The following is a 134603-nucleotide window of genomic DNA, read 5'->3' as shown; positions in this document are numbered from 1 at the left end:
GCATACACGTGTGCATACATTCATGCCTTAGTTACTTCCTAATGCCATGATAAGACAACATGGCCAGGGCAACGGACAACTTATAAAAGAAAGCATTTAATTTGGAGCTTATGGTTTCAAAGGATGAGAGTCCATGGCCATCATAGCAGGAAGCATACCAGCAGACATAGCTCTGGAACAGTAGCTAAGAACTCACATCCTGAGAAAGAGAGCTAACTGGGAAATGGCTAGGGCTTTTAGAACCTCAAAACCCATCCCTCCTCCAACAAGGCTACACCTTATCTTTACCAAATAGTTCCACCAAGTACTTAAATATATGAGCCTCTGGGTCCATTCTCATTCAGACCACAGTTCATGTGTGTGACTATGGATGTGTGTATGCCAGAGCATGCATGTAGAGATTAAAGCACAACCTTGGATGTCCTCTCTTCCCACATTAAAAAAAAAAACTTATTACTGTACATATGATGTATCTGTGGGACCTCACAGATGGAGGTCATAGGTCAACTTTGTAGGTTCCAGGGATCAAACTCAGATCACAAGCCTTTTGTGTCAAGTGCTTTTACTCCATGAACATTCAGCCATCTCTTCAGCTCTGGTGTGTGTGTGTGTGTGTTGTATGTACTTGTTAGTGTAGGTCTGTACATGTGTTGTGAACTAACATGTAGGTACTAGGAACTGAACCCAGGTCCTCTGGAAGCCATCTCTCCATCTTCTTTAAAATAGAGTCTTGCTTTTTCCACTGAGCACACCAGACTAGCTAATCTGTGAGATTTGGGGACTCTTCTGACTCCACCTTATTTCACTGTAGCTTTTATGTAGGTGCTGGAGATTTGAACTCAGGTCCTCAGAACAGGCAAATACTTTTTATCACTAAGCCATCTCCACAACATAGCCTAAAACTTATGATCGTGACCAAATTTAAATTGAGTCTGTGTTAAGCTGGCTGGTGACTGCCTGACGAGAGACACTTCTCACAGAGCAGCCCAGAATGCATACTACAGGGAGCTCTTAAAAGACAAGGAACACAGAAAAACTACATCCTGGTTGGCAGATGCAGGGGGAAGCAAGCAAACAGTTTAACAAGAACCAGCAACAAGAAGTTATCTGGAACATTTCCACCATGGGTTTCTAGAACAGGGTTGGGGGCTTTCCCAAGAGACTTTGCAGGGCAGGAGGCAGAAACCAAAGATGGCTTCAGCTGAGGCAAGATGGAGAAACCTTTGTCCTGTTACACTGCCTCCACCTTCTGAGTGCTAGGATTAAAGGTTCTATGCTTCCACATCTGGTTTGTGTGGTACTAGGGTTTCAGACATGCTGGGAAATTATGAGATGTACAACTGAGATGTACATCCCCTTTCTTCTTCCAAGCTATAGGTGAGGCCACATAGAAATCTGTTTCTGCCCCTGCTGACAATATGAACATATTTAAAGCCCCAATTTTATCTATCAACCAATCAGTTAATCTATCTATCTATCTATCTATCTATCTATCTATTTATTTATTTTTGAGGTGGGGTCTTTCTACATAGCCTTGGCTGTCCTGGGTCTCACTAATATAGACCAAGTTGGCTTCAGACTCAGAAATCTGCCTGCCTTTGCTTCAGGAGTACTAGGATTAAAGACGACTAAACTCTAATTTTATTAATGGGCAGCTCAGAGAGTGACCTTCACCTTCAAACATAACAAAATCCCCCAGACTTTGCTTGAGTCACTTTTCTCACAGCTGTTCAGACAGAACAACTTAAAAGGAATGGAACCAGGGCTGGAGAGACAGCTCAGAGTTTCTGAGATGTCGTTTTATTGTGACAGAAAGGTTATGGTGGAACTGAGCAATTCACATCTTGATAACCAGGAAACAGAAAGGGGACTACTTGACGGGCCGGACCAAGGTACAGCCCCGTGTAGTGTTTGTGTTTCTTCCAGCTAGCTCCTACTTGTGACGACTTTCCAGTAATTCCATCATATTGGGAGTTATTGAAGCTATTCATTAAGTCAGAGCCTTCATGGTCTAATGCTCTCAAATAAAGCCCTCACAGACGTACCCAGGGGTGTACAGACACACCCAGAGGCGTGTTTTACTAATCTCCTACATAATGCTCACCCCAGCCAAGTTGACCATGAAGATCCATCAGCACAAACTGTGTAACTTTTAAACAATAGGAAAGCAGCCTGGAACAATCTTTCAGTGGTTAGAAGCAACTGCTGCTCTTCCAAAGAACCAGAGTTCAGTTTCAGCACCCATGTTAGGTGGCCACCTGTAACTCCAGCAACAGGGGATCTGGCCTCCCTGGGCACCCACAACCCTGTGCATATACATATAATTAAAAATAATAGAAATCTAAAAAAGAAAATAAAAGACACAATCAGACACATACCTCTCCCACCAAAAAAAAAAAAAAAAAAAAAAAGAATTCCACTTCAACAAAGACAGCAATTGTAGTTCAGTGCTCAGCTTGTAGGAAGGGATAGGGTAGTTCTCTGGGACCTATTTATTTTTGAGACCAGGGCTTGTTACATATTAGAATAAAGCCCTAAAGTGGCCTGGAATTTACTACGTAGCTAAGTACAACAGGTTGGCCTCAAGCTATGGTCATCTTCCTAACCATGCCTCCTAAATGTTATTGTTATTATTAGCCTTTTTGGAGGTCAGGGTTTCTCTGTGTAGCCCCGGCTGTCCTGAAACTCACTCTGTAGACCAGGCTAGCCTCAAACTCAGAGATCCACCTACCTCTGCCTCCAGAGTGTTGGGATAAAGGCTTATACTACCACTGTTGGGCTCCCCAGTGCTGGTATTACAAGCCTGCACCACCACATCCAGCCTCAGGCTTGCTTGGTAAGGGGACCCTACCATTATAAGGGTTTCAGCCTTTTAGTCTGCCTAGTTGTCATTCTACAGTCTGCCTCCTAATGCCACCACCTTGGAAGTTAGAATTTATTCTTGCTAGCTCTCTTTTCTTCTCAATGTTGTCTGAGCTGGCCTCAAACTCTCAATCCTTCTGCCTCTGCTTCCTGATCTGGGTTAGAGGTACCTATCACTACACTCAGCACAGGATGTAATGTATGGATTTGGGGGTCCATAACAGAAAGACTTGGTTTATATAGCTCAAGTCACAGCTTGGTGTTTAGCACTAATGGTCTCAGCAAGTGAACCATACTAGCAATCAGAGTACACCAATGCAAAGGACCTCACCAGGCTTAGAAAGCAATATCATGTGACCTTGACTATGACATGGTCCCTTGAGGTTTGAGAGTCACCCAAGCCCTTGTCTGCTGTTGCAGTCCCTCTGCCTTATCCCTTTCCTGCCTTCATATTCCTCCCCAATCTGCCTTCCTGCCTTGTGCTGATCATTGCAGATCAAAACAATCAGCTTCATCCCTTTTCTAAAGGAGACCACGGTCAAATGAGAGAGTCAGCCTGGGAACAGACCATCCCAGTTACTACGGTGTGTACAGGCATAGCGAGATGAAGCAACTGCTTAGGACGCCAGAGCGAAGAATGAGAAGATTCTGGTCTTTATTGGGATCCAGGAAGGCTCTGGCTTAGGGCCCAGCACCTCACCTGACAGTGGCAACCCCTGAGTTTCCTTTGGCTCAAGTCACGTGTTCTATTGATAGCATGATGAATAGCATATTCTATTTTATATGCATTGTTATATGATTCATTCTTTTTTTGTTCTCTGTTTCTGGAGGTGCTGGGGCAGCTGACTGACAGTGGCTTAACTTTCTGTGTGTAGAGCACCACAGGCAAGCCTTGGGGTGAATCGTGGACTTTTGAACATTGGGCATTCAGAGCAGGGCTTAGGGTGAGTCTCCTGGCCCAGTAGGTTTCAAGCAACCCACAAAATCAACGCAGATGGGGTTCAGGACAAAGGTTGGAGGTGCCCTGGCTGACTGGGAACAGCAAAGACAAGTCTGAGGACCCAGAAGCGATTATCCTGTCACTCTGCCCAAGTGTAGTCATCACTGAGCACTGCCCAGCCTTGATTGATTGGCAGTGCCCTGTCAAGTTATCAGTGACTCCATTCACACTCTGCAACATGACTATATCTCCTGCTACTAAGAAAACGCACCTTGCTGGGCGGTGGTGGCACACGCCTTTAATCTCAGCACTTGGGAGGCAGAGGCAGGTGGATTTCTGAGTTCGAGGCCAGCCTGGTCTACAGAGTGAGTTCTAGAACAGCCAGGGCTACACAGAGGAACCCTGTCTCAAAAAACAAAAAAACAAACAAACAGAAAAAGACATGGCTTTCTCCCTCTACCCCTCCCCCACCATCTCCTCACCCCCTGTCTCCCCATCCTCCCTTGTTGAACTGGGCTATTGCTTTGACTTCTTTGGCTGGGATAGTATAGTATAGCATAAGGGCCAGCACACCAATTCCTAGGCTAGACCTTGTAGAGAAGGTATCACAGGTGGGACTGCAGCTGAGACTCTGCAGTAAAAAGATAGATCAAGCTGAGTGTTTTAACGCATGCCTGTAATCTCGGCACTTGGGAGGCTGAGGTTAGAGTTGTTTCAAGTTTGATGCCAGCCTGGACTGCATAGTGAGTTTAAATCTAGCCTGGGCTATATAGCAAGACTTGGCTAGCCAATATACAAAAAGGCCGAGTAACATGGTGAAAAAAGTTAGTTTATTAATGATTGCCTTGGAAAATCACATAGGCGAAAAAGAGCAACTCAAAGCATCGTCTTACAACAGTAGCTAGCATGTTTAAAAAGAACAGTTGTGATACAACACTTGTAGTCTACACAAGGTTCTAGGTTCTCTCCCCAGCACTCCCTCCCCACCACGCCACAGAGGAGCAAATTTGAAGAGCCAGCAAGGTCGGCTGAGTGGGTAAAAGGACTTGCCACACGAAAGCCTGGTGACCTAAGTTCCATCTCTGGATCCTACAGTGGAAGGAAGGCAGTGTCCTCTGGCCTCCACGTGCTCGCTGTGGAGCACCCGCATGCTTACACGCTGCCACTAATAATAAATACGATAGAGATCAGAAACAACAAAAGTGTTCATAGAGAAAAGATAAAAAAAAAAAAAAAAACAGAACTGAGAGAAAGAGACTCAGGCTCACAAGGGTGGGGTACTGCGGAAGACAAATCTGTGACAGGAAATGAATGGGGTGGTGTTTGTTTACAGATCTCCATGGTTCTGTCATGGTTCGTGCTTAGGATGTCAGTGCTGTCAACTTCAAGACCTTGTGAGGTCCAGGCCAGCCTGAGCTACGGAGATAGACCTTGTCTATAGGCAGAAAAGGGTAAAGAAAGCTCTTTTGGCATTTGCTATTTTTATTGCTACATTTATTGGTTTGGTTTTGTTTATTTATTTGTGGGGCGTGGAATGTTGGGAAGACAGATTTTTGGGGGCTCCCAAGGTTGAATTCAGGTTGTCGAACTTGCATGGCAAGCATTTCTGCCCTCTGAGCCACTTCTCTGGCCCAATGGCACACACTAGTTCTTTTCAGTGTTTACTCTCAAGGGTCTTAACCATGTAACCCTCGATACACAGGAACTCCTGTGAAGACCAGATTCACCTGCCTTCGCCTCCCAAGTGCTGGGATTAAAGGCCTGCCACCGCACCTGGTGGTATTTGCTTTTCTTAATTGCCTTCAGCTCAAATGTAATGTTTACATGAGAAACCTCTTTTTATTTTATTTCATGGGCATGTGTGAGTGCCTACATGTATGTATGCGAACCACCTGGGTGACAGGTGTGGAAAATCCTTTTGCTCAAACCACACTTTATTATGGATCAGCTTGTAAACAGATGACAGTTACTGATGTACCTAAATCAATGAGCGCCACTTTGCTCCCAGAGCCCCACGTCCAAAGGCCGCCTCGCTTCGCCTGGAGTCATGCTAATATTGTCCTTGTTCTGGCGCATGTGTCTAGGATAGTGATTCTCAACCTGTGGATCTCCACCCCTTTGGAGAGTACCTAAGACCATCAGAAAACATGTATTTTTACATTACAATTTGTAACAGTAGCAAAAGCACAGTTATGAAGTAGCAAAAAAAAAAATTTTTACGGTTGGGAGTCAACATAATATGAGGAACTGAATAAAAATATTACAGCAATAGGAAGGATGAGAATCACTGATCTAGGATTTTGGCTAGTGAAAGGCTTTAAATTACCTAGTAAGTGACTGGAGAGAGCACTGGCTGCTCTTGCAGAGGACCTGGGTTCAATTCCCAGCACCCATGTGGCAGCGCACAATTCTAGCTTCAGGGAAACCAATGTCCTCTTCTAGTGTCTATAGGGACTCATAGTACACATTCATGCAGGCAAAACATACACAGATAAAGTAAGAAAAAAAATAAATCTATGGGGGAAAATTGCAGGTCAGATGGCTTAGTATCTAAACCCACTTGCTGTCAAGTTTGGTGAACTGAGTCTTTAGCACCCATGTTTGTGGAAGAAGATAATTCCTGAAAGTTGTCCTCTGACCTTCATCCTAATCCTGGTGACATGTACACACACACACACACACATACACACACACACACAAACACACACACCCGAAATCCAAATTTTCACAGCTCTATTGTGATGCAATTGATATACACCAGCTGCACATTTTATTGTAAAAAACTTGAGTGGCTGACCGGCTGCTGGCCTGTGGTGGCAAACTCCTTTAATCCCTGTGCTCGGGAGGCAGAGGCAGGCGGATCTCTGAGTTCGAGGCCAACCTGGTCTACAGAGAGAGTTTCAGGATAGCCAAGGCTATACACCTGTCTCGAAAAGCCAAAAACCAACCAATCAAAACCCAAAGTACCTCACTTGGGCTGTGCATTAGTGGACTCCACTAAGAGTCACCCAATTACACATGGTTACATGTGAACTTTTTCCCTAAGGCTTCTGGATTTGGTGGTTTTCTCTGAATCTGAAGTCTTTATCCTGTTCAACATTGTAAACATGCCTTCATGCTTGCTTTCGGGAGTTTTTAATTTAGCGTTTCCCACCAGAAGTCATAATGGTAAGGACTCATATTCCTGACCAGAATCAAGTGAGAGGCAGGGTTTCCCCACCCTTCCCAGGCAGGCCTTTGTCACACTGCCCTCTACTGACTGATCTGTTCCTTATAGTTACCTTGAACTGGAATTTTCCTGGCCCACACATCTACCCCACTGAAGTGGCTTAACAGGACCATTTGTTTGTTTGTCTTTCGAGACAGGGTTTCTCCATTTGGCCTTGGCCAGCCTGGCACTAGCTCTTTAGACCAGGCTGGCCTCCAACTCAAAGGTCCACCTGCCTTTGCCTCCTGATTGCTGGAATTAAATTACCACCTCCAGGCCCTAACAATCGAAGAAGAAGAAGAAGAAGAAGAAGAAGAAGAAGAAGAAGAAGAAGAAGAAGAAGAAGAAGAAGAAGAAGAAGAAGAAGAAGAAGAAGAAGAAGAAGAAGAAGAAGAAGAAGAAGAAGAAGAAGAAGAAGAAGAAGAAGAAGAAGAAGAAAGAAGAAGAAGAAGAAGGACGAAGAAAAGAAGAAGAAAGAAGAAGAAGAAGAAGAAGAAAAAAAAAAAAACAACAAAACACACACACACACACACACACAAACCCAAAAAACCAGAGAGCCTCCTTGTATATCACTGACTATCCTGGAACTCGGCATGTAGATTAAATTGGCTTTGAACTCACAGAGATCTATCTACCTTATTTGGTCTCCTAGGTGCTGGGATTAAAGGCATGTGCCATCAAGTTCCACAAAATACATAGCACAGGCTGGCATCCAACTCCTGACCCTTCTGCCTCTGTTTCTTCATCAAATCCTATGAGCGAGCGTGTATCACGGCAATTGGCACTTTATGACCTCTATGCCTAAATCAGGTGGGCTGTCCTTACCCTGATAAGCTACGTGATTTAGCTTTAGGTACTACTTTCTCTCCATGGTTGGCCATGGTTGGCTTCTCTCTCTCTCTCTCTCTCTCTCTCTCTCTCTCTCTTTCAACTTCATCTGTGGATCTCTGGGATGGAGAGATGACTCAGTAGTTAAGCACAGACTGCTTTTCCAGAGGAACTGGATTTGATACCAGCACCCACATGGTGGCTCACAGCTATCTGGAACTCCAGTTCCAAGGGATCTGACATCTTCTTCTTCTGGCCTCCACAGGCACCAGGCACCCATATGGTACACAGACATACAGATAGACAAAACATTCATACACATAAAAAAAGCCATTATTACTGTGTGCATGCATATGTGTGTGCACCTGTGCAGGCACGTGTAGGTGCTTGCACGTGTGTGCCTGTGCATGTGTACATTGGTACATGCGTGGTTAGAGGACAACTTTGTGGAGTTGGTTCTCCTCTTTCACCTTTACATGGGTTCTGGAGATCAAATGCAATTGAATAGGTTTGTGTGGCTAATGTCTTAATCCACTGAACCATGTCATTGGCTCATCGATTTTGACATAGTGACTCACTCTGTAGACCGGGATAGCCTGGAACTCACTATGGAGCCCAGGTTGCCCTAGAACTCTTCGTTTGCCTTTCTGTCACCCACAACCAGCTCCCACAGATTCCCTTCCTTTCTCTTTCTGTCCCTTACTTTCCCAGTCATTAAAATTTTAGTAATCGAATTGAAAGTAATGTCATAGCTGGTCATTAGTTGGCACATGCCTTTCATCCCGCAGTCAGGAGGCAGAGGCAGGTGAGTTTGAGGCCAGCCTGGTCTATAGAGTGAGTTCCAGGATAGTCAGGGCTACACAGAGACACCCTGTCTTGGAAAAAAAAAATTTAATGAGCTATCTCACTAAAGTGCTTGAAAGAGAAATGCCGGAGCTGGAGAGATGGCTCACAGTTAAGAGCACTGGCTGCTCTTCCAGAGGTCCTGAGTTCAATTCCCAGCACATGGTGGCTCACAATCATCCGTAATGGGATCTGATGCACTCTTCAGGTGTGTGTGTCTGAAGACAGCTACAGTGTACTCACATAAATAAAAATAAATCTTTAAAAAAAGAGAAATGCTGTGCTTTGCATACGATGCTCCCTAATTTAAAGTAAGTCAGTCTTCACCATGTAGGTACTGACCCAGTGTATGATTTGATCATATCATGAAGGACCAAGGGTTTTTGGGGTTTTTTTGTTGTTGTTTTGTTTTGTTTTGGTTTGGTTTTACTAAACAGGGTTTTTGGTTTTTTGTTTTGCACACACACACCTAATATTTTTCACAGTGTAATTTTTTTAAAGATTTGTTTATTTATTTTATGTATAGGTATGCACTGAAGCTGCCTTCAGACACACCCGAAGACAGCATCAGATCCCATTACAGATGGTTGTGAGCCACCATGTGGTTGCTGGGAACTGAACTCAGATATCTGGAAGACCATCAGTGCTCTTAACCGCTGAGCCATCTCTCCAGCCCTGCACAGTGTAACTTTTTTTTTTTTTTTTTTTTTTTTTTTGGTTTTTCGAGACAGGGTTTCTCTGTGTAGCCCTGGCTGTCCTGGAACTCACTCGGTAGACCAGGTTGTCCTCGAACTCAGAAATCCGCCTGCCTCTGCCTCCCAAGTGCTGGGATCAAAGGCGTGCGCCACCACTGCCCGGCCACAGTGTAACTTTTAAAGTGATTTTATTTATCTATGTTGTGTCTACACTAAGCTCCTGTTTCTTAATTTGATTTATAGTTGATGCTGCATTTGAAAAAAAAAATATATATATATATATATATTTTGTGTGTGGGCCGGTGAGAGACACATATGTACAGGTACTCTCAAAGGCCAGGAGAGGGCATCGGGTCCTCTGGGTAGTTGTAAGCTATTGTAAGCTCCCTGGAAGGTCCTCTGAAGGAGCTGGAAGCACACTTAATCACTAAGCCACCTCTGTGGGTCCCCTCCCCACCTCCTCCTGGACTTGACAGCTCAGGCTGGCTTTGCACTTACCAGTAATCTTCCCATCTCTTCCCATATCTGAGCTTACAGGTGGGTGCTGTTTTACCTGGCATTCTTATACGTTCAGAGCAGTTTCTGTTCCTTTCACTTCTTCTTCATGCTTATAACAATATGGAAGGTTTCGGGAATTTGCATGCTATTCTTATGCAGGGGCCATACTAATCTCTGCGTCATTCCAATTTTACCTATGTGTTGTGCAAGCAGGCATTCCTTTTCTCTCTCTCTCTTTCTTTCTTTCTTTCTCGCTCTCATTTTTAAAAAAAGGTAATAGAAGCCAGATATAGTTTGCACAGAAGGTTGCAAGCCAAACGAGACTACACAGCAAGACTTTGTCAAAAAACAAACAAACCAAAAACGTAATAAAAATTGTGGAAGTTTATTCCAAAGAAGTGAGAGGATTAGACGGCTAGTAAAGGCAAACACTCAAAGGCTCGAAGTACATTTTCCCTACAAAGATATTGATGCTTTGCCCTCTAGGCCCTTCCACTTTGCTGTCAAACTGCCAAACTTTCATTTCTTTATAGGCAATCTACAGGTTCTCCCTGGAAGTCTTCTAGGGACCTTTGTGTAGTTCTGGGGATCAAATCCAGAGCTGCAGTCATGAGGCAAGGCATCTGTCAGAGCTATATCCCCAACCCAACTTTTTTTTTTTTTTTTTTTACTTCTTTTCTTTGGGAGGAAGATGAGCAACATTTGGGTGTTCCTTGGATATAGCACAACTTATGGGAAAAGGTTGTTGGCCTTGCTTACTCTATCATGTGAAACCAACAATCCTACAAAATCTAAACTGCTGACAAGATGTCTAAATCTACTAAAAAAACCAGCTGCCTCAAAAGGTTTTAAAAATTATTGATTTATTATATATGTGTATTAGTCTGGATTCTCTAGAGGAAGAAAACTTAAATATTTATATTTATTAATGAATATGTTAAATTATTTATTGAATTATATATATATATATATAATATATGATTTATTAGAGTGGCTTACAGGCTGTGGTCCAGCTAATCCAACAGTGACTGTCTACCAATGGAAGGTCCAAGAATCCAGGAGTTGCTCAGTCCATGAGTCTGGATGACTCCGTTGGTCTTCAGTATACACTGGAATCTCAAAATAGGCTCTAATGTCAGTGTCTTAGTTAGGGTTTTACTACTGTGAAGAGACACCATGACCAAAGCAAGTCTTATAAAGGCAAACATTTCATTGGGGCTGGCTTACAGCTGCAGAGTTTCAGTTCATTATCATCATGACAGGAAGCATGCCTGCTAGTGTGCATGCTGGGGAAGGAGCTGAGAATCTTGATCTGAAGGCAGCAGGAGTGTCTCTTCCACACTGGGCGGAGCTTGAACACTAGGAGTCCTCAAAGCCTGCCTACCCCAGGATACACTTCCTCTAACGAGGACACACCTAGTCCAAGACCACACCCAGTCCAACAAGGCCACACCTCCTAATAAGTGCCACTTCCCATGGGCTAAGCATATTCAAACCAGTAGATGGTGTGGTTTATATCAAAGGTGGATAGCCCACTTCAAAGACCCAGATTATGGGTATTCCTACTTGAAATCAATCGCAGGTTTAGCCAGCCATTGAGGTTTTAGTTCATTCCGGACGTAGTCAAGTTTACACCCAGGGATAGCCATGGCAATATGTATGTGGTAACCTGTGCCATGGAGTCTGAAGGTCAAAGGACAACTTGCAGTTATGGGTTCTCTTTTACCATGTGGGACCCTGAGATGGAACTCAGGTCACCAGGCTTGACAGCAGGTACCTTTACTTGCTGAGCCATTTTGCTGGCCCCAGAAGGTCTTTTCATTTCAGCTCCTAAAAGTTTCAACTTCGGTGACTTACAAAATTTCTGGTCCATTTTTAAAGTCTTATTTTTGCTTGTTGGTTGTTTGGAAATTGCATCTACAGTCTGTTTTGTTTTGTATTTGCTTTGGTTTTGTTTTTGGCAGAGTTTCTTGGTGTAGTTCTGGCTGTCTTGGAACTCAGTCTGTAGACCAGGCTGGCCTCTTAGAAATCTGCCTGCCTCTGCCTCCTTGAGTGCTAGGATTAAAGGCGTGCGCCACCACTGCCTAGGGAACCTACAGTCTTTGACACGCTAAGCAACTGGGGTTGGAATCTAGGATATTGTACAGCTAGGCTGGTTCTCTGTCAGTACATATTCAGCCCTACAGAGAAATTTGAGTAGGCTACCGGTCATCTCATATCTATTTATTTTATGTATTTATTTTTGGTGCTGTATCTTTGCATACTATTTTTTTAAGTTATGTGAGTGTATGTGTATGTGAAGGTAAAAAGACAACCCATGGGAGTTGGTTCTCACCTTCCACCATGTGAGTCCTAGGGATGGAAGGCAAATCACTCATGCTTGGAGGCAAGCGTCTCGCCTCTACCTGCTGAGCAAGCTCACCGGACTTGTCCTACTTAAAGGTGGCACTAAAGCAAAGGGCAGAGCCCAACACACTCAGATGGAGCAAGAGAAACTTGCCACTAGGGGCGCAGCATGCCGGGGGGCTTTTCTAATCGAACGCAGCGCCAGGGGGCGGGAACAACCGTTGCCCCGCCCCCTCCATCTGCGGCGCCCTGTGATTGGAAGGAGAAACGATTACTATAGCAGCGCCGTTGGAGTGGGCGGGAGAAGAGGGCCGGCCAAAGGTGACGCGGTGGCTGCGGAGGTGCGGTGCTCCGCGGCGCTCCGGGCGGTGGATGGCGGCGGGATGGAGCGCGAGGGGAGCGGCGGCGGCGGCGGGTCAGCCGGGCTCCTGCAGCAGATCCTCAGCCTAAAGCTCGTGCCGAGGGTGGGCAACGGGACCCTGTGCCCCAACTCCACTTCGCTCTGCTCCTTCCCAGGTACGCCCCGCCCCGCGCCTGCGCACTGCGCACCTGTCGCCTGCCTCCCAGGGCGAGGCCGAGGCAGCCCTGGAATCGCACTTGGGGCGACGGCTGTCCAGTCCTAGGGACTGCTTGTATACTTCCTCTGAGAGCCTGTGTGCTGATCCTGTCCTCTGACTCTGACCTACACCCATCTCCCCAGCAGCTTGTCTATGGAGGACTCACTTGCTCAAACCTGTTGCTCATTTCCCCACCCGCACCTTGAAGAACTTAAGACACAACTTCTAAATTGCTCTTAGCTCCTTCCTACGCGAGCTTCGCCGCCTTCTTTCTGCCAGTAGGGGCTTTTGAAGTTACAGTTGTTACAGTTACCCCGTAGACCTGCTACAGTTCAGAAAGTTGTGGAGAAGAGAATGATCCCCTGGGATCATTAATAAAGGCCTTCAGGGGAGGGCATGATTATTTGCTTTGGATTTTTGAAGGCAAGACCACAGAGGCGGGGGGGGGGGGAGGAGGGGGATGGGGTAGGGGTATTAGGACACTGCAGTAAAGAAAAACTGGCCCGGTGACGTTGGAAAAGATAGGTGGGATTGCTGACTGCAGCCTTAAGCCAGACACCTGTGAGTCTCATCTGCTGGGCAGCGACTGCCAGGCGCCTCTCGGTGGACACCTGGGACCTGCCTGTGTAGTAGCCGACAAGGTGATTATCTGTTTTGTGGCAGCTGAAGATGTTAGCTCGTGATCCTGCCCACGGGGAGAGTCTGGAAGTTCAGATTGTTTCCAGAAGTATTAGTGTCACATCTGACAGTGATTACACATAAATAAACATGTAAATAAATCTGACAGTGATTACAAATAAATACATACACACACACATCATTCTGGAGACCCTCTCCAAAAGATGAAGGGTTCATACTTTCCTAGGATTCAATCAGTCTGACTCATTTTCTTATTTCTCTCCCAGCTATTTGGGAACTTTCCAAACCTGAGAATGTGAAACACAGAATAAGTATCTGTATGCTTAGGTTGGGTGGTAAAAGTCACACACCTGCTTAAAAGCTGAGGCTCATTAGGCATTCAGAGGTGGAGTTAGACAAGCCTAGATGTCGGGCTGCTTTAGATTATGGGGCCACAGTTAGTTGTATATTTGGCTTGGGTTGATAGAAATCTCATTATGCAAAGCTTGGGTTGATAGAAATCTCATTATGCAAAGCAGGACTATTCTGGTTCTTACTGTCTTGGTCACATCAATACACTTGTGTGTACACATTTCAACTTGTTATACTGCAGAAGTCGAGACACTTTATGATTCTTAAGCTCAAAACTTCTGAACCAGGGGTGTGTCCTGTCACAACGCCCCAAAATCACACCACTTCTTAAATCCGTAACACGGATAAAGTGATGTTTATTTAAACAGGCCTTATTTAAATTTTTCTCCAGTTAACCAAATAGCTTTTTTCTTTTAAAAAAATATTATTTTAAATATGTGCATGTGTTTGGGTGTGTGGACATGAGTGCAGGTGCCCACGGGGGCCAGAGGTAGGGAGTTACAAGTGGCTGAACTATCTGACCTGGTTGCTGGGAATCAAACTGGGTTCTTCTGCAAGAGCAGCAATCACTCTTTACCTCTGAGCCGTTTCTCCTTTGTGGTTTTTCACTTGTTATCTGTTTTTATTTGGCAAGAGAAAGAGTTGTTTCACTAAGAAAGAGTAAGAAAAGAGTTTTACTGTGAGCTGAGAAAAGAGAGCCCAGTCAGAAGCCTTGCTTAAGTCCAGATGCTAATCAAGAGTCAGACCTTGCCATGGTTGTGGAGGCTCACAACCCTAACCTCAGCATTCTGGAGTCAGAAACAATCAGATGTCTGAGTATTGGAAGCCAGCCTGATCCACAGAGCATGTTCCGGGCCAGCCAGAGCTACATAAGAATAGAAGCACACACGGAATTTTGTTTGTCCTGGCTCTTTGGTCTCTTTTACCCTGGGACAGCTCTTCAGTTTACTTCATGTTTTTTTTTTTTTTTTTTTTTTTTTTTTTTTTCCATTTTGATCCTCACCTGGAACTCATAGGGAACTGAAGTCATGTCCTCTGGAAAAGCAGCAGCTGCTCCCAACTGCTGAACCATCTATCTCTCCAGACTCTCTCCTGCAAATGTTAATCTACATGATGTATTTGGGTTTTACTCATGCTGAGGCTGTGAGGACCATTCCTTCATCAGGTTGCCCTTCTAGCCAATGTGGCTCCAGACCGGCGATATCAACATGGATAGAATCATAACGCTAATGCAGGACTTGACCTCAAGTTGACCAGAGTGCGTCGTAAACACCCCCTCCCTGCCTTGTCTCATCTTTATTGGGAATTCTGGTTATAATGGGTCCTTGAAGTTTTCTCCCTGGTTTGAGACACTAAGGCCCTCTTACTAGGAATCTTATTCAGGGTCCTGAGTCTGATTCCCTCTCTATTTTGGGCACACAGAAAAGGTTACTTGTGTTTTATGCCAACTCATGGCAGATCATTGCCCTAAAATATTCTGTGGTTTCTCTGCACTAAAAAGCTTTGAATTGATTTTTTTTTCTTTTTTAAATCTGCTTTTTCAATTTATCCATCGAGGTTTCTGCCAAATTCTCATTCTAACTTTATCAGAGCTCTTTTGCTGTCTCTTTGTATTTGTTTGTTTGTTTGTTTGTTTGAGACAAGGTCTCATTATGTAGCTGAGGTGGCCAGAGAACCTGAACCTTCCTGGTGCTAAAGCTGAGATTCTAGGCCTGCACCACCATGACTGGCTCTTAGTTGTCATTTGTAATAATCAGGAATGACATTCTCTATGTTCATTCTCTGAACATAGGGTTTCACTAAATTAACGTCAAATTAATCAAACCCAAGAATATTTTTAATGTGCTGTTGCTGGAGCCAAGAATGGATCCAACTTGGACAAGTCAGTTATTCATTCACTGAATAAGTATTTACTGATTATGATGTACCTGTTTTTAAGATTTTTTTAAAAAGATTTATTTTATGTATATGAGTACACTATTGCTGCTTTCAGACATACTAAAAGAGGGCATCAGATCCCATTACAAATGGTTGTGAGCCACCATGTGGTTGCTGGGAATTGAACTCAGGACCTTTGGAAGAACAATCAATGCTTTTAACCGCTGAGCCATCTCTCCGGCCCTTAAGATTTGTTTGTATTTATGTGTATGGGCATGTATGTTGTATAGATGCCCATGGGGAACAGAAGAGGGCATTGAATCTCTGGGAGTTGGAGTTACAGGTATTTGCCCCATGTGGGTTTTGGGATGTGAACTCTGGTTCTCTGCAAGAGTACCAATGGCTCATAATTGCTGAGCCATCTCTCCAGTCCCGTTGTGTTGAAATATCTGTTAGAAGGGCCTTGACAGACAAAACAAAAGCCTTCTCATATGGATCACTCATTCCATGGAGACATGGAGAAAAGGAAGGATACCCCATACCTGGGGGAGATAGGAGAGAGGGCAGAGTAAGTGGCAGAAGCATGTCAAGGGATGGAGTGATGTTTTCCATTAAGTGATCAGGTACGATGGCACATACCTGTAAACACAGCACTTTGTTGGCTGAGGTGGGACGGTTGTGAGTTTGAGGCCAGCCATCCTGGGCTCATGTCTGAATTCAAGGCCAGCCTTGGCTATTGTTTGAAAAAGAATGCCCCCACCCTCATGGGCTCATACATTTGAATGCTTAGTTCCTGGTTGGTGGAACTGTTTTGGGAAGGATAAGGAGGTGTGGCCTTATTGAAAGATGTATGTCATTGGGTGTGGGCTTTGAGGTTTCAAAAGCCCATATCAGGCCCAGACATCTGTCTGTGTGTGTCTGTCTGTCTGTCTGTCTGTCTCTCTTCTCCCTCTCTCCTCTCTCTCTCTTCTCCCTCTCTTCTCTCTTCTCTTCTCCCTCTCTTCTCTCTTCTCTTCTCTTCTCTTCTCTTCTCTTCTCTTCTCTCTCTCTCTCTCTCTCTCTCTCTGTCTCTCTCTCTCTCTCCCTCTCCCCTTAGTACCTGTGGATCAGGTTGTACGCTCTTAGCTACTGTTCTGATGCCTTGCCTGTCTGCTTCCTACTATGGTGACAATGGCCTCACCCTCTGAAAAGGTTAACATGCTTCCAGTTAAATACTGTCTCTTAGAAGAGTTACCTTGGTCATGGTGTCTCTTCACAGCAATAGAACAATGACCAAGACAAGTAGAATCAGCAGAGAGGTGCCAGGCCACAGTTGGTCATGCAGAGAGTAAGTCATTGTTAGAGCCGAGGGGATGGTAACACCTAGCAGATAGGAGACAGTTGGCAAGCAAGGAGTGTTCCGATGACTGATGTAGACTGATGGGCCAGGAGTGTCCAGGCAACCTAGTTCCAGTAGGCAGTCACAGGAGTGGACAAAACTCTAGTCCTCAGGGGACAGATGTGGTCTGCTTACAAACGCGGCTTTACAGAAGTTCACCCAGGAACAGGAGTTTACACAGCTGTTTTTTCCTGGGACCTAAGGTTGGGAAGAGCCAGCTGAAAGGATGGCTTCTGGCTTGCCTGGGACTCCTTCTGTTCCTGTTCTTTTAGACTGGAGTTGGTCTTGGGGCCAGGGTGACCCAGTTTTGGGGGTTAAAGGCAGAGAGCTGGTCATCAGCAAGCCCTTTTGTTAATTCATACATCTGGAGGACACACAGCTCTCCACGGGACTCTGCTCTTCCACTGTCCAAAAGCTCTGTGTGTATGTACGTGTATGTATCTCGCTCAAGATTGACCCCAGGGCTTTGATACCACCAGGACCAGAGTTTGGCTGTCCAATACCAACATAAATGCTGTGTGAGCATGGTGGCCAACCTGTAGTCCTGGCCACTTGGGAGGCGAAGAAGGGTTCCTCAGAACAAGCTGGCTAGCTAGACTGGCTGAATTGGTGAGGTTTGCATTCAGGTGAGAGGCTCTGCCTCCAAATATGAGGAAGAGAGGCACCCAATGACAAACTTTACTTCACATGTGTGCTTATACACTTGTGATCATACACAGAGGGAGAGGGAGAGGGAGAGGGAGAGGGAGAGGAAAAAGTTAAAAAGAAGAAGGCCCCCCAGATATGGCCTTTCAGTCTTGGACTTCCCAGTTCACAGAACCTTGAGCCAAAAGATTGTGTTACAGCAGGAGAAAATCAACAACACAGCTGCTAAGGAAGACCCAGCTGATACTGCACTTGGTTTGAAGCAGTGAACAAGGACATGCCGAAAGACAGAGAAACATTTTTGGCAGTGTGTTGAGCCAGAGAAACAAAAGAACTCTACATTGATCAATAAATAGCTATTAAACAGTTGGTAAATTAAGGTACAATAGATTAAAAAGAAATCACTTAGGTTTTTTTTTTTTTTAAGTGTTTTATAGATCCAAGTTTGTGATAGCTTTTAAAATCTCATAATCATCCTGAGAGTACTTTTCTAAACTCATTTAATGTAATAAAGCCTTCTTTCCCTCTGAAAGTGTTTTAAGTGGTACTATATGTGGGCACTAAAGTAGCTAACACAAACAGCTTGGGTGGTGGTGGGTAGGCAGGATTTGAGGGTTAGGGGGCTAGGTGGGTGGTTCATCCCTGTGAGCCGCGCTCCACAGCTCAGAATGGTGCCAGTAGGATCCTGCTAGCCTTCCTTGGGTAGGTGCTGTGCTTCAGGGGAATTAGCATGAGTGAGTGTGTGGGTGTTTGTTACAACCAGGCTGCTGTGACAAAAGTCCACAGGCTAGACCATTGGAACAGCTAGTTGTTGCTCAGTTCTGGAGGCTACAAGTCAGATCTGGGTGCTAACCAGCAGTCAGGTTAAGGGGAGGACTTCCTTCCTCTCCCGGAGCTGCCTCCTTACTGTGTCTACAGGTCCTATAAATGAGTCTAAATAAGTCCTGCTGGATTTAAACAGCTGATAACCTGTGAGTGGAAGTTTTTGAAGCCTTTAAAAACTCAATAAAGCTTAGCATGGCGGCAGATGCCTATAATACACAAGGGAGGCAGGAGGATCAGAGTTCAAGGCTAGCCTCGGATACATACTGAGTATGAGGCTATTCTGAGCCACATGATGAGACCCTGTCTTCCAATAACAAAAAACAAGGTTCTGGGAAGGAGGCTTATAGGTTAAGAGCACGCACTGCTCTTGCAGAAGACCCAGGTTCAACTCCCAACACCCACATGGTGGCTCACAACCATCTGCAACTCCAGTTCTAGGAGATCCAGTGTCCTCTTCTGATCTCCATGGGCACCAAACATATACATACATACACACACACACATGCAAAACACATATACAATAAAATGATTAAATCTAATTTAAAAAGGTTTCTCCACCCAACTCTCAAAACAAAAACTCCCACAGCAAAACCCACTAAATACAACTTCCTGCTGACAAGATTGGGAGCCATGGATGTAGGGGCCTGGACTGGGCCCCTTGGCAGTGCCTCACTGGGAAAGCTGGTAACTCTACTTCCCCTTTCTCTTCCCTCACAGAGATGTGGTATGGTGTGTTCCTGTGGGCACTGATGTCCTCTGTGTTCTTTCATGTCCCTGCTGGACTGCTGGCCCTCTTCACCCTCAGACATCACAAATATGGTAGGTTCATGTCTGTAAGCATCCTGTTGATGGGCATCGTGGGACCAATTACTGCTGGAATCTTGACAAGTATGTTAGACATTAAAATACCAGTCAAAAACTTGTGATGTGGCTAGTCACTTAGTTTTAGGACTCATTTTAGAAATGGGGGCTTGGGGGTGGGGCGCTGGGAATTTAGCTTGGTGGTAGAATGCTTGCTTAACAAGCACAAAGCCCTGGGTTTGGTTTCTAGTAATGGGAGGGGAGAAGTGTGTGTGTGTGTGTGTGTGTGTGTGTGTGTGTTTTCATGTGTACACATGCACACACACAATAAGTTTTAGAGTTAGCTTTTAAGTGTGGATCTTATTTTTTTTATGTATTCCTTTATTGGGTTTTATTTTGTTTTTTAACTCTCAAGCTCCTTACCTGGCCAATCTCTTTGGCTTTCCAAGTCAGATTTGAAGCATTTTGTGATGGGCCACTAGTAAAATAAAAGCATTTCCCCACGGATGTCTCAGCACCTCTCTGATCCCGTTTCCCCTAGACCTGGGCTTTGCAGAGTGGTTCACTGATTGTGTCTCCTTTAGGGATGGAGAATAAATCTGTTGAGGAAGATAATTGAGGGCTAGGCATGCAAAGTGGAAAAGCTGACATAGCATGTCTGAGGCCTGGGTTTTACCCCAGCACTGCACACAAAGGAAGTAAAGTGTCTGATTTGTGTTTTTCAATCTCCTATATTCCCCGACCCCAGACTTCCTGACTAGAGACTGAAGTAACATGGAAATTACAAACTATTTTTAAACCCACTTCTTTTTTTTTTTTTTTTTTTTTTTTTTTTTGGTCTTTGTTTTGTTTCATGTCCCTGACACAACTAGAGGAATGAAAAATGATAAATCATTTTTCAATTTATACTTACACAGAAGCATGTGTATTTATTTTCTAGAAATACAAACTTAAAATGAAAATAAAAATGATATTGTGCGTTACTAGTCACAGGTTGTATTTTGGTGTGGTTTAAAAAAAATAATTATTTTTATGTGCATTGGTGTTTAGCCTACATGTATGTCTGTGTGAGGGTGTCAGATATTGGAGTTGCTGACAGTTGTGAGCTCCCTTTTGAGTACTGGGAATTGAACCCAGGTCCACTAGAAGAGCAGGCAGTGCTCTTAACCACTGAGCCACCTCTCCAGTCCCAGCTATTTTTAAATATATATTATATATAATATATTTATATTATAAAAATATATAAATATATATTAAAATATATGTATATTATACAAAATATATATAAACTCATGAATGTATTTATAAAACATAGGAATGTAACATTCCTAATTTGTCACCTATTTATTTTTACTGTAAATTTAAACCCTGAGTTTTGAGCAGAAATGCCCATTTGGTCTCTCTGACTGCCTTTCTTTCTCTCTTTTCCTTCCTTCCCCTCACACCCTCTCTCTCTTTCTCTTTCTTTCTTTTGATACTGTAGTTTTGTTTCTCTGTGTTCTGTGTCACTAAATGCTGCAGTATCCACACGGAATTCCTGGTCCCCGAGACAGTAAAGCAGGGGTGGAAATACCCAGCCACACCCTTGAATGCTGAGGGATGAGATGTCTGCAAGCCAAGGGCCTGGCGGGCATAGTTGGCACGTGCTCACTCTATTCCAACGCTTTCCGGAAGTGTTTCCTTTTCCTGCTCTCTTGGGCTTTTTTTTCTTTTCACCTCATCTGTATCTCATGAGGGCTCAGGTCAGGTTCCTCAGGCTTCTTTCTTTTTTCTTTTCTTTTCTTTTCTTTTCTTTAAGAAAGCTCAGTTACAGAGACCCCATGAGACTTGGGCTCTTGACACCTTGGTGACATTGATGGCCACTGGAGGCAAAGTCAAATATCTAACACTATTTGCTTGTCAAAACACAATACTATCTCGTGTCACAGTTTAAGAAAGTGCAGTCTTCCCTTATTTTGAGGTGCTGAGAGTGGAACCCACAGCCTTGTACATCCTAAGCACATGCTTTGTCACTGAGCCACACCCTCTATTTACCTGTCGTAATTGGATTTCGTTGACTGTGTTTACTGAGTGTCTGTGACTCTCAGAGGGCTAGCTGGGTCAACACAGGTCTCGGTGTAGAAGATGAGATGGGGTGTCTGGGTTGGCACCAGTGTTTCTGTGCTGGGCTCCCATTCTCCAGGAGGTCGTAGTGACTATAGGAAGGGAAATAACAACCTGGAAAACAGAAAGAACCCTGTGCTCTCTGCCCTGGTTTCCTTTGAATCCCATGTTGATTTCTCCCTTCTTTCTTCCTTGAATGGAATCCTCCATGTACTAGCAAGTGGAGCTAGGATCCCCTGTGCCCTGGAACCATTTCTTGATCTGTCTCAGTAGCTTGTCATCCATTGCCAAAAATGTATTTGGTGATCATAGGCATGGGGTCAGCTAGCAGGAGATGCTGGACCAAGAGGGAACTGCTGTCTTGTTATCCAACTGTCACTTCAGACCATTCAGTGAATATAAGATGCCCAAGCTAAGGGGGTCCAAATATAAATGCTGACTTGCGAACCTCATAAAGAAAGTTAGCATGATCACCAGAAAGGACAGAGAGCACAAAACTTTTCGTTCCTAACTAAATAATAAAAACTCTATCTCTGTGCAGTGAATATTTTAAATCTTATACTTTTTGTGATGTCATTCATCTCAGGTTTTGTTTACTAATATTCATTCATATTCTCTCTTTCTCTCTCTCTTCCTCCCTCCCTCCCTCCCTCCCTCCCCTTGACTTTGAACCAGGTGCAGCAGTTGCCGGGGTTTACCGAGCAGCAGGGAAGGAGATGATCCCCTTTGAAGCCCTCACCCTGGGCACAGGGCAGACGCTCTGTGTGGTCATAGTCTCTTTTTTACGGGTTTTAGCTACTCTATAGCATACGCTCTCTCACTGTGATGTCATCCCTGAGTTGTGTAGACTCCTCAAAAGGAATGGACAGTGTCATGGTTTCTTCATTCCTCAAATGGGAGCCACTAGGAGGCCTGAGAGTGTGAAGACCACCACAGTCCTTTCTTCTAGTTGAAGCTCCTGAAATTGAAGACCCTTGTGGACACCTATCATTTTCAGCCAAAACAAGCTCCTGGCTTTTTCTTCTCTTGTGACAACCTAAGAAGTTTTACCCGTACACCGGTCACCTAAGCCATCAATGCCTCGGAGTCTGTGTCCTTCCTTTGAAAAAATGTATCATTGCTGTTTCTGAGCAACCAGTGGAGAATGCTGCTCGATTTCAAGGGGGCAGGCTGCTCTGTACCAAGAGCTTAGCAGTAAAGCCAAGCTGGTTTGGGTTGGCTGAGAACAAACTGGTGGAATGTAACAGGAAGAAGAACTGAAGTAGAGTTCAAAGCAGCAGCTTTGGTTTCACTGTCAAAAGTAGGTGACCACTGAGAATGTGACATGTTATGAATAACTATCTTGACCTCTGATATATTTCAAGAGATGTGAATTTATCATTTGATCAAAATAAGCTAGCTAATTGAGATTTTTTTGTTTTTTGGGTTTTTTTGTTTGTTTGTTTGTTTTTTTGGTTTGGTTTTGTTGTTGTTTTTGTTTTGTTTTAAAGACATGAGGTCTTGCTTTATTGCCCAGGCTGGTCCAAACTCCTGGGCTCAAGGCAACCTCCCACCTTAACCTCCTGAGTAGCTGGGACAATAGGCATCATTGTCGTGCCTAATCAAGGTTCTTTTCCCAAAGAATATCCATGATACCTTGTCATCTTTAACACTATCCATTGTATTTACCGTCTCCGAAAACTCACAGACTTTCTTAAGTGGCTGGACTTGAACTTCAAAACCGGGTAGGTTAGGACACTCTTTGGACATTCAGGCACAGATAAGAAACTTGCAGGATTCTCTTAGAGGTTTTCTTGGTGTTTTTCGTTGATTTTCTGAGTCTGTGCTTGTGCAGTGTGCTGAAGGCATTAGTGGGTATTGGTTTTCCTCACACTCTGTTTACCTAGCAATGGCTCCTCAGCCCGCCCTTGCAGTATTTGAGTATTCACTCCCAGAAAGTGCCTAACACTTCCTCTTCAGACATAACCCCTCTGGCCTTCTTATTTTTCTTCCAAGAGAATTTATATCCTTAAAAAGTAGTAGTAGTTTTTAACTCGATTTTAGTATTTTAATTTTTAACTCTACTGCCTAACTTTGTTTTCCTTAAAAAGGCCTCCAGACTGTGACCTTCAGAAGGGAAAGGGGGTGCAGGACTTAAGCCCCTTTCATCAATTCCACAGTTTTGTATAAACTACAGTAAAATACAACAGCCTTGTTGTTACCTGTTTTCAGTGTAGCTTCTGGTGATTAACTGACATTTTTAAAAGAAAATTTTTATTGTGAGATTAAAGCTCACAGCCTATGAGGAAATAAATTTAAAGCAATATGCTCTCAGCTTCTGGTTAACTACTAGCCAGGAGGGTCTGGCAAGATCATTCAGCATGAAAGGTGGTTCTCCGGACCCACGAGGTGGTTGGAGAGAACCAACTCCTGCCTTTGTCTCTGCTCTCCACATGCGGCTCATGTGCACATGTAAATAAATGTAATTAAAATTTCTTTTTAAATAGCCAAGACTCTCTATGGCACCTGCACCCAGGCGCACATACTTCCTGTCCCCACATACACATGATTTTTAAATTTGATAAAATAGCCAGGCAGATCAATTTACCCAGTAATGGCATCAGGGGAAACTGCAGGGATGGCTCCAAAAATAATTGACTCTTTTCTTTTGACCACCACTTGTTAAAACTGTAGTGACGATCAGATTTGGTGAGCAACTAGAGTGCAAATAAATGGCTCTTCACATTCCCCAGCAAAGAGAACAAATCTTTCTTCCGTCAAAAGATCTCCATTTTCAGTCTGAGGGACTTTGAATTTGGAAAACATCCCTTCAGCTGGAGAAACTGGAATATTATACTGGGCCTTGTGGGAGCTGATAGCAGCCCTAGAAGGATGCCTTGTCTTACTAAGCATTCTTTGGATGGAATTTTACACACTAAGCACATGGGTAAATAGGTGGTTGGCTGGTTCCCCTAAAAAATAACTTATGAATATAGTCATCCATGGTTAGAATGTTAGGTTATTTGTATTTACAACCAAGACACAAAAGTTAGGTTGTTTTTGTTTCCATGTGTTTCATCAGCTTTAAAAACAAAAACTTGAAATATAGCTTCAAATTATTGTTTCATCTATCCCAATGCGTGTGAAGCCCTTTTTCTTTTCTTTCTTTCTTTCTTTTTTTTTTTTTCTTTTTTCTTTCTTTCTTTTTTTTTTTTTTTTTTTGGTTTTTCAAGACAGGGTTTCTCTGCATAATAGCCTTGGCTGTCCTGAACCCACTTTCTGTATCAGGCTGGCCTCAAACTCACACAGATCCACCTGCCTCTGCCTCCCAAGTGCTGGGCCTCTAAACACATGCGATGTGACACCTTAGCCGGCTGTGTGAAACATTCTTTTGTGGATAAATGTACATAGATTCTATAGACTGAGCTCTGTGGCTTGAAATGTCTTCAGGAAGAAACCATATGAATGATAAAGAGTGCATTCCACTTGGATTTCCGTTTCTCTTCCTCCTCTTGTCTTAAACTTAATTTGTCATGGTTTATGTTGAGCTCATCACCTTGAGTAATTTCCTCCCTTCGAGGACTTCCTTGGACCCTGTGTGTGTTGTCTCCCCCTCTCATCCTCTTTTGAGCTCTGAGATAGGGAGGCAACCCCCAACCAAAAGCTGATCTCTTGATGCCTTAGTGTGATTTTGGGGTAAAAATGAAGTCCATGTGCAAAAGCATAGTGATTATGAGCAAGATGCACCTCCGGGCTACACACTTGCTCTGCAGTAAGATACCACTGAGGAAATGCCGGGAGCAGCCGGGCAGCAGTTCATGCAAGTAATGGCGTCCTTCCTCTGTCCTTTAGGTTTTTAAATTGTATGTTGGCTTTTGATTCCAATGTCCTTTGTGACCGCCCTGGTTTCCCTTAAGTTATTGTGACAGTGTGGGACATGCCAACTTTCCCTGAGGAACTCTTTCCTGGAATGTGAAACCCCAGTGCCATTAATGGTCAGTGTGCAGAAGGTTTTGTGAACTTGTGTTTCTTTCTTGTGTACTGTGTAAGGCTGGTTATGACCAAAATCAGTTTAACTTTTTATATTAGATTATTGCACTTAACTGCTATAGTCAAAATGATCAAATCTTTGTACATTAGAGATTTATTTAAATATTATTTTTCTACTGACGTTTCTAATGCTAGTATAAATGTTTATTATCAATAAAGAATTACTTTGAATTCCTGGAGTTGGGATCTCGTTTTTTTTTTTTTTTTGTTTGTTTGTTTGTTTGTTTTACTTTTAGATTTCATTTGAGGCAATGTCTTGCTACTCATCCTTGGCTAGCCTCCAACTCTTCAGGAAGCCCAGGCTGGCCTTGAATTTGTGGCAGGCTTCCTGTCTGTCTCTGCCTCTGAAATACTGGGATTACAGACGTACCACCAGACTCAGCTCTGGAGTTGCTTTTTCTTTTTTTCTTTCTGAGCCCCCAACCCCACTACTACTACGACAATGACAATGATGACAACTACCACCACCTCCTCTTCTTCCTTCTCTTCCTCCTCTTCCTCTTCCCCTCATCTTCTTCATCTTTGTCATTGTCCTCCTTCTTCTCTTCCTCTTCTTCTTAACTTTTATTTTTTCTCTAATTATTTATTGGTTTTTGGATAGGACCTACTAAGCAGCCATGGCTGGCCTAAAACTTGTTTATGGCTGTTCTGGAACTATGATCTGCTGCCTCTGCCTCCCCAAGTACTGGGATTAAAGGCATGTGCTACCATGCCTGGATTCCTTCCCCCTCACCCCCTTTTTATTTACTGGTGGGAGCATGGGCACGTGCTTGTCATGGCCTGTAACTAGAGGTTAGAGGACAGCCATTTTTAACCACTGAGCCGTCTTGCCAAGCCCTAGAATTATATTTCTATTGCAATCTTTTATAATAAAATTCTACATGGGTTTTTTTTTTTTTTTTCCTGGTTTTCAAGACAGGGTTTTTCTGTGGAGCCCTGGCTGTCCTGGAACTCACTCTGTAGACCAGGCTGGCCTCAAACTCAGAAATCCACCTGTCTCTGCCTCCCAAGTTCTGGGATTAAAGGCGAGCGCCATCACTGCCCAGCTAAAATTCTACATGTTTAACTGTATTTCTTTTATGTTCAACTTTATAATTTATAACTAAATTATTTTTCAGAAAACGTGGTTAAACTGTGCTTAAAGTGAAGATCACTCATTAACTCTACTGATCGGGCCATTTGTTCATATTAAGAAGCTTTGTATGGGGCCTGGAAAGATGGCTCAGTGGATAAAGGGTTTGCTGTGCCAGCATGAGGACCAGAGCTCACATCCCCAGCACTCACAGTAAAAGCTAAGCAGGCATGGGAACCCGCCTGTAATTCTAACACTCAGGAGGGATCCCTGAAGTTTCACCCAGAGACCCCCCCACTGCCTCACTAAATAAATATAACTAATGTTAACTTCTGCCTTCCACATGAATATATGCCTACACACACACTAGAACACACATGTACAACATTTGAAAAAAAAAAGTTTTCATATGATCCTATACTAGGATGAATGAGTAGTACACACATAATTTACAATTTCAATGGTCTACAGGAAGAACTCCACATATTTCTATATTTTAATGTCCTCGGTAACTAATATGCCTCTCTTGTTTTCAGCAAGTTTGGTCACTCAGTTTGGGATAATTTATCATCCTTTCTTTGTCTTGTAAATTTTGGGTGTTTTTTTTTTTGTTTGTTTGTTTGTTTTGTTTTTCAAGACAGGGTTTCTCTGTGTAGCCCTGGCTGTCCTGGAACTCACTCTGTAGACCAGGCTGGCCTTGAACTCAGAAATCCACCAGTCTCTGCCTCCCAAGTGCTGGGATTAAAGGGATGTGCCACCACTGCCTGGCTAATTTTTGTTTTGAGACAGTTTCACTATTTTCTCTGGCTGTCCTAGAACTCACTGTGTAGACCAGGCTAGTCTCGGACTCAGAGATCTGCCTGCCTCTGCTGAGATTAAAGGTGTGTGCTACCACACTCAGATGTAATGTTTTAAAGCAGTACATTTGTGTACAGTAATCACACACACACGAATGTTGACTAACAGCTTGGTAATTTTTTACTTGTGTGCATTTATGTGACTACTGGTCAGATCAAAAGACATATTTCCGTCATCCTGGAAGGATACAGAGCATCATTACGTATGGACTGTCAGGTTTCAGCTAGAAATCCCCATGCTTGTATGGACCTGAGACATAATGAAAAGAGCTTTCGGTTTCCATAACAGTGACAGCCCACACTTGAAAGTAGGGAGTGGAAGATGGAGACCTAAAGATGCTGAATTTGGCAGGATGAACCCTTATGTTATTGCTAAGACAACAGTGAGCCAAGCACCTTATAAGAATTGGAGGCTTAGCACTGGTCTAACTGCATTGCCCCTTAGTAGAGGGAGCCTTGTTGCCTAGTTCTAGCCTACTTTTTTGTCCTGCTAGATGAAGTCCTAATGTTGCCATGTTTAATCTTTTCTTTTTTAAAGAGAAGCTAGACTCTAGACTGTTTGAAACCCATTCATTTTTAAGTGCTGACCCCTTTTCTTTTCTGATCTTTTTTATTTTTGTTGCTAGAGATCAAACCCAGAGCCTTGGACTCATACTACTGGCCTTGAGCTACACACATGCCTGTAGAATGCTCCTCGGTGGACCAATGCCTGATTTAGAGCTTTAGTGGACCTGCCAAGTACCACTTTACAAAAGCATCAGAAAGCCAGGGAGGTGGCTTAGTTGGTACAATGCTTGCTATGCAAACATGAGAATCCAAATTCAGGTCTCCAGCATCCATGCAAATGCTGGGCAGGTGTGGAGTCCCCCCCCCCCCGCCCCATGTAACCCTAGTGCTCAGGAGATGGAGGGGGTTTCAGGGTAAGGTAGCTAGCTTTGGGTTCAAGTCAGAGAGACCCTGTCCAAAATAAGATACCGAGATTGAAGAAGACATTCAATACCAGCCTCTAGTTTCCTCAAGTATATACACACACACATACCTGCACACTCACACTTACGTGTACACATGAACATGAGTATACATACTTTTCTCCTCCCCCAATAAATAGACGGGCATGGTGACTCAGGCCTTGATCTCAGCACTCTGAGCCTGAGGCAAGAGTATTGTTACAAGTTAGGCCAATCTGTGCCGCAGAGGCCCTTTCTTAAATTTAAAAAAAAAAAAAAAAAGAAGTTCTTACTTGACACTATGCAATAGTTTTCATACTGGTTGGGAATTTTAGTTGGGAATCTGACTTTCATGCAGTGTTAGGAGAAGTGGGGGAGGATTGCTGGCAAATTTCAACATTTCTTCTTTGGAGAGTCCCTGTGTGATGGGCTACACCCAGTTGATCACAGGAGTGGGGTTAGGGGTGAGATTTATAATATCCAAGGAAAGTAAGACCAAGAATAGTGAAATTCCTAAGACTAAGTTTAAATTTTGCTAATAGTCTATTACTTTCAGATAAGAAAAGTCCTCTTTTAGGACCAGCAAAATGTCTCAGTGGGTAAATTGCCACCAAGCCTGATGACTTGAGTTCAGCCCCTGGAACCTGCAAGGTGGAAGGAGAGAACAGAGCCCTGCAGATGGTCCTCTGATCCTGCATGTTCATGATGCAAGCACAGATAAGGGGGCACACACAACAAATACATTTTAAACCCAGTCGTGGCCACACATCTTTAATCCCAGCACTCCGGAGGCTGAGGCAGGTGGATCTCTGTGAGTTCCAGGCTAGCCCTGTCATAGTTCCAGGACAGCCAGGGTTACACAGAGAAACCATGTCTCAAAAAAAAAAAAAAAAAAAATACAAAATAAAACAAGCAAACAAAAAGTTTTAGAAAAGAAAAGTCTGTTTGAAGGAATCATAGGCCTAAAGGTGAGAACGAAACCCTCTGATCCTAGAAGGATATGAGGCAGAGTCATGCCCGTGGCTTAGGCAGTTTTCTTAGAACACCAAATAGACACAATAATAGACAAGACTTCATCAAAATGAAGTCTTGAACATTAAAAGTTAAAAAATGATGTTCAAATTAAAAATTCATGTTCAAAAGGAATTACCAAGAAGTGCAGAGAGACCTCAGAAGATTGGAGGAACTATTCTTTAGGCAGAGATATGGGGGACAGATACACAGAATATCTACCGAAAGTACTTACACTGTCAGAAAAACCAGTTGTAAAAGAGGCAAGGCTCTGAGGCGACTTTGTGTATAAGAGAAAGAAGGTCTCATTATGTAAACCAGACTGGCCTGGAACTCACTATGCAAACCAGGCTGGCCTTGGACTCACAGAGATCTGTCTGCTGTGTTGGGGTTAAAGACATGTATTACCACAACTGACTAAAAAGGCTTTTTTTTTTTTTTTTTTTAAGGACATATACAATGAGCAATAGGGACATGATATTTAACATCTTCTGTCATCGAGGAAATACAAATCAAGAGTATACCAAGATGCCATTTCATAGTCTATAAAGACAGCAGAAGGTGTTGACAAGGATGTAGATAAACCATGTCTCACGTGCTGCTGCTGCTGCTGCTGCTACATAGGGAATCCCCTTGGACAACAGCCTGGAAAGTCCCCCAAAAGATAAAATATTATTATAGGAGGGCACAATTCCACATTGGGAAATGCCATGCTAGGTTTTAAAAGGCACTCACCACAGATCATGCACTGTTCTATTTACATAAAAGGTCCAGAACAGGCAATTCCATAGATACTGGTGATTGGGTGGAATCGGGGGTGACTGCTAATGGGGAAAAGGATCTTGGGTGTGCTGAAAACGTTCTAGCACTGATGAGGTAGGACTACACAAACGAGCTACATGCTTTCAGCAAGCAGGTTTTTGGAGTGTCTATTGTGTATCTATATAAGCCTATTTTCTTTTTCTTTCTTTTTTTTTTTGTTTTTGTTTTTGTTTTTGTTTTTGTTTGTTTTTTGAGACATTGTTTCTCTGTGTAGCCCTGGCTGTCCTGGAACTCACTCTGTAGACCAGGCTGGCCTCGAACTCAGAAATCCACCTGCCTCTGCCTCCCAAGTGCTGAGATTAAAGGCATGTGCCACTACTGCCCAGCATAAGCCTATTTTCTTTAAAAATTTGCTGGTACACAACTATGGCGTTAAATAATTCTAGGACTGGGTGACCCAGACTCTGTAGTCAAAAGCATCATCCAAAAGCATCATCACAAGGGGCAACTTTGGGCTGGAAAACAGGTGCTCCTTCACACAAGTGTGGGGAGCCGACAGAAGGCGGCTATCATCCTTGCAACCATCTTGAGCCATATACCCTGAAAAGAGATTTGATTACAATAGCCTACAACAGCTAAGCACACTCTGATAACATCTTGTTTTAAATACCCAGGATTTTCCCTTGGGTGTGTGAGACTTAAAGCTGTGATTTAGAGCTTAAGGGTGTGACTTAGAGATCAGATTTAGAGACAAGACCTAAGGGCATGAGTTAAAGGAGTGACCTAAAGGCGTAGCTTAGAAGTGAGACATATAAAAGGCGAGAGGCAGACAGAAGAGTTCAGTACAACTTGGAACTAGGAATTAGGTTAGAGAGTACAACTGAGTACAACTTGGAGTAGGAAACAGATTATTATGTATAGCACTTGGAAGAAGTAACTTGGAACTTGGAGGCACTAGGGACTAGGGACTAGGAACTCAAGACTTGGAACTTGGACTAGGAGGAGAGACTGAAGAATAAACAGGATTGAATCACACTCTGTCTGGTCTCCATTCCTCGAGTCCATCCTCACTCTCTCTCTTGCTGAACCCTGATCCTCAGACCGGAGCAGTTTGGGGCAGTGTGGGCTCTAACAAGTTAGTCCCCAAGGCTTTTGGCAGTGCGGGTCCCAACATTGGTAGAGCGGTCCGAGACATTTTTGGCCCCCAAACATAGGGCAGCTCAGGCTGCAACACACAAGTAGCCAATAATCCTCAATGTCTTGCCTGTGTTTGCCTCTGCTTATCATTTCCCATAGTGGATCATGATGATATTTTAATCTGAAAAATGGTAGTTTGTAGGATTCACCTGAGGGAAAAGGCTAATGTGTCTGTGTGTAGTCAGTCTAGAACATGGCAGACTGAGGTTACTCACAATTGCTGTGGTATAAAGGGTTGTCTAATGCTGAATTAGCAAATACTGAATGCCCTTGGGTCAGGTCTCTGTGAGTCTCTGGTCACTTGTCGGGATAAACACACAAGTACATGTTAGGGTTTTTTTTGTTCAGACGCCTTATATTATAAATACAGAACACTTTCTAGTAAATGTATTTCACTGGCAACAGTTAGATGTAAGTAAGACACTTTTCTGTACTGAAGCTGTTCTTTTTTCATAGTCATGAGGTATGAGAAACAGTATAGAGGCCGGGTGGTGGTGGTGGCGCATGCCTTTAATCCCAGCACTTGGGAGGCAGAGACAGGCGGATTTCTGAGTTCGAGGTCAGCCTGGTCTACAGAGTGAGTTCCAGGACAGCCAGGGCTACACAGAGAAACCCTGTCTTGAAAAACCAAAAAAAAAAAAAAAAAAAAAAAAAAAAAAAAAAAAAAAAAAAAGAAAAGAAAAAAAGAAACAGTATAGAAAGCACAACACATTGTGCAGTTCTCTCAGTGAACACAATGGAGTGCGCAGATGAACTCCAAAAAACCCTCAAAAGAATAAGCACTTAACACTTGGGAGGCAGAGGCAGGTGGATTTCTGAGTTCGAGGCCAGCCTGGTCTACAGAGTAAGTTCCAGGATAGCCAGGGCTACACAGAGAAACCCTGTCTCAAAAACAATACAAAACAAACAAACAAACAAACAAAACAAGAATAAGCACTTAAAACTTTATATATGCCGGGCAGTGGTGTAATCCCAGCACTTGGAAGGAAGAGGCAGGCAGATTTCTGAGTTCGAGGCCAGCCTGATCTACAGAGTGAGTTCCAGGACAGCCAGGGCTACACAGAGAAACCCTGTCTCAAACAAAACAAAACAAAACAAAAACTTTATATATAAAAATATTAAAAGCTCGCTGTGTTGCTGGCCCAGTGGTTAAGAGCACTGGCTGCTCTTCCAAAGGTCTTGAGTTCAATTCCCACCAACCACATGGTGGCTCATAAACACCTGTAATGGGATCCAGTGCTGCCCTCTTCTGGTGTGTCTGAAGACAGCTACAGTGTGCTCATATGCATAAAATAAATAAATCTTTGAAAAAAAAAAAAGAATAAGTAAAACAAGAACCAAAAGTTAAAATAAAACAAAACAAAAAACTTGCTGTTTGGTGGTACTGCAGGGATGTAGTGGGTTAGCTAGCCCAATGTGGCTAGCCTGCTCAACTTTGACTTGCTTCCTAAAATCTAAGGGACATATAGGTGAGGCTTATTCTGCAGGAGAGGAAGAGTGGGACAGGTCACCAGTTCTACCTTAGGTGTTTGGTTCTCACTGCTTGATGACATGATGACATGATGACATGAACAGTTTCCCCTGTCTCCCAGTCCGGCCTGAAAATGTGCATCATTGTTTTCTGCTTTGCTTCTTGCCTCATTTCTTTTTCTTTTCTTTTCTTTTTTTTTTTTTCTTTTCTTTTCTTTCTTTCTTTCTTTTTAAGTTGAGTATCACAGCTGGGCGGTGGTGGCACAAACACAAGCCTTTAATCCCAGCACTCAGAGGGCAGAGGCAGGCAGATCTTTGAGTTTGAGGCCAGCCTGATCTACATAGTGAGTTTCAGGACAGCCAGGGCTACACAGAGAGACCTTGTCTTGAAAATTAAAAAAAAAAAAAAAAAAAAAAAAGTATCACTATGTAGTGTTAACTGACCAGGAACACTTTATGGAGATCAGGCTGGCCTTGAACTCACAGAGATCCACCTGTCTCTGCCTCCTGAGTGCTAGAATTAAAATCATGTGCTACCTCACAGTGCTTCCTGTCTCATTCTGTTGAGCATCTCAGTGTAAGGGCCAAAAAGCAGAGGAGGTGATGTGCTTAAATTTGAGGGCACAATCAAGCTTTGGGGTCACATTCTTTTACATCACTCTCCCCAACCCCCTTTAGACAGTATTCCACGCTGAGATTTGGGCATCTGTGAGCTCTTAGGCTGATTCCCACTGTCATCCTCATGGCCAACTCCCACCATGTTTTACCCACTTATCCAGAGAGCATTGGTTGGTCCTACCGATTTCTCTGCTAAGATTTCCTCCACATCTTCCTCCTTCATGTGATCCAAGCTTGATTATTCTCATTACAGTATGCTTTACATCTTCACCATATCATATATATATATATATATATATATATATATATATATATATATATCCCAGGTAACTTTAAAAATTTCTAGTTTCTAGTCTGGCCAAACATTTTTCCAATAGTTATTGATAGACTGGTTTGATAGCATCCAAAGCTATGCCAATGTAACCAATGACTTTGCTTTTTAGAGAGTGAGTTTCAGTAATTCATCATGGTGGTTTTCTTGTTGGCCTTAAACCCTCCTAAATGAACTGGGCATAGTGTAGCACATCTTTAATCCCAGCACTTGGGAGGCAGAGACAGACTGATCTCTGTGAGTTTGAGGCAAACCTGGTCTACGCAGAGAGTTCTAGGACAGCCGGGGCTATGCAAAGAAATCTTGTCTCGAAAAAACAAGAAACAAACAAATCCTTCTTAAGCTAAGTGTAAAGCTTCTTTGTATCATATGTCTTGAAAGTGGTAATTATACCTTGATCAAGGTGCTGGTTGAGAAAGGTAGTGTTTAAGGCATAAAAGGGAAAAATTCTTTGGCTTTCAGTTTCGCCATATGGTTTTCTGACAGGCCACCTCATGAATCCACAAAGTTTTCAAAATTTTGTTTCTTTTTATTTTATGTGTAAGTGCCTGCATGTGTGTATGTAAGTGTACCACGTACATGCCTGGTGCCCACTGAGGTCAGAACTAGACTTCAGGGCAGTAGTGAACCACCATGTTGGGGGTGCTAGAAACTGAATCTAGTTTTGCTGCAAAAGCAACAAGTACTATTAACCTTTGGGCCATCTCTCCTAACCTCACGAACTCACAAATTTAAATGCTTTTCCAAATCCATCTTTCCTGTTGTTTCATCATGCACTATAGGTGTCAATTTAGCACTTTGTGCAGTGGCTTTTGTCACAAATAAGCGGATTTCCTTTTTTTTTTTTTGGTGTGATTACCTAAATGATTCATTAACATTGAATTTACTACCAACAGTACTTGTAACTCAGGCCCGAATGTAGCTTACTTAACAGGAAGATTTTCTCAGGAAGGCATGTCACAGCCTTCTTGCGCTTATAAATATTAGACAGCGTTTCGGCAGTATTTTTGGGAGCCATTTTAGACAGCAAAATCACCCAGAAAAAAAAAAACAAAAATGCAGGGGAAAAGGCACTAAATTGCATGCGTTAAAGGACTCAATTCTAGCGAGAGTTGAATCAAGAAGGCGGAGCCTCAGTTTTGCTCAAAAGTTGCCGGGAACTTTAGTATCTCTTCGACTCTTAGTTTTTACTCGCTGCGCATGTCCGGGAGTGACATTTTAATTACTGATTTTAGAGTTACAAAAAAAATCAGCGAGTAAGCAAATTTGAAAGAAAGAAAAAAAAAAAGACAAGTATAAAGAGAAAGAACTATTCCCGCAGATAAGCCATTCTCCATCAAGGATGCAAGGTAGCGTTGGAAACTACAAGCCCCAGCATGCATCGCTTCCGGGAGGGGCCGGAATCCCATAAGGGCCCGGAGAGTGTAGACTGACCAACCGCACCAGCCGGAAGTGTCGTCTTTGACCACGTGGCACTATTTGCGCATGTGCGCTCGCCTCTAGGGCGGCCCTAGCTGCTGGCCCTGTACCTCTATGGTCTCGCCCTAGAGCTTCGCTATTTTGGGGCAGTGGCCGCAGTCGTGTGGGTAGCAGGCCCCAAGTGACAGCAGCATGGAGGAATTCGACTCCGAAGACTTCTCCACGTCGGACGAGGATGAGGACTACGTGCCGTCGGGTGAGCGATTCAGCCTGAGGCGAAAGGAGGGTGGTTCCCACGCTTCACGCCTCACTCAAGACTCTCGAGGTCTCCAGGGCGTGGGCCTCGTGGTCGCGAGGCCACCGCGGCGCGTGGGCTCCGGAGTTCCGGTCCTCAGGACCCTGGCCCCCAGCCGGCCTGGAACACGCGTGTGTCGGTCCTGCACAGCTGTTCTGGGCCGCCGCCCCCTCGGAGCGCGGGAACAGGCGCGTGAAGCTGGCAGGCTGAGCGTACTATCTGTCGCTCTGAAGCCTTCTGGAAGCCGACCCGGACATTGGAGGTTGTTTTAAGGGAATTGCCGGCTTCCCCTACGTCCGAGACTGAGTTATCCGCCTCTGGGTTCAGAAGGGATCGGCTTTTTAGAAAGTTCACGTGATAATGTATTTTGTCACTTTGCAGTAGCTACCCATTGCTCTCTTTTAAGAACTATTTAAAAAGTTTTACTTTTAAAGATTCATATTATGTCATGTATATCCGTGTTTTCCTGAATGTATGTCTCTGCATCACGTGCATGTCTAGGGCTTCTGGGACTGGAGTTACAGGTGGTTGTAGAGCTGAGCCATCTCTCCAGCCCCTTATTGTGTCTGGCAGTGTATTCATTCAGTGTATTCAGGTGACCAGAGAGGATAGAAGGGGTATTGGATCCCCAGGTGAAGGAGTTAATCAGTTGTGTGCCGTCCAACTCTGGAAGGAAGCAAAGTCAGATCCTTTGGAAGTGAAGCACACACTCTTCATGGCTTAGCTTTCTTCTTTTCTTGGGTTGCGGTAGAGGAACACACTAAGAATCCATCTTATGCGAGGTCCAGACAAATCTTTTTAAAGATTTTTAAAATCATTTTATTTATGTGTATGGGTGTTTTGCCTACATGCATATCTATCTGTACATTACACGCGTATCTGGTGTCTTCAGAGCTTAGAAGAGGGTATAGGATCCCCTGGAAGTCGAATTATAGACAGTTAAAGTTATTTATTCCAGTGTAGTTGCTTAGGTGAAAAGCAACTCTAGGCGTTGTGGATGAGAAAGCTAGCTCTACAGCTTAAGATCCTGAGTTCAAATGCCCAGTACCCACATAAAAGCTGGAGGTATCTTGTGGGTGTCTCTAACTGTGGCGTTTTGAGTATTGCCAGGCACAATCCTGGGATCTCACCGGTTTAGTGAGCTTCTATTCAGTGAGAAACACTATCTCAAAAAATAAGGTATAGAAAGTTATCTCACCTGGGTGGCCTAAGACCATCAGAAGATACACATGTTTATATTACAATTCATAACAGTAGCAAAATGAAGTTATAAAATAGCAACAAAAATAATTTTATGGTTGGGAGTGACCACATGAGGATATGTATTAAAGGGTCTTAGTTAGCATTAGGAAGACTGAGACCCTAGAGCATGATGCCCACATCTTCCTTAAGCCACACACACACACACACGCCATTACCATTCTTATTTATCCATCCAATCAAAACGTTATGTTGTGCCAGGTATGGTAGTATAAGCCTATAACCCAGAAACTTGGTAGGTTCTGAGGCGGGAGGATTGCTGTAAATTTGAAAATAGCTTGCTCAAGATTGTGAATTCCAGGCCTGCCAAGATAATGTAGTAAGATGGCTTCAGTTGGTAAAATGTTTGCCTTGCAAGTGTGAAGACCTGAATTCAATTTACAGGATCCTGTGGTAAAAGTGCCTGCTGTAAATATAAATGCTCAACGCTTACATGATGCTGCCAGTGCTGGGAAGAGACAGTAGGATGCCCTCCTGCAAGCCATTCTAGCCTAATTTGTGAGCTCCAGCCCAATGAGAGTCCTTTCTCAAAAGAGGTGGACAGCTTTCTTAGGAATGACACTTTAGGTTGGCTTCTGGTGCCACAGATGTATATGTCTGCATATGTATGTGCATGTGCATGTGTTTTCCTGAGGAAGTCAGATCCTCTGGACTTAAGAGTTAACAGGTGGGCTGGGCAGTGGTGGCGCACGGCTTTAATCCCAGCACTTGGGAGGCAGAGGCAGGCGGAATTCTGAGTTTGAGGACAGCAAGGGCTACACAGAGAAACCCTGTCTTGAAAAACCAAAAAAAAAAAGTTAACAACAACAAAAAAAGGCTCTTTATTATCCTGCTGCCAAGTTTTAAAAAAACATTTATTAAATTAAAAAAAAATTTTAAATTGCATTTTATGTACTCAAGTGTTTTGCCTGCATGTGTGCTTATTGAATGTCATGTCAGATATTTCAAGTCCATTTAAGGAAACGTCTTTCTCCTTTGCTAGTTTTTTTTTTTTAACTTACGTAATGAGTTTCTTTTTAGCACTCAGGGCTCATTCTCCTTTTTCCACCATCCGTTCTTCAACCTTTAGGCCCTCTCCGATTCTCCCACCTGCCGTTGTACCTGTTTTGATTAGATATGTAGTCCATGTTTATCTTTTTGCTGATTGTATGGATACCCTATTCATAGCTGAGCCATGTGATTGCTCTAACTGGACTACCTTTCTCTTCTATTAATGAATGTTTTGTTTTACAAGTTGTGTGTCTGTGTGTCCGTGTCCAAGTGGTGCATGCCAGAGTGTACATATGAGCTAGAGGATAACATGGAGGAATTGGTTGTCTCCTACCATGTGGCTTCCAGAGCTCCAGGTGTCAGGCTTGATGGCAGTGCGTATATCCACTGTGCCATCTTGCTCCTCCCCTGTTTTAATTTAGTTGCCCATGGGCTTACTGCTAACTTGACTCTAGGCTTTCAGAATTGCCAGCATCATCTCCTAGCGTTCTTAGATTCCTTGGGTTTTTATCTCCATCTCTTGGAAGTTGATCTCTGCCTCGGCCTTGCTTTGTTTTGGTTTTTCTCTGCCTTTTAGAATCTTAAACCTTGGGTCTTTCAGCATTATTGCTACTCTTTCGGGTCTTCTTTATCCCTTCTCTGTATTTCCATGCTCTTTCTCTGTCTCTCTGTGTCTTTGTCTCTGTCTTTGTCTGCTGGCTGGTCTCTGTTTCTCTGTTTTTATCTGTCTTTTCTCTCAACAAGGTGACATGTATGCTAGTCTGGCCTTGAAGTCCATATGTAACTGGTGTAACTTTGAGTTCCTGACCCTCTTTCCTCCACCTATGCAGTGATTCTAGGTGTGTGCCACCATGGCAGCTTCAGATTTCCTTGTTTTCACTGTACATGGTCTTGGTTTTTGCTATGTTCCACCAAATTGAGAGGAGAATATGTAATGGCTTCCTGAGGAAGGATGTATGGCAGAAACATTATTCTGAGACCTGGAATGTCTGAATGTTACCTCAGGCTTGTTTGATGGTTGGTTGATAACAGAATTCTAGGTTGGAAGCAGTTTTCCATCAGAATTGTGACAGTGTTGCTTCACTTGCTTGATGCTGGTGTTGCCGTTAGGTCTGTCTTGTGGGCTGGAGATGCAGCTCAAAGATAGAGGGCTTGTCTGGCATGTGCAGCATCTTGGGTTTGATCCCCAGTGGATCTGTTTGTCTCAGAAGGGATCTTCCCTTTGCTCCCATTTTCCTGATGCCTGAGCTCGTCATCGTCACCATCATTAGACACTGGCATGACTTTGCAGTCAGTGAGCCTGCTTCTCCCCAGACCTTTTTTTCTGTTTTGTTTCTCTGGAATCTTAGTTATTAGGTTGAGCCTGTGTTAGACCTCCTGCACTGTCGTGGCTACTGTCCCCTTCTCCCTGCACTTTGCCTCCTCCCAGACAGGTTCTCTTTATGGCTCACGTGGTCCCAGTTGCTCCACAGATGCTTGCATGGATTTTGTTTGGCATTGTGCTGAATCTGTAGGTCAGTTTGGGGAGAATTGATAACTTAGCAGTTTCCTCTACCAGTCTGTGACTTCGCTTCATGTCTACGTAGATCTTTTATTTCCAGTTGATTATTAGTTGCTAGAACATGAGAATACAGTCCTTCAGCATGCTAAGGTATTGCAGTCTTCAAACTTGTTAAACTCATACATCAGTTCAGGGTAGGTTTGTAGATTCCACAGCATTCTCAAGGTAGATAATGATGTCAAGGCTGAAGTTTTTGTATACTCTTCTGTTTCTTTTGCTTGACGTGCTGTGCTATACTTTTATGATGATGTTGAGTAGGAATGATGAGAGAGAGAGAAGTCTTCTCTAGCTCTCACAGAGATCCAGTAGTGCTAATTAAAGTGTCCACCACCGTGCCCAGCCCTGATTAAGGTTTTGTTTTGTCTTTTTTAAGACATGGTTTCTCTTGTAGCTCTGTTTGTCTGGGAACCCACTCAGTAGACTAGGCTGGCCTTGAACTCAGTATGACATAGCTTTAACTAATGTCCCCACTTCTGGTACAGCTGGGTGTTCGGTCTCCACCTTTTTTTGTTTTACTTGCCTAAAATAAGCTATTTTTTCCTCCCCTCCAGGAAACCCTTTATATTGTAAATCATATTTTGAAACAACTACTTGAATTTCAGTGATGTTCACTGCTACTGTGGTAACATTGCTTCTGTATTATTCAGTAAACAAATATTTATCTTTTTTTTTTGTTTGTTTGTGTTTTTTTGAGACAGGGTTTTTTGGTGTAGCCCTGGCTGTCCTGGAACTCATTCTGTAGACCAGGCTGGCCTCAAACTCATGGAGATCTACTTGCCTTTGCATCCGGAGTGCTGGTATTAAAGCCATGGGCTACCACACTTGACTAGAAATATTTATCTTAAAAGGGGATAAAATTTTTGTTTTGTTTTATTGTTGCTGCTGTTTTAGGGTTCTTGTTTTGTTCGAGACAGGGTCTCATGTAGCCCAGGCTGGCTTCAGTCTCACTTGATAATCAAGCACAAGTTTGAACTTGTGATTCTCTTGCATCTAACTTCCAAAGTGCATAGCCATACCTGGCTCAGACTTCGTTTTTTTTTTTTTGTTTTTTTTTTGAGACAGGGTTTCTCTGTGTAGCCCTGGCTGTCCTGGAACTCACTCTGTAGACCAGGCTGGCCTCGAACTCAGAAATCCACCTGCCTCTGCCTCCCAAGTGCTGGGCTTAAAGGCATGCGCCACCACTGCCCGGCAACTTCGTTCTTAATATTCTGTGAAAAATCTTTATTCCAATCATCTGACCGCCCTGTTCCGTGATTTCAGGTGGAGAGTACAGTGAAGACGATGTCAACGAATTAGTGAAGGAAGATGAAGTGGATGGTGAAGAGCAGGCTGAGAAAACCAAAGGGAAAAGAAGGAAGCCCCAGAGCATTCCAGCCAGGTGATGCTGCCCTGCAGACCTCACAAGCAGAGGCGGCTTCATGGCTGACAGTGCTCTCATGATGTCTGTCTGTCTCTTCGTTTGTTTTGTTGTTGTTGTTTGAGACAGGGTTTCTTTGTGTAGCTCTGGCTGTCCTGGAACTTGCTCTACAGATCGGGCTGTCCTTGAACTCACAGAGATGTACCTACCTTTCTCTTCCTCCTGAGTGCTGGAATTAAAGGCCTATGCCATCACTGCTCAGTCTGTCCATCCTTCTGTCCTTCCTTTCTTCTTTCCTTCTTTCTTTTCTTCCTAACATTGTCTCTGTGTGTGTGTGTGCTATAGCATAGGCTGGTCTAGAATTCATTGTGTAGCCTAGGCTAGCCTCCAGCTTTAGCCTCCAGAATTGTAGGGATTATAGGCATGAACCATTGCTCCTAGCTTTATTGCCAGGGTTTTTAACCCCTTCCTGTATGAGGGAAATATTTGTTGATATTCTAAAATTAAAATCTTGGTTTTAAACCAGTTTTTAAAAGTTTTAGGCCTTAATTTTAAAATCACTAAGTAAAATGTGTATGTGGTAAAAGCAGTCTTGTTGCTATAGGATACATCCTCTGGTCTCACCCTGAAATGTTGTCACCTTAGATGCTGTCTTAGTGTGGGTACATGCTTTCTACTCTCTTTGTTTAAAATAAAAATGCTAGCACACTGTACATCATGCTCGGGCTCACTCTTGGACAGCTGTTACTATGTTGCCCAGGCTGGCCTACTCCTAAGCCTCTTGTCTGCCTTCTAAGTAGGGGTGTGGTTCCAGGGAGGCCTCACTGTGGCGATTCTCACTTAGCCCATTGCTTTAACAGCAGCCTGGCAGTCCACACACACCTGTTCTTTCAGACACTGTAGTGTCATACTTTATGAATAGCCTGACTTGACTTAAGCATCCCTCAGTGAGGAACAGTTAGATTGTATAGTCTGCTACAGCAGAAGGCTGCAGGAGACATTGCTAGAACATGTTGTTACATACTGGTACAAGGGTTTTGTTTTGTTTTTTTTTTTAAGGTTTATTTTATGTATATGAGCACTCTGTAGCTGTCCTTAGACACACCAGAAGAGGGCATCTGATCTCGTTACAGATAGTTGTGAGCCACCATATGGTTGCTGGGAACTGAACTCAGTCAGTACTCTTAACCACTCAGCCTTCTCTCCAGCTCATAGTACAAGTATTTTTGTAAGTCAGATTTAAAGGTGTAGAATTGTTTGATCTAAGGCAATATAAATTAAATTTTTTTCAGTTGAACTTTTAAATCACCCCTTACATCCTAAAAGGCCATGTTCTGAATTACAGACCCACAACAAATGAGAAAATCACGATGGGTTATGACTCAGATAAAGTTATCTCCTATAGGACTGTCCTGTTGCTCTTGTTTCTATCTTGGCCATTGAAGCAGAAAGCAGATTGCAGTTTTTGACAACAGAGAAAGTGAACATTAAGTGCCATATTCTGTCACAGTTGAACTAGTAGAAATGTACTTTATAAGCCCTGGGCCCAGTGCTCTTTCTGTGTTTGAATTTTCGTTTCTTTGATGGTGGCATGAAAGTGTTTGGAAGAGAATGGCAGCAGTGAACTTGAGAGTCAGTAGACTTTGTATTTCAAGTGGAGTGGCTTTTAGAAGTGAAAAATATTTAGCACATATGTTTTTAGAACCCTTTTTCTGAAAAGAATAATGAAGTGATCTTAGGTAGTTTTCTTTTTGGCTGTTGAGTTTTTGGGTTTTTTTTTTTTTTTTTTTTTTTTTTGTTTTTGTTTTTTTGTTTTTGTTTTTGGTTTCTCTACACAGGGTTTCTCTGTGTAGTCCTGGCTGTCCTGGAACTCACTCTGTAGACCAGGCTGGCCTCGAACTCAGAAATCCACCTGCCTCTGCCTCCCAAGTGCTGGGATTAAAGGCGTGTGCCACCACTGCCTGGCTGTTTTTTTGTTTGTTTGTTTGTTTGTTTGTTTGTTTTTTGTCTGTTTGTTTTTGTTCTTAGTGTGTAGCTTGTCTGTCCTGGAACTCACTATGTAGACCAAGCTGGCCTCCAACTCACAGAGATATTTAAGCCTTTGCCTTTGCTTTCCTGAATTCTGGGATTAAAGGTGTGCACCACCATGCCTGCCTCAGGTGTTTTCTTAGTAAAAATAACAGTCTAGATATAGGATACTAAATTTAAGTTTCAAGTGAACTCCAACCACCCCCATTTTTATTTATTTTTTTTTAAAGATTTATTTATTTATTTTATGTATATGAGTACACTGTAGCTGTCTTCAGACACACCAGAAAAGGGCACCAGACCCCATTACAGATGGTTGTGAGCCACCATGTGGTTGCTGGGAATTGAACTCAGGATCTCTGGAAGAGCAGTCAGTGCTCTTAACCGCTGAACCATCTCTCCAGCCCCCATTTGTATTTAATATGAAAGCAGGTAATAAAAAGACAATGCTTGCTAAAGAGTTCACACATACAGTGTATACGCTGTATGTCATGTAAGTCCTTCAATTGCTCTCAAGGTACAATACACTTGCAATGCAAAGCAACTCCTTAACGGGGAGTGTCCATATATAAGTCCCTGGGGAGCTGTTATCTACTGGGAGAACTGAATTTTAAATTTTGATTTAATATTCCTGCAGGATATAGTTAAACTTTGTAAATACTACTAGATTCAATGTGTTTTATTATTTTAAATAAGAATTTCAGCTATTCAAATTATAGACTGAAGATAGAAGTGTGTTTAAAATACAATATTTAACACTCTGAGAATGTCTAGGATATTGATTTATTGTTCCTGATTCTCAAAAAGTAACATGCCACAAATTTGAAAACACTGAGAAACTTATGGGTATTTTTTTCACTGTATGGTATACTTCTAAATTGTGCCATTGTTGTTGAATAAACATACTTAAAAACAAATTTAGTCAGGGCTTCTGAGATGGCTCAGTAGTTAAGAACAGTTCCTGCTTTAGCAGAGGACCTGGGTTCAGCTCTCAGCATTTCCATGGTGGCTTGCAAGTGCCAGTGACCTTAGTTCCAGGGAATTGGACATCCTCTTTTGACTTCCAGAAGCTTATGTGCATATAGTGCACATACATGCTCTCAGGAACACACACACGCATGCACGCACGCATAAAGAAATGAATAAGTGTTTCTAAAAAATTAAATCTCGTTTACCTTCTCCATTTCTCTTACTGTGTTATTAGTAATCCCAGATTTAATCTTTGAGGTGTGAGGTGATGCATGGTTTGAGGAGAGGGAGTGAATGACTTTGCATTCTCTCTTGTCTTCCTTTTTCTGGGTGGCTGTTGTTGAGAAGGAAGAGGAAACAAAGTGGCCTCTTGTTAGATGAAGAGGAAGATGGCAAGGAAGACTCTGGAGGTGGTAGTAGTGGAGAAGGAGATGACGAGGAGCAGGAAGGAGGCCTCGGGTCAGAGAATGCAAGGAAGAAGAAGGAAGATGAATTGTGGGCCAGCTTCCTCAATGATGTGGGACCAAAGTCAAAAACAGCCCCAAGTTCACAAGCTAAGGTAAGCTTAGAGATTGCTGGGATAAACTTCTCTCCACGACACCCTCGTTCCCCAGGAGCTTCCTATTGTTTTAATTTGCAAACTGACTTGAGATTTGAGTCTCAAATCAAAAAGCAAACTAGATGTCTTTTGATAGTGACTTCATTAAGGGAAAAGCAAAGCATTTCTTAACAGTAGAAAAAATGAGCTGTTTTAATCAGGTAAATTTCCAGCAGACCTTTATAAACTTTTAAAAAATGTATTTGTTGGGCTGGAGAGATGGGTCAGTAGTTAAGAGCACTTACTGCTCTTTCAGAGGTTCTGAATTTAATTTTTAGCACCCAAGTCAGGGAGTTCACAAAAGCCTGTAGCTCTATCTCTAGGGGATCTGATGCCTTCTCTGGCTTCCAAAGGCACCTGTATACATGTGGCTTGCCCACACATATACATCTAAATAAAAATAAGTAAAATTTTTAAAAGATTTACTTTTTATTATTTTAATTATGAGTATATGTTTGTGCCTATGTGCAAGTCTGTGCATGTCACTACAGGTGTCTACATTGATCAAAGGCATTAAGCTCACCCTGGAGCTTGAGTTACAGGCGGGTTTCAAGTTGCCAGACGGAGGTGCTAAAAACTGAGCTCAGGTTCTCACCGAACGCTCTTAACTGCTAAGCCATCTACCTCTCCAGCCTCTCTACTATATCTGTATTATTTTATATTATTTTTTATGTTTATAGATGATTTACTTGCTTGTATGTCTATGTACCACATGCATGTAGTACCCATGATGGCCAGAAGAGGGCATCAGAGTCTTTGAAACTGGAATTATAGGTGGCTATGAGCCACCTTATGGGGCCTGTGTCCTGGAAGAACAGTCAGTGCTCTTAATCATAAGTCATCTCTTCAGGCCTTCCAATAGTGTTTAACCGATTGGAGGTGAAACGTGAGAGAACAACCCTAAGCAGCATGTTCGCATGTTCAGACAGTTCTTTTAGTCTTATACTTTGGTGAAAGTGATTATCTATCTATCTATATTTTATTTTATTTTTTCAGGTAGGGTTTCACTGTGTAGCCCTGGCCAGCCTGGAACTCTATGTAGACCACACTGGCTTCTAGCTCAGAGATTCTTGAGTCTTTGCCTCCTGGATGCTGGGCTTAAAGGTGTGTGCTACCCAGGCCTGATTCTACTTCTTACTCTTTTTGTAGGTAGCAGAGGAGACTGAAGAGACTAGCTCAAATAAACCGTTGGCCAAAGCAGATGAGCTAGAGAAACCTAAAGAGTCAGAAAAGGTGAAGATTACCAAGGTGTTTGACTTTGCTGGCGAAGAAGTGAGGTAAGAGGATTTCGGTGGCTGGGAACTGGTTTTTTCAGGCAGTGCTTCGAGTTCTGCTTCACATCTGTTCTTATTCCCACTGGCTTACTGTTTTGGCTGCGTACGTGCATTTGGAAGCTTGTATTTCCATTGCTCATCGCCATGCTTTGTGTTTCGAGTAAATCCCTTATCTCTTTCCGTTGCCGTGAGATAGCCCAGGTGAGATCACTAAGTCAGGCAAGGATTGAAAGTGCTAGGAGGGAAATTTAGTTTCAGCATTATTGTGTATTGTTTGAGCTGGTTTATGAGTTTATCTTAGTTTATAAAAGCAGTTTTTTAGAGGCTTTTGAGTAGTTCAGCCTCCTGGATCTTACTATGTGGCCCAGCTATCCTAGAACTCACTGTGTAGACCAGGCTGGCCTCAAATTCACAGAGATCCACCTGCCTCTGCCTCCTCAGTGCTGGGATTAAAGGCATGTGCCACTAAGCCCAGCTTGTTGGTATTCTGTTTGGTTGATTTTGGTAGGGGAGTTATTGTGGCAGTTTTAGGGAATTTTCAGATCCCTCATTTATGTAAAGTTATAATGTAAAAGCTGCAGTTCTATAATTTAGAGGCGATGAGAACAGAATTCAAGCAATACTTTTATAATACTAATTTTGTAAGTTTATTTTCTTTGACAGTAACAGATGAGACTCTGACGTGGTCTGATAATACAGTTTCCTCTGTGTTCGTTGCTTTCAAAAACACCACCTGTCTCCCTGGAGTTGTATTCTTCCCTCTGTGTGTGGAGTGTAGGTTGTAGAGCCGTTCGGTGATGTTGGAGTCCTCGGATTCTTACATCCCACGTATAAAATGGCATGGTGTCAGTATATAACCTATGCACAACTTCTTTTGTACATTAGAGATCTGATTTGTTATACTATAATGTGAATCCACAAAGGTAGCACAGCATGTAGGGACTGGTGAGAGAGACAGTAATGTGTGCCTGTTCTGTGCAGATGTATTCTCCCCTAAATGTTTTCTGCCTGTGTTGGTCGATCCCACTAGTACACAGAGTTGCCTGTTTTTTTTTTTCCAGTGAAAATAGGTTTCGAAAAAATGAAATTTTGTATTTTTGGTTTTATAAATAGTATGGAGCACAACTTTTAAGATTTGTTTAGACTGGGTCTCACTGTAGCCCAGACTGTTCTGGGAGCTTACTATGTATCTCAAAGTGGATGAAGTTGTGATATTCCATCTGCTCAGCCTCCTGAGGGCTGAGACTACGTGCATAAGCTACTGTGCCCAACAACACCTATTTTTAATTACTTTATGTATGTGGGTCTTTTGTCTGGGTGTATGTATGTCTGTGTGCCATGTACATACCTGGTGCCTGAAGCTGTCAGAAAAGGGTGTTAGATCCCCTGGAACTGCAGTTACAGATGGTTCTGAGCCACTATGCAGGTGTTGGGAATAGAACCCAGGATCTCTGGATGAACAGCCAGAGCTCTTAACTTCTGAGTCATCTCTCCAATACCAAAGTCACTCATTTGAAAAACTTTTCTCAAAAACATTTTCTTTTGTGAAGTATCTTTAGGGCAGTGTTGTAAGAACAGTATTACAGTGAATACCCATGTGCTTGACACACTCTCACTCAGGTTCACCCATGTTCAGTGTTCTGTGTGTTCTTATGTGAAAGTGTGGCCACTCCTGTCACACTGTGTGTATGAAGGCCAGAGGACAGCTTGGTTTTTTGTTTTTTACGTTTTTTTTTTTGTTTGTTTGTTTGTTTGTTTGTTTTGTTTTGTTTTTTGTTTTTTGAAGACAGGGTTTCTCTGTGTAGCTGTGACTGAAACTCACTCTGTAGACCAGGCTGGCCTCAAACTCAGAAATCCACCTGCCTCTGCCTCCCAAGTACTGGGATTAAAGGCATGGGCCACCACTGCCCGGGGACTTTTATTTTTTAAGGTGTTTTTTTTTTTTTTTTTTTTTTTTTTTTTTGGTTTGTTTTTTGTTGCTTTTTTTTTTTTTTTTTTTTTTTTTTTTTTACCAGTAATACATAGTTTTGAAGGCCATACTTTGAGTAGGTAGATCTATGTATGATTCTATTACAGCCTTTTAGGCCCCAGTTATTCCATTGATATTCTTTCTAGTTGTTCTTACATAGTCAGGACCCAGTTCAAGATTAAATAGTGCATTAGGTGTTTTAAGGGTACAGACCATTTGTATTGGAGAACATACTTGAATTTAGATTTTTACTTGCCTTGAATGTTTAGTTTCCAGTTAATCACCTTAGACTAGTAATTCTCAGCCTTCCTGATGCCTTGACTTTGGGAATATAGTTCCTCATGTTGGCATAACCTAACCATAAAATTATTTTGTTGCTACTTCATAACTAATGTTGCTACTGTTATGAACTGTAACATAAATATTTGACATGCAGGGTATCTGATATGTGATCTGTGAAAGGGTTGTTTGACTGACATAGCCCCCCCTCCCCCAAGTGGTTGTGACCTACAGGTTGAGAACCACTGCATTAAACAAACCTGCTGCCCGGCAGTCCTAGATATCCTTCAGGAACCCAGCATTAGTGTTGAGTTAAAGGACATGGGCAGCATCTATCAGAAGTCCCCGTTGTAGGGCACTCCTGGTAATCAGTCACTTTGAGATCTGTCACATAATTATTGATGATGTGAATTAGTGATGGATTTTGCCTCCAACAGTCATATTGCAGCTCCAGTACGGAGCTGCAGAGCATCGACAGTGAGTCATCGGTGCTTAGAAACCGGGCCCGGAGGCCCCTTTAACCTAGAGTTTGGGAGGCAGAGGCAGGCAGATCTATGTGAGTTGGAGGCCAGCATGGGGTATAGAGTGAGTTCCAGGACAGCTAAGACTCTGCAAAACAAACAAACAAACACAACTCTGTCTCCATAAACCGAAAAAGAAAGAAAGAAAAAGGAAAGATTCAAAACTTTTTTGGACACAGCAAGGCATTTGCACATGAGAAGTCGCAGCAGCTGTGACAGCATGCAGAGGACCTGCCCAGGATCATCCAGCCAAAGGCCCAGTGTGGGACATGGGTCAGAGTTGAACCAGCTAAGAAGCTGTGGCCATTGATGGCTGCTGAAAGAGGAGGATCAGTTTTCCTTAAGGGTGTGGCCGTAAGAGACTGACTGCCCATGCCCCAGTAGGTTCCCTGTACCCAGACTTGAATTAGTGCACTGAGTGGGCTCCGTGGGGTATTTTGTTTGTTTGGTTTTTTGTTTTTTCAAGACAGGGTTTCTCTGTGTAGCCCTGGCTGTCCTGGAACTCAGAGTGTACAGACTGTCTGTACACTTTGTAGACCAGGCTGGCCTTGAACTCAGAGATACATCTGCCTCTGCCTCCCCAATGCTGGGATTAAAGGCGTGCGCCACCACTGCCCGGCTCCGTGGGTTTTAAGAAAGAAAAAATATGCTGGGCAGTGGTGGCGCACACCTTAATCCCAGCACTTGGGAGGCAGGTGGATTTCTGAGTTCGAGGCCAGCCTGGTCTACAGAGTGAGTTCCAGGACAGCCAGGACTACACAGAGAAACCCTGTCTCGAAAAATAAAAAAAATAAAAAAATAAAAGGAAAAGAAAAGAAAAAAAGAAAGAATATATTTACACAAGAAAGTTGGAAGTGGATATGGGGATATGGTAGACTGGTGTTAAGAGAGAGATGGGAAGAGGGGGAGTGGGCTTAAACTTAGTCAAAACACATTAAATGCCTGTATAAAAATGTAGAGTGTACCTCCAAAAAATACAAGTTAAAAAACAGGACATTTAGAGGCAGAGTTGAGGGCTGGCCAAGTCTATAAAGCAGGTTCCCTCTAGGACGACATGGTGAGACTGTTGGAAAGCCTGTGTTGGCTTAGATCACTTCCCACATGTAGACCTTCGACAGGACAGTCTTCATAAAGAACAAAATCAGCTCAGTTACTGTTGCTTTGAGAAATCAGTAAATTTCTGATGAAATTATGAATGTTTATAAATATTATCATTTAATATGTCCCTGATTATTTTTCTGTTTTGAGATTGAATCTGACGTATCCCAGGCTGACATTGAACTGATTCTCTGACCTGTTGCTTTCTAAGTGTAGGGATTACATTCATGTGATACTACTCTTGACTTTTTTGTTTGTTTCTTGAGACAGGGTTTGTCTGTAGCCCTGGCTGTCCTAGAACTCACTCTGTAGACCAGGCTGGCTTCAAACTCAGAGGTCCACCTGCCTCTGCCTCCTGAGTGCTGGGATCAAAAGCGTGTTCTCTCACCCTCCACTTTGTAAATATTGAAGTGCTCAGGGAGCCTGCATGTGTACAGTTTGTCAGAAGAGGGCAGCACCATCTCTCAAATAAAATAGGATAAGAGCATTTTCTTTTCATTAACTACACTCAACACACGCATCTTATTTATAGTCCCCAGTAAAACATGGTAATTTAAAACCATATATTATTGAGATATGTAACAGAACAAGTGAGTGTCTTCTAAAACTCCTTTCCCATAAAGAATACAAAAGTGGGCTGGAGAGATGGCTCAGCAGTTAAGAGCACCAACTGCTCTTCCAGAGGTCCTGAGTTCAATTCCCAGTAACCACATGGCGGCTCACAACCATCTGTATTGGGATCCAGTTCCCTTTTCTGGTTTGTCTAAAAACAGCGACAGTATACTCATATACATTAAATAAATAAATCTTAAAAACAAATCTTAAACAAAAAGACTGGAAAAGCTTGTTAAGGCCTGTGGTGGCTATACACTCCTGTAATGTCAGCCCTTGGGAAGAGGAAGCAGAATGATCAAGGCCAACCTGGGTCATGTATGTATAATTTTTTATATACAGATATAGTATATATATATATATATATATATATATATATATATATATATAAAATCACTATATATATAGTGATTATATATATACATATATACACACATATATATGTATGTATATATATACACACATATATGTATGTGTGTGTATATATACACACACACCTGTTAATAGTTGCTATGTTGGCAAGGCTTTGTTTGTTCATTTGTTTTTTTGAGACAAGATTTTTTTAGGCTGGCCTCAAACTCAGATCCACCTGCCTCTGTCTCCCAAGCACCAGAATTTAAGGTGTGTGCCAACACTGCCAGGCTATTGGCAAGACTTTTTTAAAAAACACATTGTTTAAGATCCTATAAGGAGCTTTCTTGAAGGATCTTAGGAGATTTGAACTTTGACTACCCAGGCACAAACTTAGTGTTTGTCTTTGAGCATTTCTTTTAATTTCATGACATCATTGTTTCTTTCCTTTTTTGTCTTTGTCTCAACATCACCGCATCTTTAAGAAATGTGAAAGAGCTAGTGGGAGAAATGTGTAAGTGTGAATGAGGTAGTGTAGCATGAAGTTAGTCTTTTTAGCATCTCTAACTTGGTTGTAATGTTTTGTCTGTCTTTCCTCAGTGAGAGCTCTGTAATTTTTTCAGCCTTGGGAAAGGGAGGAAGATGACCGATCTTACCCTTTTCTATGGCAGAGCCAGCTGACCCTGTGAGCTCAGACTTTCCTAGTTGATTCACCTTTTGGAAAACTCCAGTCATGGAAAAAGTTCCATCCAAATAAAGACTTTTCAGGAAGTTGAGTGAGTGAAAATGAAGTTAAAATGGAATTTCTGTTGAAAACCAGGTGAATTAATTATTGCTAATAGTAGGCCTTTTCCTATCAGGAGTCCCTCTCATGCATGAGATGATTATTTAAGTTAACCATTCTCTTACTTAAAAGTACTATGATAGCTAAATCCCTCACTGCTTCCTAAAGTAAAGTTACTTTCTGGTACCTGGGGAGGCTGACACAGGAGAGGGCCAGCTTGGAGCTTACTCGGAGGGCCTGTCTTGGAAAACAAAATGGCAGAAAGAGTGGAGTTGCTCTAGGGATGTGACCAGCAGAGAGCAGTCTGCTGTTTGTGTCAGCTGTCAGGTTCCTTAAGAACTACCTCAGCCCGGGCGGTGGTGGCGCACGCCTTTAATCCCAGCACTGTTCTGTGAGTTCCTGGCTGTCCTGGAACTCACTCTGTAGACCAGGTTGGCCTCGAACTCAGAAATCTGCCTGCCTCTGCCTCCCAAGTGCTGGGATTAAAGGCGTGCGCCACCACCGCCCGATCCATGTCATGTTTCTTTATGTGTCCCGTTGCATCGGGATGCTTTCCAGAACATGTTTACCTAAGTGTGTATCAGAGTCTTGTCAGTCAGTTCTACTATAAAACAAGAACATCAAATCCAAGCATAAGTTCATGGTTGCTGCGTTCTTCTCTTTGTTACTTGGGCCGTTGTTCTTCATATCCTAGCATTCTTGAGGGTAGGATGTTGATCCTTTAAAGTTTGTTGTGTTAGTCAAGTATTGTGTGGCTCTTTGCTGAAGCTCATCCTTCAATTCTAGACTTTTTGTTGTTATATTTTTCCCTTTTCCTGAAGAGTGTATTATTTGAATTCAGACTAGCTGAACTATAGTTGGGCAACAGCTGTGCCTCAGTAGCAAACAGTAAAGTGTCTGTTTCTTAGTAGTACATTATGGGTTGGTTAGCACTTTGCCTTGTCCCTCAGCCCTCTGGCATACACAGCCTTTAAGGGTGGCTTTGCACTTAATTCCTTTAATTTCAGAATGGGGCTTTATTCTTTATGCCTGTCCTCTTGGTTTTTGTTTTCTATAAATTGTATTGGATCCTTCTGCATCAGCAGTGGTGGAACACAGCCTGTGTTTTGATGTAAGAGAGACTTTGTTGTTGCTAATGCAGACTTTGAGCTGGTTGTGGCTGCCTGCGCCTCTCTTCAACCTTTGATCAGTAAATTTAATTAGCCTTTCTAGGGTTCTGTAAAACAAATAGACTTTCTTGTCATCCATTCCACATGGCTACAAGCTTTGGAGATCAGAGCAAACCAAAGCCAGTTAGTACTTCCAGACTTGCTGCTCTTTTTTGTGCCAGAATCTCATTTAGCTGAGGATGACCTTGAACTGTCCTCTTGTGAAGACGTTGCTGGCATGTACACAGCTGGTGTGTTACTTTCTCAAAGTTAGATGCACTTCTTTCTCTGTTGTCCCTCTACTTACTACTGTTGTGGAGTTGGTCACATTTATTTGTCACTGTTAGTAGGACTTTGGTAGGAAGTGGACAGTAAAGTATGTGTTAGTTCTTCATTAGTCTCACCAGTCTTTTGTAGAGTCTGTACGAGACAAGGGAACCTAAAGGAGTCTAGTATTTTGAGTTCAGCATTAAGCCCAAGATTTTGATGCAGGTTTACTTTGGGTATTAATTTAGCCGTATAACAGATGACCCTAAAATTTAGTAGCTTGCGTGAAGCAGCTCGCTGCTCTGTTGCAGTTTCTCACAGGTCCAGAGGCTGCTAGGTCCAGGTAGGCTTGTTCCCTTTAACCAGTCCTGATGCTTAAGAACTCAGATACCTTGATGCTAGAAATGAGTCCTCAGACATTCGTGTCTGTGTCTTTCCATGTGATCTATGCTGTAGAGTGGATGGGGTTCTGAAGATACATTCTCAGAGAAGAGAGGCTTCAGAAGGCTGAAGTACAGAACCATTTGTACAGCTACTTGCACAGAGCTCCCTTAAGGTGACATAGTCATAAAACCCCATTCAGTTTGAAGGGGTTTGCTTAAGGTTCTGGAGGAGCATATGGAACAGGAAATGTGTGACAACCAGTTTGGAAAATACCATCTGTTGGCAGAATTTTCACTAGCATTGCTGTGTAGACTCTGGATAGTTGAATAAGTTGAGTAACTGCTTAGATTTCAGTTTTAATCCTTAGGGATGTAAATAAGCTTCCTGTCAGTATGACAGTGCTGTAGAGCAAACCTGCCCAGCATCAGCTGTAAGCAGCAGTAGGTAAGCATTGGAGTGTTGCTGGTGTGTCTTTGCTTTAGCTGGAATTTGGCTTGTCTCATCTTGGCTCCACACTTAACTGTGTGTCACTTATATAACACACAGTAGTAAGTACAGCAGAGAGGTGGCCCTTTGTTAGAAAATTTATTTTTGGAGGTGGTAGAGACTAGTATACCCTCACAGATGGGTTTTATAGGGTTTATTCTATCATTTTTTGGCTAATCTTTGGTTGACCATTTATAATGCATTGACTGTAGTTTTGGATCTGCCTCCTGGTAGATTGGAATTTAAGCAAAATTCCTCAAATGTTTTTGTTCTGGCATGTCAACACAGGCACTACATATCTCTCCTCTCGTTACCTGGAACACGGGGCACCTTAAGTATCTTTATTTCTTGCTTTAGAACTTTTTATCGGATGCAGTTTTTCAGTTTGAAATGAGGTGGGATTGTGTCCCATTCTGCCACTCCCTAGGGAGTTCTGATTTGCCCAGTTTAAAGAGAGTGCGCTTTGTCTTGGGCTTTTAGGGTAGAGCAGGAGGGATCCTTCTGTGGGATATTCCCATTCGTTTGCTTTTCTTCTTGGAATGATGGCAATGCTTTTGTCCCTGTGTTGCAGCTCCATCTCACTGTTCGTTGGCTGATCTGGGCAGTGAGGGAGAGTGCAGGCAGGGTCTGTGTGGATCTGTGTTAGTAACAAGTCAGCTGAGACTTGGGTGGGTACCAGAGTCTTCATGCTGGCAGATAGAATGGGAAACTTGAAGGAGAACATTGAACTGCAGTGTTGTTCTGTTTGTTAGTGTCAGTCTGGAAAAATGCCTATTTATAGAACTGTTAGAATGAACTTTAACCATAAGACTCAGTGGCCAGAATTTATTGAGAACTCAGTGGTATGTTCCTAGTTTTCATTTATTTCATTTGCTATGATTTTTGCTTCTTTTAAAAATTTTTATTTATTTATTTTTAATTTTATGTACATTGGTGTTGCCTGCATGTATTGTGTGTAATGGTGGATCCTCTAGAGCTGGAGTTATAAACAGTGGTGAGCAGCCATGTGGGAGCTGGGAATTGAACCTGGGTCCTCTAGAAGAGCAACCAGTGCTCTTTAACTGCTGCGCTATCTCCCCAGCCCCCGATTCTTGCTTCTTACCCCACTTGTAAGTTTGTTGTTTCTTTCCTTGAAATAGGGTGACTAAGGAAGTAGATGCTGCATCCAAGGAAGCCAAGTCTTTCCTCAAACAAACAGAGAAAGAAAAACCACAGGCTCTTGTCACTTCAGCGGCGACACCACTCCCTGCTGGGTCAGGGTGAGTATTTGCCTCAGTCCCAGGTGTAGTTGGCATACTGCACTGTTTCCACTCCTTTGTGACATGGGGAATGAAACTCTGCCTTGTCAGAAGTATTTATTTACCCAGATGGAGTTTGCTAGAAAAATTAGCATGGATTGCTTGTTTAATAATCCCAGCCTGACAGAAGTTAACCACAAGGCTCAACATGTAAATTGCATGCCTAAAAATTATTTTTCGCATGACAATATTGGCAGTTCATCAGAACCTTTAATAAGTTTTGAATTGAGTACTTAGTTCCCGCCCCCCTGATGGCAAAGGAACATCAGAAGTTCAGGTGGGCATGGGGATCTACATCTGTCGTCCCAACTTCTTGGAGACTGAGATAGGTAGATCACTTGAGCCAAGGAGTTCAAGGCTAGCGTAGGCATCATAGTAAGTAAGCCTCTGTCTCAAAGAAAACAGTCAAGAATTATTAAAAAACAAAACCAACTTTGATAGTTTACTTCTTTTGATCTTTCCATACTTATTTTTAGCTGCAGATTAGAATTCCTTTCTTTTTGAGAAAGCAAAAGTTCCTATCTTAACATATATAAAAAGTAAATAAGAGAAGCCCAAGGCTGTAGGCCCTAAGGAAATGACCATAGACTTCATCACAGGGGCATCTTTGACCAGCCAGCAGAGCGTTCTGGGTAGGCCAGGCTCCTAAGCTGACTTTTATGACCTTTTAGGTGGGGACTGTCACTTTATTAAACATAATCACCTTTGTTTTGAACAGGAAAGTTGGTGTTTATTTGTTTTTCTTGTTTTTAAGACAGTTGTACTATACAGGCATAGCTTTGCCTGCAGCTAACTATATAGACCAGGCTAATGTCAAACTTATCATAATCTATCTACCTCTTCCTCCTGAGTGTTGGGATTAAAGGGGTGTGTCACCATGCCTGACAAACAGGAAAGTTTTATATTTTTTTCTCCCATTAAAAATCTACCAGGTTTTCCTATTAAACTATGTAGGCAGATTTTCATCTCTTTAGTCTGGCTCTGAATAATAACTCTGTTAAAGTGGTATACATTGTATGTGAGGGTACACTTACTTAGTAGCAGAATCCAAGACAAAGGTTTACGTGCAAGTTGTTTATTTATATGAGAAGTGATTCCAGGGAGACCCAGAAAGTGGGGTGATACTGCTCACTGCCTTTTCTGTTAACACATCAGCAGTACTGATTGTCCTGAGACTGGCTAAGCAGACTCTAAACGAATCTGGGCTGATTGGATATCAGCATAGGACAGTCTCTTTAAATTGACTGAGAAGGATTCCTCCCAAACCTGAGCTGTACAGTCCTGGCATAGACAAAGGTCAACATGGCGGCTCTGCTGAAGAAAGGGCTGAGATGAGTCTGACTACAGGAAGGAGGGAGTCATCCCCAGGCTGCACAGACGAGCTCCTGGGGCAGAGGACAGCTGGGAAAAGGTGCTGTTACTGGCGGCTATTCTAGTGCTCTCTTTTTCAGTAGATTAATGACCTACTGACTCCCTTATGAAAGAGGTAAATGAAATCTGTGCTAATCAACTTCTTTGAAAGCTATAATGGAATATACCAGAGTATAGACTAAGTATCTGAGTAAAAGTGCGTGAATATAGGACATTTAAAATCTCAAGTGGCCCTTTAAGGGTAATCTGCTTGTTTTTCTGACTTGTGTCTCAGGAAACTGCTTGGAATGCCAAAGGAAATCATGTGCTTTGGGGATTGAAAGTAGACTCGTTTTATCATTGAAATTGTTAGAATCTGCAACAGAGTCCACATGTATGGAAGGTCTTTTCAAGACAAGAATTTGCAGGAGTCCTCTAATATATAAAAGAAAAGTAATACAGTAAAATGCACCCCCCAACCCCCACAGCACCCTTTGGAAATTGCTTCAGTTTATAGAAGTTGTGTGTTTTCGTTTTCTCTAAACAGATTTAAGCAATACAGGAAAACCAGTGCAGAAGAGTAAAACATCCTGTCCCACATCTTCAGTAACAAATAAGGACAGATGCAGAAGAGCCAGTGTTTGTAACTGAGAATGCATTTCCTCTGCTGTTTAAAATAGCATGCCGCTTAGGCTATAAAAAGCCAGAGTTTGTGTGTCAGGAATGAAGCAAACCCTCTTTTAATTAGAGGATAGTATCAGGCTGTTACATTTGGTAGCGGAAAGCACAGTGCTTACTCAGTGTGTCTAAATTCCCATGGCTTCATCACCCAAGCCTCTTGATCTCCCTCTTCCTCTGCACACTGAATTCTTGCATCTACCAACTGATGGCTGGCTGGGCTTCAACGCCACACTTGCTCTTCTCTTCCACTCTAACATGCATCACTCCGTTAGTCTCCTCAGAATTCACAGTCCTTGCTATAAGCACTGAATTGTTTTTCCCATGTGGTTTTGTCTTGTCTTGTCTCTTGGACGTAGGAAAAAAGGCTTTGTTGTTGAATCTCAAACAACCTCCTGGTGGTATCAGATTAGGCATTGTTTGTCCCAGAGACAGAAAAGATTTATCACAGAGCCATATGAAGATTAAGTCTCATCGATAAGCTGGGTAATAGACTGTAATCCTAGTACCTAGAAGTGAAGGCAGTAGGAGTTCAAGGCCAGCCTTGACTACACGGTGAGTCTATGGTCCATCTGGACTTCGTGAGATTTTTTTCACTGAAAGCCAACAGTAAATAAGCCTGATCCAGTGGTCTGTCAGTTGTCAGTGTCTCTGACTGTCCCAGGAACCTCACATTTGTGGATAGTTTTCTGTCTAAACAGCTAATGTGATCTTTCCCAGAGTCCTCAGAAGTTGGTAATTATGAACTTAGCTTATTTTTAGTTTTTAAGTAAGCATAATTATTGAGTTCTGATAAAGAGCAGTGACCATTTCTCTCGAAGTAATAGAAATCAGACATAGCCACAATATTGGGACGAAATGTTTCTAGAATTTGACTATCTTAGTTGGCTTGTTTTTTGTTTTGTTGTTTGGATATGTTCATATTTTTTTTCTCCCATGACATGTTTACAGTTGAATGCGTATTAAAAGCCTGCATGCACTCCAGAGCTGAGTCCTTTGAGTAGTTCAGTTCAAGAAGTAAGACTTCTAGCAGCATCCCAACAGAACTGTCTAGGTTGTCATGAGTACAATATTTTATGAGTACCAATAATTTATTGGTACTTACTAATAATAGAGGAAAATAGATATGTTAGCAAATATGACCTCTGATTATATGAGAGATTGGAAAGTGATTTTCTGTAAGAAAACAAGGCATTGTTCATTCAGAAATGTGTATTTGGGGGCTGGTGAGATGGCTCAGCGGTCAAGAGCACTGACTGCTCTTCCAGAGGTTATGAGTTCAAATCCCAGCAACCACATGATGACTCACAACCATCTGTAATAAGATCTGATGCCCTCTTGTGGGGTGTCTGAAGACACAGTGTACTTACATATAATAAATAAATAAAAACCTTTGGGCTGGAGCAAATGGGGCCGGAGGAGAAGGGAAGGGGTTGGGGGGTGGGAAGAAATGTGTAATTAGAATATTTATTTATGTTAATTGTAGAATCTTACTATATAGCTAGGCTGACCTCAAGCCTGTGATCCTCTTGCCTCCACCTTTGAGTCCTGGGGTTACAGGTGTTTATTACCAAACCTGGCCCAAAACAAAACAAAAAGCTTTAATGAGATTAAATGTGACAATATATAATTTATCAATTTGAATTTTACCATTTATTAGTTTCTGGCATACACACGGGATATATTCTTAGTAATGGGCAGCTACAACACTAGGCCTGCTACCACATACTTTCTGTCTTCATCCTCAACCCACTCATGGACTTTCTGGGTCCACGTCTGTTTATTTAGGCATTTCATGAGTGGAGTCCCAATATTTTCTTGTGTTCTTTTTAAAGGGTATATTTATATATTTTATATGTATGAGTGTTGGCTGCATGTATTTCTGCACATGTATGTATCTGTGGGACCTAGAGTGTTGGCTTCCTTGGAACTGAAGTTATAGGTGGTAGTGAGCTGTCATGTGGGTACTCAGAACAGAACCTGGGTCTTCTGTAAGAGCAGCAAGTCAAGCCGGGTGGTGGTGGCTTACCTCTTTAATCCCAGCACTCAGGAGGCAAAGGCAGGTGGATCTCTGTGAGTTCGAGGCCAGCCTGGTCTACACAGAGAAACAAAACAAAAGGCAGCTAGTCCTCTTAACCACTGGTTCCTCCCCAGTCCCTGTTCTGGCTCCTCTGACTTATTAACATGTCTTCAGGGTTTATTTTATGTTACAGCACCTCTCTATAATTTATTATTTTTTTATTCCCTTTGTGGACTAATGTAATTGTAAGATTATAGTCCATTTTGTTTAAGTAGGTGCTAATTAATGGACTTAGGGTGGTTTTTACGTTTGGCTATTGCAAGTGTTTTGTGGACATTCCTGTACAAACTTTTGTGTTATTGGGTGTTTTCACTCCTCTAGGGTATATTCCCTACAGGACTTTGTGGATTAGACAGTAACTAAAACAAGCTCTTTAATTTTTCAAAAAATTTTAATCTATGTGTATGGGAGTTTTGCCTGTATGTATTTCTGTGTATCATGTGCCTGATGCCCACAGAAGCCAGAAGATGTTAGATTCCTTAGAGGGTGGCATTAAGGAGATGGTCATGAGCCACCCTGTAGGTTCTAGGAACTGAACCTGTGTCCCTTGCAAGAGCAGCCAATGCTTTTAACCACTGAGCCATCTCCAGCCTCCATAAGTGCTTTTAAACTGTTCTTTAAAACAAACAAACAAAAAAACCCCAAACAAAACAAAAAACAAAAGAAAGCAAAACTGGCTGGCTGTGGTGAATGAAGTCTTGGAAGCCAGAGGCAAGAAGATAGATCGATACAGGTTTGATACCAGCTTGATCCACATAACAAATTCTAGGCAAGCCAGGGATGTTAGCAAACCCTGTCTTAACAAAATAACACAACAATAAAAGATCTATGTGTCAAGTCTTCAGAAAGTAAAATTAGGGAGCTGGAGAGGTGACTCTATATTATAGACCATTTTTGTTGCATTCTTACCATCTTAATTGTGCTGTACTTCTCCTGGTATGAAAAATTGTGAAGTACTTTGGAGCCTTTCTGTATGTGTAGAATGTGCACGTGAAATTACTGCACTTGCAGAATTTACTTAGCTTACCTGTGGGAATGGGTCTGTGAAAGGGGAGGTGAAGACCTTTATTAAGAGAGCACTGTAGTCTAGGGATGGTTACTTACAGCAGTGAGCGCTGAGCGTGCACTAGAGGGCAGAATTAATCCTGAGAAAGCAAGCCACCAGGTGCAGTTCTAAGACTGGATGGTGCTATATATTTTTGTTTGTCTAATTAGATTAATCCTTGATAAGAGATTTCTTTGTTCTGTTTTCTTTGTTTAATATAGCTAGATATATTAAATTGCAGTTTGGTTTGGTTTCAACTCTACTTTGTTTGGATTATTTTTCTCATTTTTATAATACAAAGTTTTATTTGTGGAGATTTTTTGTTACAGATAGATGTGCTTATAGGTGGCACAGCTGTGAAGGTGCGAGTCACCAAACCTCATGAGAGAACTGACCCCACAAGTTGTCCAGTGGCCTCCACACACAGAATGTGGTACTCATGACCATCTCACTCTTCCCAACAAAAATAAATAAATATAAAAAAAATTAAAGAGAGAAACTGTGTGCCACTTCAGGGACTGCATTTTTAATATTGATCCTTTAAAAAATGCTCTACACTGCTTGTCTCAGGCGCTTTTGTGTGGAAGTTACTGTTCTTAGCTGTTCTAATGTCAGTGGAGCATAACAACCAGTGCATCTTTGTTCTGACCAAAGCTCTGGTAAAAGAATCTTAGTACTATTTTGTGGATAGTTATGACTATATATATAACAAGATTCACATGTACTAAATTTGTAATTTCAGTTGGGGATTTTTCTTACAGGAGAGGCTGAGCAGTTGTGTTCTGATTATTTTGGTTGAGGAAGAAAACCAGGCTGACCTGCTGTATCCAGTGACATGGTCCAGGGTTCCTGCCAAAACCCTACTATTCAAGCAAAGCTATTGTAAATGTAAGATGAAATAATTTAAAACTTTGAAAACAGATGATCTAGAAAAACCTAAAGAAGTGAGAAGGTGATAAGATGACAGAGTCTAAGAAGCATATGTCTTTGACCTAGGAAGCCTGAATGTTTAAGACCATGAAAGCACAGTATGACTGTTAGCTGTACCTGACATTATTTCAGCATTGGCTAACTTGAGGATGAATGGAAAGCCTGTGCCTTGCAGTGCCTTCCATTTTCAAATGAGAGCCTTCCTTCACTCCAGCTGTTTGAGAAGTGAAGGAAGAAAAGGGAGTTTACCCCATAGTCAAAAGTTTGAGGAAAGCCTCTTTTACTATGGTAATTGTTGGGCGGTCCCTCACTCCCTTCTCTTGCCAAAAGCCTCTCTTCAGTCTAGCAGTTTCACCTGCACAGTCCTTCTCTGTGTTCAGGGCAAGGGGAGTGTACACTGTGCTCTTGCTCACTTGGACCCAAACCTCGGGGTTCTTCATCCTCTTTGTCCCACCCTGCACCCAATCCAAGAAGTTCTTTTGATTTTGTCCTTTAAAAAAAAATCATTTTATTTATTTACATTCCAGACGTTGCCCGTCTCCCCAGCTCCCCTCCCACTGTTCTTCATCCCATTCCCCTTCCCTTTGCCTCTGAGAAGGTGTCCCTGCCCTCAGGAATTCCTCTTCCCTGGGGCCTCAAGTCTACATGATTAGGATCATCCTCTCCAGTTGAGGCCAGATGGCAGTCCTCTACTACATATGTGTTGGGGGGGTGGGGGGGGTTCGGACCAGACCATGTATGCTCTTTGGTTGGTGAGTTAGTCTCTGGGAGCTCCCAGGGATCTAGGCTATTGGTCTCCCTATGGGGTGGCTATCCTCTTCAGTGCTTTCAATCTTCCCCTAACTCTTCCATAGGGGTCCCGACCTCAGTCCAATGGTTGACTGTATTTACATCTGTCTCAGTCAGCTGCTGGTAGGGCCTTCTCAGAGGACAGCCATGCTAGGCTCTTGTCTGCAAGCACAACATAGCATCAGTAATAGTGTCAGGCTTTGATGTCCTCCTCCCCCACAATGAGATGGATCCCAAGTTGGCCCAGTCACTGGACAACCTTTCCTTCAGTCTCTGCTCCATGCATTTCTTTTAGACAGGAACAATTCTGGGTCAGAAATTTTGACAGTGGGTTGGTAACTCTGTCCCTCCACTTGAGGCCCTATCTACTGTAGGTAGTCTCTTCAGGTTCCCTTTCCCCACTGTTGGACATTTCGACTAAAGTCACCCCCATTGAGTCCTGGGAGTCTCTCACATACCAGGTCTCTGGGACTTTATAGAGGGTCCCCCCACCCTTCACCTCCAGAAGCTCCATATTTCCCATTCATTCTCCTGGCCCTCTGGTATTCTGTTTCCACCCCCATACCTGATCCTGCCCCCCTTTCCACTCCTCTTCCCCACTCCCACCCAGGCTTATCCCTGCCTCTGCCTCCTGTGATTGTATTGTTCTTCCTTCTCAATGGGATTGAAGCATCCTCACTTGGGCTTTCATCTTCAATCAACTTCTTACATCTGTGGATTGTATTATGGGTATTGTGTACTTTGTGGCTAATATCCACTCATCAGTGAGTACATACCATGCATATCCTTTTGGGTCTGGGTTACTTCACTCAAGGTGATACATTATTTCAGCTTGGATGTAGATTTTGTTTTGTTTCTTAAATCTGAAATTTTATGACTTTTATCTGGCTGGACAATTCTCAGGCTTTCTGACTATTTCATCTTTTGCATTCTGTCTCCTGGAATTTCTGTTAGGCAAGTAGGTTTCTCTTTGATGGGGGTTGGGGATTTAGCTCAATGGTATTAGCAAGTGCAAAGCCCTGGGTTCAGTCCTCAGCTATGGGGAAAAAATAAAAAAAACAAAAAAAACTTCTCTTTGATGTCCACCTCATTATTTCTGAACTGCTTTTTGCTTGTTTCCTGTGTCTTCACTATTTCTTCACAATCTAAACTTTAATTTCAGTGACTGAGTTTTTCATATTTTAGAAATCCCTGTTTAGTCAAGTTTGCTTCTTTTTCATGGGATCTTAATCTGTTTGTTTTTTGTTTTGAGACAGTTTCTCTGTGTAGCCCTGGTTGTCATGGAATTCCTTCTGTAGACTAGACTTGACCTCAAATTCAGAGATCCACCTGCCTCTCCCTCCTGAGTGCTGGGATTAAATAAAAGTACGCCACCGTTCCCAGCTAGGATCTTATTCTTAAAGTCTTGTTTTCTGTGTGTCATAATTTTAAGTATATTTCCTTTGTGGCTTCTGCTGAGGGTTCTGTATTGGAAAGAAGTTCTGGGTTACGCTGCTGTCCTGTTTTTCTTTTATGATGGTGTTCTTTAAGGTGAGGGGTTAACCTGCTTTTTCAAAACTGGGGATAAATTTATGTGTCTTTGATGCCCTGGTTTGAGCTTTGGCTTAGGCTAATTTTGGATGTGAATTTGTGGCTCAGAATCCCTGGAATATTGAGGTGCTGTAGTTAGGAGTCCCCAGTTCATTGCTGCCACAATTCACTGTGTCAGAAGAGAAGCATCTTCCTACAGCCTGAGCAGAGGCACGCCCTTTCCTGTGCTCCCGCGACGTTACGTGAGCTTTGTCCTCAGTCCATCTTCTCTGTGTCAGGGCTTAGGCTTCGGCTCTCTGGCTCTGTATTACCAAGACAAGTCATGTTTTGATTTGGTTTACAAAACCCAGCCCGGAAGTTATTAAAACCCACTCCCAGCCCTCAGTCATTCTGTCGGGTCATGTGCACTACTGTGGTTTTTCACTTCCTCCTTTAAGTGTAGAGGTTCCCTTTCTTTTTGGTGAGTTTTTAAAATATCGATATACTCTGTCTATTTCTAGGTCATTATGTGGCAAATGTTTAGTTTGTCTTAGCCGTCTCTCACAGGTGCCCTGTTGTTTTTTTCATGTTTCTGAGTGTCTTAGGTTTCTGTTGCTGTAATGAATAATGTTCTGACCAAAAGCGCCTAGGGAGGAAAAGGATTGTTTTGCTTATACTTCCATGGCACTGTCTATCATGGGAAGCAGTTGGGAAGGAACTCATGCCGGGAACCTGGAGACAGCAGCTGACACATAAGTCATGGAGAAGTGCTGCTTACTGGCTTGTTCTCCATGGCTTGCTCAACCTGCTTTCTTATATACCCAGAACCACCTGCCCAACGTGGCACACCACCTACAATGGTGTGGGTCCTCTCACACCAATAATTAATTGAAAATGCCCCTCAGTCTTGCCTACAGCCTGATATTAGACATTTTCTCAATTGATGTTCCTTGCTCTCAGATGTCTCTGGCTAGTCAGCACACTGAACAACTAGTACAGAGTTGTGAATAGCATTTGGTGAAACTCGAAGTGATCAGGACAATCTCCCCCACATCCCCATAATCCATACATACATACATCATACATACATACATCATACATACATACATACATACATGATACATACATACATACATGATCTTCAGCATCATGTTTACAAAAAAGCAACAAGTAAACATTTGTCTCTGGACACTTGCTATCCTTTATGAATGTCTATTCTCCTCCTAGTGTTGGTCATGACAGCAGGTTGGTGTGGATTCCACAGCTTGTGTCCAGCAGGGAGTTAGTCTGAAACGTTTGCAATGCCAAAAATGCAATTGGAATGGCACCTCAGCTTAATCACGGAGTTCAAGCATAGGCATGTAGGGTGTTCTGTACTCACCCCACAGGCCTATTTTGCAATTTCTGCTATTTCCCTTCTTTCGTGTCAACTTATCTCTGTGGAAGTGTTGTTTCCACAGTAACATTTCAGAATGCACATCCTTATTGGAATTCGCAGAAGCCTTGCCATGTGCCTGGTAGCCTTGTTTCCTAGTCAGGAAACACATGGGGTCCATCAGCCTTTCCTGTGCTTAACTTGGGCTGTCTTGTGCACAACAGGAAAGCCCTTAAGTTGTTTTCTCCTCTGTAGCACAGGTTCCAGATTGAAGTGTGCGAAAGATTCTGATATGTAGTACCCCATCACTAAAGTGTTTAGCATGATGAATCAAGTTGTTGGGTGGTATAGCTGTAAGGGACATAAACTAAAACGTTGTGCTGCTTGGTCTGATACTGTGTTTTGCTAAGGCACTGTAATATAAATACCTGTTTGTAGCTTTGGGGAATGTTTCTGGGAAGCACTGGCAGGGAGTCGAAAAGTAGAGGCATAATTTCTTTTTGTTTTCTTTTTTGAGACAAGTTTCACTTTGTAGCCCTGGCTGACCTGAAGCTTGCTATGTAGCCCAGGCTGGTCCCTAACTCACAGAGACTTGTCTGCCTCTGCCTCCTGGGTACTAGGATTAAAGATGTATGTCATCATGCCCAGGGAAACTTCTCCACTTCTCTGTTTTCCCTTTCAGTTGAAGCATGAACAAGATAGCTTCGCATCCTGTTCTCTTGAGATTCAACTGACTAGATTTTTCCCTAAACCTGCGAGTGTATTCTGTAACTTCTCATAGCCTCTCTCACATACTTCATTTCCCCTTCCTTCCTCCCTCCCTCTTTTTTTTTTTTTTTTTTTTTTAATTTGGGCATTGAAAATAAGATTTCAGAGAGACAAGCATGTGGTCTTAGTTGTGGTTAGTGTGCGTTAATATCATCTATAAATCACTAGTAAAATTGAGGAGATTTGTGTGGGCCCATGGCACTGTATGATGAAAGAAAGAAGGAGAACATTTGAATGAGAATTCTCTGTACTCTGTACTCATCTGTATGTAAGCTTATTCAATGTGGATTTAGCAGCATCTGTTGACTGTTACTACTTTGGCTTCATAGCATGTAGCTTTCAAGACAGGAAGTAGGTTAGTTATCACAGGGACACTTTACTGTTCAATTCAGGGTTTTGACAGTTGTATATATCATACCCTGTCCTGTGCCTCTGCTCCTGGCACCTACGTTAGTTCTCTTGATTTCAGAACTTTATGTAAACAAATTATACATTATTTTGCAGTTTGTTCCTGGCTTCTTTGACTTGGTGTTTTTGAGATTTTCCTTGGTGTGTATATTATTAGCTCATTCCTGTTTTATCTCCATTATACAAGTGTAACAGACTGTGTCCATCCATCCTACTGGTGGGCTGGCTTATGGGTTTTTTGGTTTTGTTTATAATGCTTTAAAATTTTCTCTCTGTGTGTATGTGTGTGTGTGTGTACACACTTGTGGAAGTCATAAGATAACTTTAGGGATTTGGTTCTGTCTTTCTACATTGTGGGTTCCAGGAATGGTTCTCAGATTGTCAGGCTTACTGGAAAGTGCCTTTACCCCTTGAGCCATCTCTCAAGCCCATGGTTATTTTTAAATCATTTTTGGGACAGGGTTGGGGAATATGGAGATATGATGGGAGGTTGTCTTGTGTAACCTGGCAGGGCAGGCTTTGACTTGCTCTTAAGTTCCTGGGGTTCCAGGCATGCATCACCATACTCAGTCTCCTGGGCTTTCATAATCAAACATCTTTACTTCCTTTGGCTAAATACTTAGGAGTGGACATGCTAAGTCAGGTTAAAAGTGTTAAGTGTTACCACAAACAGTTCTCTAGGATGGCGGTCTCATTTTATTTTGCTATTGGCCCATGAGAGCTCTGTCTGGCCGTACCCTGTCTACATTTGGTGTAGTCTGTCTTTTATTTCAATAAGTAGGCAGTGGTATTTCCTGTCATTTTAGCTTGCATTGCCTTGAAATTTTGTACTGATAATGTCTTTTCATATGACTATCTGGCATGTATTCATATGTGTAAAGTCTGTCTTCTAGTCTTACTCATCTTTTTTCTATTTACTTTTTAATTTAAAAAAACTATTAAAATTTAGTGTTATTTTATGTGTATGAGTGCCTTCCTCTGTGTATGAGTGTTTTCCTCCATGTATGTATGTGGACCATGTGCATACCTGGTATCCCAGAGGCCAGAAAGGGTGGTCAAGTCCCCAGAGCTAGAGTCACGGATAGTTGTAGGCTACCTTATTTTAGGTCTCTGCCGTCTGATGGAGTGGTCTCTTAGCCACGTGTGGCTGTGGAGCACTGGGAAGAGGTTAGTCTGAGAGAGCTGCTGCAAGTACAACACACACTGAAGTTGGAAGAATCAATAATGAGAATAAGCAGGTCTCAATTTTTATAATGATGATATTGTTGGTATAACACTTTAGATGTATTAGGTTAAGTAAATAATTAAAAATAAGGTTGTTACTTTAGAATGGCTACTGTAGAATTTTAAGTTACATTTCTGTTGTACATTTCTATTCTAGACCTTCTGCGGTGATTTGAATAAGGAGAGCCCCATAGAGTCATGTGTTTGAATGTTTGGCCCACAGGGAATAGCACCATTAGGAGGTGTGGCCTTATTGGAGGAAGTGTGTCACTGTGGAAGTGGGCTTTGAGGGCTCCTGTGAGTGTGGCACACAATTGCCTTCTGCTGCTGGGGGATCAAGATGTAGAACTCAGCTCCTCTAACGGCATGTATGCCTGCTTGAGCCGTGTTGCCCAACACCGTGATAGTGGAGTAAACCTTTGAAACTGTAATCCAGCTCCAATTAAGTATTTTCCTTTATAAGAGTTGCTGTGATCATGGTGTTTCTTTATAGCAAGAAAACCCTAAGACATCTTCTTGTAAGCATTTAGTTAAAATATATATATATATTTAATATATATATATATAATTATTTATATATATTATATATAATATTATATATATTATATATAATATAATATATATAATTATTTTTTATTTCTCCTGCATATTAAAAAAATCACCCAGCCACTTTATTCAGAGAGTATCCATAGTAGTTTGAATATGTAAGAATAAGCAAGAATAGACGAGGTGAGGGCAGGAGGATGGCATGGCAGGTAAAGGTGTTAGCCACAAGCTTCACAAACCGAGTTCTCTGTCTAGGGTCTGCATGGTGGAAGGAGACCAAAACAGACTCCTGCAGGTTGTCATCTGACTTTCACTTTTACACCATAGCTTGAATGCAGACAGACAGATACACGTGCATGCACGCAAGTATATAATCAAAGAATGAATACAATGAGATTACTTAGATGTTAAATGGGGCCTGTGACCTAGGAAATGCACTTGCTTTTTCTCTCAGCAAGTGTAACTGAGTAAACCCAGGTCTGAAGGGCATTTAGAGCAAGCAATGTACTTAGACAGCTGAGAGCCCTTGCTGCAGAGAGGTGCACCCAGCAGACTGTCACTCTGTCACTGCTTCACTTCCAAGCCAGAACTGTCTGTTCTTGGACGGTGATCTGATTTAAACAGTGAGGTCATGAGTTGTTTTCTTTCTCTTAAGTTGATAAAGTTAATTTTCATCTTTAGTTAGCAGTTTGCACATAGAACATTGAAAATAAAATGTTCTTTGCTGGAGATTTTGTTCTTTCTAATGTGTGTTCTGGTTGGATCCAGAACCCTTCAGCAGGTAATTGTGCATTACTTCCGTAGAGAACTGATTTGGGTATTTGAAGCCAGCTGACTGGTCTACTAAGATTGATCAGCAACCATTTTGTAAACACGGGTGTGTTCCCAGCCCTCAGTGTTAGTTCCTTGTGATCAGTACATAAGACACCTGTGTACACACAGCTGGTGCTGCCACTGGAGTGCTGTCTTACTCACTAGGCTCTTAGTCCTTGTCGCTCTAGACTGAAATCCTGGAGCTGTTGTTGTGGGCCCCTTGGATTTTACAGTAGAGGGAAGAGCATGGTGTTGCTGCTTCCTTTGGAAGTTGAACCTTTGCCTGGTTCAACTCTGCTTGATTTCTTTAGATGAAAAGATGACATCATAATTCCTAACATCATAGAACTGTTTTGAGAATAAAATGAGATAAGGTATCTTAGTATACATTTTGGTCCAGAAGAGCTTAATAAAAATTATTTTTTTTGGACCAGCAAGATGGCTAAGTGGGTAAAGGGGCTTGCTGCCAAGCCTGACAACCTGAGTTCAGTCCCCAGGAACCACATGGTGGAAGGTGGATAACTGACTCCTGTCAGTTGTCTTCTGATCTCTACATATTGCTGTGGTACACACTTACACACTCATGTGCATACTCATTTATACACACATATAAACGTAACTACAGGTTTTTTTAAAGAATTATTTTTGTAGTTAGACATGGTCGTTCACCTGCAGTCCCAGCACTCAGGAGGTAGAAGTAGCAGGATCAAGAGTTCAAGGTAATTCCTGACAACATAATAGCTTCTAGCCTGGGCTAAAGCAAAGGGCTGGGGAGGTGGCTCTGAGGGTAAGGTGAGGGTACTTGTTCCTTAAGCCTGTGGACCTTAATTTGAATCCCCAGCATCCAGTACAAGCAGGAATGACCATGTAACCTAGCATTGGCAGGCAGAGACATGCAGACCCTGGAAGCTGACCTGAAGTTGGTTCAGGGAAACCGTATTCCAAGGAGATTTGGGGGTGGGGGGAAACTACAGCACATATATCATATGCCACACATACACATTATTTTTTGTAAAGATTTATTTTTAATTTATTTTATGAACATGAATGCTATATCTGCACGTACACCTGTGTACCAGAAGAGGGCATCAGGCCCCCTTATAGATGGTCATGAGCCACCACGTGGTTGCTGGGACCTGAACTCAGGACCTCTGGAAGAGCAGCCAGTGTTCTTAACCACTGAGCCATCTCTCCAGCCTCATACACATTATTTTTAAGAAAGAAAAGTTTTTCCTAGTTTCCTGTTTCCTAGTTAACATTAGATCATAAAACTGGGAGTAGAGTTAGTGTGTATATGAGAGTTACACTAAAACCCACGTGCTTAGTGTTTCCAGCCCCTTCCTACTGAATTAGGCCTTGTGCTAGAGAACACTATGAAACACTCTAAGGAGCTTGCACTGCCTTTCCTTTCTCTGTTCATATTTTAGCCTTGTTTGAGTTGCTTTCTGTATCTTCTTCTTCTTCTTTTTTTTTTTTTTTTTTTTTTTTTGGTTTTTCGAGACAGGGTTTCTCTGTGTAGCCCTGGCTGTCCTGGAACTCACTCTGTAGACCAGGCTGGCCTCAAAATCAGAAATCTGCCTGTCTCTGCTTCCCAAGTGCTGGGATTAAAGGCGTGCGCCACCACGCCCGGCTGTTTGAGTTGCTTTCTGGGTCCTTCAAATGTCCATTGACTAGCGTTTATATTGTCTGAGAGGGTAGTTCAAATAGGTTGGTAGATTACTGTGTTCGCAATCACTTCTCTCCGTACTCTCCCTTCGTAGAAATGTATTTGATCTTATGTTCAGTCACATAAGTTACTGCTTTATGACACATGCTCTTTTTGAGATTAGAGTATCTCTGCACATTGAAGCACTGAGTACTTAAGATAGTGTGGGAAAGCAACACAGCAGCCTCCACTTTAAAACTTGTGTTTATGGCCAAATAATGAGCAGCACTGTGTAGCCACGGTTAAAGAGTGGTTCCTTCTCAGCCCTGTTAAAACACTCACAAACAAACATTACCAGAAGGAGGCAGTAGACACTAGTGTTTAGCAGCATTAAAACTAAACAAATGGCCGGGCTTGATGGTGCACGCCTTTAATCCTAACACTCAGGAGGCAGAGGCAGGCAGATCTCTGAGTTAAGGCCAACCTGGTCTACAGTAAGTTCCAAGGCAGCCAGGTCTATACAGAGAAACCCTGTCTCAAAACCAAAACTGAAACAAAAACAAACAAACAAAAAAAACAAAACCCAACTGACCTGTTGTAACTTTCTGTCTGTTTAAGTGTATGATATGGTGTGTGCACATGCACGGATGGAACTCTGAGCAACTTGCAGAAGTCACTTTCTCCTTCCACCTTCACATGGGGACCGAACTCAGGTTGCCAGGCATATGTGGCATGTGCTTTAGACCCACTGAGCCATCTTGCCAGCCTTTCTTTGATGGAGGCAGAGTCTCACTATATAGATCATGCTGTTCTGAAACTGACAGATCCACCTGTGTCTGCCTTCCAAGTGCTGGCATTAAAGTATGGCTCCACCATGCTTACCTTTTGGTTTTTGACACAGGTCTCTTGTAGCTCGAGTTGGCCTAGAGTTGTTGGCCTTCCTGCCTTTGCCCTGAAGTGCTGTCATTACAGGCATGTTTGAGGCCTCTTGGCTTAGCATGCATGTTGTAAGTGCCTAGGGGCTAGGAAGATGGCTTGGCAAGCATAAGGACCAGAGTTGGATGTTTGCAGAAAGGAAGGCCTGGTACAATAATAGCATGCTTTCTATAATCCCAGCTCATCTGTGGCTGGGAGACAGAGACAGGAGAATCCCCAGAAGCTGGCATCCAGCTAGCTGATGAAATCTGCCTCAAAACAAAGCTGAAGATAAGGACAAAGACCTAAAGTTGTTCTCTGACCCGTATATACAGGCACCTGCACTCACACACTCCACACGCAGTGAGTGAATGAATGAGTGTGTATGTATGTGCACGCATATAAATGCTTAGGTTAGTGGTTCTCAAACTGTTCTTAGGTCTCCTTTATATTCATTCGTATAGATTGTTAAGGACACATATTAGGACATTTACTTCATTAAGTTAAAACAGGAATATTTAAAGCATTATTTTGTAATAAAATGGTAAACTCATACCCTGTTATTGTGGCTAGCATAATTTTGTGTATATTTTGTAAAGCTAAAAGGACTCTAGTGTGAAATGTGGCGTTTTATATTTTTAAAATCTCCTTAGTATCTGTGCACAGAGGATGGCTCATTCACAGCTACCTAGCATTTCCACTAGATGTCAGAGTTATAATGTATGCTCTGTGGAAAATGCCAACATAGTTTGTAAGAGAAAAGGGGAAATATTGTCTAACGTTGTCACAAAAGTGATTTTAACCTTTTCAATTCCCTGGATAGATATGACATCTCTGTAGGTTCCTGCAACACTGAGAACTGTAGGGTTAGTGATAGCTCTTGGAGGCCTCCTTGAAGGCAGAGGGTCCTTCGCTGGTTCAGAGGCAGCAGAGAGTAGAGTGCAGACTCCCTTTCAAATACCTTTTGAGTATTTTGCTTTGTGTATTAGTAACCATTTTAAGGTTAATTATTAAATAAAACCTTTACATTTTGGCAAAAAGATGCTTTAAGTAATAGATTGATGCTTGTGAGAGTGGTGCTTTAGTGATTTGTTTGATCTTTTGCTTTGCTTTGCGAGACAGCATCTCACTCTTTAGCCCAAGCCACCCTGTAACTCACTGTGTAGTTGGGACTAGTCTCAAATGTGAGGACGTCCTCCTGCTTCAGCCTGACAGATGCAGAAATCACAACATTGCATCATCAAGCTGGGCTCCAGCCCTTTGTGTGGGTCACAGTGCTCCAAGCTTTGTTCTTGTTTCTGCATAGGTCCCAGATGAGCATTTGGAGTTAACCATGGAGAGTGGTTTCTTGGCTCACTTAAGGTGTGAAGTCTTTCTTCTGTTGTAAAGATTGTGTGGTCACTTTTGTGGGGGAGGATGGGGGGACATTGAAGTGTTTTTTCCTAGATGAACACAGTGAACATTTTCCTTCCTTTCTCTCCTTCCTCTCTCCTTTCCATTCTTCTTCAGACTTTAGCTTTGTCAGGGCTATAATGCAGAACATTGTACCAAACACTATGCCTGAGTACGGGTGGCCTGATACTCTGTCTTCTTGTGATTCCTGAGTGTTCTAGTTGACATGCTACTGGATTGAAGAAGGTGAGTGGCTGGATTTCAGAGCCAACAGATTGCACATAAACTGTAGGACTGTCCATTGCCTCAAGATCTATAGCTGCTATAGTAACAGAATCTCAGTTGGACCTTTTGCTGTAGCCTTTGAGGTCCATTGAGAAGGCTCCTTTCCTTGCCTCTGCTTCCATGTAGTATCTTTGTTTAAAAGAAGAATTAATTTTTTTTAAGATAGTCTGGTTATATCGCCTGAGCTGATCTCCAACTCACAGGCCCAAGTAATCTTCCTGCTTCAGCCTTCTAAGTACCTAGGACTGTAGTCATGCACTGGTAGACAGCTGTTTTCTTGTAAATTAGCTCAAAGAGGAGGTTTGAGATAACACAGTAAACAAAGCATAGGAAAACACTGGTGCTCACAAACCAGGTTTGTTCCAGGAAACAGCTAAGCACATCTCTTTTAGGTCAGCGATGGTTGCTCTTTTCTTATGAGTGCAAAGCATTAAGCTCTAAGAAGGGCTGAGAAGTTGGTGTGATACTGCTAGGTAGCATAAGTTAGACGAGCATTAGTGGCTTACACCTCTACTCGCCAGACACAAAGGGCAAAGCATAAACCAATTTCATTTTTTGGTTTTTATTTTATGGATATCTGATCCCTTAGAACTGGAGTTGACAGACAGCTGTGAGCCATCCTGTAGGTGATGAGAATTGAACACTGATCAGTGATCCTCTGGAACTGCTTTTTCAAGATAGGGTTTTTCTACGTAACCATCCTGGCTGTCCTGGAACTTGCTTTAGGGAAGCTGGCCCTGAATTACAGAGATCTTCCTCCTTCTGTTTCCCAGGTGCTGGGATGAAACATGTGCTACCACCGCCCCAGCCTGAGATCTTCTTTTAGATCTGGTCTCAGGACAAGTACACATACTTTTTACTGGCATCTTGGTAGCAACCATTTCTCTCTCTCTCTCTCTCTCTCTCTCTCTCTCTCTCTCTCTCTCTCTCTCTGTCTCTCTCTCTCTGTCTCTCTCTGTCTCTCTCTCTCTGTCTCTCTGTCTCTCTCTCTCTCTCTCTCTCTCTCTCTCTCTCTGTCTCTCGTCTCTCTCTATTTGTTTTTTCAAGACAGGCTTTTATTGTTGTTCTCTTGACTGTCCTGGAATTAGCTCTGTAGACCAGGCTTACGAAGATCCACCTGCCTTTGCCCCCTGAGTGCTAGGATCAAAGGTGTCGCCACCACACAGGGCTCCAGCCAGTGCTCTTCACCATTGAGCCATTTCTCTGGTCCTGAATGTCTAGATTTTCTGGCTGCTAACCCTTGCAGGAGAATCTTGCAGCAGAAGGTGAGTGCTAGTCTTTATAGTGAAGACAGCTTACAGGTTTTAACTACACTGATATTTCAGGGAAGACTGGTTGAATGGTTTTCAAAATGGCCATTTTATCCTTCTCGTCTTACCCTCCCTCTCCTCCCCTGGGTCTTTTTGCAGGGCTTGGTGCTAATGCACTAACTAGAATCTAACACTTAATCAACAGCATAGTTGCTTCCACAGAGCTTTGCTATTTTAGAACCGCGGGTGTGAATTATTCCCTGTTCATAGAGCCTGGCTTCCCTGCTAATGTGTGAGAAGCTAATGTGCACATCGCTCTAAATCAGCAGTCCTGATCTTTTTGTTCTTCAGGCCTCTTTCCACTCCAGAATTATTGAGAAGGTTTTATACATTTTATTTTTATTATTTTTAATTATGTATGTGTCTGTGGGTGTATGCAGGTGTACATGGTGGAGTGAGCTGCCTGGGTAATGGGAACTAAACTCAGGTCATCTGGCAGAGCAAGCTGTATGCTCTTGACCACTGAACCGTATCTCAGCCCGTGGCTGAGGTTTAATTTGTTATTTATTGTAAAGAAAATTAGAGTTGAGAGAAAATTAAAATATTTGATATCTTTTTCTGTTTGTTCATTTTTCTGTGACAAGGTCTCACTGTGTAGCCCTGACTGGCCTGAACATTACACTGGTAAACCAGGCAACACTTGACTTTGCAACAATCCTCCTGGCTCTGCTTTTCAAGTACAGACTATAAGGATTGTGGGATTATAAGGATGTGCTTCTATGTTCAGCTTGCAATTCACTTTTTAATAATAATAAAAGGATAAGCCTGTTGCATGTTAACATGATATATTTTTTAATTAGAAAAAAACCAGCATTGTTGTACATCTCTTTAATGTCTGGCTTACTACAGCATGGCTAGCCTTACATCTGTGTGAACCTGTGATCTGCTCTGACAGATTGCTTTCTGCAGATGGGTAGTTGAGAAAGGAATGTTTTAGCAGGTTGGATAATGTTGGCTGTCCTACACTGTTGCACTACAGTGTAGAGAGTGCTGATGTCCTCTGCTTTAGTTACAGTATAGTCTGAGCCCTGTCTGTCACTTGATACAGTTTCACTGCAGCTAGAGGAGCTTCTCACCAGCAGGGCCCATAGCACCATGTCGTTCACTTGGAAATACCTAGTTGCTGGACTGTGCTGCTCGTCTAATGTTGGCTGATGTCACTGGATAGCTTCAGTAAGTAACGGTGATTATTATACTGCTAATCTCCTCAGGAAACTAAAGCACTGGGAGGTTGTCCAGCACATGGTTATATGTACAGATTTTTCAGAATGCTAAAGCTCACATTTGTCATCAACAACCGGTGCTGTCGGTCATTCTTGACGTGACAGACTTAGTTCATTTTTGAGAAATGAGAATATGTCTGTCAAGTTTGCAACTGTGAATGAGTATAGATTATCTGCCAGTCACTCTTTAAAATGAAATGGAGCTCCACTGCCTAAGCAGGTAATTCAGCTTCCAGCTCCGTTGCATAAATGCTCTCATTGGAGACCTCTGTTAGCAGCAGGAATGCTCTTTGGTTACTTTAAAAAAAAAAAAAAAAAAAAAAAAAAAAAAAAAAAAAAAACCCTAAGAATCAAGGGCCTAGAGAGATGGCTCGTTGTTTAAGAGCTGTTGATGTTCTTGTAGAGGACACAAGCTTGGTTCCCAGCACCCATGTCCGGCTGCCCCAAACCACCTGTAATCAGTCTGGTTCCAGAGGGCTTCACACCCTTCTGGATTCCACAGGTACTCACTTACACATATATATAATACACATAACATGAATAAGAATAAAATAAATCTTTTCAGAAAAAGAACTGTGGCAGAGGTGAGTGGATTTTTGTAAATTCAAGGCTAGCCAGGGCTACATGATGAGCCCTGTCTCAAAGACAAACAAAAATAAGTTGAAAAATAAACCAAGTTTTGAAACAAGCATTGTGGCATAGGCCTTTAATCTCAGCACTTGGGAGGGGGAGGTAGTGGATCTCTGACCTACAGAGCAACTTCCAGGCTAACCAAGACTATATATCAATACCTTGACTCAAAAAGAACCAAGGTCTAACTAACTGCTTTTTTAAATTTAGGTTTATTTTCTTATAAATGTATAGTTTGTTTTATTTAGCTGTTATTCTTCATTTCTTATAGAAACAAGATTTCTATTTTAGAATTATTTTTGAGTAAGCATCATAAGTTATATCAGAAAAACATAAAATAAAAGGTTCCCAAATGAGTTTACTTAGCTTTTGCATGTCAGCACCTAATATGACCATGGCACTAAATTTGTCAAAATTAAGAGATTAACATTAGGGGCAGTACTATTAATCAAACGGCATACTTTATCAGGTTTTCCACAAGTATCCTGTTTTTGTTTTAGTGTAGGATACTCTGTTGCTGTGGGAAGATACTTTGATATATTTTTTTTAAGTTAACATTTATGTACTTACTTTGTGTTTGTATGGTATATATGTGGACATGACCTGCATGTGGAGGTCGGAAGACCACTTTCTAGAGTCAGTTGTCTCCTCCCACTGTTTTGGTCCTAAGCATCAAACTCACTCAGGCCATCAGCTTTGCAGCACAGGTGTTCATTCACTAATCCATCTTGCTGGCCCAAAGGCAGCAACTTTTTTTTTTTTTTTTTTTTTAAGATTGATTTATTTTTTATTTATATGAGTACACTGTAGCTCTCTTCAGACACACACTAGAAGAGTGTATCAGATCCCATTACAGATGGTTGTGAGCCACCATGTGATTGCTGGGAATTGAACTCAGAACCTTTGGCAAAGCAGCCTGTGCTCTTAACCGCTGAGCCATCTCTCCAGAACCGGCAGCAACTTCTAAAACAATAGTTTTCCCCTTTTCCTACCACAGTAAGAAAATAAATGGATTATAGATTTAGGGGGAAAAAAAACTGCCAAGGTAAGCAGCACGCTGTCTGTGAACACCTCACATTGGCTCCTGGAGAACAATAATGTCCTTGTCAGAATTGGGAGGCTGTGGGTGCATCACATTATATACATGGGATACCTTCAATACTGCCTGTCTCTTGCTTATGTGACTTCAAGCTTGGCATCATGCATTAGGGCTTCCGTTCTTCCCTGCCATAGTCTCCTGTGCTGGGGAAGTAATAGGCACTCAACAGACTACCACTTCATTCTAAAGTGAAGTTGGCTCCTTTATGGTCTCTGTCTGTCTGTCTGTCTGTCTGTCTGTGTGTCTGTGTCTGTGTGTCTCCCTCTCTTTCCTCCCTACTTCACTTTCTTACTCACTTAGCTGCTAGGGATGTAGAGAAGAATGACAGAGTTCCTGTCCTCAAGGGCTAGAATCCTAGTGATGAAGGGAAACAATTCTATAGCCAGACAAACACCAATTCAGATTCACTTAACTGTGTATTGGTTTTGTGGGTGTGGGTGTGGGGTGGTGTACGGAGATCAGAGGACAATTTTGGGGTATTCTCTTCTGCCACCTGTGGATCTAAAGATTGAATTCAGGTTATCAGACCTGTGTGCAAAGGGTATCTACCCACTGAACTGTCTCTCTGGCTTAACAAGTTTTTGACTGTGTGTGAAACAATCCTCTGCCCACTCACAGAGCCGTCTGTTTGCTTTCTCTTCACACCATTACAGTTTTCATTGTTACTCCTCGACACAGGAGTACGTCTAAAAAGCACATAGTCTAGCATTTCTCTGTGAGCTAGGTAGACTACTGGCTGTAAGCCGTTCTAATAAATCCTGTTTCTCTATGTATGAATTTTGTTTCTCCAGTCACTTAACAGCCTGGTTTCTTTTAGTAGGAAAATTTTGAGACAGTAGGGATAAGAAACTGTTTGCTAGTTGGTTTTAATTCTGGGGCTTTTCAGTTGACTGAAAAAATACCACCCCTGGCTTCATTTTTATTTTCTGACTCTGAAAGCAGTCTGGCACTTCTAAACCAGGTTTGGATGCATTGGAGTCTTCTCCCTTTTCAACCCAGGAAGAGCAACAGGAAGGGTGGCAGATCTAGATACGCATTTACTTTATTTTAGGACACTCAACCTCAGAGTGACATCGTCAGCATCATCCCTGTGTGACTAGTTAGTGTTGCCTATATTTTTTTGCAATTCTGCTTGTCCTTGAAGTGTTTTTTCACTGGAGATGTGCCAGTGACTATGAAGGAACTTTCCCTCTCTTTATCTTTGTAATACACGAGTGGATACAAGTTAGACTCCTTGGCTGTAGTTTTCCTTGACGAGATAGGTGGCTGTTTCCATACAAGTGTGGCTGTATTTGCCTCCACAGATGAACCTCCTTATGTCACAGAGCTCCCCTCACTTTGCTTTTTCTCACGTACCCCAGAGTCACATGATCGTCCACTCACATGTTTTCTTACCTGTTGTTTTGCAACCAATGTGGTTGTGGTATTTGGGTAACTTTTTTTGTTAACCTTGTGTCCATTTCTCATCTCTTTATGACAAAGTAAAGTCCTGCAGTGAACAGACTTATATTCTGTGTTCTTGTGGTTTCTGGCAAGGATTTCAGTGTGATTCAAGGTTATCTGGTACTTAAAATATGGCCAGTTAAAATAATAATATTTACTTAAAGAGCTTGCTGTATATAATTAATTAGGGAAATGCAACTCAAACCACAATGACATTCCACATCACTCCTACCAGGATGGCTCATATAACAGTTGTGGGGCTTACAGGTTAAAAGGTCCTCTTCTAGAGGACCTGGGTTGGATTCCAGCACCCACATAGCAACTTACAACATCTGTATCTTTTTCTGGCTCTGTGAGGCGCCAGGTACATAGATGTGCATGCTGACAACACCCATGTAAAATAAAATAAGAAGTAAATAATTTTTTAAAAAGATAGCCAGGAATGGTGGTTCAACACTCATTTTGTTTTGTTTTGTTTTTCGAGACAGGGTTTTTCTGTGTATCCCTGGTTGTCCTGGAACTCACTCTGTAGACCAGGCTGGCCTCTAACTCAGAAATCCGCCTGCCTCTGCCTCCCAAGTGCTGGGATTAAAGGCGTGCGCCACCACTGCCCGGCATGGTTCAACACTCGTGATCCCAGTGTTCCATAGCCTGAGGCAGGAGGATTGTGTTTCAGGTCAATGTGCACTACAGAGAGGCTGTTTCTCAAAAAACAAAAACCTGAACATAGCAAGAGTTACCCTTAGAGTGGAGATACTGAGATCCTTATTGTATATTGCGGATTAGATGTATTTTACAGGCTTTTAGGAAAGAAGTCAGCAGTTTCACAAAAAAAAAAAAAAAAAAAAAAAAAAAAAAAAAAAAACCAGAGTTACTGTCCTAGTTAGGGTCACTATTGCTGTGATGAAACACCATGACCAAAGTAACTTGGAGAGGAAAGGTTTATTTCAGCTTATGATTCCAGGTAGCTTTCTATCACTGAAGGAAGTCAGTACCAGACAGGGACTCAAGCAGGGTTGGAACTTGAAGGCTGGAGCTGCTTTGAGTCTTGCTCCTTGTGGTTTGCTGAGCTTGCTTTCTTTTAGAACCAAGAACCACCAGCCCAGAAGTGCACCACACACTGTGGGCTGGGTCATTCTCTAACCATCACTAGTTAAGAATATCCTCTACAGGCTTGCCTATATGTAGCCCAATCTATGGAGGCTTTTTCTCAACTGGAGTTCCCTTCTCTCAGATGACTCTAGCCTGTGTCAAATTAACATAAAACTAGCCAGCACAGATACCATGTGGCCCAGCAGTTCCATTCACTGTCCCTGTGAGAAATTAAAACAGTCACACAGAGATTTGGTGCACAAATGTACTGAAAAGTAGTTTGTAATTATTACCATTACTGGTCATTTACCAACCGTTGGTATCATTACCAAAATGTTGTATGTTCATGAATGGAATGATACTTAGCCACAAGAAGGATGAAATAACTTTAAACAACTTGGGGACAGAATAGAACTTCTTCAACCTGATAAGGCCTGTGTAGAAAAATCCTATAACCAGCAAACATACTGAGAAACCCTGTCCCTCCCAGTGAGATGAGAACACAACAGGACATCCACTCCTGCCACTCCTCATCTCCTTCATTCTAAAGCTGTCGGTGTTCTAGGATCCACATGAGTTCTGTCTGGTAGTAAGTTGCCAGATCTCCTGGGCCTTCACTAGTTTGTGACAGGGTCTCCCCGTTCACTAGCTGCTTCTTTTTTTATTCAATTTTCTATTTGTAATAAAGACATATTGCCTTATGTGGTGGTGCATGTCTGTAATCACAGCATTAGGGAAGCTGATGCAGGGAATTTCTGCAAGATTGAAGTCAGCCTGGGCTATATAGTGAGACCCTATCTCAAAATAAACACTTTGTGTTGTCAGTATGCTTGAGCACTCAGACTTCACTGTGCCTCTGACCGCTTGCTGTCAGATGGAAGGAGAGATGAGGCCGTATGCACTTTCCCAAGACAAGCTAAGTCATCTTTCAGGGTAGGAAGTCCTGTTGACTGATGAGACTTACAGCTCCTTTTTAAGCAGTGGAACAGAGAGGAGTAGAGGAGGTTTGTTTCCTGAGTGGGAGTGGGGTGGCTTAGACTCTTGCAGGAGTGTTGTTGACTCTGGTGGAAGTTTTTAGAGCTACTTTGGAAAATCAAAATATGATTATTGTAGATTATCCAGTTGTTGCTTCCTGCATCCTATCTTTCAATCTAGTATGCCGTGCAGTGGAGGGTTCCCTTAGAGAGGTTTAGCAAGTTGACTGATCCTGAGGTTAATCAGCGTGCATTTGCATCTGTGTTCACCTGCTTCTTCTCTGTCCAGATTCAGGGCACAGTCTCCTGACCTTTCAGCACCAACACCAGGCCTGTAAAAGCAAACCTGGACTATGCAGCACATGTCAAGCTAGGCAAGGTCCGCACAGGTGATTATCATGAAGGCCAAACGTCCACACTGGAGCCGCTGTTTATGTTGAACTACACTCCTGGTAATCCAGCTGTAATCCATGTTGCTCCACCGAAAGCCGCTCACAATAGAAAAATGATCTTGTTCTTATATTATTGTACTGTTAGGCTTGGGGTGAGGGTGTTTCCTTCTGTGCAAACATTGCAATGCAATCTGTTTTGTTCTAGGATGGAAAAGGCTCCTGACTTTTAACCTAGACACCTACCCTTTAGAGTAGGGGTCCTCAACCCATAGGTTTGGACCCCTTTGAGTATTGCATGACCCTTCTACAAGGGTCACATACCAGATATCCTGCATATCAGATATTTACATTACAGTTTATAACAGTAGCAAAATTACAGTTATGAAGTAGCAACGAAAATAACTTTATGGTTGGGGACACCACAACACGAGGAACTGTATTAAAGGGTCACAGAGGTCTGTGCTGTACAGGAGCCAGGCAGAAGTCTTTACCCTGTTCTTGCCTTTGGCTGCCAACAGGGATGGAAAGTGATGAGAGCGTGAGTCCTGCCACCTGCTCTCCTTTTGAAACAAGCTGCTTCTGCTAAAGCTGTTAAGAGCACCAGAGGTGCAGCTGTTCTTCCTGGACAAGTAGGAAAGGATACCAGGTAAAAAGAGGAACCAGCAAGGGCGGTCACCCTAGTGAAGAGCAGTTTCTCAGGATACCTAGGGTTTTCCGTATAATATTAAGTAAGAAAGCATCACTTCTCTCTGTGTCCTCTTTTAAATTAAGAATCTGCACACGTATGTGTTTGTGTGTGTACATGCATGTATATGGTCATGTGTGTGTGAGAGCATATGTACATATGTGTACATGTGGTGATGCAAAGTTGACCTCATGTAGCTTCTTCAGTTGCTTTCCACTTTAATGAAGCAAGGTCTGTTGTTGAACCTGGAGCTTGCTAATTCTATCTAGTCTAGCCAGGCAGTTTGCTCTGAGGGACCGGTATTCTGATTCCCACGCATTGAAATACAGCCACAGCTGCCAGGTGTTTACTCTCAGAGTCCTGAGATCCAGACTCTAGTCCTCACACTTCCACAACAAACACTTCAGTCTCGGAGCTGTCTGCCTAGTCTCGTTTCTTAATGTCTTAGAGTGAAAAATAACTCTGGTGTTAATCATGAGCTCTAAAACCTCTAGCACACAGATACAGAGGAAGCGTCCAGGCAGTAGATGGTGCAACATGCTGGAGAGTGAAGCCATCATGCTGTGGGCCGGGACACCAAAGCACGAGGTGCATCTTACAGCTCTAAGCTAGACTGTCTATCAGCTAAGGCATGGGACTTCAGGTGTAAAACAGACCATGGGAACTGACTTTTTTTGTAGGGAAATGAACCTCGGCAAGACAAAGAACCAAAGCAGAGATGAAAGATTGAAACATTTGATTCTTCCAGCCAGAGCTGTTTGCCATGGATCCATGGTGCCTTTTTATTTAACTGCTTGAGAAGAACATAAACCAAGCACGCAGAGGATCTTAGCAGTGAGGGTAAATGAAAAGTGGGAAGAGGAAAAGAACTTTGCCTCCTCCAGAAATGCTGAGTCCAGAGCTATGAAAAGTATGAGGATTGTTGGTCAGTTTTCCCACAACCACCCCATCCCCATTTCCTGCCCAAACTGCTATGGATATAAAGTTGAGAGAAACTTCTTCCTGCCTATGATTGTCTGCACCATGCTGAGTACACTCTTTGTCCTGTCCAGCACTGAGAGCTTTGTCTAGGAGGTGTGTTTTGGAACCCTCTGTCAATCTGCCAGACTCTTACTCCAGAGAGAAACACCTGACTTTCTCTTGGTAGCATGGTAATTGTGCAATCTTGAATGTTTTTCTCACATTAGATGCTGAGGTTCAACATTATAAAACAAAGCATTTCTGAACGATAGAGAAACCAGTTGGGTTTCCTTAATAGCCTTGCATCTCACTTTGGAGTAGGAATAGGAGGTCAAGAGTGGCAAGCAGAGAAGAGTAGCTGACACCGTGCTGCACAGGTGAATAGGAGGCGATTACTGCAAGAACTTCCTGATTATAGCTGTCAGCGTGTACACAAAATTCAATAAGAACTGGTGAAGTAAACATAGTGTAGTCAGAACATAATTAACTGGAAAGGAGAGCACTAGAAAGTGCCCTGGGGGGTAGAAGCCCTGTGCTTGCCCATGATGTCTTTTGGCCAGATGTAACACCAGCCTAAGAAAAGAATAGTCATCATGAAAGTATTTTCTTCCCAGTCAGGAAGCAGACTCACAATGGAGACCACGGCTCTGCTATGTGTTTTGAGACGTACAGGAAACAACTAGCCATTACCAGCAGAGCTTTTCCTGCTGATGAATGAACCCTGAGGCCACAGTGACCTGTCTTGTTAATGAGTTCATGAAGAATCTGGTCCTTGCACTGACCCTGTCCTTAAAAGTTTTCTGTAAAGCTGAAACAACATTCCTCTAATTTACAAGTTAACTCTTACTGAGCAAATGAGAGCCAGAAATGAGAAAATAATCCACATGGCAGAGAAGTGAAGTCTACTGAGAGGCCTCTATGTCCTGGATTTTTTATTTGAATTTTGCCTCCATTTGCAGGGAAATTTTTCATTCCATTTTTCTCTCTCTGTGGGATCATAATAAAAGTGGCTTGTTCTTTTTACTGTGCAGTGTGTGTGTGTGTGTGTGTGTGGTGATCAAACCTAAATGTTTGAGAATCTGAGGCTAGCATCTACCACTGAGCCTTTGCCCCGGTCCAAACTGCTTTCTAGTTTATATGGTTCTTTTATCCCATGGCAGTGATTTTTTAAAAATTATTCTTTAAGAGTTTCATACAGTGAGTTTTTATTATATTCACCCATCTCCCAACTCTTCCCAGATTGACCCCTCCTTTCAGACCCATTCAAATTTCCACTTCAAAAAAACAAAAAACAACAACCACAAAAAAACAAAACAAAACAAAAAAAAAAACAAATCCTAGCATCAAGACCAATTTGTGCTGCCCAAATACTCTTGGGTGTGTGGTCATCCACTGGAGAAAATTCCTTCTCTCCCAGCAACTAACACATGCCAACATAGCTAGGTGTGGAATTCTGTGCCAAACTCCCATCTCCATACTGAGATTTGGTCTGGTTTGAGCTTGCACAGGGCTTTTGCATGCCGTCACAACTACTGTGAGTTCATATGTGTAGCTGCCCACTGTGTATGGAAGAGGCCTGTTCTTGATAGTCATCTACTGCCTCTAGCTCTTAGACTCTTTCTCTCCCCTCTTCCTTGATGGTCACTGAGCCTTTGGGGAGGGGAGCGTGGTATATGTACCATTGAGGGATGCACACGCATTATTCAGTCTCTTCTTTTCTGCTCTTTGGCCAGTCACCACCCACTATAGATAGAAGCTTCTCAGATGAGGGTTAAGAGATGCACTGATCTGTGAGTACTGATGTTTTGTTGAAGGATCCCCCCTCCCATCATTCAGACAAAAAAACTTTCCAGTGCAGCAATGCAAGTGCTTTGCATTTTATGTAACTATTTCAGTGTGGTAGAGGAGGAAAAGAAAACATTATTTTTTTTTTAAATTTTTTTATTTTATTTATATGAGTACATTGTAGCTGTCTTCAGACAGATTCAGATGATGCCTTCAGAAGAGGGCATCAGATTCTATTATAGATGGTTGTGAGCCACCATGTGGTTGCTGGGAATTGAACTCAGGACCTTTGAAAGAGCAGTCAATGCTCTCAACCACTAAGCCATCTCTCCAGCCCAAGAAAACATTATTAACTAGTCATCTTATTAAAGGAAGCAAATCCCATCTTTAGTCCACTGTACAACAGCAGTCTCCTTTAAAACAGGTTATATTTGAGGAACCAGAAATTATTTCTTCCCCCAAATCATTTTTTTTCTCTTAGTGATTGATTGTTACTGGTGTCCTATGATTTAAAAAAGGCAGTGGGGGCTCTCAACACTATCTCTTCTCTAGGGTCATTTCCTAGTCCTGCAGATCTAGAAAAACAACAACAAAATCATGTAGGTTCTAACAAACTGATTGTGTTACTTGTAAGGCTGGTGTTACATTTCTTTAGAAACGTAAGTAAAGTTGGAAATGACAGTGGTTAGTGTACTTGCCTCCTGGTCTAACAACCTGAGTTCAGATCCCACAACCCATGAGGTAGAGAGAGAAGCCAGCTCCCACAGGTTGCTCTCTGACCTCCATGTGTGTGTGTGTTAACATGTACACACATGTACATGCACAAATAAAATCAACACAAAGAGAGAAACCCAAATGTTTGGGGCTGTGGATTTGCTTCACTTTTTAGAATATTTGCCTAGTATATACACAGTCCTGGCTTCCATCACTAGCACTAAATAAGCCAGCTGGATGTCACATGGTTGTAATCTCAGCACTGGGGATATAGAGGTAAAAGGTCAGGATCCAGGTCTTCCTGGGCTATCTAGCAAGTTTGAAGCCAATGTGGAATACATGGGACCTTGTATAAATAATAATAATACATAAAGAAATGGTAAGAATGACTAAAAAGAAATAAGAGTTAGGAATATCATTCTAGAAGTCCAAATCTCCAGGCATTGTGAGCTGTGGGAGAGTAGGACGTGGAGAGGAGCAAGAACTCCACAAGAAGAAAAGTGCCCAGCAGAGGAAGAGCCAGGCGTGGTGGTGGTGGTCACTTGCCATCTGAACACTTGAAAGGGTGGAGTCAGAAGTGAAAGATTGTCCTTGGCTGTGTAGGAAGTTCTAGCTGGAGGAGGGATCAGGGAAGGAAGTTGGAGAGATCAGAGGGATTTCTGTTGGGGAAATGAATATATTCTGAATTAAGTGTTAGTGAGAGTTAATGAAACACTGAGAGTACACTAACAAGCCACTGAATTATGCATACAGTTTACGGCGGTAAAAAGTGGGCCAGGGAGATGGCTTAACAAGTGCCATTTTTATGACTTTCCTCTTAGCAGTTTAAGAGTTTCAGATGCTGCATGAAGGTCTTTGGTTTCTGTGGACTTGCTTTTTGTATAGGGTGAGAGGTAAGGACTGAGTTCTACTATGTGTACATACCAGACTCCCCTCATCATTTGTTGAAGACTGCCTTTTTCTCTAATATAATTTTGGTATCTTTGCAAAATAAAATAAAAAGTAAAGCCAGGTATGGTAGCGCACACCTTTTATCCTGGCACTTGGGAGGCAGAGGCAAGTGGATCTCTGTAAGTTTGAGACCAGCTTGGTCTAGAGTGAGTTCCAGGACAGCCAGGGCTGGTACACATAGAAACCCTGTCTTTAAAAAAAAAAAAAACAAAAAACAAAAAAAAAAACACAGGTTTGGTTTGGTTTGGTTTGGTTTTGTGTATGGGGTTTTGTCTGCATCGTGTCCAAACACCATGTGCATGCAGTTCCTGTGGGGCCCAGAAGTGGGCATCAGATCCTCTGGAACTAGAATTACAGACAGTTGTGAGCCACCATATGGGTGTTCAAACCCGGGTCTCCTGGAAGGGCAGCTGGTGCTTTTATCCACTGAGCCATCTCTCCATCCCTAAACCCTCAGTTTCAGGTCGTAAGGAGATGCCATTTTTTTTTTTCCCACCAGATTTGCAGAAACCGTAAGTTCAGTAGTCTGCTTTTTCAAGGTCTGTGTTTATTATAGGCCATCTACACATTGAAATGTCTCTCCTCAGTGACTTGGCTCTCCCACACCATCCCCTTCTCCTCATCATTGATAACCACAATAAATTACGGTCCTTTTGTACCATAGAGTGGCATTCATCTTTAAAAGAGGGAGGATGTCCTTGTGTGTTGGTGGGAAGTGGACTGTAAATGATTACCATTGAGCCTTAGGACCTAAGTTTGATCCCTTAGAGCCATATGGTAGAGGAGAGAACTGTCTCCTGAAGTGGTCCTCTGGATTCCACACAAAACACTGTGGTGCATATAGGCATATGCACACGCTTTACACAATAATTTAGATAAGTAAATGTAATTTTAAAAAGTCTAACCTTTAAAGAAATGAGAAAATTTGGGTGAAAGTGGTCTGTTGAGAATGCATAGGTAATAATGTTTTACTGGGTTATCTTTTTTGCTCATTTAAAAATTATGCCTTCAGACTTCAGTTTGTTGAACTGAGATTGTATTTCTCCTTCTCCCTCCCCCTCCACACACTCTCAAGATTTTGTGTGTGTGTGTGTGTGTGTGTGTGTGTGTGTGTGTGTGTGTGTGTAGACATGTGCCAAGGCCAGAAGGGGTCATTAGATCCTTTGGAACTGGAGTTACAGATGTTTGCAGGGAACTGAACTCTGGTTCTCATGACTGAGCAGGAAGGACTCAGCCTCTAGCCCATGGTGAACATAAGTAGTAGAAAAAGGCAAGAGATTTATTTTGCCTTTGCTTTGGCTTCTGCTTACCCCAGTCACCTTGTAGACTGTCTCTGGGGCTTGTGCCTCAGGGTGTTAGAAAAGCCAGTGAACTGCAATATTCTCCATTTCTTGGCATCATCTTCTTCTGGCCCTTGTACTCATCTTGTTGTTTTAAAGGATTTTGCCGGGATTAATTGGAGAGGAGGGACTTTTATGACTTGAGTGGATATAGTGCTATACAGAGGTGACAGGTGCTACACACATTGGGAGGAGGCAGCAGTTCTGGGCTTTTCAAGAGGACCTCGAGGTAACTGATAATCCAGTACTTCTGTTCCACACAGGTTCTTATAAAGCCTTAATAATTAATAAAGCTCTCAAAATCTCCTGAGGTAAATTGGTACTTCAGCCACTGAATGGGAACATGTGCAGGAGAGCTTTCTCCAGGGCGGGGCAGTCCACACAGCTGATGAGTTAGGAGCACAGCCCAGAAGCCTTGTCATGTCACACCTTCCTCTAACCACCATAACTTCCTTCCCTTATGCATATCAGCTTGTATGTGGGAAGAGCGGTGTGTGAGGTTACGATCAGAGTGGTGTGAAGGGTTTAAGTTCTTTCTTGTCTTTTTTTGTTGTTGTTTTAAAGCCCCACCACTGTGGCTTGGTGGCAATATCAATAGCATTTTAGGGCTTCTCTTCTTGATTTTTGTCTGACAGAGGCATGGCCCCATGTAGCCATATTCTGTGGTTTTCTTTATTCCTGAAGCAAACACAGTATGTATCTGAAAGAGGCAACCATCAAAGATTTAACTTTTTAGAATTAGCTTGTGCTTAGGCAGTGGGATGAGGATAATGTTCTGACTTTTCTTAGACACAATTTTTCTTTTGTGAAGTGGGTCACTGAGACTGTCTTTACGACATGGCACAGGCTAACCTGAATCTGTCAACCTCTCCTTAGCACCGAGATGTACATACAGATATACACCATATGAAATTTAGAATTTACTTTTAAATATAAACAGATTGAAATATATTATTTTTCTTTTTAAAAATTGTATTATTGGTGTGTACATACATATGTGTGGGCACACATGCCACAGCTTATATGAAGGTCAGGGCATAATGTAATGTTGTAGAATCAGTCCAGCTTTTTGTGGGTTCTAGGGATCAAATCTGGGGTGCCACTTTGCACAGCAAGTGAGCCATCTCACAGGCCCCAATTTGCTCTTTAAATCTGTAGCATTGTTATTGATTCTCTCTAATGGTGATCCAGTAGCCACGTAGGTACCTCTCCTGCTAATCGAGAAATATTATTAGGAACATAAGTAGGCACTGAAAGACAGGAAATGTTTACTGGAGATATCTTGGTATATGCATACATATCTATGAATATATAATTTGACTGCATAAGACAACCCAGTGTTTTAAACAAAAATTGATAGACCTCATAAAAGTAGATAAATAAGTACACAAAAATATGTTCATCATTAAGCGATTTCAAGGAAGTGAAAGTCACACTCCATATTAGTTGATGAGATGAGGAACACCAAGTGTTGGCACGGATACAGAGCAGCCAAGTGCTTAGGAGAGTTTGGAGAACTGTTGAGCATACTGTTGTTAGGTTTAATGTGCACCTACTCCACACTAGCAATTCTGCTTCTGTTTGTATTCAAAGGAATCGAGAATGTGGATTTTGAAGATGTAATGCAACCATTTTATTTTATTTACACTATTTTATCCCTAAAAAGTGTAAAAGTGCAAACAGCCAAGGTGTCCAGGGATGGGAGAATGGATTAGCCAAGTGTAGCAATAATGACGACTGCTCACGAGTACCTGTCACGCCCGAGTCTGAAGACTTTGTGGTACGTGAAAGACAACAACCACACAAGGGTAGATACCACATTGCTCTGTCTCTGTGGAGTTCAAAATGAGGTGAAACATATGAAAGGAGTCAGAAGAGTTATTGCCGAGGATAGGAAAGTATCAGAGAGTTTTCCAGAATGGAAGTGTTCTCTGATAGACTGAGGGCCATAGAAGTATATGTTTACTCAGACTCAAATAATGCCCAGTGTGTTTTACTGTATATAAGTGGGGGTGTAGAATGTGAAGAGAGACTCAGGATCCCTCACCTTCTGCTCTGCTGTCAGTACTTGACTCCTTTTTTTTCTTCTTCTTCTTTTTGGTTTTTCGAGACAGGGTTTCTCTGTGTAGCCCTGGCTGTCCTGGAACTCACTCTGTAGACCAGGCTGGCCTTGAACTCAGAAATCCGCCTGCCTCTGCCTCCCAAGTGCTGGGATTAAAGGGGAGCGCCACCACCACCACCCCACTCCCCCCAACACACTCCAGCTGGAATTTGTTTCTTTTCTTTTTCTTTCTTTTTTTTTTTTTTTTTTTTTTTTTTTTTGTGACTGGATGGCCTGCATGAGAGGCAGCCTTCAAAATAAGAGCAAAAGTGTGCTATTGGATACAGTGTACTTGGAGTGCCTGATTAGTTGTAGAGGGAAGGTCATTGTCACAGAAAATTAACCCTTCACCATCTACTAAGAAGTGGGATTATGTTTAAAAAAAAAAACAAAAACTTTTTCTGTCAGGCACTGAAAGAGTATTCTAGCTTCTCACCATTCTTCATTCCAGCACTATACTCAATGAGAGTTTATTTTGTCCACTTTTTAATGGAGAAAGAACAATAAATTGAGTGAATTTTGCATAAAAGGGGGATTCAAAGCCAGATATAGATGAGCTATCCGTCCTGACCACTCCTGAGTCTTAAGTCTATAAAGTCATTGTTTTTTAAACCTGCCTTTTGCTGGCTTAATAACCACACCCTGTTATGGCCAGTTCAGCATTTGTCTAGGCTTTAATGTTTGGGTAACTACTTGTGCTTCTGCAAAGAAAACCAGAGTGTGCTTAAATGCACTCTTAGTGTGTTCCTAGTGATGTGTTGACGCTGGTACTTTCCTCCTAAAGGATGTTTTAAGGAAGAAGAAAGGGACACTAGAGGGGTCCCTTTTAAGAATGTTTCTACTTGTATGCAAACATGGAGGTAAAAGGACAACTTGTGGGGTCAGTTTTCTCCTATTATGTGGATTCTAGGAATAAAACACAGGGGGTCAGGCTTAGCAGCCTTCACCCACACAGCCATCTTTTGGGTCCCAAGTTTGTCTGTGTTCTTAGTAACTTCAGGGACTCTAGAGTTGGTGGTTCTTAGACTTCTAAGGAACACTAAACAATATGTAGCAGTGTTGGAGGGAGAAGCAGGCAGTAGACATTCTTGGTATTCTATTTATCATGCATTGTCAGGAGCCAGAGCTACCAGGAACAGGAACCTGGGTACACTGGGTCCCTGGCTTCAGCATGGCTGCTGGCACAGTAGGAAGGAATACAGGACATTGTGAATGAGCAAATGAACTAATTGAGAAGTGACATGCACAGCTGCCATGAAAACAGCTTCATTTGGGAACTTTGATGCTGTGGAGAGAATTTGCAGATCTGTAAGCATGGTGTTTAGTAACATTGAGCAGGGTACTAAGTACTGCAGCAGGAGAGGACAGCCTCGCAGTAGGAAGATGAGGAAAACACACGGGGCAGCTTCCCCAGATTTTCCTCTTTAGGTGGATGTTAAATTGAACTCACATATGCCTGGCATGTGCTATACCACTGAATCACACTGCAACTGTTTTCCCCCAAAGGGGGAGCATTAAGGTTAATCAAATTTGACTATCAATGGTTTTTTTTAAAGTTTGTATTAATGTAGGTAGGGTCTATACTTTATAGATAACCACCTGTCTCTGCATGTTGGGTACTAGACTTGAAAGTCTGTGCCACAAACTCTGACACACCCCTGGTGTGTGTGTGCGTGTGCGTGTGTGTGTGTGTGTGTGTGTGTGTGTGCACGCGCGCTATGTATATGTAGATTCCTGTGGAGGTTAGAAGGCATAATATCTTCTGGAGTTGAAGTTATAGGCAAGGTAAGTCTGAGTGCCTGAGCTTCGTTACTGAGAAGAACAGCAAATATTCTTGACAGTGGAGCCTTCTCTCCAGCTCCCACTGAAGTTTTAAATCAAAATCATACAGATGTATAATTTGAAAAGCCAAAATATACTATACCAGTCACCTGACCAAACCTGGCTTCTGCTTTCTAGAGGTAGCCACTTAATTAAAACTTGTTATTTCCACTGTGTGTTTGCGTGTATGTGTTTTTCTTCCATATTTACAATGATGTGCTTCTGTAGTGCTGTTTCTTGTTTTAGAAGTTTTATACATTCTATGTTATTTTCCCCTAGTTTTTAAGAAGCTCCCACTTGGCTGGATGTAGCTCACTGGATAGAACGCATATTTAGCATGCAGAAGGCCCTGGATTCTGTTGTCAAGGTAGATAAAGTAAGCAGCTGCCTGCCCCTCTGTTTGAGACAAGGAGGTTAGATACTCCTGCACAAGCTTCCCCCCTCAGCACTTTTTTTTTCATAACAGTCATTGTGTGAGTGTTGCTTAGTATCTAAAGACTGTGTTTCTTTTTATAAATAATGTATGTTTTATTATTTGGTTGATTTTCTGTGTTTCATTTTTTTCCATACTCCATTAAAGCTTAAAATCTGCCTGAAGACAAGTTTCTACTAATTTCTACTGTATTGTATACTTGCTGTAGTCTTATACTCTCCTATATTAGATATTTTAGGTTTTTATGATGGAGCAACAAGGTCAGGTCCTCACAAATGCTAGGCAAGTATTCTGATGGAGCCATAATCCTAGCCCCTACGTTCTGTAATCTGTCTGTCTTTCTCCAGTCCTTCCTGGTTTCCTCTCAAGTCTTTCCTCCTCAATTCTTTGGTCTTTGTTCTGTCAGCCTTCTGTACAGCATTGTCTAGGCCTGCCTTTTACCCTTTTGCAGACCTTTCCTATTCTCCTGCCTGTGACTTCCTCCCTTTAGGTTTGTTTTCTGGGTTGTGATAAACCTCATCTTGTAGTGTCCTCCTGAAGCACAGGCTTGTGAAGTAAAGTGCACTGAATGACTGTTTACTTCACTGTTGCAGCCCTGCAGGTGAAAAGCGCTTCCTTCCCTCCAGAGTGTTGGTGGGAGGATCGCTCTGCCAGCCACCAGTCTTCTAGCTTCCAGGGCTGCCCTTGAGAGTGCAAAGCAATTCAGAATTTGGGGGTCTTTGTATATGACCTCACATCATCCCTCCCCCTCTGAAAGTTTCTGTTTGTCCTCTTGTTTGTTTTTGAGACAGGGTTTTGCTGTATAGCTTGCCTAGCCTCTAAGTCATGATAATTCTCCATGTTCAGTCTGCCTGAACATGCATGTTCACCATGCCTGGATTGTAGAAAGTTTTTCAGTCTTCTTTTTATCCTTGAGACACTTACTGGGCACCAGGAACTCCACCAGTGAGAAGCACCAGTTTCTTTTTGCACCTCTTCCTAGCTAGTGTCATTGCCTTTCTTGCTCTGCTGTGAACACAGCTCAAGTCCCCACGGAATAGGAAGCTAGTGTCTGCATGAGTGTCTCACTTTGATATGGCTGGCTATAACTGGAGGGAATGTTCACTTTTCTGCAGTGGTCTTGTGCCTGTAGCAAATCTATAAACTTAACCAATTCTTTCTGGCAGATTCTGACAAATATTATGCAGTTGTCTAAGTATTGAGTTAGCTAATTGCTCCGATTATCGAGTTATATATAACTTTGAAAATAGCCCTGCTTCCCAGAGGCTGGAGGATACAGTGTTAGGACAAAATTCTTACCTGGTGTCCTATTGCTAGCAACACATTCTTGTACACACACCCACATACAACACTCACCTACCAACACACATACACAAGTCCTAGAACCCCTCCAAAACCAAGTAGCCCAGCTATGTTGGGTGAAAAAAGCCTGCTACAATAAGGAAGTCCTAGGTTGGTCTTACGATTGTTATTATAGAGTTCCATTTTCACATAAATGAATGTACATTTCTTTCACTTTCTGTAAATTCTGTTCTAGAAGAAGGAAAAAGATTCATCAGCCTTCCTTTCTACTCTTCCTCTTCAGTTATTGTCACTTACGGGATTGTAGCTAAGTATCTAGGATTAGAGTTTATAACAAGATGATAGAACATTCTGCAGACCTCAGGATGGTACAGGCCAGCTACAGTAAATTCCAAAATGCTGACAACTATGCAACAGTGTCACATGTCACAATAAACAAATGATATTCCTCTGCATATTTGAGTTCCACAGCTGCCCTGGAAATGGCTAAGGATGGTCAGCCACAAAGGCCCTGACCAGTGCAGTTTTTCTTAAATGCATTTCACTTAGGAGAGTTGATGCATGATGTACAAAATTGTTATTATTTCCCAAGATTCATACATTCTTTTAACAAATATTTATTGAGTACATAGCAGAACCGGGAAGTATGCCAAGTGTTTAGGTCACATCTGAACAAAACTCACTGGAGACTAGCACATTAGTGTACCATTTGTCTCTAGTGCCTGACAGTATAGACTTGATCCTCAGCAGTGGGTTGGGCAAGGAGAAGTTGGTTCAGCCCTTGTGAAATTTCCAATCCTAGAGGGATAGAAAGTATGCAGTAAATATATGCAGAATAAGTAAATGTGTAGTGCATAAGTTAAGTAAGTTGTCGGCTTTGCAGTAAAGTGCTCAGTGTGTGGAGAAAATAGAAAATAAAGAGCAATGGTGGATCTAGAGCATGAGAGTGAAAGCTAAGTGTTAAGTAGCGGGATTGGTGTTCTCTCCATGAATGATTGAACAAAGGCTTTAGGGCAGGTTAGGAAGCTAACCAGAAGGATCCCTTAGAGGAGAGGAGCCTGGCTTGAAGGAGCGGCGTGAGACCTGGCCCATGTGGCCTGGTACCTGAAGTAGTAGTCGAGGAAACAAAAAAACAGGGTTTCAGCTAAGATTCGGAAGGTTTCAAGTAGAGCATGTCTCGGAAACTGCAGTGGGGGTGTGGTACTAAGTTAGGAAGAATAGTTCAGGTGAAGATAGAACATGTGAGTGTTGGGGAAAAAATGTCCAAAAGTTGACTGACGGAAGCTCCCAAAGATCTTCAAAGAAACTGAAATTAACAATCAGACCAAGTCCACATAGAGAGCCATTCTGGGGGTTCAGGGCCTGTTACACAATAAATAGACTTTCTTGGTTTGAAATTCAAGGTTTTTTTTTTTTTTTTTTTTTTTTTTCCAGAGGTGTTGGGGGGGTAAAATATACCTTACTGCCAGAGATAACTTACCTCCAGAAAAGCAGAACAGGCAACTCTTAGATCCCAAGTCCACTGATGTTCCTAGCAGTAACAGTAAAATCTGGGGACTGGAAAGACGCTTCATCACTTAATATACTTTCTGCTCTTCCAGGGAACCAGAGTTTGGTTCCTAGCATCCATATCAGGTTCACAATCGCCTATAACTCCAGTTCCATGGGATCCAATACTCCTTTTAGAGCCCTTCAAAACCTACCCAAAATGTGTACAAATATACATACATATACACAAAAATAAATATTTTAAGTTTTAAATTTTTGTGTGTGGATTTTAGAGTGCATTTTTTGAGGACCCATGGAGACATCTGGAAAACCACATTTTCCGTAGTGTGCCGAGCATTGTGATGTGACCGTCCGTTCTCAGCAGCCTCAGACACTTTGACCTTTGTCCTTCTGTTGCTTCTAGCACATTTCTTCTTGCCCTTCTAATGACACACTGCTTTCTTCTCTACAGCCTTCCTTCCTTTAATCCCTGTCCTGCTGAGCTGCACTTCCTGTGCGCAGTTTTTTAAGAAAGTAACTTCTTGTTTACATATTTGCCTCTTGTGACTTAAAGGAGAACTCTGTCAAGGGGTTTGGCTCACTGAAGGCATTCCATAGATTAAGGGTTTATCAGTGTCATATCTCTGGGTTAATTATCACCCTTCAATGTGGTTATTATTACCCTCATTTTACTAATTGGTCACTTGAGATTCAAAGAAGTTAACTTGTCCAGAGTACAAGTAAATGTATAGTAATTATGGGATAGAGTGTTTTAAAAGCATAAATCTAAGGTAGTATTTCTAACACCTAGAACTTCGCCACACAAATAATTCTTAGGCATTGTGCCATCCTGTCCACACTCACCATGAGAGTTTTTGTGGTGATGACAGAGTATTCTAAAATTTGATTGTGGGCTGGAGAGATGGCCTAGAAGTTAAGACACTGACTACTCTTCCAGAGGTCCTGAGTTCAATTCCCAGCAACCACATGGTGGCTCACAACCACAACCATCTGTAATGAGATCTGATGTACTCTTTTGGTGTATCTGGAGACAACTACAGTGTACTCATATACATAAAAATAAATAAATTTTAAAAAATTGATTATAATAATATATCAAAAACCATTGTGCTGACCATGATGGTGCACTCCTTTAATTCCAGTACTTGGAAGCCAAAGACAGGCAGATCTCTGAGTTCAAGGACAGCCAGGGCTATACAGGGACACCATATTTTGAAAGATGGGAATTTGGGGGGAGGAGAGTCACTGACGCAATAAGTAAAAATATTTCATCCATTAAAGAAGCAATGTTGTGGTTTACAGATGGCCTGGCTGTGGCTACCAAAAAAACCCACATTGAATTGTATGCCTTAAGAGGGTGGACTCTTGCCGGGCGGTGGTGGCGCACACCTTTAATCCCAGCACTTGGGAGGCAGAGGCAAGTGGATTTCTGAGTTTGAGGCCAGCCTGGTCTACAGAGTGAGTTCTAGGACAGCCAAGGCTATACAAAGAAACCCTGAGGGTGAACTCTTTATAGTATTATCTGAGAATAAGAATTGACTGGTCATCAGATTTCCTAGTTTCATAGCATAAGGATAGTAGCTTATATTTGGATGATTTCCATCATTTTCGTTCCCAGGAGAACTTTGTTCAGAGTGATTGAGGCTACACTTGGGTTGGGTTCTGGTTTTCATGAGTACCCATAATGAGCTATGTCATTCAGATCACTGTGTCAGTGGTCATGCTTAGGCTCCTTCCTGTCTGGACTGTGAGAACAGCAATGGTGCTTGCTCAAGGCGGTCCTTGCAGAGTTACTAGCCCAGCCTCATGGTGACAGGGAGGGCAGGTAGCACGAAACCACTGGTCCCCCAGGAAAAGGAAGCAGTCATAGACTCCTTTAAGGTGCACTGAGGCTTTGTAATGAGAAGCCATGAGAGCCCAGTCATTAAGGGAGTATGATGCCATGTTTCCCTAGAGCAGGCGTCAGGTTCATGGGGGCAAACAGGAAATTGAATGCTCTGCCCTTCTATTTTTCTGTTTGTTTGTTTGTTTGTTTGTTTGTTTTTGAGACAGGGTTTCTCTGTGTAGCCCTGACCGTCCTGGAACTTGCTTTGTAGACCAGGCTGGCCTCGAACTCACAGATCTACAAGGTATGTGCTGCCACTGCAGGGTCAATCACACTTGAATTTTTTATAACAGCCTCTTAGTTGACCTAGTTGTCTGGTGGGTAAGCAAGCCATGTTGTAGATGCTGACCAAAAAGGGATTTCAGAATTGGGTCCCCATAGGAGGAAGGCCAGGGACTTCCTCATCTAACAAAAGGACACCTCTCTGTGTAGTAGTAGTCCACACCTTAAATCCCAGCACTCTGGAGGCAGAACCAGGCAATTTCTATGAGTTCAAGAGCAACCTGGTCTACAGAGCAATTTCCAGGACGGTCAGGGCTACACAAAGAAACCCTGTCTCAGAAAAAAGAAAGAAAAGGAAGGAAGGGAGGGAGGGAGACAGACCATATCTCACATAGATAGGAGTCCTCCCCAGATAGAATGCTGCAGTATCAGAGTCTCATCTCCTCACTTGCAATTTCACACACTATTTAGTAGCAGTGACAAGTTTAGCAAAGACTTGGGGAAATGTCTGCAAAGTGTATGTGAACCAAGTCATATACGTTTCATTTAGGGCGTGTGGTTAGTGTGCTTCCTGTTCCTAACAGGGCAGACTGGCCCGTTTTAAATGAGGTGTCTATGGTATGGAACTGAAGGAATTGTTTCCACACTGATGGAGACCAACTCGTGTCCTGACGTTTAAACATGACCTCAACCTTGGAGAGATGCCTATGAATTTTAAATTTATCTTATGCTGACATCTGGGTTTTTCATTGTTTTTACTGAGGATTGTGTGCAGTTCAGGCTGCCTCACACTGCCGTTATAGATGGATTTGATGTTGAACTAATACTCCTCTCTTGCCTCAGCATCCCAAGCTCTGAATTATCGGCACACACCACTAAACCTGTCATTTAAAATACTGGCCAGGGGTTGGTTGGTCAGTGTTCTGTTTGTTTTGAGACAGGATTTGCTGAGCTCTGACTCAGTGTAGCTGAAGATGACCTTGAACTTCTGATCTTCCGGCATTCACTTCCTGAGTGCTAAGATTATAGGCATGAGCGGGCATGCTTGGTTTACTTGGTACTGGAAGTTCAACCTAGGCCTTTCTACATTCTAGGCAAGTGCTGTATCAATTGAACTATATCCTCAGCCTCCTCAGGGTTAGTTTGTTGTAAGGAGACTGAATTGGGGGAGGAAGGGATGCTGAAAGTTCTGGAAAAAGCAATACACCAGGGCTTAGGAAACGTGCCAAGTTCTCACTCAGCAGATAGACAAACCCATCGAGACACATAAGTCATCTGCTTTGCTTCTCACCCTGGCTAGTTTAGAGAGAGGTGATCAGCCATGTTTTCCTAACAGGAGTAATAATTTTATGAGTATATAGCTTTGTTTCTCAGACCAACACATGTCTGGCCTTCATGGGTTAGGCAAGGTTATAGCAGAAAGCTAGGCACTGTTCTTGAGAGAGATAATTGCCTTTTAAATTCCAGATTCTGAGTCTGCCTGGGCTCCTTTTAGCTTTGTTGTTCAGATTGGTTGGCAGCCCATATGGAATCAGTATCTGGAAAATGAGCTGTGTCTTCCTCCACTGAGCTCCCAGGGCTGGGCATAAAGCAAAATGTCATCATGCTGTTTCTTAGAAGTTATGTTTAATAATTTGTTTGAAATTTCATCTCAGAAGTGAAAATGGTCTGTTGTGTTGGTCAATAAGTCATTGTCCAGCTTAATGTGATAATACAAATGAAAGCAACTGTGGTTTTCACCTCAGGAACAAAACATCCCCCATGCATCATCCTCTTCCCATTAAACTGAATGTTTCCTCTCAAAGACCTCACCTCTCCCTTCCTTTCTTACTGCCAGGAAACAGTGGCCGGCCTGCCTTTCCCTGTTTACCATGAGGTTCCCTATGCCACCTTGGGAATGACTCCAGGAAGGAAGCTGCTAAGCAGAGTCTGGAAGGGCTGTGGAATTATCTTTCCCTGGGAATAAGTAAAACTACATTGGAATGGGACTGGGCAAGGGAAATTTAGGAGTCGAATTTCCTAGATGTCTGAGAGTCAGAGGCTCTGCCTTCCCACCAGCTCCATGTCATTTCTCCTCATGGTTCACACATCTAGGTGCATTTCTCTTGTGTTGGCCTGAGAGGCCCTGTCCATACTGTTGTACTGTTCAAACTAGGGCTCTGCTAGTAAGCTTGTAATCCTTTGCCATTTCTTTAGTACTGGTCTCATGAGTTTAAGAATTTCTCATGCCAGAGCTTACTATCTTGGAGGACTTCTGTATGTATGTTTATCCTTCGAATAGGATCCTGTACTATTCATTGAACCACATCTGTATTTAGACATGACTGGGCATTACAAAATGAGGTACTAGAAGAAATAGGCAACCAGGACTTTCTGGGCTTCTGAGAACGTTGATCCTCAGTAGAGGGAGGCAGTGTAGCTACAGTCATCCCTGACCATGGGAACCATACTTAAGGTCTTCAGGCTGCTACGACCTCACACCACGCACCACTGAAGGTGGCACAGCAGCACAGCAGCCTTAGAGTAGCATGCTCGGCAAAAATGTTTAACCTCCATCTGTCCCCGAGAGACAGATAAGCCCAGTGAGCTACAGTCTATGAGACAGCCAGAGTAGACTCTTCAAAATTAATAATGACACTAAGGCCAGGAGACAGAAGACTGTCAGAAATGAAAGTTTGAAAGGAGATTAAGACACCTCCAAATGTGCTGTGCTGGGAAGCGTATGACCAGGGACTGTCACTGGTGAAAACTGAGAGGTAGCCTTGTTAGAGCTTATATCAGCATTAAGTTTCTTCAGTATAAATGAGGTGTTGAGTTTACTTTGTAGGAGTGTCTTAGGTGCAAACAGAAGTATTGAGAGGCGCTGTGGTGTGATGATTATTACTTTAAAACAGCTCCATACTATCCCCCCAAAGAAAATGTATGCTTAAAAAAAGGCATACATGGCAAAATGTTAATTGGTGAATCTAAGTGAGGCTTATTCAGATAATGACAGTGCTGTGTCTCTCACTTTGACATTTTCAAACCAGAAAGTTTTTTACTGCTTCCCATGACCTTTCTAAATTATCTTCTGATTGTTATAAAAACAAGCAGTGGTGTGGGGTGGAGGGGAGCAACCAAAAACCGCTGGCTAACACTGGTTCCTCGTTCTTCCTTCCAAGAACTAGCCCAGCCCAGCCCTCCTTAGCACCTAAGATTGAGGTCAGGGACATATGACTAGACACTGGTGCCCGTTTCCTCATTAAGCATCATTATAAACAGTGTGCCAGAAAGCCTTTTGTTTCTTTGGTTGGTTAGCTGGCTTACTTTTAGGACAGGATCTCACTATGTAGCCTTAGCTGGACCAGAACACACTAGTAGACAAGGCTAGCCTTGAACTCATAGAGAACTGCCTGCCTCTACCTTCTAAGTGCTGGAATTAAAGACACGTGCCACCATACCTGGCCTGAAAGCCTTCTGATTGGCCACATGATAATTCAATTTTTGTGAGTCTGAGTAACATTTTTACTTTAAAATAGTTTCTTTTATTTCCTTTTGTTTTCCCTAAATGATGAGAAATAAATTAGGCACATAAGTTCAGTGTATAGAGAAAGGGTTACATTTTCCAGAATAGCTTTACTGACTGAGGGAGACCATCCCCATTGAGAATAGAGCTAGCTGGCTTCTGGCAGCTTCTCAGGCCTTGTGTCTGGCAGCGCAGTGTTAGAACCAGAATCTGGAAAATGAGCCATGTCTTCCAACAGCTCCCACAGAACATCCAAGGGAAATTCCATTATCCCAGAAAGGAATCCTGCACCCCTTTGCTGCTATTAAGTCAGCTTTCATTGCTGTGGCATACCTGAGAAAAACAGCCTTAAGAAGGAAAAGTTTGTTAGCTAAAAAAAATTGTTTTACATTTATGTATTTCATGTGTGTGCTCAGGGGTAATAGATCTGTTCTTCCTTTCCACTGTCTTGGTTCAGGGATCAAGCAGCAAGCTCCTTTATCTACTGAACCATCTTGCTGGCCCTTTACTTATTTAATTTTGGAGTTTCGTGGTTTCCATCATGGTTTTAGAAGTTCAGTCTGTGGTCAACTTACTTTCAGATACGTGACACCTATACTCTCAGTTTTCTATTGCTGCACGAAAACACTGTGACCAAAAACAACTGGGAGAGGAAAGGGTTTATTTCCTTTATGCTTCTGCAACACAGTCCATCATCCAAGGAAGTCAAGGGAGGAAGTTAGGGCAGGAACTGGGGCAGAAGCCGTGGAGGTGCACTACTCACTGCTTGCTCCGGCTTTCTCCAGGACCACCAGCCTAGGGACAGCATTTCCCACAGTGAACAGGGCCCTTCCTTATCAACCATTAATCAAGAAAATGTACCACAGGCTTGCCCACACAACAGTCTGGTGGGGACATTTCCTAGTGTGGGTTTCCTCTTCCAAAATGACTCTAACTTGTGTCAGGTTGACATCTTGGCAGAAAGGCATGGTGAGACAAGCTGCTCACCTCAGTAGCCAGAAAGCAGAAAGAAAAGAAAAGGAAGGGTCCAGGGACAAAAATGCATCCTGAAAAGACATGTCTGACACAGATGTGGTAGTACATTCTGTAATTCCAGCACACAAGAGGCAGATCAGGAGGAACATGAATGTGAGTCTAGGCTGAGAACATAGCAAGTCTGCTCTGGTTTTTAAAGTAATTGAAGAGTATGTCTCAGTGACCCTCTTCCTCTGACTGGGCTCCATTTCCTACTAGCTCTTTCAGCTATGAATAGACTGATCCATTATTAGGTTAGTGATCCACTTACCTGCCAACAGCACCAATCTGGAAACCAAGCCTATTTAGTACTTGAGCCTTTGGGGGAAGGGCTGTGGAGAGGGGAAGTTCATATCCCAGCCATAACAGATGCCGTCGACTGTCAGCTCTTCAGCCCCTTCTCTTCCCCTCTATCTCTATCATGGAATTCTTAACCTAATAATATTTTTAGTCTGCATGGATTTGCCTGTTCTGGATATTTCATATAAATGGAATCATGTAACCTGCAGTCTCTTATGACTTTTTCTTTGATTTAGTGTGGTTCATCCATGTTGAAGCATATATTTAGGGATTCCCTCCCTCCGTTCTTTTTTGCCTCTTTTCTCCCTCTTGTCCCATACCTGTGTGTCTTAAACTAGCTTGGAACTGATCCTGTAGGAGAAGATGACCTGACCATCTGAGTTCTGCTAGGATCATAGGTGTGGGCCACAGTTCTCAGTGTCTTTAGTTATGTGACTTGATTGCACCTCGTTCAAGTTAGGGTTTGGCTGGGGACAAGTGCAGCAGCTCAGCTTTGAAGCCACAAGGGACATCTGCTTTATACATTTCAAGCATGTGCATGCAAACAGACACTAGCTTAGTGGGATCTTGATTTCTGCAGAACCAAGACATGCTCTATCGGAAACCTGCTCAGAAGTGGGACAGCAGGAAGGTGAAGTGCCGTGCCTTACAGCTCATGCTCTTGCTAGGAAGAAGACATGTCCATTTGCATTTTTCTTTTTGCTTTTTTTTTTGGGGGGGGGGGGGATTTTACCGCTCAGGCCATTCTGGCTGTCTTCTGCCTTGGTTACTCAGTGCTGAACACAGGAACATTCTGTCATCTGGCTTATCCTTCTGTATTAAATATGTGAAGCAGGCATCCTAACACTGGGTCAAACCAAGACTCCCTCCAAAAATTCCAAACTAGGCAAGTTAGTAATCGCAAATAATAGATGACTGCATAGACGCAAACCCACCGAGTTGGTTGGTCTCAGAAGATCAGCAGAGGACTACTCTGCACTGAGGAGAGGGGCATTAGCTATCTCCTGGAATGTGATGAGAGTTCAGCAGGCCAGTCATGTTGGTATCACTTGAGAACACCCAGGTCCTGTTAATTGTCCCCAAATTAACGTCCTGGTTACAGCAGAAGCCAGGAGACTGTGTGGCTAAAGCACTTTGCTGCTTTGAGGCGGTAATTCATGTCTTACTGGATGCATTGGATGGCTCTTACCTGGGAGGAGCTCTTCATTCCAGATGATCCCAGACAGCTACAATGACATTGTTCTCTTTGGTATTGCCAGCTGAGAGTCTATAGCAGGACAGGTCAGACCTCCACACTTAGCCACTTAGCACATGGAAAGGGGCTCATATCTTTTTTTTTTTTTTTTTTTTTTTTTTGAAGAGACAGAAGTTCAGGACTTTTGCCATCAAAATAATCATATATTTTAAAAATCTGAAGCCAGCTTGGACTACATTGCAAGACCTTAGAGAAAAACCAATCTGAAATCAAACCACGCCAACAAATGCCCTTCCTCTTGGATTATCACAAGGGCAGTCTATCTTAGGAACACAGTGCTAGTGTGAGGCTATGAAACTGTAGCTGCTTGCCAGCTTTCGTTCTCACCGTTTGCTGATAGGAGCCACACTTTTCCTGGTGTTCTATCGGCTTCAGTAATGTAGAGGGCTGGGGGGGGGGGAGTCTGAACCCACAAGGTTCTTTAGGACTTCCTCCAGAGTTTCTGCTTTCCAGCTCAGTGGTGGGTGCGACAGTCTAGAGATTTGTGACACTGGCTTCAGTCCTTTCCTCTAGTGCCCTGGTCTGATGCTGGGCTTTGAGGAAATGAGTTAACAGGTGAATAGTAAAAGCAGCCAGGGATTGGATTGTACTTTTCATTCTTACAGACTTAAGCTAAATCTAAGAAACCCCAAAGGACCAGCAGCCCCAAGCCCTCAACAGGGAATCCTCAGCTTGAGCTTCCTCGAATTCGTACAAGGTGCCAGACCTATGCATGGCTCTGGGAAGCAGTTCATGTGTGTGCCCCTCCTTGTAAACAGATGACAGACACAAGGTGCCAGACCTATATATGGCCCTGGGAAGCAGTTCATGTGTGTGCCCCTCCCTGTCAACAGACACTAAGGAAAATGTAAATCTCTGCCAAAGAATCTTAATGCAGATGATTTGCGTGCTAGTGGTTCTGCCAGTTTTGATATGAGAGGTGTAGACTTGAACCAGCTCTGGATATTGCCATGTGAAGAAAGGTCACTAGTGTTCCCAAACATGGCCCTGTTCTTGCTGGTTCAGTTTTGGAATTAATTTTCCTAATCTGTCACTTCAAGCATACTATTGAGTCTTTTGTTGTGAGGGGAAATTTGTTTAACAGTGCTGTCAAATCTGGGACTTGGTCAATTAAAAATCCAACACTTTCACTGTGAGTAAGCTTTTCGATTCCCTGTGGGTGAGACAGGGTGAGTGAACTGCCAGGGTATGGTGGCTCACGCCCTTAATCCTAGCACAGGCAGGTAGATCTCTTGAGTTCCAGGTCAGCTTTGTGTACATAGCAAGTTCCAGGCTAGCCAAGGCTACACTCAAATAGAAAAGGGGAAGGCATGGATCCTGCACACAGTGAGCTCCAGGACAACAGGGAAGGTAGACGCTTCTCCCCAACTGAGCAGTAGTAGAAATTGGAGTGTGCATGCAGCTACAGGGTTTGTGGCCCTGTTCTGTGAGGTCAAGCACAGCAGCTGGTATGAGGAGCAAATGGTCATAGTTTTGCCTATTGTTAGCCTTTTTGCTGATTTCTTTCTCATCATAGTCAAAGATCAGACCTTGTCGATTTTTTTTTTGCATTCCTAATCCTAAGCACAGTTAAGCTGCTGTCTCTGTTGAGTGATTGTAATCAGTGGATGAAAAGATGATTCTAAGTACCTTTTCAACCCAGAACTCTTCTGAGGGTACCTGGTTATTGAAATCGGTATTGCTGGGCAGTGGTGGCGCACACCTTTAATCCCAGCACTTGGGAGGCAGAGGCAGGTGGATTTCTGAGTTCGAGGCCAGCCTGGTCTACAGAGTGAGTCCAGGGCAGCCAGGACTACACAGAGAAACCCTGTCTGGAAGAAACAAAACAAAAACAAAAATGGTGTTAAAGATTGCAGGGAATGACAGTCTTGTGCCTTCTCACAGCCCTACCGACAAGTTCTACCAACCTCTTCGTTAGGGGCCTCCTCTTCAGGTCCTTTCCAGGCTTCTTATAAACTGACCAGTAGCCTAGGGCCTCACAGAGGATACGCAGCAGCAGACTCTCTAGAGAGCAGTGACTCATACTCCTGCTGATGGCACAGAGCAGAGTAGGAAATGGAGCACGTATGTCCTCACAGTTGCACTTGGTTGCAGTGAACTTTGTCATGATTACGGAAGGTCAGTACTGCTGTACACAAAGGACCAGGGTCCCTTATATAAATGCATACAGTGCATTTGGTCTGATTTAGAATTATCTTAAGAACAATAAAATTGCTCATAGAAAACTCTCAGACAACTTCTCATCTTGGAGATGCTCAAGTCCTCAGGTCTTGCTTTGTTTTGAGTCTGTATTTTCTGCTCATTTGACCTTTGTTGTATTTTTGTTTAACCTCTCTGAACTTTGCTTATTTGTCCAGTTAACACAAGGACAGTGATGCCTGCTTAGCCATTCAGAATTGATCTTAATAGTTAATGAGTCCAGTGTGTTAGGGCGTGACCTAGTCAGAGACACTAACATCCTCTGGACCAGTATCACTAGAGTGAGGATGTACTGCTCCCAAGTCTTATGTCTGCTGTGGGCACTGACCTGTTGGCCTAGGGCACAAGTAGCTCATGGTTTCATGATGGATTAGAATGAGACCAGGTCAGCTCAGAAACATTCCTCCTCAGCACTAAGCTGAGCGGGCCACTACTATACTAACTATACTTGCAGTGACTCACACTAACTACAGCAGGCCAAACTCAAGTCAGATGGGCAGAGGCTGAGAGAGCACTTTGAGAGTAAGCATGGCATTGCTAGAGAGCACTGCTCGAGTGTCTCAGCTCTTGCCTGTCTCTGTGAAGCAGAAAGGAATGTCTGGTTTCTTCCAGCAGAGAACTCATTTTACTTTCATAAAACCAAAAGCAAGCTGGCAGTATGGCTTGGTGGGCAAAGGCCCTTGGCACTCAACAGCACAAGCCTATAAGTCTAGTGATGATTGCCACATAGAGGGAGAGAAACAAGGACACAAAGCTGTCCTCTGATCTGCACATGCCCGCCCCCAACCCACAAAAGATAGGTCGTTTGTGTGTTTGTTTGTTTGTTTGTTTAACCCATGTTCTTTCTATGGTTTCTTCCCCTCATATCACCTGCTTACAAACTCTAGCCGCCTTCTCTTTCTCTTATCTTATTCATGTAACATTGACTGGAAATATTTGACCTGCCAAGACTTGAATTTGGCATTTGGGGTTTCTCCCACAGCCCATGATAGATAGCATCACCAGCAAGCAGAGCACAAGCTGTACAATCTCTGCTTTTGGGATGTTCTCCACCTCCTGGGAAAACCAGGCCCCAGCTTACAGGAGTTGAGAGGCAGTTGCCTTTAAAAAGTCCTTTTACAGTGCTGTGACTCCTTGCTCATATGTACTGGGAACTGTTTCTTACTCTGTGGAAGAGTCCCCTGGGGCTTCAAAGCACAAATGAAGACAGTGATTCACAGTGGCCAGCAGTTAACTGCACCTTGACCTTATGCCGGATGCTGTTTTGGCGGTTTGCATGGACAATTCCTCACCATCCATGAGTAAGCATTCAGTGTAGATTGAGAAACCAAGGCACATGCACTTGAACAGCTAGCCTTGAGTCATTGGGGCAGAGCTGGAATTTAAGCCTATGCGTGTGTGTGATTTCAAAGCCTTGCCTGAACCCCACCATCCTCCTCCCTGTGCAAGCAGAGACCTGCCACACAGCGCAAGGAGATCTGAAGGGCTGAGGGCTTCCTGTCAGCTGTGCAGCTAAGCAGTCATATATGTTAGGCAGGAAAGGCATATTAGGATAATGCCCTGCCTGTAGTTGCTACACAGCAGAGAAAAGGCCCTAGGTACAAGCATGGTTTCTATTGAGACAAATGGCTTCAATCTGGGATCCTCATGTACACATCAAAAACAACAACAAAACACTGTTGATGCAGAAATCAGAGTTCTCATATTTATTTTTCTTCCATAGGATAAAAAGAACAAGTGGTATGAGCAGCCTTTTAGGGAAAATTGGAGCCAAAAAGCAGAAAATGAGCACCCTTGAGAAATCCAAATTGGACTGGGAGAGCTTCAAGGAGGAAGAAGGGATTGGTGAAGAGCTGGCCATCCATAACCGAGGGAAAGAAGGGTAAGAAGCGGTCTGTCCTCCGTAGCCTGAGAGCTCTGCAGCAGCTTGTTCAAACTGGTAAAGCTCTGTTCTAGGATGAGGCAGATCCATCCGTGAGCAGCAGTGTTCCCAGGACTGTTAGTGAATTACAGCGTCAGTAACTGTGAGTTGCCAGGTTTATTCACAAGACAGAGTCTGGCTCACAGTGACTGGCTTGCCCTAATCTGAATCACTTGGCCTTCAGATAATCGGGGCTAGTTCAAGTGCCAGGACACGTCACTTTATCATGAATGGTTTGATGCTAGTTTGTTCCACTGTGTTACTGTGGTCCTAGGCATGGTAGGACTGTTTACTGCAGCCTGTGTGACACGTAGGAGGCCATTGCTGAACCATTCCCATCCACTCTAGAACACAAAGACAATACTTCATAAGCCAAAAAGGATCTTTTCCCTATTAGTGTTTATTTTGTTTTGTTTTCCCTGTGAGGTTGTTGACAAAGGATCTTACTCTATACCCTCACAATCATGGCAATCCTCCTGTCTCGGTCCTCCAGGTTCTAGGATCACAGGCAAGAGCCACCACATTCAGCTCTCATTTGTGGGGTATTTTGTTTGTTTTGTTTTGGGTGAGTATAAAAAAATGGGGTTAATTAAGTGTTTAGGGAGTAAAAAAGAAACATGTAGCCCATGGCTACAGGTCAGCATTTCTCACCCCTGACATAATGCCTGGTCCTTTATACAGTCCAGGCCTTTCATCAACCCTGCCCCTCACCAGTAAGATCTTCTCTTTGACCATAGTCGTTACCTCAGCTTCTTTGCCAGTAACATTGGAATAATCTTACACCTTCACTCCAGATGTGCAGGTATTATGAGATAATGTATAATGTATGTGTAACTTATAGGCATGAGATATGCATAAAGCACTTTGAAGAACACCAGTCACTCACAAGAAGGCCTACATAATAAGTACATGTCATTCAAGTTCTTAATTAGCCTAAATTAGCCTTTAATTTCAGCATTTGGGAGGCAGGGGTTGATAGGTCACTGAGTTTGAGGCCAGCCTAGCCAGATGAGACCCTGTCTTTAAAAAAAAAATCTAAAATAAATAAATAAGCAAACAAATAAATTGGTGGGTAAATAAATATAAATGCACATCCTAAGTTATAATAACAAGTGGCCGGGTAGTGGTGGCGCACGCCTTTAATCCCAGCACTTGGGAGGCAGAGACAGGCAAATTTCTGAGTTCGAGGCCAGCCTGGTCTACAGAGTGAGTTCTAGGACAGCCAGGGCTACACAGAGAAACCCTGTCTCGAAAAACCAAAAAAAAAAAAACAAAAACAAAAACAAATGGAGGGATCAAATTTTGGGGTTTTTTTTTTTTTTTTTTTTTTTTTTTTTTTTTTTTTTTATTTTTTTTACTTTTTTTTTTGAGGTAGAGTTTCACTATGTAACCCCACCCAAGCTAGCTAACCTATACAATCCCCTGCCTCAACCTGGGACTGAGGTTGAATTGGGATGAATATCACACACCCAGCTCTTATTCTTCAGAGTAAGACCGTAACATTATCTGAACCAACCTGGGAACATTTTGTTTTCTATTTTTGTTGTTTGTTTGGTTGGTTTGGTTCTTTTACATTTAATTATGGAGAGGGGCCACATGATGGTTTCAGGCCATTCCTTACATAGTGGGTCCCAGAGACTGAACTTAGATCATTAGGCTTACAGCAAGTTTCTTTACCCAGTGGCCATTTCATTGGCCCTGGAAGTATTTATTTCTAAATATGTCTTACTGTTATTTAAATCAACCTGGATGCTATCTAATATGTTTTACTTAAAAAAAAGATCATGAGGTTGCTTAACTCCTAGATCCAGGTCAGACTATTTAAGCTGTTCAATTTTGCACAGGAGTCTAAAATAGCAGAAGGGCCAGAGTGTACTTCACTGGCTTGCCTCTCTTGGGTATTGATTATGTGGGTTGAAAATATTCACTGTGTTCAAGCAGATAGAGGTCTGTTAGAGATGAGGGAGCATTAATAAACTACAGTTGGAAGAGAAAAGAAGATTTAAAATGAGATCTTAAAAAAAAAAAAAAGATTTAAAAAACACACAGGCTGGAAAGACGGCTCAGTAGTTAATAGCACTGGCTATTCTTCTAGAAGCCAGTTCACTAGGTTAAAACCTAGTGAAATTCCCAGCTCCTACATGGCAGCTTTCAACAGTCTGTAACTCCAATCTCAGGGGATCTGATGCCCTTTCTGGCCTCCATTGGCACCCGGCACACACGGCGCACAGATGATGTTATGCCCAATTTGCTAGACCCTCCAAGAAGACCAAGGACTCAGGATCCAATGCAAACACAAGAGAGTTTGTCTGAGAGCTCGAGATCAGCCCAGGTACCTGGGGGGCTGGAGGACTGGAGGGCCATGACATCCACCAGCTTCCTCTTTCAGTGTTCTTTGAACTGGGATCTCCCTGTACCTGGGAGGGTGGGGAACTGGACGGCTGAGACAACCACCAGTTTCCTCTTTCAATACACATTTAAGCAAAACATATAAAATAATAATAAAAAAATTAAAGTGGTCTACTTAGTGAGGATGTTTCAGGAAACTGAGATGGGCGTAGCTCATGTGGTAGAGCGATTGCCTGTTTGCATGAAGCACTGGGTTCAATCCCTAGCACCACATTAACTAGACTTGGTAATGCCTGTAATCCCAACATTTGGAGGTGGAAGCAGAAGGATCAGAAGTTCAAGACCATCCTTGGTTACTTAGGGAGTTCTAGGCTAACCTGGGAACAGCAAGAAAAATAGCACATAATAAGATGGCTAGATTTAGGGGTTTTGTTTTCTTTTTAATTATCTGTATGTGTGCTTGTGGGTTTATGTGCATGTTTCAGATCCTCTGGAACTGGGATTACAAGCAGTTGTAAGCCACCCAGTGTAGGTAGGAGCAGAATTTGGGTCCTCAACAATAGCAATACTGACTGAGCCATCACTCCAGCACTTAGGATGGTAGCTTTAGACTACGTTTATCAGATTATTCACATTTTTACTTAATGTGAATAAACTAAATGTTCCAGTTAAAAGTCAGAAATTAACAGATTAAATTTTTAAAAATACAATCCATAATTTGCTGTCTTAAAAAGGTTGATGTGAAATGTGGAATGAAGAAATATTGAAAATGTAAAGGTTAGAGAAAAGATGAATTATGCAAGTACTAACCAAAAGAAAACTGATACAATGACATTCATGTTAGACAAAGCAGATTTAAACAAAAATATTACCAGTTATTAAAGAGACAATCTCTTCTTGTGGTCATCATCTGAGAGGCAGATGGTTAAACTGGAAAGCACCACCTACTGTGATCGGCTGAGGATTCTTAAAGTTAGTCATGTCTATAACAATGATAATGTTCATAATCCAGTTCCCTTTAACTTGATTCCCTGAAGAACTGCAGGTATATACCGACACTATAAACACCATCCAAAACAAGAAACAACTCAGAGGTCTGTCTGTCAGTAGTGTTACAGTCAAATCAAATCTCATCTGTCTACACCATGGGCTGCTGCCTAGCAATGAGAGTGGACAAAGATAAATCACAGAAGCATCAACACAGAGTAGGAGGTAGACTGTGATGCTACTTGAATGAAGGTCAAAGCAGGCAAAACCAGTAGATCAGTTTTGAAAGAAGCAGATCACAAAAGAATGCACAGAAGAGAAGTCTATTTATGTCAGAATCAAAAATAGCAATAACAACAACTAGAGGTTAATGGAGATACAAAAAAAGATACAAGTAGGACCAGAGCTGCTTTTGTGGTTTAAAGGGCCTGCTGCTCTTCCTGAAGACTGAAGTGTAGTTCCTAACGCGCACACACTGGGCTGCTTATAGCTGCCCACAAGGCCACACCTACTTCAACAAGGCCATACCTCCTAATAGTGCCACTCCAGTGGCCAACTATTCGAACACAGTGAGTCTGTGGGGATACCTATTCAAACCACCCCCCGCCCCCATCCCTATCCCAGTGTAATACACCTTTCATCCTCACACTCTCATTCAGTTCCTACCTCTGGGTTCCTGCCTTGACCTCCTGCCCTGGCTTACTCCATAGAGAACTAGCACTTGTGAAACAAACAACCTGCTGAAGTGCTTTCTCTGTTGGTAGTGGTCAGTGTTACCTCACAGCAACCGAGAGAGAGCTCATGAGGACAGGCACTGGCCCCAGCTTAGTCATCGTACAGTGGAAACCTTTGCCTATGCCTCTCAGGGTATTAGGGGAATGGAGCAAAGAGGCAAAATGCCTGCCTCCTCCCAGGCCTCTGCTTACAATTCTTTTCTCCCGCTTGCCGTTAGCTGATCATCCCCAGACTCAGACCTTACTGGAAAGGCTGACGCTGTATTCGTTTCAGTCCTAGCCAGCTGTTTAGGAATATTTTCCACAGTGATGTGAAGTAGAGTTTGGAGGCATCCCCCCAAGTCTCCCAGGTGCCATCTCACTTTCCCCAGCCCTCCAACCTGGGTGTGGGGCCCTGGGCAGCCGGTCCTCTTCCTCCCCAAGCAAACACTGGTTCTAAGACTTATCCACCATTTTCTGCCAGTGACTCAAAAGAAAAGGGCCTTTCCTGCCCACCTGTCTGTCTGCTTCTCCAGCTGCTTACTGCAATCCAGCCGTAGTGTACCTCCCCTAAGAAGGCTAAGGGCTCGGCCCCGGGGCCACTCTGGAGTAGCTCTACCCCCTCAGTCATATTACCACTGTTAGGTTTTATTAGTGAGCAGTAGCCCCCAGAGCAGACACCACACCACTGCAGTGTCTAAATGCCACGTGCACTCACTAGCAGATGCCCCGGTTCTGTTCTGCATCCTGGCAGTATTGGAAAAGTCCAGCAGGTTTCTGTACGGCACTTTTAGTCAGCAGGGTGAAGTGCTATCCCAGAGACAGTCAAGCTGTTAGCTGACTTTGTTCAGGTGTTGAGCATGGCTTCCTCCAGCTCTGCTAACTAACCACACGGATAGCTTTCCAAATAGTAATGCCAAGGCAGAGGCCCCAAATGGAGGGCAGGGGATCCATATATAAAATGCACAGTGATGAGAAACACAGGCTTGGTCTTGGCTGCTGCTGTCTGTCCAGTTAAGCTGAGGGTCACAGACCTACCTCAGCGATTTGGAAATCAAGTATTTGGTCATTTGGACGACGTGAAGGAGGGACCACTAAAATACTTCTCACTCTGAAGAATCTTATCAGGAGTCTGTCTCCCAGAACCATCTCAGCCTTGAGGTGATATGAGATATGTTGGCTTCAGAGCCAAGCCTGGTCCTTTCAGTTGCATTCCCAGGGTGGAAGAATCCTGCCTTGTCGGGGCTACTCCAGGATGTGCTGGTCTCAGCTCTTCTGTTGCCTGCCAAGAGCTGACTGACTCTAATCGATACACGCAGGGAGCCCGCGCTACAGCCTGAGTAACAAAGCGCCAGCCCTGACACTGGCCAGGCAAGGGCCTCTGACAAGAGGTGCTGACATCTTCCCTGATAGTGCTCCTGCTCTTCCTATCCAGTGTCCTGAATCTCAGGGAAGCCTGAAAAGAGGTCATTAGCAAGTTTTGTTGAGTTTGGGGTTAACCTGGTCCACATAGGAAGTTTCTGAATAGCCAGAGATATACAGAGAAAGCCTCGCTTTAAAGACAGACGGACAGACGGTGGAGAGATGGTTCAGCAGTTAAGAGCACTGACTGCTCTTCCAGAGGCCCTTAGTTCAACTCCCAGTACCCACAATGGTGGCTCATTACCAGTGGAATCTGATGCTCTGTTCTGTCACGCAGGCATACTTTCAAATGGAGTACTCATACATATAAACAAGTAAATCTTAAAATTTATTAGATAAATCAATAAAATAAAAAATCTGCTGCTACTTAAATGGGCCATAAAAGCATAGCGGCAGGAGAGGGTGGCACACCCCTTCAGCCCTAGGTTTCCTTGTGGGTCAGCCTGATTGAAGGTTGGGCATGGGCCAGAAAAACAGCAAAATCATAATTCCCATTGCGCTTGTCAGCCAGCGTGTCTGTTCTGGAACTGTGACCCAATTAAAGTTACTGGAAACCCCTGTGGCCCAGTTAAAGTAGGTGAACCCTCAGGTGGCCTTCAAGGCAGCCTTTCCTTGGGAGCTTTCCAGCCTTGGTCTTTATTCCAAATGTCCAGTCTGAGGCCCTACAAGTAAGGAGTGCGATTACATTGAAGAGAAGCAAGAACCTAAACCCACAAAGCACTTCTCCGTTCCATTGCATTTACGGAGGAGCATTTATGTTTTTATTTCTGCAGGAAATAAAAAAACAAACACAAAATGTCAAAAATTAATACCTCACCCAAAAACACCAATAGTAGATATCAAAGTTGCTCTTCGTCCACAGCCCCTGGGCTGCTTCTGTACTTCATTCAGCAAGTCCATGTCCAGTGGAAGGTCTGTCTACAGTCACCTCTTGGATAGAAACCAAGCTGTCACAGGATCTTCTTAGCAGCCGCCAGTGGCTGTCTTGATGGTCAGTGGACGTCCTGAGAACTGAGTGGCATCTGTGATTGTAACTTGTGCTGCTGCCCCTTAACATCTATTCTGGACTTTGCTCTTGTTAGACTGCAGGTCCTGTGGACACACACAAGCCCTTATCCATACTTGGCAAACATCCCAGTGTAAGGATCTCTTCTCCATCCTGGTCTTCCAGCAGATAGCCTGAGAGCTCTGTCCTCAAACACCCACGGGTGATGCTGACATAGCACCATCTCTCCCTGTGTTTGCCTCTCTTCTGGCTCTTCCAAGGGGCAGTTGGCACACCTGCCACCAAGTCCTCAATTCCCATGTGTCTACATCCACGTTAAGCAGGGTGAGGGACAAGTGATCACAACCGGTGGGCCCCTCAGTTAATTTTCTAAGCAGCCATGCCTGAGGGCCTTAGGCTGCCGCAGTGAATTGTTAGTGTGTCCACACCTCCTCACCCAGATCCCCATTCTGTGCCTTTATCTGAAGGAGCATACAGTATCTGCCACTGCTCTCTCTGCCAGGGAATCTGAATTTCAGATTTAACTGAGTCTCCTTTATTTTCACTTACTAAACATGACAACTCTGACCCAAGAGACTTGTGTCAGACCTAAGCACAGCATTACTGTGTATTCTAGCTGTTCTGGCCTCATTGACAATTTTGACACCACAGCCTAATTCCTGATCCAGACCAGATGGTAGTTACTAGTTTCAGACAGCACACATCCCAACTTGGGCCATCTGCTGTCCTCAGAACCCTGATGGAAGCTGGCTGCCTAAAATCATAGTGACAGCCTTAGCTAGTAGCACTTTGTTGTGCTTGCGTTCCATCCTAAACGTTATTAATACGTATTTCATTTACTCCTCACAGTAGACCCTCTGAGGAAGGAGGATTGATCTTTCTTCAGCTTGCTGGGTTTGGGTGTTTTGTGCTGTTTTGTGTATGTACAAAAAGCCTTGGCATCACATTAGACAGGCACAGGAGTTCATACACATAATCTTAGCCACTAGGAAGGGAAAGACAGAAGCTTGTGGCCTGAAGTACATGCAACCCTGTCTCCAAAAATAAAAATACAGGAGTGGTCTCTAGCCCAGGCTGGTCCAGAACTCACATTGATCTTATCTCGGCCTCAACAGTACTGGGGTGTGTGTGTGTGTGTGTGTGTGTGTGTGTGTGTGTGTGTGTGTGTGTGTATGCAAACACTATACACATATATCTTTGTTGTTGTCTACTCCCTTTTTTATATTGTCAGGAAACAGAGCAGCTAAGTGTATACTGCACAAACAGTGAGTGACAAGATTCAAATTCAGCTCCTCTGGTCTGAGACCTGTTTTCTGACTGGTCTTTTATGGAGGATTAGTAGCTACAGCCTCAGCTGGGAAGCAGATGGGATGGACCTCACTTGCTTCAGGGTGTTGAAGGGCAGGCAAATGGCCTGAACTCAGTGAAGAACACAAGTTCCTGGAGCTGGTTACATTCTTACCGTGAATGTGATAACCTTGTAGTGATAGATGCACATTTTTCCATGGTGCAACAAAGAAAAAATTAGTGCAGAGAATGAATTATATCTCTCATTTTTAATGACAATTTTGCTCCCTCGGTAGATTAATTAGCAGCAGAGAGTTCCTCCCCGAAAGCAAATCATAGCACACTTTATTGCACGGAAAGGTACACTAAAATGCAGCTGTGTCTCACTAAGCAGCCAGGCTCCCTTCTGACCAGCGTGCCTGCCAGCGTAGGCTGCCTCCCTCCCACCCTGTCTGGGAAGACTGAGGGAGACCTTGGCCTCGGAGCCAGAGCAGAACCAGAGCTCCCACTTCCAAGCAAACCCTATGAGTGACGTGGGGGCAGAGGTGTTTGATCTTGTTACTTAGAGGAATTCAGGAAAGGGCCTCTTCCTTTTATGCCACAAAAGCAGCCTGGCTGCAAGCTGAGTTGGTACCTAGGGAAAGAGCAGAGGAACCGGACTAGCCCTGCAAACCTCAGCTGTTTCTACTCTCACGGCAGCCCTTGGTGGTCCTGGAACTCACTCTGTAGACCAGGCTGGCCTCAAACTCCCAGAGCTCGGCATGCCTCTTCCTTGTGGGTGCTGGGATTACAGGTTGCACCACCATATCCGGCTCAGTTTTCTATCCTACTTCTTCAGTTTTCGGGGGTAGGTTTGTGTGTCTATGTTTTGAGATACACAAAAACAGACACAAAGACTTTGGACCAGTGAAATGACCTAGTGGGTCAAAGGCACCTGCTTCAAAGCACGACAGCCTGTGCTCTCAGTCACAGTGGAAGGAAAGAAGCAATCCCTCCCTGTGAGATAGTTGTCCTCCGACCTCCACACGTGCTCACCCACACATACACATAAATATACAAGCACAAAATACATCTTTTTTAAAAGAATATGTTCTTTCACCTGCCAACTCAGTGTACCACTGAGTCCAGAAAATACAAAGTCATCCTGTTGCTGTGAACTGCAGTGAGGCTCAGATTCAAACTTTGACCAGAATTGCCCAGGTGATGTTTACTGATACAGGGTGTTAATTAGGATGGCATTATTTCTTCTTTCCTCAAAGTCCTGTGACAACACTGAATACTTTCCTAACTCTCATTTACTTTCTACTTTTAAGAAGATGTTATCTCTCCTGGTGTGCTAGTGCACACCTTTAATCCCAGCACTGGGGAGGCAGAGGCAGGCAGATTTCTTGAGTTTGGGGCCAGCCTGGTCTACAGAGTGAGACCCTGTTTCAAAACAAACAAAAAACTCAACCTTTTCCAGTTTAGTTTCATTCATGTCTGAGCAGAGTTGTCCTTCTCTGGACAAAATGCAAGTGGTTTGGATGGAGTGAGAGTCCAAAATAGTCACCTGGACACTTGCCAAAACCTGATTTACCCCTGGGGTTGGAGCTGTGCAGGGGGGTCCTCTCCTGCCAGATTGTACTGACACTGTTTTTGTCTCTATCCAGGTACATTGAACGGAAAGCTTTTCTGGATCGAGTGGACCACAGGCAGTTTGAAATTGAGCGAGATCTCAGGCTGAGCAAAATGAAGCCTTGACATTCTGGGGAGAATCCATAGCAGCTTAATCCTGTTGACAATGTGAGCTCTTCTGTGTGTCTGTGATATTTCCAGTGTTCTTCATCATGTTTCCAGCAAGTCCCTTTTTCTACGTTGCAGTTTGTTTAATATATCTTAATTTCACTTGGTTTCATTCATTTTCCTTTTTAAAATTTGTCTTTAAATAAACAAACAGAACCCTCTGTGAGGTTGGTAAAAGTGTGGATGCCATGCCCCTTCCCTTTGCTCTGCTTCGAAAGCTGAAGGCCAGCCAGGCCCAGCTGCCACATCTCAGACCTGTCCTTGATGGTCATGGCCTCTCTAGAATCAGCCTAGTCTCTGGGCATTTGTTCTCAGTGCATTCAGCTTTCCTTTAGTGTGAGATTCTCATATGTAAGGTGGGGGGCATTGGGGTAAATTAATGCTGAGTGGCTTTTTGTTTTTTCCTATTCCCCTTTCTCCTTTTTTTTTTTTTTTTTTTTTTTTTTTTTTTTTTTTTTTTTTTTTTTTTTTTAAAGCCTACTTCAGATGTATTTTCTACCTCTACTGTAGTTCTTCAGGCTTCTGTCAGGGGATATTCTTGCCAGTAATGCTGCACACACCTAGAATCCCAGTGCTTGGAAGACTGACAAAAACTGCTGCAAATCTGAGGGCAACCTGGGCTACATAGCTCCAGACCAGCCTAGGCATTGAGAGTGAGAAATGGGGATTCTATCACCTGTTCCAAGGGCATGAGAATTGGGGGAAGTGGGCTGCAAAGACTGCATTCCGTTTCCTGCTCAGACACACTTGTGGCCTTACCACAGCTTTGTTTTCTGGCCTGTGGATGCCATGAGTCACATCAGTCTTTCAGAGGGCTGAAGTGAGTGAGTTGATGCCACCCTAAGGCCAAAGAACACTAGGTCACAGTGGGCTTCCTGACTAGGCCTTGGATGTGGGGACAGTATTTGTAGCAACCAAAACTGAATTGGTGTCACAGATGGCTAGCATCTCATTACCCAAAAAGGAAGCTTACAAGCCACATTTGAACTCATGGTCTGTTCACATCCATCTGCAAAGGACTGTATAGGTGACACAGAACATACCAAGATGGCATCACAACAGGTGGGCTCTACTGAGACTTGGATGATGAAGGAAGTCCTTTAACCGGAACCAGCCAGCACCCCATTAGGATAGGACCTCTGTGCCTGTAAGAAAGGGGCCCACCTGTGGTCTTCCTGGCATGTCACCCACTGCACTTGGTATTTCTCTTGTATTCTGTTGCAGAAATTTGTACCCCAGCATCCCATCTCTGCATCCATAGCATCAACAGCGTATGAGCCAACTCTGCCCATATATGCAGATGTTCACGATCCTTAGGATAAGGGGCCATGGATTCATGGTAACTTGGGTTTTCTCTTAGCAGAAGCCTAAGAGATGAGGAAGTCAGTAGATCAGTGAGACTCATCTATGAGTGTCAGCCCTGCCAGCCCTCAAACAGTCTTTTCCATCAGTGGCCTGTATTCAGTGTTTGTATCTCTCTAGAAAAGGCAGTCTCTTTGTCCCAGGTGTGTCTATTTCCAGCTGGGCACATGTGACCCAGGTAATACCAGTTTGACTGACTTAGGTACATGCACAAATTGAAGTGTGTGTACCAATGTGTGTCAGCATCAGTAAGACTTAAAGTGGCCTCACAGCAGACCTGGGTCATCATGACAGCACTCTGGCTGCAAATGTGTGCATATAGTGTTTCAAGCCCCTCTTGTGAACTGACAGTCTTTTCTAAAGCTGTTCCAGTAGGTCACAGATGAAAGCAGCCGGCCATGTGTTGGCAGTTGCTGAGCCTAGGAGAGGAGTGTGTACAATCCTTATGTTTTTCGCAACTTGGATATGGATTTCAATTTTTCATAATAAAAAATTTTCTAAAGTTGTCCAAGAAACACAGAATTGTGTTCTGTATAAGGAAGGATTTTGAAGTACTTCCGGCTGAAGCAGAAGAGGGCGAGCAGCCTCCGAGCACACAGGCCTCTCTCTCAGGCCTGCAGGAGTACAGGAAAGGGGCTGCCTGTTGGGGAGACTGTTGGGGAGAAGGTCCTCTCTGCTTTAACAGCTCAGAAACTACACTCTGCCACTTCTGACGGGGAAGAGTCAGAGTGGGGGGACAGAGAAACTGCCAGCAAGACACACGGCCTAAAGTAGATGTGGCTGTTCTCTAAACAAGTGGCTTCTCATAAGGGTAAACCAGACAGAGGAGCCAGGAGTCTTCAGCCTTGCCTGACCACTCATGGGGCTGAGTGTGAAGACTGCAGAATGGAGGTAGAGAACTACATAGGTGGGGACCCCTGGGGATGTCTGAGGTAGACATGGGCCACCCATGGACTACATAGGTGGGCACCCACAGGTATGCCTGAGGCAGACATGGACCACTGTAAGCTTTTTCTCTTGGTCAGCATATACTTGTATGTGAGCACATCAGAGTTCTTAGTGGGAATTGCTTTCTCGGCCACGTTGTTAGCTGCACTGCCTCACTTTCAAAGGACTAAGCCACCGTGGCCAATACCTGACCTTCCTCAGTGGACCCTTGGTTCAGACCCCAGAACCTCTCTCCTGACCAAAAAAAAAAAAAACAAAAAAACAAAAATCCTCTTTTCTGACAGTTTGTTTGAACAATGGCAGAATTTGGTTTCCATAGGAGGTGGTGGGTGCCCTTTATTCAGGAATTAGGAATTGTTGAGGAAATGTTTGTGGGGATATGTAAAGAATGAGTTCATGTTTGTGGATGGTTTGGCACTCTTCGTGGGTCTAATGCTCTGCTGGGCTCTCACCATTGGCTATAGAAGTCTAAGAGCACTCACTGTTCACTGTTCGGCTGCTCCTGTGGAGCAGAGACTCAGGAGCTGAGCTCTCTGACCCTGCCCTGGCCTGTCAGTCTTTTGTTCTCTATGTCCCCAATGGGTGTGTCAGAATTCCAAAGTGTCTGATATCCTCTAATGGGGGGTAGGGGTGGGGGCAGAGTGCTCCAAAGTAGTTTGAGGTCAAGTAATAAAACAAGCCTCTTTCTGTACTCTGCTCACCTATTTCTTGGGGAACTCAGTGCTCTAATTAAGAATTCTGCATAAGGCCTCTAGGGCCTTACAGGGACACATTAAGAAATAACCTTGAGTGTGATATACACAGCTAAGGAGGAGGCCCTAGCCAGCACTTGGCCAGGTCTGTCTAGCATGAGAGCTGTGCCACGTGGCCAGTGAGCCAAGTTGCCAGCACCACAGGAGGGCCAGGACATCTTTAGAGAGAAGTGGAGACAGAGTGCTTCTGGACACAGTCAGGACTGGGAAGACAACATGACAGGCTCTCCAGATACTGTGCTGTCTTGTGGTTCGTGTGGCACACTGAATGTGTGTACCTTGATTGCTGTGGTCTGCCAAGGCGGGACACATAGTAGAAGGCTCTAGCACACTCCGGAGAAAATGATAGTCTGCCTTTTGGTACAAGTCCCTCATGAGAACTAGAAGTGCTTAGGTGAGCTGATAAGACATACCTGATAGTTTGCAGCACACAGAGCTGGACAGACAGAAGTGATTTGAATATGATGGGCCAGCAGACCAGAAGGACCCAGTGTCATCAACAAATCATTGATGGTGCCTTACTATACCATCTCAGTTACCTGCTCCAACACACATGCACACACACATATTTGCACATGACCTCTTAGCACTGCCCTGTTTTCCACAGGAGGAAATTTGCCTGAAGTCATCAGGGGAACTGACCAGGGCATATACACATCCTATGGTTTCTCAGCACACTGAACAGCCTCTCCGTGCTGTTTGGCTCCTGCAGTCATGTTGCAGGTGCTGGGGGAATTCCTACTGGGAAAGGAAAAGTGTTAGAGGACCGAGGAAGCTCAAGGAAACTTGGACACAGCAAAGTCAAGAGTAGGAGTCACTGCCCCGGGGCCTCCCCAGCCAGGCCACCATCTGAGACCCTGCTACAGAGGTGTCTTGCTGAGATTCCTCAGTCTTTTGCCTGGGCAAACTGTGGTAGCCAGGTTTGCTCCCATCTGAGCTCTGCTATGCTAGGGGTAGGAGTGTTCCTTCACTTGTAGATGTTGCCTGCCTCTGGGGAGTTGGAAGGATGAGACTGAGAAGCTACACACACCAGCAGGTTTAGGGCTGATTGGGGACACTGGAGACTGGGCCAGGCAAAGTGCCCCTTGTAGAACAGCTGGGTTACAACTTGTGCTAGTCGGTGATGTGAATCCTGCCAACTTGGCCTCCCCTTGCTGACAGCCCTGACAGATGTACAGAGATGGGTCATGAACAGCCCATATGTTAGAAAGATGCTATAGCAGGCCCCGGCTTATTAGATGCAAAATAAATGGTCCCTGACCTAGATAAATAAATTTCAGATTTGCAGATGCCAACATGAATCACAGTCTGTCCAGTTTTTCTAGCAGAAGTTATGTATGGAATGGTCTATATTCAAACCGTACTAGGTATTATAAGCTGTCCCCAGGCCCCTAGGCCACCAGTATGACCTGAGGCTTCAGTGGGTGCCCTCTCTCAGTGAAAGGTATGGCTGAACTGACTGAGGGGACAGGAATGTCACTGTCCTTTGTCCCAGTCCTATATAGAAGGTCAAGAAGCTGCCCCTTACCAGTGCCCCCCCTCCACAGAACACATCTGCCCTATGAAACTGACCAACCAATGGAAGACACTCTCTGTTCTTTTCTGCTTTTGTTTGTTTGGGTTTTATTTTGTTTTGTTTAAGACAGGGTCTCATGGCTGGGCAGTGGTGGTGCATACCTTCAATCCCAGCACTTGGGAAGCATAGGCAGGCAGATTTCTTGAGTTTGAGGCCAGCCTGGTCTACAGAGTGAGTTCCAGGATAGCCAGGGCTATACAGAGAAACCCTGTCTCGGAAAAAAAAAAAACAAAAACAAAAGACAGGGTCTCCTGTAGTCTAGGCCAGCCTTGAACTTAGTATGTAGCTGAGGGTAACTTTGAACTTCTGATTCCCTGTGTGCTAGAATTATAACTATGTGCCACCATACCCAGTCTATGTGGAGCATGTTCATCTAGCCTAGTGCTGCAAACATGCTAAGCTAGCACTCTACCAGCTTAGCTATGGCTCCTGTGTTTGCTTTTTGAAGTACAGTTTCCTATAACTCCCGGCAGGCCGTGAACTCTCAGACTGTGTAGTCAAGGGACTACACAAGTAGTAGACAAGTAGACAAGTGACTTGTAGACAAGTCACTTTGGACTCCTGATCCATTGGCATCCACCTACCAGACACCAGGATTACAAGTGTCATCATCATACCTCATTAGAAGGCATTTTAAGATTCTGGGTGTCTGAAGGTGTTATCTCAGACTACCCCTTTTACTGCAGTTAAAAGGACTCTTATGGCCCTGCTGCTTAACATCATATGAAATTTCTGACTGTGAGATTCAAGCAAGGGAGCGTCCCATAGTCTAGATACACGCCTCCCATCCTTCTTCAATCAATATGGTCTGCAAACAACTGGTCACTGGAGGGGCTTGATTAGTCTTTCCAAAGCAAGTAGTATTTATGAACACACACAGCCAGCAAAGAATATCCCTAAGTGGCATAACAAACAGAACAAAACCGTATTTGTTATGTTCCTATAACAAGAGTTCCTGAAAACCTTGGGATTTGCCCTATTCTTCATGCTAATGAAGGGCCCACTTGATTGGAAAGTGGGAACTCTGAACCCTTCTTTGATCTCCAAACAAGAGAAAGCGCCTCCCCTTAGATCAAGTGCAGTCACCAGTGACCAGTGATCTGCCCAGTCCTAAAAAATAATGAGATCAACATTAAAAACCATTAACAAGGTTCTAGAAGTTGGAGCCCATCCACATGCCAAGAGACTGTCGTACTCCTAGGGCTTGGGGAGAGACTCCCCTGTGCCGATGACCTTCTAAGCCCTTACCTGCTTTTTTGTTTGGCTCTTTATATATATAATAAACTGTATTGTAAGTAGAAAAGTCTCCTGAGCTTACAAGTTCTAGAACATTATCAAACAATAGGGAAAGGGGTCATGGGAGCCCCTAGGTTTGCAGTCCGCTGGGCAGAAAGTGCATAGCCTGGACATCTCCAGGTTGGCATTGGGGACAGTCTTGTGGGACTAAGCCCTTATCATGTGGGTGGTTAGGGTCAGAATTGAATCAGATCATTGGCTATCCAGTTGGTGTTGGGAGACCGTGTTAGTTTAGAGAAAACCCACACACTCACTTTTGTCTAACTCACCCCTTAAATAGTACATCCTTCCGGGGAACTCCGTGGTGTGTGAACATACCTAGATTTAAACTTAGTTCGACTGACAAGTCCTCTGCCTCTCTTGACCCCATTTCTGCATCTGTAGAATGAAGGGGTGCATTGAATAATCTCTAGGTGGAATTTGGTTTTGTGGTTTGGGTTCTGGGTTTTGTTTTTTGTTTAAGAGACAGGGTACTACGTAGGCTACTCGGGCTAACCCTGGGGTACTGGGCTCCATTCATCCCCAGCTCCTCAGATGAGACTACATATGTATTATTGCCATCCAGCCCATCTTGGAAATGAATGTATGTGCAACCAGGCGATTTTTAGGTACACCAGTGTTTGAGAAACACTACCTATGGCCTTACAGCCTTCCTACCTATATAAAATATTTCAAAGCCTCCAGATATATATATCTGAGAAAATTACATCTCCTTTTACCCTTACCATTTTAAATTATCCATGTTCTTAAATTCCTGCCACATCAGCAAAGCCACAGTGCGTTGAACCAACCATCCCTGGTCCCTCCTACATCCACTGAGACTCATCCTCAAGAAGAGTTGGTCCTTGCCTAAATCCCTGGAGTCCCAGCAAAGAGCTAAGCTGAAGCCCCCTTAGTTCTCAGCAACTTAAAGAAGCAGCTGAAGCCAGGCCTGGGAAGCAGGCAAGAGACACAAGCAACAAAACTGAAATTCCCAACCAGCACAGCTGACGAGGAAATGCTTTCCTGCCAGGTTGGCAACAGATGGTAAGACCAACATGCGTGCACCAGCTAAGCTAAGTGTGTAGTGTCTGCTAGGTTGCCCTGCCATTTGGAGATGGACCCAACCACCAGATGCTGGCCACCCCTGTCAAATGAACATTGAGTGGGTTCTTCTGCTCCTGTCTGAGGGCCAGTCTGAGGTTCCCTGTCTTTTCTCCTGCTGCTGCCCAAGCTGACATTCTCCCTACTGCTATGCTATTCTGATTATAGGAGGAATCTGTTCATTGAAACTTTGAAGACAAGGGCCTAGGGGCATAGCTCTAGTAAATCACATGCCTAGCTTCCTAGAAGTTGTAGATTCAATCCTCAGCAACCCCTCCCCCCCCAAGAATGACAAAACAAAAAATAAAGACTGAGCACATGTGGCAACTGAACCCAGAGCCTCTGACATCACATACAACCAGGGGGAGTGGGACATGTGATCCCAGAACTCAGGAGGTGGAGGCCACCGGCTAAACAATGTTAAAGCTACATAGTGAGTGAATCTGAAGCTAGCTTGGGATACTTGAAACTAAACAAACCAAGTTCCATCTCACCAGCCCGTAATTTTTATTTTAACAATTTAAGATTTAAAAAAAAAAAAAAAATGCATCATTGGTAGTGTATCTCCATGGCACAGCACTGGCCTAGTTTTTATTTGTAAAGAAGGCTCTGGGTTCAGTTGCCATCACACACCACACACACACACACAAATGGAAACTTAAGATGCAGTTCCTCAAACGCACTTTTGAAGCCGGAGACTGCAGGCGCCCAGTGTCACGTGTACTCAGTGTTTATGTGGGGCCATCGCTGTCACTGAGGAATTCTGTCACACTGCACCACTATATGCTATATTGACAGACTTAGTTTTCTATTCTTATTCTATTTTTGGTTTTGGGGTTTTTTTGTTGTTGTTTTGGTTTTTGTTTTGTTTTTGTTTTTCAAGACAGGGTTTCTCTGCATAACAGCCCTGGCTCTCTCTCCTGAAACTCACTCTGTAGACCAGGCTGGTCTTGAACTTTCTTCCTCTGCCTCCCAAGTGCTGGGACTAAAGGCTTGTGCCACCATACCGCCTGACAGTCTTGTTTTTATATGGAGCTGGGGATCCATCTAAGTAGTAGAGCCCAGGCTGGCCTCAAACCTCTGATGAAAACTCAGTTAAGGACTACATACCATAATTTATTTTATTGATCTCTGGTCTTGGCCATTTAGAAAACATGTTTTATTTTGAATAATGCTATGTTGAACTGTCTTGTTAGTTCTTTATCTGCCTACCTAGTTATTTCTGGATGGCTTTTACAGGGTAGTATTTTGTCAGGGAAGGAATGTATTTTCAAGGGCTTGAAATAGAATGCCCAGTTCTTTCTGAGAAGGGCCCCACCCCCTACCCTCTCAGCATACATGGCCCTCACTGTGTATGTCAACCCTATAACACAAGAAAACAAAAACCTGTCTGCCTGCCTCTGAGTGTATATCCAGTGACTTGGGTATGCCCTACAATGATTTGGAAAGATAAAAGCCATCCCAGCAGCAGACTAGACTGTCCAGTTTTGAGTTCCAGAAACTTGCTGCACCAGCTCAGGTCTGTATCTTTGAAAAAGACATCTGACCAGGGTGGGGGCTCCTCACCAGCCTGATTGTGTGGCCCATTGCCCAGATCACACCCCAGAACAGGCAGAGCCAGACTTGACCCAGCCTTTCCCATAAACCTTAGCTTTTTTAAGCACACATGGTAGGGCTCAGGCCACTGGTCTCTGGAAGGAAAGCCACTCCCTAGGCTGGCTTTCTGCCCAGGGAGGACCCCTGAACTCATACACTCTCTTAGCTCCTATTGCAAGGCCGCCCCCTCAGGAAACCCCTGCCATTTCCAGCAGGCCAAGCGGAAAGCACCGACATCTCTGTTTCCTCCATAAGGATCTATCTCCTTGTATCTAGGCCTCACATTCACAAAGTTGCCACTGCAGAGATGCAAGATGCCCTCCATAACCAGCACTCTGGGAAATGTGCAGCTTTCTACAATCTTCCCTGGACATTCCCTTGGTTAAACTTTGACAGTTATTTGAAGAACTTGCTAGAGGTCACCCAGGGACTCCTCTGGTCCTTATTAACCTGCCTTCAATTAGCCCATCAGTAAACACAGGGCATCCTTCCAGAACACAAGAAGTGGAAAGTTCAGGATGCCACAGGGCAGTATAAACAGAGAAACCTAGTCAATATGATTCTGGCAGTATTTCCTGCTGCCATCCCAGCCCATACTCACTGTGTCCTAGTGGTTCCAAGTGAAGCAGATACTGCATGGCCCTGTAATCACCATGGCCCCTGTAATCACAGAGGACATCAGGGATGGAGCCCCCTGCACTGGTGAGAGACCTGAGTGATTTATGAAAAGCTCATCTAACAGATGGGGAAGAAAATAGCCTTTGAAAGTAAGATACCATGCAGAAGTTCACTCAGAGACCAAAACCCAGGCCAGCCCCACCCCATCCTGCCCTGATAATGGAGGTCAAGGCTGACAAGCACCACGGGTTCTTGCCAAAATACAGACCTTGCTGTCTATATTGAGTTCCTTCCTGTTTTCACAAAACAGACTCATTCCTTGGGAGCATCAAGACTTTCCCAGTACCCTGCCCCCTTCCTGGGGAAGACCCTTGGCCTTGGGCAACATCACAGAGCCTCTGAAGGAGGTGCCTGGTGATCTGCCCTCACTGAGAACATGACACTGTGGCTTTGAGGACCAGTGACCCCAATGTGGCAGCTGCTGTTTTGGGGCCCTTTAATTATTTAGAGAATGTATACTATTCAGCTCATTGGCTCCACTTCTGAGTTCAGAGATGCAATGCCCTGGGGATTGTTTCCAGTGAAGAGTGAAATTCCACTTGTCACAGTCACTAAAGGTGAGAGCTGTTCCTGGAGGTGGCTGTGGTCACCACGTAGAAGGGTAGGAGGCCGGCAGTGTTCTGGGAGTCTGCCCAGTAAACTCGCTTCTTTCATCTCTTCCCTGGTTAGAAGTGCAGAGGGTTGGTATGTTAAGTTCATGTTTTGTGGCTCACTGGTCAGTTACATTCCCTGTCTTCCTCAGTGTTGGCCCTGGGGGAAAGACCCTTAGACTAGGTCCCAGAGGATTGGTGGGCTCTTCCCAGAGCAGCTTACAGTTCTTAGAAATCAGTAATGTCATTTCTCTCAAAATTTGTTCAAAATTATCTGGTTGTGATGTAATCCCAGCATGCAGGAGATGGGAGCATTAGTTTAGGTCATCCTCAGCTACGTAGAAAACCTGAAGCCAGCCTGGGCTACATGATATCCTGTCTCAAAAACGAACTGTTTTAAAGCAGAGACTGATTATAAAAGTAACTTTTATTCTGAAATAATTGTTGTCTCCGAAGCTTACTCCCTCTGTCTGGTAACCTAGGTCTAGTCCTGGAAGCTTCTAGCCTCTGTACAACTGAATCTAGACCTAGAATGTTTTCAGCCTCTGAGACTTGCTGCTGAATAAGCTCACCCTTTCTAGTTCTTTCTGATGGCTGGCTGGCTGGTTCAACTCAGCTAATCTGGCTCAAAACTCCTCTTCCTGCTAACTGATTCAATAATCAATATCTCTCTCTCTCTCTCTCTCTCTCTCTCTCTCTCTCTCTCTCTCTCTCTCTCTCTTTCTCCCTCTCTCCCTCCCTCCTTCCTTCCCTCTCTTGAATTGTTCTGCTTGAGGCAAGCTTGAATTTTTTTAAAACTGATTTTTAATAAGAGTTTTTAAATGCTTTGACACCCCCCTTCTAGACCACCATCCAAAAGTAAGAGGGAAAAGAAGGTAAATAGGACAAGGGTGTGGACCTATCTCGTCGTCAGGATATGTGCAGTCCAGTTCAGTAGTGTCAGGATAGGGAATCAGCAGCAGTGTCAGTCGGCCTCCACTGAAATGGCATGACTCTGAGGCAGCGACCAGGACCCAGCCGAGGTGACAGAAAAGTTCTCTGCCATGTCTCTCTCAATGAAGTGAAGGTCAGCGAAGTGTTGCAAAGCTAGCTGAGCAGTCACACTGCCACTATCACACTCTCCAAATATCACATGTCCTCCCACGGGTCTTGCCTCAGCAAAACACCTGTGAGTCTGTATCACCTGATATATTCAGAAACCTCCACTTCAGCTTGACCTCAAACTAACTCTGGCAATTTGTCCTAATCTTCTGGCTCCTTCTCATTCTCTGGCTTCTCTATTCAACCTGTCTCTGTAAAACTCTCCCAGAAAATTGCCTCCTTCTCTCCCTCTCTCTCTTAAGTAGCTTCCCTTTCCTCTCTCTTCTCCGATTCTGCCAATTCTTTCTCTGATTCATCACTCTGTCTACTGTAGTAGAAACAATTTAAGCTCATCCCCGACTAGCTTACAAATAAATGAGTCTCAGACTATGGTTATTTTATTTGGCTTTGACAATTACTGGGGGTCACCCCTAATCTACTCTTCTAACTGCAGGCCTGGCTAGGGAGCCAGCCTAGCGGTGTACCCCAGATACTTGCTGTTTCTCCTGGCCATGAGCTCATGGTTTCTCTACCCTCATGATGGCTTCTTCCCCGCTCTTCCTTTATCCTCCCTCCTCCTCCAACCAGGTCACTCCAAACCCACAGACCTCTAATCCCTCCAGTAATTGGCTGTAGCCAATTTTATTTAACCAATAGTTTTAAATCAAGGAAGAAGATTTGTACAACAAAAGTTTGTAAACGTGAGAAGTCACTCATAGGCCCAGACCTTCTGGTATGGAATTTAGCATTACAACACATAGCACCAGACCACACCTCAGTGGTCTGCCTCTCAGTTAGATATTCCTTTCAGGCTTGGATGTTTCCTTCTACAAACTCACTTTACCTTCATTGTTTGGAATTAAAGGTGTCTGTCTTCCAGCCAGAGGGGTTAATGGTGTGTGCTAACGACTGAGCCATACCACAACTAGAAACAGGTTTTTCAGTAATAACACAATCTCACAATCTCAGGGTTCACAGTGTGGTCAAATATCCTGCAACAACAGATGGATCTCTGAGAGTTTAAGTCCAGCTTGGTATACATATCAAATTCCAGTCCAGCCAGAGTTATATAGTAAGATTTGACCCTGGAGAGAGAGAGAGAGAGAGAGAGAGAGAGAGAGAGAGAGAGAGAGAGAGAGAGAGAGAGAGAGAGAGAGAGAGAGAGGAAAAAGGAAGGAAGGAAGAAGGGGGAAAGGAAAAGAAAGAAGAGAAAAAAGAAATTGTCCTCAGAAAGTTACACTTGGAAGCCAGGTGTGGTGGCACATGCCTTTCTTTCATCCTAGCACTAGGGTGGCAGAGGCAGGCAGATCTCTGTGAGTCAGAGGCCAGCCCAGTCTACAAAGAGAGTTCCAGGACAGCCAGAGCTGTTACACAGGAAAACATGTCTCAAAAAAAAAACAAACAAAAAAGTTACATTTGGGGGCCCACTCGGGGATTGAAACTATCCTCTGCTTTCTCAGGTGTGGTCAAGAGCACTGGCTGCTCCTCCAGTAGATGCACCTTTGATTCATAGCATCCACACAGTGGCTCCCAAACGTCTGAAACACCAGTTTCATGGGATCTGAAGCGTGGGCACTAGACACAGATGAGATGCACAGAAACTCACTCAGGCAAAGTATCCATGCACAAAAACAATAAAAATAAAAAAAATGATAATCTGTATTAAAAAAAAAAAAAAACCTTACACTTGGGCTGGAGACTTGGCTTAGTGGTTAAGACCACTGGCTGTTCTTGGAGAGAACCAGGTTCAATTTCCAAAGCCCACATGGCAGTTCACAATCTTCTGTAACTCTAGTGCTAGGGGATCTGACACCATCTTCTGACTTCCTTGGGAACCAGGCACACTCGTACATGTAGGCAAAACACTTATATGTATAAAAAAGCTAAAAACATTTTTTTTTTTTTTTTACCATTACACTTGGAGAGACTGGAGAGCTAGCTCAGCAGTTAAGAGCACATACTGCCCTTGCAGAGGACCTGAATTGAATATGTGTTCAAACATAAACCACATACATACCACATTGTGAGATGACCACCACTGGCCATTTCCAGACATTTCCATCATCCTGAACAGAAGCTCTGAGCTCATTAAGCAGAAACTACCTCCTGTCTTTAGCTGATGGCAATGACCTCGGCGCTTTCTGTCCCTTCGGCCTTGTCTATTCTCCCTGTGTAAGTGACATAATAAATTATTTGTCTAGGTGGCATCATATGCTGTCTAGGTAACATCATATACTGTTTAGGTGACATATACTGTTTAGGTGACATCATATACTATTTAGGTGACATCACACACTGTCTTCTCTTATACTTTGCTTGTTTCACTTAGCATCATGTTTTCAAGTGTAATTTTTAAAAAAGATTTTATTATTTATTTATTTATACATATGTGAGTATACTGTTGCTGACTTCAGACACACCAAAAGAGCACATCGGATCCCATTACAGATGGTTATGAGCCACCATGTGGTTGCTGGGAATTGAACTCAGGACCTCTGGAAAAGCAGTCAGTGTTCTTAACTGCTGAGCCATTTCTCCAGCCCTCAAGTGTAATTTTTTTTTTTTTTGGTTTTTCGAGACAGGGTTTCTCTGTTAGCCTTGGCTGTCCTAGAACTCACTCTGTAGACCAGGCTGGCCTCGAACTCAGAAATCCGCCTGCCTCTGCCTCCCAAGTGCTGGGATTAAGTGTAATTTTTTTAAGATTTACTTATAATTATTATTTTTAGATGTGTATATGAGAGTTCTTGTGTGTTGTGAGCTGTCTAGAGCAGGTGTGGAGATTTGAACTTGGATCCTCATGTTCGCACAGCACACACTGGCTGAGCCACCTCTCCAGCTTCCAGGGGCCCACAGAGATTTTGGATGTGTTTAATGCCACTGAATTGTGTGTTTAGCACTGATGAAAATGGCTAGCTTTGCCGGGCGGTGGTGGCGCACGCCTTTAATCCCAGCACTTGGGAGGCAGAGGCAGGCGGATTTCTGAGTTCGAGGCCAGCCTGGTCTACAAAGTGAGTTCCAGGACAGCCAGGACTACACAGAGAAACCCTGTCTCAAACAAAACAAAACAAAACAAAAACAAACAAACAAAAACAACAACAAAAACAAACAAACAAACAAACAAAAAGAAAATGGCTAGCTTTGAATTGTTTATATTTTGCCATAATTTAAAAAAGTGTTTACTGAGAAAAAAAAAACCAGCATAAATAATAATGAACCCAAGAATGATTAGAACAGGGGAACAGGAGAGACGTGGTGGTTAAGAGCGTTTGTTGCTCTTCCAGAGGACCCAAGTTCCCAGCACCCACATGAGACTTCTCTCAACATAAAGTTAAAAATTAAAATTACAAAATAAAATAATTATAGTCAGGAGAGATGGCTCAACAGTTAAGAGCCTTTGTTGCTCTTGTAGAGGACCAGGTTCAGTTTCCGGTCCCCACATGATGTGACAACCACCTCTAACTCCAGTTCCAACACCTTCTTCCAAATTCCATGATGCACAAACACATTCAGGCAAAACACTCATAGACATAAAGTAAAATTGATCTAAAAAAAAAAAAAAAACTTAAAAAAAAAAAATAGTTGCCGGGCGGTGGTGGCACAAGCCTTAAACCCAGCACTTGGGAGGCAGAGGCAGGTGGATTTGAGTTGTAGGCCAGCCTGGTCTACAGAGCGAGTTCCAGGACAGCCAGAGCCACCCAGAGAAACCCTATCTCGAAAATAAAGTGAACTTGTCAGTGAAAATTGAGAAAAGACAGAAGAGACTCCCTTTCCGAGCTATCGGGGTACCAACTGCCTATCCCCACCTTCAGCATAACCTCAGTTGGTCTTTTCTTCTTCCTCCTCTATCACTTTTCCCAGCACAAATGCACGACAGGAATGCCAATTTGGTGCAAGCATGGGAGCTTGTTTCCTTTTTGTGCTGTTAAAGAAAACCGTCTGTGGAGTTTCCTGCCATGCCGCTCTGTGCTCAGATCCCGAGGTTTGGTTTCCCATTGTTGGAAAGTGGTCCATGAAGCCGCGGGAGGAGGTTTCTGAGACCCTGTGAGAAAACTCCTAGTAAACAAGACAAGAGTCCTGTGATCTCTGTTCCTTCACAACATGAGGTTTTCTTGGAATGTGCCCCTCCCAGGTGTAGCAGAGAGGAGTGAATTTACTTCGACTGTTGTCATTCAAATTCCACTATGGAAAAAAATAACAAAAAACATGGTTTCCCCACCTGGTGGCTTGTTCTTATGGATTTTACACTTTACTCTTTTGGGTGACTCTTCTGAACCCTCAGAGTAGGGAGATCTGGTTTCAGTAAAGTTGGCTATTGCTTGAGACTTTGGTCCACCTCATTTTTAGGCCCCTCTCCCCCAGGTTCACGTTGCCAACTAGAGAGGTAAGCAGCCACGATCTGTTTGACTGACACCCATTATTGAACATGCTAAAGTTTTAATGTTGCTTCTTGACAACTTGTGGGACTTTCTTACATGTAGTAATTCCTGGAATCTGGGTGTCAGAAGACTGTTCCTACGGGAAGTCGGGTCTCTTGTCAGATGGCTCATTACAGCCCTTTCTTTTGTAGCTATTTCCAGGAGCAGAGAAAGATGATACTCAAATTAACCAAAGGGTTTCTACACTGGCCAAACCAGGGTAGGAGTTCAGGCATGCCACCTAGTGCAGCAGAAAGGGCTGCACTGTGCCTGCCACTCAGGCTGCTTAGGAGTGAGTCATCTGCCTCTTAGGGAATGACCTGTGTCTGGGACAGGTTTTCTGAGTGCTGCATAGGTGACATACTGAGTGAAGATTGGTCTTTGTCTCCAAGAACAGCAAGGGCAACTGAATATGACCCTCAAATTCATCCTCAACCTAATCTCTAGAATCTATTACCTAAGAAGGGAAAAGGCACTTTGTGTATGTGACTAAGGAGTCTGAGACAGGAGAAGTTTCTTGAATTATTGAGATGAGTTCAACGGAATCACAAACACTGATGAAAATGACTAGTTTGGAGTTATTTATATTTTGCCATAATTTAAAAAGTGTTTACTGCAAAAAATAAAAAAATAAAAATAAAGCCCAGCATAAATAATAATAAATGAACCCAAGGAAAATTAGAAAACAGGAACAGGAAAGCTACAGTAGTTAAAAGCACTTGCTGTTCTTCCAGAGAACCGGAGTCCCCAGCAACCTGTAATCCCAGCACTTGGGAGGTAGCAGCAGGAAGATCAGGAGTTCAAGGTCATCCTTGGCTACATAGCAACTTCAGGGCCAGCCTAGGACACAGGAAACCTTGTTCAAGCAACATTCATGGGCCCACATGCTAAGTGATTGACGTATATATGAGAAGAGGTGAATTCTCTCATATGGAAAGTAAATTCCAAGTAATTTAAATAGCCTCTAAAGGAGGGAGTACAACCCTACACTCCTCAGTGGGAACCAGTGTACACTGGCTTCCTTCTAAAACATAAACTGGTGGGAAGGGAGGAGTTTCATGGTGGTGGAGCACAACCTCAGTCAGGAGATCAGAGTCCATTATCAACAGCCGTGAGCCATGCTGACGGTATGTGCCCTGATATGATGTAATGGGAATGGCATTTTACCTCTGTGGTTTCCTCATCAAAACTATGACCCCAAAATAACCATGAGAAAAATGTCAAGTGAATAAGACAGACAGAGGACATTCTACAAACTCCCTGAGCCAATACACCTCAAAAATGTCAAGGTCATCAAAACAAGAAATATCCAGAAAAACAAACAACAAACAAAAATCCCTGTCACAGCCTGGAGGACTTACAGAACATGACAAGTAAGTCTGATGTGGATGCTGGATAGTGTCCTAGAACAGAAAAGGACAGTGAGACAAACTAAGATCTGAACAAAGTGTGAATGCTGGGTAATAATGATATGCAATACAGGTTCACTAATGGTGACAAAGGTACCATGCTAAGGTAAAATTGTCACACAGTGTCTGAAAAGGGCTGTCAAAGACTCAATGCATTCTCTTGGGCCAGAGGCTTCTCTGGACCACCGTCGTCCCTGACTAAGAGTATCAGGGGAAGAAAGAAGCTACCTCCAAACCCTCAGTCCCTAGTGATGTGGCAAGGCCCAGGGAACAGAAGTATCTGGACAGCTGGGTATGTTACCTCCTCCCTGTGGTCCAGAGGGAGTGCCCTCCACTGAGGGTCCTGGACAACCCTCAAGGATGCTCCCTAGTGTGGCGCCTTAGTCAGGCAGCTCAGCTGCTTCTGGTCTGGACATCCCCACAGGCTAGTCTCTGAAGAACTTGGTGAGTCATTCTGGAATAATTTGTCTGCAAGACTTAGTGAGGGAAGAGGAGCCATGGCCTCTAGGGATACAGGATAGTCAGTTCCCCGAGGGAGCCTCCTCTAGTTCTTCACACCCTATACCCAAATCCCTGATCTCTGGCAGAAGCAAATGATTTGCCAGGGAGCCTTTTCCCTGAGTTTATGCGCTGCCACACTGGAAGCAAGGACTACCTGGCTTCCAAATCCCGACCCCACATGCGCTATCCCCACATGAGACCCCATTTCTCTGTACCCAGAGTGTGGAAGGGATATTTTACCTACTGCTCACCGACTTCTAGCCTTGACACCTAGAATAAAGAGAAGGGAAGAGGGGCTAAAAGCCGGAGCATTTCCCAGCCAACGGAAATGAAAAGGATGGGAGGCGGAGCCTGGGTTGGAGGGGCAGGGCTCTGGGGCCTCCGGCGCGTGTGGCCTGGAGCCCAGGCGCCAGGCTGAACTGCTGTTCTCAGCTCAGAAGCCCGGGTGCCAGCTGGGCGCGGGCGGGTGGGCACGGGCAGGGCCGTGTGCCAGACACACACAGAATGCCCTTTGAGGAGATGGCAGCTGTCGGGCCAGGCACCCCTCTGGTTGTTGTGGCCTTGTCTGCCCTCTCTTAGCAATACCTTACACACAGCCCTGGGAACATCTATCCAAGAGGTACAGGGGTGAAAACATAGAAGACCCCCCCATTAGTCCTAGAACTAGGACCTGGCTCTGGTGGTTGTCTCCTCTTTCTCGAATATCTCCCCTCATTGTTGAGTTCCTTCTCAGAATCTACCAGGGAGTTGAGGAGACTAAGGTTGCCCCCAAGACCTCAGGAGGGAAAAGTTGGGGGATCTGAGGCCACCCCTGAGTCTCTGAGGAAGTCAGATACCCACCCTTGCTCCTTCTCCATTCACTCAGCCCTCTAACCACTGTACATCTGAAAGACAAAAAAAGCTTGTCCCTGGGACTGGAGAATGTCTCAGTGGTTAAGAGCACCCCCACTGCTCTTGCAAAGAACCCAGGTTTGGTTACAAGCACCCACATGGCTACTGAAAATTTCCATAACTCTAGTTCCAGGGGATCCCGAGCTGTCTTCTGACCTCTGAGGGCAGCAGGCAGGTACATGGTGTGCATACATGAATGCACAAACACTCACACACACACACACACACACACACACACACACACACACACACACACAATAAACCAGATGAGGAGGAAGAGGGGGAAGAGAACGGAGAAGGAGGAAGAAGAGGAGGAGGAGGAAAAAAGGAGGAAAAAGAGAAGGAGGAGGAGGAGAAGGAGGAGAAAGAGGAGGAGAAGGAGGAAGCAGTAGCAGCTGCCACCACAGCAGCCTTGTCCCCAGGT

General features: G+C 43.3%; 2 protein-coding genes, 1 long non-coding RNA gene and 1 pseudogene across 4 annotated transcripts; 2 read left to right on the top strand and 2 right to left on the bottom strand.

Annotated features, from left to right (window-relative positions):
* Window positions 1-9988: 9988 nt before the first annotated feature.
* On the bottom strand, window positions 9989-10086 carry LOC117723548 (U6 spliceosomal RNA; annotated as a pseudogene).
* A 2393-nt stretch (window positions 10087-12479) lies between these two features.
* Tmem170a (transmembrane protein 170A) lies at window positions 12480-25605 on the top strand. 2 transcript variants are annotated; one of them, XM_034522187.2, is made up of 3 exons: window positions 12480-12736; window positions 19211-19312; window positions 22073-25605. In XM_034522187.2, the coding sequence occupies exons 1-3, from the start codon at window positions 12604-12606 to the stop codon at window positions 22201-22203; spliced, it is 366 nt and encodes a 121-aa protein (XP_034378078.1). In that variant the 5' UTR covers window positions 12480-12603; the 3' UTR covers window positions 22204-25605. The 2 variants fall into 2 exon arrangements, with proteins under 2 accessions (XP_034378078.1, XP_034378077.1); XM_034522186.2 differs by having other exon boundaries at window positions 12503-12736; window positions 19211-19381.
* Window positions 25606-35153: 9548 nt separating this feature from the next.
* On the top strand, window positions 35154-116163 carry Cfdp1 (craniofacial development protein 1). The gene is made up of 7 exons (XM_034522124.2): window positions 35154-35366; window positions 40477-40594; window positions 43919-44129; window positions 45318-45445; window positions 54481-54600; window positions 106259-106417; window positions 115870-116163. Exons 1-7 carry the CDS (start codon window positions 35303-35305, stop codon window positions 115958-115960), a joined length of 891 nt encoding a protein of 296 aa, XP_034378015.1. The 5' UTR covers window positions 35154-35302; the 3' UTR covers window positions 115961-116163.
* On the bottom strand, window positions 106227-112884 carry LOC143434982 (uncharacterized). Its single transcript, XR_013104900.1, has 2 exons — window positions 112745-112884; window positions 106227-106531 (listed from the first exon to the last, which is right to left on the bottom strand). It is a non-coding gene; the product is annotated as an uncharacterized LOC143434982 (long non-coding RNA).
* Window positions 116164-134603: the final 18440 nt, after the last annotated feature.

The sequence above is a fragment of the Arvicanthis niloticus genome, chromosome 18 (assembly GCF_011762505.2).
Source record: "Arvicanthis niloticus isolate mArvNil1 chromosome 18, mArvNil1.pat.X, whole genome shotgun sequence".
Lineage (NCBI taxonomy): Eukaryota > Metazoa > Chordata > Mammalia > Rodentia > Muridae > Arvicanthis > Arvicanthis niloticus.
The sequence above is the reverse complement of the archived record's forward strand: the minus strand, read 5'-3'. Positions and strand labels throughout refer to the sequence as shown.

What these genes read in the sequence shown, in the direction of transcription:
- Tmem170a (XM_034522186.2), top strand. Translation starts at nt 12,604, where the DNA reads ATGGAGCGCGAGGGGAGCGGCGGCGGCGGCGGGTCAGCCGGGCTCCTG. An exon ending in TTCGCTCTGCTCCTTCCCAG is followed by an intron (nt 12,737 to 19,210) that starts GTACGCCCCGCC and finishes CTTCCCTCACAG; the next exon opens with AGATGTGGTATGGTGTGTTC. An exon ending in TACTGCTGGAATCTTGACAA is followed by an intron (nt 19,382 to 22,072) that starts GTATGTTAGACA and finishes ACTTTGAACCAG; the next exon opens with GTGCAGCAGTTGCCGGGGTT.
- Cfdp1 (XM_034522124.2), top strand. Translation starts at nt 35,303, where the DNA reads ATGGAGGAATTCGACTCCGAAGACTTCTCCACGTCGGACGAGGATGAG. An exon ending in CCCCAAGTTCACAAGCTAAG is followed by an intron (nt 44,130 to 45,317) that starts GTAAGCTTAGAG and finishes CTCTTTTTGTAG; the next exon opens with GTAGCAGAGGAGACTGAAGA. An exon ending in TTTGCTGGCGAAGAAGTGAG is followed by an intron (nt 45,446 to 54,480) that starts GTAAGAGGATTT and finishes TCCTTGAAATAG; the next exon opens with GGTGACTAAGGAAGTAGATG.